This window comes from Pistacia vera, unplaced genomic scaffold (genome assembly GCF_008641045.1).
Source record: "Pistacia vera cultivar Batoury unplaced genomic scaffold, PisVer_v2 Contig290, whole genome shotgun sequence".
NCBI classification, from domain to species: Eukaryota; Viridiplantae; Streptophyta; class Magnoliopsida; order Sapindales; family Anacardiaceae; genus Pistacia; species Pistacia vera.
Window position 1 is genome coordinate 169,622 of NW_022196102.1, and position 144,179 is coordinate 313,800.

General features: G+C 37.8%; 2 protein-coding genes, 1 long non-coding RNA gene and 1 pseudogene across 3 annotated transcripts; 1 reads left to right on the plus strand and 3 right to left on the minus strand.

Annotated features, from left to right (window-relative positions):
• The first annotated feature begins 27,437 nt into the window (after positions 1-27,437).
• Positions 27,438-32,249, plus strand: LOC116134687. Its single transcript, XM_031420359.1, has 4 exons — positions 27,438-27,510; positions 29,668-30,665; positions 31,035-31,125; positions 31,261-32,249. The coding sequence occupies exons 1-4, from the start codon at positions 27,438-27,440 to the stop codon at positions 32,247-32,249; spliced, it is 2,151 nt and encodes a 716-aa protein (XP_031276219.1).
• A 33,183-nt stretch (positions 32,250-65,432) lies between these two features.
• LOC116134689 lies at positions 65,433-109,050 on the minus strand (annotated as a pseudogene).
• A 377-nt stretch (positions 109,051-109,427) lies between these two features.
• LOC116134655 lies at positions 109,428-111,432 on the minus strand. The gene is made up of 4 exons (XR_004128780.1): positions 111,368-111,432; positions 110,922-110,975; positions 110,751-110,843; positions 109,428-109,480 (listed from the first exon to the last, which is right to left on the minus strand). It is a non-coding gene; the product is annotated as an uncharacterized LOC116134655 (long non-coding RNA).
• Positions 111,433-138,676: 27,244 nt separating this feature from the next.
• Positions 138,677-141,726, minus strand: LOC116134670. Its single transcript, XM_031420347.1, has 2 exons — positions 139,483-141,726; positions 138,677-139,170 (listed from the first exon to the last, which is right to left on the minus strand). The coding sequence occupies exons 1-2, from the start codon at positions 141,355-141,357 to the stop codon at positions 139,075-139,077; spliced, it is 1,971 nt and encodes a 656-aa protein (XP_031276207.1). The 5' UTR covers positions 141,358-141,726; the 3' UTR covers positions 138,677-139,074.
• Positions 141,727-144,179: the final 2,453 nt, after the last annotated feature.

Consider the following 144,179-nt stretch of genomic DNA (forward strand, 5'->3'; position numbering starts at 1 on the left):
AAGCGAATACTGAAATAATATTTCTGGAAATAGAATGTATGAAATAACAGTCATGAATTTCCAAAAACAAGCCCGTAGGCAAAGATAAACAATAAGTCCCTACAGCCGATGTAGCCACATGTGCTCCATTTCCAGCTCGTAGGTCCACTTCTCCCTTGGCCAGTGATCTACTCTGCCTTTGTAACGTCCCGCTTGAGGTACGTTGTTATTGTTTCCTCTTTCGCCCTTAATCGAGTTGGTTTTTGTTGTTATTGTTTGTTTGAGTGTTATATTGAATGTTGCCCTGAAATTGGTTGAAAATNTGTGATCGTCCCCCGAAAATCATGAGAAACGAGTTGATGCTTTGTGATCGTCACCCGATAGTTATGGAAACCGGATAGGTGCTTTGCGATCCCCACTCGGTATTCATTAAGAGCGAGTTGGTACTGTGTGAACTCCACCCGACAGTCATGCAGAGTGAGATGGTGCTGTGTGAATGTCATCCGGCCGTACCTCCGGTAAGATGAGGCCATGACGTTTAGTAGATAACAATAGAAAGAAAGTGTGAGGAAAGAATTAAGAGAAGTACTTACGGGGATAGATAGATAGAGAGTTTACTTACTAAGCATTATTTTGTGCTCACCCCGTCATTTTCCTTTGTGGATGCAGGATCTAGGTGATAATGCAGTCGGAGGGGCGTCGGCAAGCGAGGAGCAATAGCTACACTGTTTCCCCTTTTTTTTGTCTTTTTAAATGGCATTTTGTAAATAATGCTCTTTGTGTATAAAAGACTTCGTACATATAATAAAAAGAAAGTTTTGGGCCCATTTTCTATTATTATTATGCATGCATTGTACTAGTTTACAGCAGTTGTTACAATACTATCCTGCATTCTTTCAAGTATTCAGAAAACCCTGAGCTTAAGTATTCACCTCCTCAATCCGACCAAAGAGCTTTAATACTTTTGCCCAAAATATTCTATACTTTATTCTATATTCTTTGAATTTACCAAAGGCTTCAGATTTATGTCTCATAGGATAGACATAACCATATCTACTAAAATCATCAGTGAATGTGAGGAATTATGAATATCCGCCTCTATCTTCAATTGTTAGTGGACCACATATATCACTATGGATGATGCCTAACAGTTCAGTATCCCTTTCACTCTATCCTGTGAATGGCGATTTGGTCATCTTGCCTAATAGGCATGACTCACATACCTTAAATGACTGAAAGTCAAAAGAGTCCAAAACTTTATCCCTTTGAAGTTTTGCAATGCGAATTTGATTAACATGACACAATCTTCAATGCCAGAGGCATGTTTGGTTACGATTGCTATGTTTGGCTCTCTTAGTTTCAACATTGAGAATATCTTTATTTTTTAAATCAGGAACGTATAACCCGTTATATAACTTTGCAATTCTAAATAGAATACCATTCAAACTAAAGGACAACAATCCATTAGAAATCTCAAAACAAATATCCTATATTATCCAAAGCGAATACTGAAATAATATTTCTGGAAATAGAATGTATGAAATAAAATTCATGAATTTCCAAAAACAAGCCCGTAGGCAAAGATAAACAATAAGTCCCTACAGCCGATGTAGCCACATGTACTCCATTTCCAACTAGTAGGTCCACTTCTCCCTTGGCCAATGATCTACTCTGCCTTAGTCACTGAACATTAGTACAAATGTGAGTACCACATTCTGTGTCAATGACCCAAGATGTTGAAGAAGAGAAGTTAATCTCAATCATGTATATACCTAAAGTCGAAGCGTCCGACTTCTTCTTGATAGCGAGGAAAGCCTTGTAGTGCTCCCTCCAATGGCTAAGCTTCCACAATAGAAGCAAACTACCTTCCTACCTTTCCCAACGCCATCTTGAGACTTGAGAGCATCCGGTCTTTTAGGCTTGGACTTGAGATCGGCCTTGGCCTTTCCCTTGCCCTTACCCTTACCCTTTCCTTTACTGGCAATAACTAGTAAAACAAACTTGGACCTTTTCATGTCTTACTCCGCAGTCCTTAGCATGTTTAGAACCTTTGACAGACATTTCACCATCATGTTCATATTGAAGTTCATTATGAACGGTGAAAAAGAATTACGTAGGGACTATAGAATTAAATCCACTTGTAATTCTGCATCCAACCCAAACAGTCTCAAGCCTCTACATATACTCAATCATTTTGAGCGCATAAGAACCAACTTGGGCTCCCTCAGTCATACAACTCCTAAACAGTGTACTCAACACCTTATAACTCTTATGTCAAGCATTTCCTTCAAAAAGCTCCTTGAGGTGAAGAATTATGGTAGGAGCATCCATATTCTCATGCTGCTTTTGTAGCTCAGGTGTCATCGATGCTAACATAAGGCATTGAATAGAATCACCATCATCAAGGAACTTTTGGTAAGTATCCTTTACTTCTTGAGTGGCATCAGGATCAGGATTAGGCTCAGCCATATATGGCTTGTCAAGGATATACAATTTCTTTTTAGACTTCAGTACAATCCAAAGATTTCGATACCAATCCAAGAAATTGGATCCATCTAGCCTATTTTCTTTCTGGATTATTGGCCACAGGTTCATATTACTCATTTTTTATGAATCTACAAATGTAAAAGTAAAAGTCATTATAATGTTCATTATTATTTAATATGGTCTTTTATTAAAAAAAGACTCTCACTATTTTCCTCAAGCAAATAACCCTCGCTATTAACTTGGGAAAGCCCGTTGGCTTTCCAAGTGGACTTAGATCCCATCTAGCCCATTTCAAACCTTCGCTTTGGTGAACAAGCCACAATGGCTTGATTAGGTAGGCCAACAAAGTTAATACACACAAGTTGATAGCTCCCACTACCAACATCAAAATGTGAAGCAAGCCAACAAGCCAATCACATAGTTCAATGGCAGAAGCCATTATCTTCAAGTGTGATTCTCAATATCAGTAAAGTGGACACTACATATCGCCACGTACACACAACAAGTGTACTTCTCTACTATGCCTATGAAGCTTATCAACCTTCGCTTTAGTGAACAAGCAAAACATGTCATTTTAAGTCGACCCATCACCATTAAGGAAAATTCCAATGAGCTTTAACCTCCCACTAGTAGAAGCATACCCTTTGTTTTGGTGAACAAGGTTTCAACAAACAGTGGTTTGATGAAAGTCATGATGATGGGAGGCATACGTGACTTAACATACTTTATTTTAGGGTTTTATTTTACGTCTCACCAATTATATCCTTATTAGCATGTTATAGTCATAACATACACCTTTAGCATGCATTCTAAGCATTTAAGGAAACGTGCCAATACATGGCCTAACTAAAACTGATTTCCTGAAGCCTAGAGGAATCGGTGGGTCACCTAGGGATCCTATAATAAATATCTTGAGTCTTCAAGTATGATCCCTTCATTCTTGCTTCGTCTTCAAGTACATTACAAAATACATCATACTAAATTTATAGTGAAATTAATACTACACTAATTTTACATCAATAAATTTAGAAACCTTGAGTTACATTCAAGGGGAATGAGATGAGAAGAGAATGTACATCGAGAAAGGGGAGAAAGACGGGGCACACAAGCCCTATTTAAAAATTTACAATCATACATACCCAAAAATATACTTTAAAACATTCACCATAGGTCTAAGGCTTATGTATCGGGCACCATGCAATTTTTCAAACAAGAATTATTGCATACATTCAAAACAATCAATTTTGAATTGGGTGGGTTGATTTACAAAATTACCCTCTTGAATTTGCAGAATTACGCATTGATCCAACATTAAAAATGCTACAACAACATTCACGCCATGACATAGTTTTACTGTGCTGCGGTGCGCAGTAGGAATAATATGCGCTGTGGCAAAGTTTTATTTCGCCGTGGCGCAAAACCAGCAACTCGCACATTGACGACGTATTTGTGCCGTGGTGTAGTTTTATTATGCCATGGCGCAATCCCGCAATTTTATGACATGGTGCACTACTTTGTCGTTTTCATGCCACAACGTTGTTTTATTATACTGCAGCCCAAATGCGTGTTGTGCATTTTACGATGCTTTCACGCTGTGGCAAAGTTTTATTTGTCCCATCTCAAATTATGCAATTACATGATCATGTTATGTAATCACGCCACGGCCAAGTTTTATTTCGTCGAGGCCCAAATGTGCATTCCAAGTCGCTCAACATAACTCGCAATCAAGCCATGGCAAAGTTTCATTGCGCCGCGGTGCACTTATGTATTCTGGACTTACGAAGCTCTATGCCGTGGTGCAGAAGAACTGTGCTGCAGCGCAAATCGTAGTTTCCAGAATATTGTACATGCGCGTGTATTACAAAAATGATCCAATGCGAATTCCTCAACAAACCCAGTTAATATATTAATCAATTTAAGCAATTTTAACATATTGAAAAACTTAAACATGCATTTTCTAGCAATCATTTCAATTAATCAATAAAAAACACAGTTAAAATATATACAATCAAGACCTTAGGCTCTAATACCACTATTAGTAAATCGATGAACAAAGGCAGTAGAAAAACAAAAAATTTTGCCCATCGATTACTCTGATTTCGCCAAGATCATGGTCTGATATAAATAAATAAATATATATATTACATGCTTAAATTAAAACAATATAGATCCATACAAGGATTAGTTTATACCAGCGATTGGAGGCTCCATCAGTGTCTCTGAATGTGATTCACTACTGATTCGAGAACGGAATCGAACTCACATTGTCCACACAAAGACAGTACGTCAATGACCAAGGATTAATTTTGCTATAATTAATTCTTGGCTTTAAGGATGGCGTTTAGGAAGATTGAGTGTAGAGAATAAGAGAGAAATTTTTCTCTCAAAAACTATTACCCACGATAGCAAAATGAAAAAGTATATGAAAACCTAAATTTGCTTTCTTTAAATAATGAATCAAATCTCCATTCCACCCGTAATGTTTAGCAACAACCCAAACTTATGTGGAATCGAATAGTCCCTATTTAATTATTTAGTTAAATATTAATATTAACTCTAATAATTAAATTTATAATTTTGCTAAATTACTCCAATAATAAAATTGGACATAGGCTACAACCTCAGTAAATTTGATTACACAGCAAAATTACCAATATGTCCATTCCTTTAAATGACGAATATACCCTTCCAAAATTTATCATCCTTAAATTGTCTTTTAAGTGTGTGACATTTAGGCTCCTTATCATATCGGTAATGAGTAGTATCGCGATTGACACCAATTAATCGTCTCACTACACATAGACCAAGATTGTCCCCTAGCAAGGCATCATGGCCACCCGATAGATTCAGGTTCAGCGAAACAACTACTTGTCAACAATATGGTTATCGTGCAATAAAATCCTTTCATCATCTCTTATCATATTGAGGCTAAGTGTAATGTCTCACTAGGCAAGTATTCACTGAGTATCCTATAGACAGAATCCAAAGAATTGCTAGTTTAAAAAGGGTGTTCGTCTAAATTTTTTATCCTTAATCCAGTTATAACTTACTATTACACAAAGATTATTTCTCACATATATAAATCCACATTAAATTTCTTCACTGTAACGCCCACACCGAGGTACGTAGCTTTATTTATACCCTAATACCCTTAATTGAATTTTGTTAAAGTTATCTTGAGCAAGTGTGAAGAAAATTCCTTAAAATGTCATTAGGGGTAAAATGGTCTTTTCACTCATAATTAGTTGAAAAAGTGGGGAGTGAAAAGAAGTAGAATAACATGGAGAATACAATAAAAGTGAGGGCATTATGGTAATTGACTAAGGGACATAGATAAAATTTCATAGAAAGTGCAAGGGTAAAATGGGAAACTAATAATTAATATTTTGTTATATTAAGAGTTAAAGAATGAAACCCTAGCCATTCTTCCCCTTCCATTCACGCCACTTTCCACCCAAGTTCTCTCAAATTTCTTCAATCATTTTCAAGGAAAATTCATAGATCTTGGTTTATTTTTAGTGGAATTTCAATCCCAAGCATTCTTAGGTAAGATCCTTGCACTAAGATGTGAGATTTAATTTTTAAAGTGTTGAATTCTTATGATTTGTGCTCATAGGATTTAAGAGAAAGAGAGTTGGATCAAGGAAGACTACTAAAGTGTTGGATTGCTCACATCTAAGGTAAGTAAATCCAACCCTAGTTATGATTGGAGTAAACTTGTGTAGAGAACTTCCTTTATGCATGTATGTGCTTATATATGAAGAATTGTTGATGGAATGGATGTTGAATGATGGTTAGAATTATCCATGAGAAGTAGTGTTTGTGTACTTGATGTTTGATGAGAGTTTGGATGAATTATGGAAGAATTGGAGTAGAATTTATGGAGTGTGAATCCTGGACAGGTTTGACGTTAATCTTGGTGTGTTTTATTCCAAATTTTGGTGGCTTAGAAGAGAGGTAGAAATGTAGCCAAATTAGAGTTGATGTGTGCATATAAATTGTTTGATGAAATGTCAAAGAGAAGTGCATACATGATTATGATTATTTGTTATATTGAGATGAGTTTGTAGATGGTAGAGATTGACATGTTAACATTCCATATTGCATTATTGCATCCAAACATGTGAATTTAGAAAGAATAATAAGCATGAGCCCATCTACATGCATACATACTCAGAAGAGCATTAAAGAACAAAGAATAAAGAGAAAGAAAAGAGAAATATTAAAGAAGTTCAAATCTGAATTTTTATTTAAAGAAGTGTAAAAAGATAAAAGAAGAGAAGGTTGTTGCGATGCGTAACCAAGAGTGACATAGCCCCGCATGCACGCCGTCTTTAGTGAACAGCCTCAGAATTAGAAAGAAGAATTATACAGTTCGTTAGAAGTGCATGTGGATGAGGACTGTACCTAGAATTAGAGAATACACTCACACGGCTAGGGTTCCGAATCCATGTCTCAACCGAGTCTGATCAGCAAGAAAGAAAGAAAGAATTGAAAGAAAGGAAAGAATAGAAAAGAAAGAAAGAAAAGAAAGAATAGAAAAGAATAGAAAGAAAGAAAGAAAGAATAGAAAGAAAGGAAGCATAGAAAGAAATACAGACAAAAGAAACAGAAAACAGAATAAGAAAAATAGAAAAACAGAAAAGAAAATGCACATCCTATGCATTTGTACATTTGCATCATACCGATGCATGATATCATGCCTACTATCATGAGTAGTGAGAAATTAGAAATTGAGAAATAGCAGAGAAGTGTGATGTAAGGAAAGAAATTCAAAATATAAGAAACAGAGAGAGAAGAGTAGCATAGCGGGTTTACTTACTGAGCAATTAGTGCTCACCCCATTGTTTTCAATGTTTTTGTAGGTAGTAGATGAGATTACGGTCGCTTGGAATGTCAAGAAGCGGAAGGGTTTGGCAACCCTGTCGAGTTAATGTTTTGTAACTTTATTACATTAAGTAAAGATTTGTATATAAAGAAAAATTAGATATGGGCCCATTATTTGATACTCATATATATATATTCTTATATTATAGTTTATTTTATGAGTATACTAGCTAGAGAGAGAAAAAAAGTATTACATTCACTGAGACAGTGTGTGCAATCCTCTCGCCAGCTTGATGTCTCCTGACCACTACAATCTAATACATGCAAAAATAAGGAAAGCAACAGGGTGAGCTATAAATGCTCAGTAAGTAAACCAAATCTAACTATGCTCTTACTCTGCTGTCCCCATTTTCGCTATACTGCTTCTAAATTCTACTTGCTTTCTCTCTTTATTCTCAGGCGTACTACTTAGTAGTCTTCTATTTTTCTCAAATCTTTCTAAATCCTCCTAGTGTTGTGCCATTCTTTATCATTTTATTTCTCTTCTCTGCTAGATCATAATTTTCTATTTCTTTCTCTACTCAACAAATCGCTAAGTTTCCTTGCAATTTGTCATGTTTCTAATTTCTATTCTTTTCTAGCATGTATCTAATTTATGTTCTTTTCTTGTATATCTCTAATTTCTTTTCTATTCTCGTAGGCTTCTATTTTCTTGTCTTCTCTATTCTCATGGGCTTCTATTTTCTTTTCGTTGCTCGTTAGACACGATATAATAAAATAAACTGTTTAATCTATGCATAAATGTATTAGATGCAATGCACATAAAATGTTTGATGCATATGCAAATGATCATGTTTGTATTCTTTTCGAAAATTTGTTTCTAATTCTTTCTGAAATTATTTCTCTTTCGTTCTGAAATTCTTTCTGTTTTCTATTTCTTATTCTATTTTTCTTTCTTTTTATGAAATTCTTTCTGTATTCTGTTCTGATTTGCCGATCGAACTAGGCTGAGGCATGGATTTGGAACCCTAGTCGTGTGAGCATATTCTGAAATTCTTTCTGGGTATAGTCCTCATCCACATGCACTTCTGACAGACTGTACAATTCTGTTTTCTATTATGAGGCTGCTCACTGATGGCGGCGTGCATGTAGGAAACTTCTGCATCTCTGTCGCCACTACCCGGAGTTGTTTGTTTGAATTTCAGGGACGAAATTCTTTTAAGGGGGGAGAATTGTAACGCCTAACATGGAGGTACATGATATAAATTATGTTTTATAGCCCTTAGTTAATTTTTATTAAAGTTATTTTAAGAGAATATGAAGAAAATCCCTTAAACTTGTATTAAGGGTAAAATGGTCTTTTCACTTAAAATTAGTTGAAAAAGTGGGGAGTGAAAAGAGGTAGAATTTCATAAAGAATACAATAAAAATGAGGGCATTATGGTAATTGACTAAGGGACAAGGATGGAATTTCCAAAAAAGTGTAAGGGCAAAATGGGAAAGTGAGTTTATAAAATAAGATGATAAGGGTTTGTAACCCTTATTTCCTTCATTCCACCGCCACACTACTCCCCCATTTTCTCTCAAATTTTCATTCAATCCTCCAAGGATTTTGAGGGCTTTTGAGTGATTTTTAATAGGGTTTTGATTCAAGACTTCAAAAGGTAAGAATTCATGCTCTTTATCTATGATTTATTTGTGTAAAAGTTGAGTTCTTATGAAGTTTATGCTTAGGGTTAGAAGAAGTTTTGAATCCAACAAGAGTAGAGAGCTTAGTAGAGAAGACTTAAGCATAAGGTAAGTAAATTCCACTCAAAATCCAACTCAAGTTAAAGTTTAAGAATTCAAGTGAGTAGAGATTTCTTTTAAGTATGCATATGTTATGGTTTGATGATGAGTTGATGGATTTATGAATGAGTTCAATGTTGATTTTATGGAGAGATTTCCACCATGAGAAGGGTGGATTGTGTTGATAAAATTTGATAGAAGTATGGATAGCTTTAGAAGAATTTGAGAGGAATATTTGAAGTGTGTTTTCTTTGTAGGATGTGGGATGATTTAAAGGAGTTGAACTCCAATTTTGGATGGTTAAGAAAGAAGTAGAATTATAGTTAAAATAGAGTTTATGTATGCACATATATTGTTTGATGAAATGCCTAAGTGAAAATTGCCTTGTCACAGCCGTGACCTTCTGAGTGATTTTTTTGGCATCTTACAGATTGAACTGGGTTGAGACCAAAACATAAAAGTTGTAGCCCTGTCTCTAAGCTTTAAAACAAGACCAAAACCATAGCAATCTGATGTTTATAACTCAAGTTATTCCCTTTTTGAGTGTGACCTGTGCATAATGACTATCTTGATGCAACATTGCATTTGTGCATTTCATAAGTACCTTAAGTAAGAAATTTCAAGCATGAACCATCCTTATACATTAATTGTGCATTGAGAAGTAGCTTGAGAAAGAGTAGAAAACTTTGTGAATGAACTACTCTAAGAGTAGAGAGAATGAGAAAAACACAAAGAACGGGTTGGTGCTTTGTGAACTCCACCCGGCAGTCACGAAGAGTGGGTTGGTGCTTTGTGAACTCCACCTAGCCATGCCTCCGGTAAGATGAGGCCGTGACATTCAAGTGAGAATGAATAAAGAGAGAATGAGTAGAGTCACGAAGAGCGGATTGGTGCTTTGTGAACTCTACCCGGCCGTGCCTCCGGTAAGATGAGGTCGTGACTTACAATAGAAAATTAATAAAAGAGAGCTCTGTGAAAGAGAAACAGAAAGAGAAAATAAATGAGACGAGAAGTGTGTAAGGAAAGAATTAAGAAAAAGAGTTACGAGGACAGACGAGTAGAGGATTTACTTACTAAGCATTATTTTTGTGCTCACCCCGTTGTTTTTCTTTGTCTTTACAGGATCTAGGTGAGGACGCGGTCGGATTGGCGTCAGCAAGTGAGGAGCAATAGCCACACTGTCCACTGTTTTTGATAACTTTTTGTAAAATGATATCTTATTTGGTAATAAGAATGTTTTTATGTACTAAAAGAAAATTTTGGGCCCATCTATTTTTGTTGATATAAATGTATTTTACTTTATGTATTCTATGAGTACCCTAGTATAAAGGAGTTATTACACACTGCCTTTCGACAGGGTCGTTCAACACTATGATAGTCTTACCGTATTATTTGTGCCCTTATTTCAGAATAATACTAGGGCTACGGACGCTTCCAAAATGGCTACCATATGTGCTCATAGGGTTCTCACTATCAAGATTTGAAACACTTGATACCCTCGTCACGGTTCTACCATTCTAAGGACATATATCAATACATATTGCAATAATCATGATTTACGCGATATAGAATAAAATGCCTTTTATTATTGATTAATGAACATTATTACAAGGAGTCAATTCTACAATAATTGATTGGCTCTAGGACATCTACTCTAACATACTACACTATTGCAACAATTTAATATGCAATTCTTGCCATCATTTTTCTAAAGTCATAAGTTTCAAAACTTATAATTCAATGACTAAATACAATATGCCATTCAAACTTATGCTAAAAGTTCAAGCAACTTGAACCATGCACTAAAGGGCATTCATTTCATTGAACTAACATAACCAAGTGTTATTCTAAATTTTGGCATAACAAAATGCACTCTTCTAAATTTTGGCATAACAAAATGCACTCTTGAATACTAAAACTTACACTTGGTTAAGCCTAACATAACCTTTCAACTCCAATTCTTTCCTTTCTCAAACAATTTCTTCAACAAGATTTAACAAACTCATGCATGCATTTCTCTTTGAATTTTCATCAAACAATTCACATGCACACGCAAATACTTGGTTGGCCACACTTCCACATCTCCAAATCCACTAAAATTGGAGCAAAAACTTGCCAAACTTAACTTCAAATCTGGCCGGATTCAACACTTCCAACTTCCAACATCAACTCATCAAAATTTCATCCAAAGTTCAACCAAGACATCACATCTACATAATTACTCATCTTGGCTGAATTTCTACACATTATTCTCCATCAAACAGGCATCTAAACAGCCAATACTTCTTATCATACGTCATACACAAGCACTCAAGAATCAACTTACACATATACTACTCAAATTAAAGCTTAGATTGGGTTTACTTACCTTTTCCTTGCAAGAATCCTTTTCTTTGCTTCCTTTGCTCACTTTGTCCATTGATTTATGCTTAGAAAGCCACAAAATGAACATATATTGACTTAGGCATGAATTCTCATGTAATTCCCTTGGAAGACTTTGAAGAAATGGAAAAGAAACAGGGGAAGAAGGTGGCGTGCTCAAGGGATGAGAATGGGTAGGGTTTGTCAATTAAAGCCTTATAACAAATAAAATATATATATTCCCATTTTGCCCTTGCACTTTTATGATAATTCTAATTATGACATACGTGCATTTACCGATATACCCTTACTTTCAATGGATTTAACACATATTCTTGGTCATTTTTACTCCCCACTCTTTCATCTAGTTATGAGTGAAAAGACCATTTTACCCTTATTCTTTAATTTCTTTCTATTATTTTACAAACACGTATTTATCTCGGCACACACCACGTGTATTTTCCATAATCTTTCTACTACTCTATTCTCATGGCTATCACACTTAATAAATTATATTTATCATACTCACTTTTCACTTGAACACGTGATTCTGTGTGAAATGACCATTTTGCCCCTATTGAAACTTTTTATGGAATTTCTCTATAAAACTAGTTAAGTATATTCACTATGACTATAAAATAATCCCTACCATATTTTTGAATGTGGGTATTACACCGAGATATAAAAATAGTGTCAACCTCAGTTATTCTCGATGTCCTTGTATTCAGTTACTGGACCAATGACCGAAATAATAAATTGGATTGAGCGACAAGTCAATCCCACTGTGGCCACAACTTTAGTGTCATTGCCATTCACTGAATAGCACCATGAGATAACTCCTCCCGTACCTGGGAGTGATGAATCCACTGTTGATTCACCATAGTCTTGATACACTCCTTGATGCAACCAGTCACTACTGTATTGATAGCTCTAAATAGAATTACGTTGAGCTAGTGTCAAACTACACCAATTGGTGCACAAGGTGCTCTGGTGATCTCAAATCTAAGGATCACATGCACCACCATTTGTTAGAGGATTTATTCCATAGACACCAAGGTTACCATCTATATGGAATCCTCTAGTGGGCCAGTCCAGTGAACTTACCTATAATAAGGACCCATGTGTTGTACCAGGTTGTCGACAAACAACCTTGACAAGTAAGATCAGTCACTGCCTCTCAAATGGGTCGTTCAACACTATGATAGCCTTACTGTATTACCTATGTCCTTAATCAGAATTGTTAGAGTAAGTGCCCTAGAGCCAATCAATTATTGTAAAATTGACTCTGTAATAATGTTTATTAATCAATAAAAAGGCATTATACACTATATCACATAAATCATACTATGTGTATTGATATATGTCCTTAGGATGGTAGAACCGTGACGAGGGTATCAAGTGTTTCAAATCTTGGTAGTGAGAACCCTACGATCACATATTGTGACCATTCTAGAAATGTCTATGGCCCCAGTATTATTCTGACCAAGGACACAGATAATACGGTAAGGCTATCATAGTGGTGAACGACCCTGTCCAAAGGCAGTGATTGATCTCACTTGTCAAGGTTGTTTGTCGACAACTTGGTGCCACACATGGCTCTTGTTGTATGCAAGTTCACTGGACAGACCCACCAGAGGCTTCCATATGGATGGTAACCCCAGTTTCTATGGAATAAATCCTTTAATAGATGGTGGTGCATGTGATCCTTAGACTTGAGATCACCGGAGCGCCTTGTGCACCAATTAGTGTAGTTTGACACTAGCCCAACGTAGTTCTATTTAGAGCTATCAATACGGTAGTGATTGGCTACGTTGAGAAGTATATCTAGACTATGGTGGATTGACAAAGGATTCATCACTCCTGGGTACGAGAGACGTTATCTCACTGGGTAATTCAATAAATGGCAATGACACTAAATATGTGGCCGTAGTGGGATTGAGTTGATGCTCAGTCCAATTTATTATTCCGGTCATTGGTCCATTAATTGAATACAAACATGTCGAGGATTTTGAGGTTGACACTATTTATGTACCTCAATCTCGATGAGATAACAGATGATGAAAGGATTGGATTGCACGATAACCTTACCGTTGACAGGCTTCGATTTTGCTGAATCCGAATCTATCAGGTGGCCATGATGCCTTACTAGGGGCTAATCTTGGTCTATGTGTAGTGAGACGATTAATTGGTGTTAATCGTAATACTACACACAACCGATATGATGAGGAGCCTACGGGTCACACACTTAGAAGATAATTTAAGAATCAATTTGTGAGAAGGGTATTTTCATCTTTTGGGACGAAAGGGTATTTTGGTAATCTCGCAAAGCAATTAAATTTACTGAGGTTGTTGCCTGTATTTGGTTTTAATACTAAAATTAAATTAGTTAGATTATATTTAAATATATCTATGTATATATTTAAATGAATTATTATTATTAATTAAATGTTAATATATTATTATATATTAATTAATTTTAATTATAATAACAATTAATTAATTAAAATACCATAAAGGGTGTGTTTGGCTGCAGGGTGAACTAGGGTTGGAGCCCATGGCTATTCCAAAATGGAATAGGGTTTTAATTGTTGCACTATATAAGTGCAACTTCAAATTAAAACAAGTAGAATTATTCATTCAGTTAAAACCCTAGCCACCCAAAAGGTTCTCTCTCTCTCTCTCTCTCTCTCTCTCTCTCTCTCTCTCTCACATTTTCTTCTTCAAGTGAAGAGGAAAATTTTTCAATTTTGATTGTTCTTGATTCTTGATGATGGCAATAGTTCTAGCAAAACAATTGTCGGTTCTTCGGATTATCTTTGTTTGGACTGCCGTGAGTGCGATCCTACATTGGATCAATTAGCAAAGAATCACGTGAACAGTAGACGGTGAACAGTAGGAGGTAAACAGTAACATGTGAATAGTATCCTGTGAACAGTATTCATGTCCGAAATCAGAGATATTCGGAGGAGCCTCCAAACGTTGGTATGAACTAAATCCTTGTATGCATTAGTTTTAATACAGTTTTATTTTACGTTTCAGTTTATGCATGAAAACGTTATAATCTGTACTCTGATCTTGGTTTGTGTAATTGATCGATTCGTTTTAAATATTACATTTTTTCTGCTGTGCGAATCCGGTCAGTTACTAACAGTGGTATCAGAGCCTCAGGTACCAGATTATAATGTTTAATCGTTGACTGATAACATGTATATTTGATTGATAACATGTTGATGCATAAATTGATTATTTTTTAAATCTGTAAAATTTTGTTTAATTTATCAATTACTAATGATGTGTTGATGTGTTGATGCATAAATTGATTAATTTTGCTTATGCATTCGATTCGATTAGGATCCATATCGTTATGTGAAAAACTGCAAAAAGGGTTATTGTGCGATTCACTGTTTTGCGGCTTTAGCCGCAGCGAAATAACACTTCGTCGCAGCAAGATGCAAAAAGTGAATCTGGCCGCAGAGAAATAAACCTTCGCCGCGGCGCCTGCTAGAAAAGTAGATCTGGCCGTGGCGAAATAAAACTTCGCTGCGGCATCAAAGTCTCTGGAACGTTTTGTGTTTTTGGAAGTTTATGTTATTTGCCGTGGCGAAATAAAACTTCGCCGCAGCAACCATGTGTGTATGAACTTCACCGGGGTGAATAATTTATTCGCCACGGCAAGAAAGCTACTATTCTGTTTTGCTTTTCTATTTTTCGCACAGGGGACCAAATTGTAATTTTTGAACCTATAAAGCCAATAATAATTCTGCACATATAAAATGGGTAATTTAATAATTCCACCCACCCAAATTCAAAATGTTAATATATGATATATATACATATATACATATATATGTATATATGATATATATAGTTGTCATCAACAAAGGTTGATGACTCAGCTTCTGCAATAATTTCAAGTCTCAAAATTCAAAAGTTTCGGCGCTGACAAGATTCCTCTCCAGTCAACTTTATCTCTTGCCCAGAAGCAAATTTGTCAAGATTTTCTGCAAACATTTAAAGACTTCAAGACTTCTTCAAAGCAATCCTTTCACGTGGCTTTTGCAAAGCTTTTCAACACGTTCATACATATTTTGTCAAGCTCCCCTGACAACAAGCAAGACTTTCAAGATCTTTTATTGAGCCTTATCAGTTTGTCTGCCATTTCAGAGCGATCATCAATATTCAAGACACGTATCCAAACAACTCATAACTTATCAACAACTTTATCTTTTTCCTGTTTTGCATTAATGAACGGATTCAAATGTTTTTGAAATCCGATCTTTTGTAGTATAAATAGGATCACTTCAGTTGTAGCGTTAAGTTTAGAAGTTTAAAAGTTTTAGAAAGTCACAAAAATTTTAATTTTAAGTTTTCAAACACTTTAGAGAGAAAGTTTCCTCTCGTGTACAAATTATCAAAGCAATAAAGTTGTAAGTTTCTTAAACACATTCATTATTTTACTTCTTTTTTACTTTGCATTTATTTACAATCGTCTTTGCATTTACTTTATTTTATTAATGACTTCAAGTCTTTCAATTACTTTAATTCATTCATTTACTTTTATTTCAATTACTTGTTTTTAACATCCTGCACTAAATGGTATCAGAGCCATGTTAAGCTAAGTAGTGTCAATGAAGTTATGATTAGGAATTAAATCCGCACAAAACAACACCCATAACGTAGTTACTGTAGCATATTACTGTTCACAGAATTTACTGTTCATCACTGTTCACTATTACTGTTCACGCACTGTAGCAATCTACTGTAGATTACTGTTCATCCGTGCACTGTTCACAGCTTGATTGAATTAGGGGTTAGATAAATCTAGAGAGTTTTAATCTAGAAGAACTCTAAATTGATTCTAGGTTACGCTTGGTCAGCCTGGAGGGTGCTTGGTCAGCCTGTTAACCGTTGGTCAGCCGTGTTAGGTGGTCCCGAGGTGGTCCCGTACCTTGGGTCCCGTATCTAGGAAAAACTAAACTTTTGGGTTAGAATTATCTTAGAGTGTCTAATTTCTTAGGAGATTAGGAAGTAGCAGTAAGCGAGATGATAGTAGTAGCAGTAACGCTTTAGAATTATAATCGACAACAAACACAATAAATCAAGAATTAATGAAATCTATAACACTCAGAGATTAATATGGCAAAAATCGATCAACACTAACACAACTGGAACACCCCCCAGTTAAAAAAAAGACACAATCAAATAGGTAGCTTTGAATTTTAGTTCAGATTACTCTATTAAAACAACAAGAAATACATAATGATAACCGAAGAAAGGGTTGAGAAATTCAACTTCTTTCTGAAGAACAATACATAGACACAGACAAAAACACTATAAATTTTTACACATAGGATTAGTACAGTAGCAGTAAACCATTATTTAGATTCGGACAAAAACTCCATTTAGTAATATTAAGAGACGCAAGAATTAAAACTTCAATAACTCTTTATTAGCAGTATTAAATTCTAATTTAGAAAGTGGTCCCGTTTATTTTGATTGTTATCCAAACTTTACAGTAGGTTACATGATCCCACAATACTGTCTGCATTACCTATATTTAAAAGCTTCTAATCTTACTTATCAAGATAAGCCCAACCAGTAGCATTAATATATAGGATTTTATACAATTATGAATACCACAATAAGTCCAAGAGCAATTAGGATGTCCCCACCAGACACACAGTTATAAGGAAGCCGATAAAACAAAACATAAAACTTTTACACCAAAAAGATTAGCTTCTTCTATCCTATTCATTTGTTGACTAATGGTATGGAGAATCTGATTAGAGTAATTGTTTTGATGTTGATATTTTTTAATGTCTCTTAAAGTTGGTTGCTTTTGATCACATCAATTCTATATTTTTCTTAAATGGTGATGCTATTATTTCTGCTTGTTGATGTTCTATTTTAATTTCTTCTAAAGGTGGATGGACAGATTGATAGTTTTATTTGTTGTTGTTTGCCAATTTTTTTGTCGCATTAGTGGTAACAAATATAGTTTTCTTTTCACTTAAATCTTGATAACATTTTCTATTTTCTAACCAATTAAAGAAATAAATATTTTGTTTTAATTTTCTTGTGTATTGTACCATTCAGATCTAAGGGTATTTTGTTCGTCTGGACTAAATTTTGTAAAGATATTTTTCGTTTTTCTTTATTATATCTTGTAAGAATTCTTGTTTATAATTCTTTGTTTATTTCAAAAGGTTTGTTTATGTGTTAATTGTATAGTTTCCTAATACTTCTGATTGTGTTGGTGACTAGGTGGACTTGATGGTTTTTCGTATGCAGGTTTTGGTATAGGGGAAAATTTACTCCTACTATTAACTTGTTGAAGTTGTTGACGAAAGGCTAGGTGTTGTAATTTCTTCAATCCTAGGGTTGTTATGATTTTTGTTAGTAACTTGGGTTGATTTTGTTCTAAGGATGTTTCTTTAATTTTAATTGTTTGTACCGTCTGGTTCTTGTATTATTTTTGTATCTCAGAATCATTTTGATCATTTAAAGATTTTGGAGGGCATAATTTTTCTAATTTCCAATCTGTTGTTTGATAATTTCATCCCAAGCTAATCTTTTTGGTGTAAAAGTTTTATGTTTGTTTTATCGGCTTCCATTATACTTGTGTCCTAGTGGGGACATCCTAATGCTCTTGGACTTATTGTGGTATTCATAACTTTGTAATAAATCCTATATTTAATGCTACTGGTTGGGCTTTATCTTGTAAGTAAGATTAGAAGCTTTTAAATTAATAGTTAATGCGACAGTATTGTGAGATCATGTAATCCTACTGTAAAGTTTGGATAACAATCAAAATAAACGGGACCACTTTCTAAATTAAATTTAATACTGCTAATAAAGAGTTATTGAAGTTTAAATTTCTTGCGTCTCTAATATCACTAATATTGTAATGTTTTGTCCTAACCTAAATAATGGTTTTACTGCTACTTGTACTAATCCTATGTAAAAATTTATAGTTGTTTGTCTATCTGTGTATTGCTTCTTCAGAAAGAAGTTGAATTTCTTCAGCCTTTTCTTCGGTTATCATTATTGTATCTTCTGTTTTTTAATAGAGTAATCTGACATAAATTCAAAGCTACCTATTGATATATTGTGTCTTTTTTAACTGGTGGTATGTTCCAGTATGTAAGTGTTGATCTATTTTTGCCATATTAATCTCTTGAGTGTTAATAGTTTCATTAATTCTTGATTATTATTGTGTTTTGTTGTTGATTATTAATCTAATAGCGTTACTGCCACTACTATCATCTCGCTTACTACTACTTCCTAATCTCCTTAAATTAGATATTTCTAAAATAATCTTAACCCAAAAGTTCTAGTTTCTTTCCTAGATCACGGACCACCTAACACGGCTGACCAACGGTTAACAGGCTGACCAACGCACCCTCCAGGCTGACCAGCGTAACCTAGAATCAATTCTAGAGTTCTTCTAGTTAAAACTCTCTAGATTTACTAACCCTTAATTCAATCAAGCTGTGAACAGTGCACGGATGAACGTAATCTACAGTAGATTACTACGTGCGTGAACAGTAATAGTGAACAGTGATGAACAGTAATATCCTGTGAACAGTAATCTGCTACAGGAACTACGTTATGGGTGTTGTTTTGTGCGGTTTTTAATTCCTAAGCATAACTTCTATTGACACTACTTGGCTCGATACATTTAAAGCAGGATCGTTAAAACAAAGTAATTGAAATAAAAGTAAATGAATATTAAAGTAATTGAAAGACTTGAAGTCAAGTTAATAAAATAAAGTAATGCAAAGACGATTGTATAAATGCAAAGTAAAATAGTCAAGTAAATAATGAATGTGTTAAAGAAACTTCAACTTTATTGCTTTGATATTTTTACACGAAGAAACTTTCTCTCTTAAATGTTTGAAAACTTAAAACTTAAACTTTTTGTGACTTCTAAAAACTTTTAAACTTCTTAAACTTACCGCTTACAACTGAAGTGATCTCTATTTATACTACAAAAGATCGGATTTCAAAAACATTTTGAATCCGTTTCATTAATGCAAAACAGGAAAAGATAAAGTTTGTTGATAAGTGATAGCTGTCTTGATACGTGTCTTAATTATTGATGATCTGCTCTGAAAATGGCAGACAAACTGATAAGGCTCAATAAAAGATATCTTGAAGTCTTGCTTGTTGTCAGGGGAGCTGATGCAAAATATTTCTTGAAATTGTTGAAAAGCTTTGCAAAGCCACGTGAAAGGATTCCTTTGAAGAGTCTTGAAGTCTTTAAATGTTTGCAGAAATCTGACAAATTTGCTTCTGGGCAAGAGATAAGTTGACTGGAGAGGAATCTTGTCAGCCGCCGAAACTTTTGATTTTGAGACTTGAAATATTGCAAAAGCTGAGTCATCAACCTTTTTGAATTCATAATTGATCTGGTTCAGGAACATGACAAAATAGTCATCTTCTCTTGATCGCTTGGTGATTTGGTACGTCCGAGTCTGCTTTTTGTGATGTGAAGATCCAATGGCCATAATAATTTTGTCCATCTTGAGGGTTTTGACATTGAGCCAACTCAGCAAGGATTCGGATTTTTGAGTCAAAAATGTTGATTGTTGTTGAGGATGACATAACTGTGGGTGTTGAGAGAGCCACACTTGCACAGCTGGTGGACTAATATTTTGGATGAAACTAGGCCACCATTTAATAAGAAATTTTCTTTGTAATTCTCGGAATTTTGGAGGAGCAGTAGTTGATGTGAAATTGCCAACTCATTATCCAAGCAATTAGAAATTGCTGGAAAAAGCTAGCAAAGGGTCTTCACGTTGTTGAAATTTTTTGTAAACAATAGATATCCTCCAAGACTGAAGGTGGAAGATTTTTTCATTTAAACCGAAAAAGTTAAACCATTGTTGAACCATTTTGGAAATTGTTTTGGACATGTTTTGTCAAAAATGAAAAACCAGGAGTGTGTTGTATGATTAAACAGAAAGTATGAAACCAAGCTTTTTGATAATCTTATAAGAAAATTCTTGGGGAATGAAGGATTGAAAAATGGGCGTCTTTTGATAAATTCCAGTACGCCAGTCTTGAGGTCTTAAAACCTTTTTAATTTTGCATTTTGAAAAAGCAATTCTATTGGATCATTTCTATCAGGATTATGAGTAATTTCTATTGAATCAGTATCAACTAAAATAATTCATAAAATGTTCTGTTTTTAATAAATCATCAGGAATAAAATAAATCTGGAGGGAAAATTTTTGATAAAGTTTCTTGCATAGTTTGTCCCCAATACTCGGATTCAACAATGCAAATTGATTGAGTTATCTTTCTCAATGTACTGAAAAGTGGATTAATGTCGACAGGTTTTGATGAGGAGGTGTATAGGTTGGTGGTATGGTAGGGCTTGTTGTAATTTCTTGGTGGAGATGAGAAACAGATTCTTCATCAAGAAGAGTAAACCGGTTTGGTTGGGTGATAATGTTTTTCTGTTTATTGGGTTTTGAGGATCTTGACTATGAAGGTTTTGTTTTGTGGGTAATAGGTTTGAGGTGTAGCATCGCATACATGCCTTGATTTTGGATCGTTTTTGGGTTTGATGGGAGTGCCCATCTTTTCCTCACTCTCACTCTTTCCTAATAAATCTGTGTCCTGAAAGTTTTTTGTGGAGAGAGACTATTAGAAAAACTTTTTGATTTTTGCATTTTATGAAAATATAATTTTGAAACTTTTGAAATCTTAATGCAAAAAGTTGAAAACAAGTTTTTGTAATGCAAGCATCCAAAATTTTGTGATAATCGAGCCATTCTTTGTAGGGACATTTCTAGACTCTTAATTTGGTAATAGTGTTTATCTTAGATATTGAAATATTTTTAATTTACTAATATCCTTTATTAATGGTGGTTGACAAATTCAAATGTTACTTCTTGTCCTAAAAATTGGTTGTAATTCCCTTATTGGTTACACTAAAAGGGTAAATTTGAGTGATAAAAGGTGTACCTAATATAACATCTTGATCTAAATCTTTGGCTAAAATAAAGGTACTTTTAATACAAAATTTGTATACATCATGGGCATTAATAATTTTATTAATGTTTAACTGTTACCATTAGCTCCATATATCTTTCTTTTGTCTTTTCATAATATTTTGTTGGAATTAATCCCTCTTATCCATGTTTGATCTGCTCTAGTGTCAACTAGGGCTTGTGTAATAATATCTAATTCGTGATTATATTGATCCTAATGTAAACATGCCATTTTTGAAAGTGAATTCTGAGATTTCATTATAAATGCTCTTCGGTTTCTTTAATTCTACTTTTGAGGTTGATGTTTGTCCTATAGTTTTCTTTGAGGCTTTTAAACATAATAAATCGTTTTGATTTCAATATTATCATTTTTAATTCTTTAACTTGATTTTTCAGAATTGATTTCTTCTTGTAAATCACTTAAAGTAACTGTGTTGTTTGTCAAATCTTTTTAATATGTCTTTTAAGTTATAAGAATCTACATCTTTTTGTTTTTCTTCGGATAAAATTAATCTTTGAGTTTTAATAAATATTCTCTTTTAATGTCTTCATCCTGTATTTTGTCATAATATCTAATAAAAATTCTTTGATTTGGTGATAACGTTTATTGACTTAGGTCTAGATTTTGATATCTATTTATTGATTTCATGCACAGTAGCATGGCCCCTGCAATCACAATCATCAGATTCTTGTGAGACTCAATCATTGATTCGAAGAATTTCTTGATTTGATAAATCATGTCTTCATTATCGGTATTGTAACTAGATTCTTCTTCAGAGTCTGCTTGAATAATTTTAATAATTGTTGTTTTAATTCTGAATCTATTTCTAATTTTTTATTTGATTTTTCTAGGACACTTAATTGCGTAATGACCTTGTTATTTACATTTCCACATGTGATAGGGTTTTTTGATATTTCTTGTTAGAAGATTTTTTCTTTTATAAGGTTTGTCTAAGATTTTGTTCATATTTGTAATCTCTTTTATAATAAGGTTTTCTATATTGTTTTTGTTTTTTATCTTTTTTTGTACTTAATAGAGGGGGGTAATATTTTTTCATAACCATATTGACTACAAAATCCACTTAATTCTGTTTTCTATGTTTTAATTCATTTTTTAATTTAGCTTTTAATTTAAATCAGTGCAAATTATAAAGCTTCGTTATTAAAACTAATTAATCTCCGAAGTTAAGTCTTCATAAGGTATATTGCCATCGTGTTTTTTGTATAATGCATTTTTGACAGTTTGACTAAATAATCTGGTAGACCATCTAGGAACTTTCTTTCCAATAGGGTTTCCTACAGTCTGTTCTTGTGAATACTTTTTGTAAAAACATACTTTATACCATCTAAAATCTGCCATAGTTGGACATCTAAGTTAGCTATATTTCTTGTTTTTTTTCTGAAACTTGTTGGGTCTCCTACAAAGTTTTTGGTTATTGCATAAATTAATGTGGCTACAACATCTCCTTCTTCATGTTCATATTCTACTTGCCTAGTACCTTCTACTTTGACTTTCCTAGTCTTTTTGTTGCGTGTAATATGTGATGTTTATGTGATTCTGGTAAATCATTATCCCACCAATTTTTTAACATTCCTGTAAATCCTGAGACTAATATTTTTGCGATTTGATGTCAGTGTTGTCATGTGATTTATGAGCTAATGCTGCCAGTCATTTCTTGTAAAATATTTAATATTTGATGTTCAGCTAATCCGTCAATATTCCATTCATCTATTCCTGTTCCAGTGTAGGAAGATCTTGCTAGTTGTGTGTATTCTTCAAATTGCATATCTGGTAAAGAAGGTCTTGGGTAATAGTTTCGAGTTTTAGGATATCTCATATTATTTCTCATTTTTTAATAGATAAGTTTTGAAAATTTTGATTTAATTCTTCTATTGGGTCGGATTCGTAAGGACTTAATGTTTGATTTAGAGATGATAATTCACTAAGTTTTTTACTAATATTTCAAGAATAGTGTTGTGATTATTAATTTAATAATTTCCTCTTTTGGCTTTCAAGGGTTCAAAAAATGGTTTAACATATTTTTGTGAATAAAAGGGTGTTGAAGTTGATGTTAAAGTTGATGTTGAATTTCCTAAAGTTGGTGAATTTGTTGAAGTTTCTATTATCTCCTTCCCGGGGGTTTTTGAAATAATTAGATAATTTATAATTAATGTTTAATTGTTGACCATTTGCTCCATATAATCTTTCTTTTGTCTTTTCATAATATTTTGTTGGAATTAATCCTTCTCTTATACAGTTTTGATCTGCTCCAGTGTCAACTAGGGCTTGTGTAATAATATATATATATATATATATATATATATATTAATTGAGTTTAATTGAAATAATAATAATAATTAAAATATCTAAAAAAGCTGTTTGGACATAGGGGTTGTTTGGGTTGGTGTCCAAGCCTATTCCATGAGGGAATAGGGCATTGTGTGCACTATATATGTGTATAATTTTTTTGAAATGAAATAACATTTCATTCAATCATTAAGATTAAAAATTCCAGCCCCCTTTTCTCTCTTCCCACGCCAGATTGCTTTTGTGTTGAATCAAAATATTATTGATTTTGTTCCTAGTTCTTAAGGCTAAAGAGGATCTAGCAAATCCCTCTTTAGTTCCTTGGGGTTATCTTCATGTGAACTACCGCTAGTTCGATCCTACCTTTGGGTCAGTAGTGAAACCCGTTCAGAGACAAGTTGGAGGAGCCTCCAAACGTGCATATGATTTCTTAACTCTAAACTGATTTTTTCTACAGATTCTAATATAATGTATAAACTGTAAATTTGTGTCCTGATCTTGGTTCTAAGGAATGATCCATGTTGTAAATAATTTTTGTTTTTTGCTGCCATGACTTGATTGTTTCCTAACAGTGGTATCAGAGCCTAGGGTACTAGATTTTACAGTTTTATGTATGGTTGATTTCATGTATTTGATTGATAACATGTTGCCTTGATGAATCTACACAAAATCTGCTTTGAAAGCATATTTTAAGAAATCAATTTAATTGATTAATTTAATTTTTTGATGATCCGCAAGTTTGGTATATTGGGTTATGAATTTTTGTTAAAATTAGAAGTTTAGATTGATTACAAATTTTTTTTGGCGTATTTTGGCAGCTGGTTGAACTGATCTGATGCTGCAGATCCGTGTACGCTAGCTACGACGATATAACCCATCGCCCCGACGTGCGTTGTTTAGTGTACTCGCTGATTGCAAAATCAGTGCTCGTCGCGGCGATATAACCCATCGCCACAACGATCATCCTTAGCGCAATCGCTGATTGAATATCAGCGCCCGCTGTGGCGATAGAACTCATCGTCGTGGCAATCGCAGTCTAACCCATCGCTGCGACGATCGCACGTGGTGCATGTACATGACGCAAATCAGTGCACGCTGTGGTGATCTAATCCATTGTCGCAGCAAGCGCACTTTCGAGTGCGTGCGTAGATCTACAAATTGTCATGTGGTAACTAATAATTCACTCACCCAATTAAAAAATTGATTGTTTTTGAAATGTATGCCATGTACTTGTTTGTATATTGCATGGTGTCCGGTACATGAGCCTTAGACCTATGGTGAATGTTTTAAAATTTTTGGATATGTATGGTTGTAATTTATTAAATAGGGCTTGCGTGTCATGCATTTCTCCCCTTCTCGATGTACATTCTTTTCTCATCTCATTCCCCTCGAATGTTAATCGAGGTTTCTAAATTTGTTGATGTAAAGAATTTTGTATAATTATTCTCACTGTAAATTTAGAATGATGTTTTTTGTAATGTGCTTGAAGACGGGTCAAGGAAGAGACAATCATACTTGAAGACTCAAGATTTTATTGCATGACCCCTACGTGACCTACTGATTCCTCTAGGCTTGAGGAAATCAGTTTTAGTTGGGCCATGTACCGGCACGTTTTAATAGTTTGTTTAGAATGCATGCTAAGGTTGAATGTTAAATAACATGCCAAAACAATGTCATTCTAACAAAGATAATAATTTGGTGAGACATTAAATAATAACCCCTCAATTAAAGTATATTAAGTCATGTATGCCTTCCATCACCATGGTTTTAATCAAACCACTGTTCATCGGAACCTTGTTCGCCAAAGCGAAGGGTACACTTCTACCAATGGGAAGTTAAAATTCATTGGAGTTTTTCTTAATGGTGAAGGGTCAACTTAAAATGATGGTTTTGCTTGTTCGCCAAAACGAAGGTTTATAAATGTGTCATAGGCATAGTAGAGAAGTACACATGTTGTGTGTACGTGGTGACATGTAGTGTCCACTCTACTGATACTGAGAATCACACTTGAGGACGATGGCATGCAGTGTCCATTGGATTGTGTGATTGGCTTGTTGGCTTTTTCACATTTGAGGTTGATAGTAGGAGCTATCAACTGGTGTGGATTAAGTTTGTTGGCCTACCTAATCAACCCATTTTGGCTTGTTCGCCAAAGCGAAGGTTTGAAATGGGCAGATGGGATCTTAGTCCACTGGGAAAGTCAACGGGCTTTCTCGAGTTAATAGTGAGGGCTATTAACTTGAGAAAAATTGTAGGAGTGTCATTTAATAAAAGACCATATTAAATAATAATGAACTTTATAATGACTTTATCTTTTCTGCAATTGTAGATTCACCATAATGAGCATTATGAACTGCGACCGATAATCGAGAAAGAAAACAGGTTGGATGATCCAATTTCTCAGACTGGTATCGTAATCTTCAGATTATACTCAAGTCGAAAAAGAAATTGTATATCCTTGAAAAGCCATACATGGCTGAGCCTGATCCTGATGCCACTTAGGAAGTAAAGGACACTTATCAAAAGTTCCTTGATGATGCTGATGAAGTTCAATGCCTGATGTTAGCATCAATGACACCAGTGCTAAAAAAGCAGCATGAGAATATGGACGCTGCTGCCATTATTCTATACCTCAAGGAGCTTTTCGAAGGAAATGCTTGACATGAGAGGTACAAGGTGTCAAAAGAACTGTTTGGATGTCGTCTAACTGAGGGAGCCCAAGTTGGTCCTCATGTGCTCAAGATGATCGAGCACATAGAGAGGCTTGAGACTTTGGGATTTGAGTTGGATGTAGAATTACAAATCGATTTGATTCTGCAATCCTTGCCTGACTCTTATGCATCGTTCATAATGAATTTCAATATCAACATAATGGTGAAAACCTTGTCGGAGCTTTTGAACATGCTGAGGACTAATGAGCAGGACTTGAAGAAGTCCAAGCCTGTTTTACTAGTTCCTGCCAGTTGATAATCCTAGGATTACACTATTTTATCTATGCTTTTTGGCTGGATTTTGGATACTTCTTCTTAAGTTTGTGCCTGAATTGCAACTTAATTTCATATATTTTACGTTTCAGTCTAAAACATGCAGTTAGAGCAAAAACTGAGCGGAATTGAGTTTCTGGACCCAGAATCAAGTGAATTTTAGGAATCAGGAAAGTTCTGATGGGGATTCGAAGCACTATGAAGCTTGTTTCTTTTGGGGATCACTAAGATTGAAGATTCAAGCAAAGAAGCAAGTGGAGGGCAGTTTCATAATTTCAGAAAAGTTTGCCGTGACAAAGTTTATTCTTCGCTGCGGCGAGAAAGTCTCAAGTCAGATTTTGAAATAAAATCCAACTCGATGCCGCGGCGAAGTTTATTCTTCGCCGCGGCGAAAACTGCAATTTTTAGTTTATTGAAATTGTGTGTTTTAATTGGATGAGATTAATCTTAGGATTTTGGGGTCGACTATTTAAGAGAGACTTAGTTATTTTGTTGGGGGTTCGACACTTTTTGGAAAGAGGGGAGAAAATTGGAGATTGGAAGCCTTTGGGTCTCAATGCTATGGAACCCTAAGAAAGAGATCTATAGCTTTAATGTTTGAGTTTGGAGAGATACTTGCTACATGCATGCATGCATCGTATCTTGCTTGAAGAAGGAGCAAAACCTTTTCGTCAATCGCAAAGAAGATTGAACCCGCCCATGATGGATGTTGTGAAGAAGGAGATCTTGAAACTTCTTGAAGTTGGAGTGATTTATCCTATTTCAGATAGAAATTGTGTAACGCCTCGCTTGAGGTACGTAGTTAAGATTTGCTGTATTCTTTAACTCGGTTTTAGTTGAGTTTGTAAGTTAAGTTTGTATGTTGAGTGTTTGCCTTGAAAATTGTTGAGTTTTGAGGACTCTTTAAAATTTTAGTCTTCGCCGAGGCGAAGAATAGTCTTCATCGCGACGACGTTCGCTTGAGTAAGACGGTGTCGGCTCTTTAACTTTTTGTCGGGGTGACGAAAGTTTCTTCACCGCGACGACGAGCCAGTTGAAAAGTTTAATGAGTTTCTAGAGAATTCTTCTTTTGGGGCACATTGACCATTCTACCCCTAGTTGGTAGGAAAAGTGGGGAGTAAAATGTAAGGAAATTTAGTAGAGAATGTGTTGGTGATAAGGGTGTATTTGCAAAGAATCAAAGGATATAGATGGAATATCCAAGAAAGAGCAAGGGCAAAATGGGAAATGATGGTTATATTATGAGCTAAAAAGGGTTAAGTGTAGAGAACCCTTCATTTCATCCATTTTCCACTGCCTCTTCCATTCTTTATTTTCCTCTCAAATTTCCTTCAATCTTCCAAGGATTTCTATGGACTTTTTGAGTAGTTTTTAGTAGAGTTTTAATCTAAAGCATCCTAAGGTAAGGATTCTTGCTTTAGATGAGAGTTTTAGTATGTTTTGGTTAAAGTGTTATGTTGTTGTTGTTTAAAGTTGTAGAGAGAAATCAAGCTACCAAAGGAAAGGAAAAGTGTTAGAGAAGTTATTTCCTCACAAAGTAAGTAAATCTAAACTAAATTGAGATTTAAGAATTTATTTGAGTAGAGATTGTGTATGTATATGTATGTATTATGCTTGCTGAGAAATTGAGATGTTATGGGTATTTATCTATGTTGATATGAATTTAATTGAGTTATGAGAAGTGTTGTGATTGCATGATGATGAGTTGAGTTTGATTGAAGTTGGAGGGAGTTTTGAGCAAACCCTATGGGAGTGTTTTTTGCCTTGACAGGAAATTAGAGTGTATGAGGGAGTTTTCCTCCCATTTTGGATGATTAAAGAGAAGAGTAGAGTTATAGATAAGTAGAGCTTTGGTATGCACATGAGTTGTTTGAGGAAATGCCTAAGTGAAATCTGCCCTGTCACAGCCGTGACTTTCTAAGTGAATTTTGGGCATCATACGGATTGAACTGGGCTGAGACCGAAACATCAAAGTTTTAGCCCTGTTTTTAAGCTTTAAAACGAGACCAAAACCGTAGCAATCCGATGTGTATAACGCAAGTTATGCCCCTTTTAGTGCGACATATGCAGAATGACTGTTTTGATGCAATATTGCATTTGGCATTTCATAAGTGCATTAGTGAGCATGAGCTGTCCATACGCATTTTTTTTATGCACTTAAGAAGTAGCTTGAGATATAGTAGAGAATTTGAGTATAAGCTACCTTAAGAGTAAAGAGAAAGAGAGAATGAGCACTAGAGAACGAAGAGAAAAGAGAATAGAGTAGGTTGTGCGATGGGGAACCCGTGAGTAATGGGTAGAGTATTCCTGCATGTACGCCGCATTGAGAGAGCGGCATGAGTATGAGAGAGAAAAGTGGTGTAGCCCGTGAGAGAGCATGCGGATGAGGGCTATACCTGAGTACCTGAGAGAGAGATTATACACTCACATGGCCAAGGGTTCCGAATCCATGCATAACCGAGTCCGATCTGCTAGAATGAGTAAAAGTCACGTAGAGTGGGAGCGAGTCCCAGCCGTGCCTCCGGTAAAATGAGGCTGTGACTACTAAAGAGAGTTAGTAGAAAAGAGTTATGAGAAAGAGAAAGTAGAGAGAAGTATAAAAGAGAGAGTAAATGAGAATTGTAAGGAAAGAATTAGAGAGAGAGAGTTACGGGGATAGATGAGTAGAGGATTTACCTACTGAGCATTAGTTGTGCTCACCCCGCTGTTTTTTATATTTTGCAGGACCTAGGTGAGGATACAGTCGAAAGGGCGTCGGCAAGCGAAGAGATATGGCTACACTGTCCACCTTGTTTTGATTATTTTGTACATGATACAACTTTTTGTATAAAGAATGTATATGTTTAATAAAAGAAAATTTTGGGCCCAACTTTTTATACTACTTTATATGTATTTTATTATGTACATGTTTTATGAGTATTTGAGTAGAAAGCGGTTATTACAAATTGGGATAGCCCTATTCAATTGGTTCCTAAAAAGACCGGAATAACTGTTGTGAAAAATCAGAATGATGAGTTAGTTCCTACCCGTGTTCAGAATGGGTGGCGGGTTTGTATAGATTATAGAAAATTAAATGCTGTAACCCACAAGGACCACTTCCCTTTACCTTTTATTGATCAAATGCTGGAAAGGTTAGCTAGTCATTCTTACTATTGTTTCCTTGATGGTTATTCAGGTTATTTCCAGATTACGATTGCTCCGGAGGATCAAGAGAAGACGACTTTTACATGCCCAATCGGAACTTTTGCATATCGCCGCATGCACTTTGGCATTTGCAACGCCCTAGCCACTTTCCAAAGGTGTATGGTTAGCATATTCTCAGATTATGTTGAGCATATCATAGAAGTTTTTATGGATGATTTCATAGTTTATGGAAATTCTTTTGATAATTATTTGCATAACCTTACACTTGTTCTTCAAAGATGCATAGAAACTAACCTTGTGTTAAATTTTGAAAAATGTCATTTTATGGTTGACCAAGGTCTAGTTTTGGGTCATGTTGTTTCATCTAGGGGAATTGAGGTAGATAAAGCCAAAGCTGACATTATTCAATCCTTATCTTACCCCACTAGTGTGCGGGAAGTTCGTTCTTTTCTTGGACATGCAGGTTTTTACCAAAGATTCATCAAGGACTTCTCCAAAATAGCATTACCCCTATGTAAGTTGCTGCAAAAGGATGTGGCCTTTGAGCTCAATGAGGCATGTAAAGAGGCATTTGATAAGCTGAAGGAACTGTTGACATCTACCCCAATTATCCAGCCCCCTGACTGGAACGTTCCTTTCAAGATAATGTGCGACGCAAGTGATTATGCAGTAGGCGCTGTTTTGGGTCAAAGGATTGGAAAAGCATCTCATGCCATTTATTATGCTTCCAGGATTTTGAATGATGCCCAGAGAAATTATTCCACCACTGAGAAAGAACTTTTAGCTGTTGTTTTTGCTTTAGAAAAGTTTCGATCTTATTTGCTTGGTACTAAAATTATTGTTTTTTCTGATCATGCAGCTTTGCGTTATTTGATGATGAAGAAAGTGGCAAAACCAAGATTAATAAGATGGATACTTCTCTTGAGTGAATTCGATTTGGAGATCAAAGACAAAAGAGGGACAGAAAATAGTGTCGCAGATCATTTAAGTCGTCTGGCTCATGTGGAGGATGAACTTCATTTGCAAGAAACATTCCCAGATGAGCAATTGTTTTCCACGAGTGTGACATTACCTTGGTATGCAAATCTTGTAAATTATTTGGTTACTAACATCTTTCCTCCTGGTTTGTCTAGGGCTCAAAGAGATAAGATGAAGAGTGATGCCAAATATTATGTGTGGGATGACCCCTACTTATGGAAGCATTATGCAGATCAAGTAATAAGAGGGTGCGTTCATGAAAATGAAATTATTTCCATTCTTACCTTTTGTCATTCTTATGCATGTGGAGTTCACTTTGGAGCTAAGAGGACAGCGAGAAAAGTGTTAGAATATGGTTTCTATTGGCCGTCTTTAGTTCGAAATTCATACTCTTTTTGTAAGTCATGCGATAATTGTCAAAGGACAGGTAATATATCCCAAAAGAATGAGATGCCACAAACCCCCATTCTATTTTGCCAAATTTTTTATGTTTGGGGCATCGATTTCATGGGACCGTTCCCTATATGTTTTGGCTATGTTCATATTTTGCTTGCTGTTGATTATGTCTCGAAATGGGTGGAAGCTAAAGCCACTAGGACTGATGATTCTAAAGTTGTTGCAGATTTTATCAAGTCTAATATATTCTGTAGGTTTGGAATTCCAAAAGCTCTAATAAGTGATCGAGGCACTCACTTTTGCAATCGAACGGTAGAGGCTTTGCTGAAAAAGTATCATGTGACCCAAAAGGTGTCTACTGCCTATCATCCGCAAACTAGTGGACAAGCGGAAGTGTCAAATCGAGAGATCAAGTCCATCATTGAGAAGACGGTCAATCTAAGTAGAAAAGATTGGAGTTTGCGTTTGGATGATGCCTTGTGGGCGTATAGGATTGCATATAAGACGCACATTGGTATGTCACCTTTTCGTTTGGTGTTTGGGAAAGCATGCCATCTTCCAGTTGAGTTAGAACACAAGGCTTATTGGGCGATCAAGAGTTTTAACATGAAGATGGATGAAAGTGGAGAACATAGGAAGTTGCAACTACAAGAGTTAGAGGAAATTCGCAATGATGCCTATGAGAATGCAAGGATTTACAAGGAAAAGACGAAGGCTTTTCATGACAAGATGATCTCTAGGAAGGAGTTTAGAGTTGGTCAAAAAGTCCTTCTATACAATTCACGGCTTCGTTTGTTTCCGGGTAAGTTGCGTTCTCGTTGGATTGGACCTTTTGTTATTACTAATGTTTTTCCTCATGGTGTAGTTGAAATTCAAAGTTTAGCAACTTCCAAAGTGTTCAAGGTGAATGGCCATAGACTTAAGACTTTCTATGAAGGTCTCCAAGAAGAAAATGTGGCAGGATTGGACCTTGAGGATCCGACTTATTCAGATTGAAGAAGACAGCCTTGAGTCGAGCCAACGACAATAAACAAAGGCGCTGCTTAGGAGGCAACCCAAGGGGAGTTTGTTTTCTTATTCTCGCATTTTAAATTTTGGTTATTTTTGCCTTTTCTTTGCATTTCATATTACATTGGGGACAATGTTAGTTTTAAGTGTGGGGGAGGGGATTTAGGTTGTGTTTTAATTTGTTAAAAAAACAAAAAAACAAAAAATATATTAACATTTAATTAATAATAATAATTCATTTAAATATATACATAGATCTATTTAAATATAATATCACAAATTTAATTTTAATATTAAAATTAAATACAGGCAACAACCTTAGCAAATTTAATTGCTTTGTGAGATTACCAAAATACCCTTTCATCCCAAAAGACAAAAACACCCTTCTCACAAATTAATTATTAAATTATCTTCTAAGTGTGTGACATGTAGGCTCCTCATCATATCGGCAGTGTATAGTATAGCGATTAACACCAATTAATCGTCCCACTACACATAAACCAAGATTGGCCCCTAGCAAGGCATTATGGCCACCTGATAGATTCAGATTCAGCGAAATCGCAGCCTGTCAACGGTAAGGTTATCGTGTAATCAAATCTTTTCATCATCTGTTATCTCATCGATACTGAGGTACAGAAATAGTGTCAACCTCAAAGATCCTCGACATGTTTGTATTCAGTTAATGGACCAATGACAGGAATAATAAATTGGATTGAGCATTAACTCAAACCCACCGTGGCCACAGATTTAGTGTCATTGCCATTTACTGAATTACCCAATGTGATAACTTTTCCCGTACCCAGAAGTGATGAATCCTTTGTCGATCCACCATAGTCTCCATCAATTCCCACCATATTCGAGCATCACCCCTAAACAGGAAACTCACATACCGAATCTTCTCTCTATAGATCATAGGGAAAAGCGCTGTCGTACGCTCCACGGACCTAAACCACTCTTCTGCCACTATTAGGTCCGTTGTACCCCTAAATTTCGATGGCTAATGTTGACATGGCAACCCATATATAGGCTCAATACGATTCGGCACTATCGGGGGTACCGACCTTTCTCTTTCTTCTCTGGTGGTCGGTACATTGACTGGAGTTTTAACTCCCTCTGGTATAGATCTCCCCTGACTCTCTACTAATACTTGCTGTATAATATTGTGGATCCTCACTTCATCGAAGACTGGGGAGTAGATTCTATAGGGTTGGAAGGTTCACCCGTGCTCATTGTATTCTTACTACCTGCTCGGGTTCTACGTCTCATTTACATATAAACAGCACATTTAGTCAACTCAATTAACTCATCTATGACTATAAGTAAGGAAAGAAACAACTTACAACGATCGGCCACGAGACGTCAATGCGACGGGAAAGGCACACTGTCAAATCCCAAAATCTTTGCTCTAATACCAAAAATGTAATAACTCTCTAGCTAGTATACTTTGGAAAAATAAGATATGAAATCACTATATATGATATAAAGAACATATAAGTATACAAGTATAAGATAGTGGGCCCATAAATTTTCTTTACTTTATAAACAAATTCTCTATAGTAATATAAAAAGTTATATACAGAAACTCAAAATATGACTGGACAGTAGTGCCGTTCTCTTCTGCTTCTCGACGTTCTCTCCGACTGCTTCTCTCCTACTACCTGCAAAAACAGTGAAAATAATGAAGTGAGCACTAATTGCTCAGTAAGTAAATCCCCTATACCATTCTTCTTCCTCCGTTACTCGTATTCTGAAATTCTTTCCTTACATCAAACTTCTCTATTCTTCTCTATCCTTTCCAAAATTTTTACTTCTCACTTACTAACATGTAAGCACAATTAGGAAACTATTCTGAATAATAGACATGGCATAATGCATATGCACAAATGCATAAGAGATGCATTTTTTTTATTGTTTTTTTGTTTACTTATTCAATTTCTCTTTCTTTTCATGCTTCTCTTCTTTATTTCTTTTCTTTCTATTCTTTCTTTTCTGTTCTTTTTTCTATTCTTTTCTTTCTTTCTTCTTTCTATTCTTTCTTTGCTTTTCTATTCCTTTCTTTATTTCTTTTCTTTCTTCTTTTTATTCTTTCTTTGCTTTTCTATTCTTTTCTTTCTTTCTTTCTTCTTTCTTTTCTTTCTTTTCTATTATTTTCTTGTTTGCCGATCGGACTCGGTTGAGGCATGGATTCGGAACTCTGGCCGTGTGAGTAAGTACAGTCCTTATCTATATGCACTTCTTACAGACTGTACAAATTCTTCTTTCTTCTTCTTAGGTCGCTCACTAAAGGCAGCGTGCATGTAAGTGATTACACTTGTCTATGTTGAGCCACCTACTAAATTTTAGATCCCTACAAGCTAGATCATGTGTTCAAACTAAAGAAAGCACTGTATGGACTGAAGCAAACCCCAAGAGCATGGTATGAGAGGCTTACCTCATTCCTCCTTAATCACAATTTTAGAAGAGGTAATGCTAATAAAACTCTTTTTATTAAGCATGGTAGTGATGAGTTTCTTTGTGCTCAAACTTATGTTGATGGCATAGTATTTGGTTCCACTTGACACACAATTGCAAGAATTTATTGCTTTAATGAAAGATGAGTTTGAAATGAGCATGGTAGGAGAATTAGACATGTTTTTAGGACTTCAAATTAAGCAATGTGATAGTGGTATGTTTGTATCACAATCAAAATATGCAAAGAACATGCCTAAAAGATTCAACATTGAAAATGGAAAACATGCTAAAACACCTATGAGTTCTACCTTTAAACTGTTCAAGGATGTAAATGACAAGAAGGTAGATAACAAATTGTTTAGAAGCATGATAGGAAACCTATTGTATTTAACTACAAGTAAGTCTGACTTACTCAGCCTCCATTGTAAAGTCCGCTACAATGCTTTGCTTAGAGCTCTTCCAACTCATTGCACCCCCATTGAGACAAAATACAAGCCCTGATTGTGATCGATAATCATCTTTATTCGTTTGGAAACTAGCATCACTGTATCCTTTTACAGTGAGCTCATCTTCCCCTCCATAAACCAAAAATGTGTCCTTAGTCCTCTTCAAGTACTTAAGGATGTTCTTGACAGCTATCCAATGATGCTTACCTAGATCCGATTGATATCTACTACAAGTGCTTAACACACGTGAGACATCAATCCAAGTACATAACATGGCATACATGATGGATCCAATTGCTGATGCATATGAGATCCTCTTCATTCTATCTCTCTCATCGTGTGTTTTAGGACACATATCCTTAGAGAGATAGACACCATGTGACATCAAAAGAAATCCCTTCTTGGATTCTTCCATACTGAATCTCTTCAGTACCTTATCAATGTATGTACTCTGACTTAGGCCAAGTAACCTACGTGATCTATCTCGGTAGATCTTTATTCCGAGGATGTAGGCTGCTTCTCCTAAGTCATTCATGGAGAAGCACTTGGATAACCAAGTCTTTACCGACTGCAAGTTAGGGAGTAACGTCCTCTTGATCTCTCAGGCTCATGGTGTACTCTCCTAGATCTATGTTGCTCCTATGCCACTTGAGGTGGTTCACTTTGATCCACAAGTTGTGGAGTAACCTCCTCCTGATGTTCAACAATTGCTTGTGGAACATCTCCCCGTCCTTCGTCTAGTATATCTTGTGGCTCTAGAACTTCATCAAGTTATACTTTTCTCTCCTTAGTACTTCTTAGAAAAAATTCCTTTTCTAGGAAGACACCAGTACGAGCAACAAAAATTTTGCGCTCTTTTGGATAGTAGAAATAACATCATTTGGTCTCTTTAGCATACCCTACAAATATATATTTGTAGGATTTTGGGCCCAACTTGTTCGAAGTCAATTTCATGACATAAGCTTCGCAACCCCAAATCATTAGATAAGACAAATTAGGCTTTCACCTATTCCATAGTTCAAATGGAGTCTTGTCTATAGACTTTCACGGCACACAGTTCATAATGTGAGTTGCAGTCTCTAGGGCATAACCCCATAATGATGCAGGTAAATCACTAAAACTCATCATAGACCTAACCATGTCAAGTAAGGTAATATTCCTCCTTTCAGACACTCCATTGTGTTGGGGTGTATACGGAGGGGTGAGTTGTGATACTATCCCACATTCCTTAAGGTAGTCAGAAAACCCTAAGCTTAAGTATCCACCTCCTCGATCCAATCGAAGAGCTTTAATACTTTTGCCACACATATTCTGTACTTCATTCTTAAATTCTTTGAACTTATCAAAGACTTTAGATTTATGTCTCATGAGGTAGACATAATCATATCTACTAAAATCATCAGTAAATGGGATGAAGCAGGAATATCCACCTCTAGCTTCAACTGATAGTGGACCACATACATCACTATGGATGATGCCTAACAGTTTTTTTTTTTTTTTTTGTTAAGTAAGTAATAATATTAAAAAAAGATAGAAGAATGTACAAAGGCCTGATAAAGGGCGACCAGCCTATTTTGGGACATGCCCCAAAATAGGAATCAAAGGAAACAAGCCTACAAACGGCCATTCACTCTTGGGGTAAATCTTAAACCAAAAAACCACGAAGAAAGCAAGGAGAACAACAACAATTCCACCTACCATAGGACACCTCCTTAGGTTAGGATCATTATTAAAGAAAACCACGATATCAAAATCGTTAAAATGATAGAAACACAACAAGAAAAAACCATTATGTGTAACCCTCCGTAATCCAGTCTTCAAACGGTGTCGGGAACTTGAGGAAAATCTTTGAAATAGATCTGGGAGGCCCAATCATTCGCCAATTCCCATTGCTATAGGATACTTTGAATTCCTAGTTCCATGGCTTTGTCTCTACACACACTTTTGATAACATCAATTATGGTGAAGGAATCCTTATAGTCACCCCAAAAATTCGTGAATTTCGCTCCCTCCAAATCCAATAAACCGTGCCCCTAAAACAAAGCTACCCAAAGTGAATTTTAAGCTCTTACCTTTCCATTTCCTTGCCAAATAGGGGATGTAATCATGCCGGGTTCTAACCAAATAGCCAAGGTTAGCAAGCATAAGGATCTTACTCCAAATAGACTTAGAAAGGGCATGCAAAGAATAAGTGATCAAGAGATTCCATAGATGAGTTACAAAGGCAACCATGAGCGTAGTAATAGCACTACTCATCAACTTTCTCTTGTAGGTAATCTCTCCTTAATAGCCATCATAGATCATAGAGTATCTTGGGATAGCCTTTGAGAACCAAACCAAGTCACACCACTCAACTTTTGCTCTTGTTCCTCTAATAGCTCCCAAGCGATTTGGTAGAGAAATCCCCCGAAGGTGAGGGTATCCAAACAAATCTTGTCGTCAACATTGGAAGGTGTGAAATCAAGAAGTCCTCATATTAATAAGAGCCCAAGAATTGGCACTTGGCCACTTCCAATTGCACCATCAATCACAGAACTTACTTTAGCATCCTTAGCATCTGCATCATAAATAATCCTTTCCCGTAGACGGAAACAAGGGGGCCGTTCGGGTGCCAGTTATCAAACAAAGAGAGGTGGTGTTACCATTGCCAATGCGAAATTTGATATTCTTTCTAGCCATTTCCCTATTTTTAGGATATGTCTCCATGACATGTACAATTTTGGGGAATGCTTATGTCCAAATGCTTCTATTCCTCACAAGATGATTCGGACCCAGAGACACACAAGTATGGTTTCTATGATTGCACAGGTTCCAATATGTCTAAAGAAACGGCGGGTTCCATTCCTTACATTTCATAAACCCAAGCCTGCCCTCATTTTTGGGTACACGTACCTCCTCCCAAGCTTTTCTGCTTTGTGTCTATTCATATCAGCTCCGGACCAAAGAAAAGCTCTCAACCTAGCATCAATTTCCTCTGAATTTTGGAAGGAAGAATAAAGAGAGACGACCAATAAATCTGGATACTCCAAAGAATCGACTTAACAAAATAATCCTCCCGCATAGGATAAAAACCTACTTCTCCAAGTGGTAACCCGAGCCAAGATTTTATCCAAGAGGGGTTGGCAATCCCCAAAGGTTAACTTAGAGGTAATAAGGGGTACACCTAAGTATTTTATGGGTAGAGTAGCCTCGGAAAAACCTATCAAACTTAAGAGTTCCATCTTCATTGTGATTCACACCAGAAAGGAAGATATTGCTCTTCGGGTTAGCACTCAATCTGACCAACTTTCAAAGGTAATTAAAGCATTCTTAAGGAGAGATAGAGAAGTACTTCGGCTTTACAAAAAAGCATGAGACGTCCGCAAAACAAAGATGAGTCAGCCCCATTTTCTTGCATCTCCAATGAAACTAATGGTCGGATTAGCTGCCACTCTATTCAAGAGCCTCGAGAGAACTCCATAGCAATAACAAATAAGTAAGGGGATAACGGATCCCCTTGTCTCAGCCCTCTAGAGCTCCCAAAGAAACCCACCAGCTCCCCATTGATGACAACCGAGAAACCTAGGAGTAGGTGGCATTTGGATATCCAATTGACAAGTACACCTGGGAATCCAAAGTTCTTTAGGCTTGTAAGAGAAACTCCCAATTAACCGAGTCATAAGCCTTCATTACATAACTTTCAAGGCACACTTTTTCTCCTTGGGCGAAGCTCGATGTAGTTGTGCACTAGTCTTGGCATAACAGGATATTATCTCCTATTCTCCTATCACCAACAAAGGCTGCTTGTGCCGGATCAATGAAGAGAGGTAAAGCGCTCATAATCTATTCGCAATGATTTTGGTGATACATTTATAATAATGTTGCAGCAAGAAATGGGCCTATAGTCCTTAATAAAGAGCATTATCACACTTGGAAATAAGAGCAATTGAAGTGCATTACCTCCAAGAAGCTTGCCTCTTTGAAGAAGTCTTAATAGCCATAGTCACATCTTTGCCCACCACATCCCAAGCTTTCTTGAAGAAAAGGCACTAAAACCATCTGACCAGGAGCTTTGTTATGCCCAAAGAAAATAGAGTGTTTTGATTTCCTCATCCATCACTTCGGTAATCATCCATTAGCCATATCACTGTGATGCAAGGTTCGATAAGTTCCTAAAGCCTCGGTAGTCCCTCACACCCCTCGACTCCTCAAATACTCTTTTAAAGTGGCTGACAATTTCCTCCTTAATGCTCAAAGGGTCTTCAAAAACCATGCCATATACTCTTAAGCTTGGTGTTCTATTTTATTCCGCGGCCTCACACACTTGAAGAAGTGCTTGTGCTCTGGTCACCCTCTCTAAGCCATTGCACTCTAGATTTTTGCCTAGCTAATGAATCCTTAGTCGACTTAAAGATTTAAAATTAAAAGCTCTGGCTTTTTCCTCAAGAATAAGGTTCTCTTCAAGAGGATTATGGCAAAGCATTTGGACCCTTACGAGGTTTTCTCTAGCTTCAATAACTCTTGCCGAGATATTCCCAAACTCCCTCTTGTTAAACACTTTTAATGCTGCTTTGACTCTCTTCAATTTAGTGGACCAATTAATACATAGGGGTACCTCTAACTTCTTCCCCAGCCACTAACAATGCTAATGAACTTCATGGTGAGCCCAAAAGTGAAAACGAAAAGGGATTTTCTTAGTGAAGACATAACCCCACACTCACACATACAAGGAGAATGGTCCGAAATGCTGTGGGGGAGGAAATTGGCTATGGAATTACCAACACACACCCCCATCATTCACACAGAGCTCGATCAATCTTAGTAGTAATCCCATGCTCCCCCTCTATATTACTCCAAGTGAAAAGACTACCCATAAACCGAAGGTCCTCAAGCCTAGTCTCATTACACTATTATTCAAGTCCGAAACATAATTTTCTCCACCTATAGGAACCCCCAATTTTTTCATGCCCAAATCTCATGCATTGAAATCACCCATAATCACCCATGGTATTTCCTCAAAACTTGAGCTTTACCCATCAAGTCTCTCCATAATTCTTTCCTTTCTAGTGGACCATGGAGCCATAGCAAATGAGCAAACAAAAAAGTAATTAGAGTCCAGAAACAACCCTACCATGAGGCTTGAGGTAGATTTGTAAGACTTCGAACCTCACCAAACTAGGATCCAAGCAACACAATTCTACTATTAGGGCAGCACACATGTTATGGATAACATCCCATTCCCAAATGTCAAGGACTTAGTAACCTAAAAATTTTGTTCACGAACTCTAGTTTCCAAATAACACAAATTGCAATTTTATTGGAGAGAGATTAGATGTCTAACCTCTTTTTGTTTCAAAGGGAATTAAGACCCCTTACATTCACGAAGAAGCTTAATCATGGGACGGCTGGGCGCTAGGAACTTCTCTTGCCTTCTGGCTAATCCTCCTTTGGCTCTTAGAAAGACTTCTGTTCCCCTCCTTAAGACCTTCCTTTTCATTACTCGAATCAAATTTCCGAATCTCACAATAGTCGGCGAAGTAGACCCCATTTCACACCCTCATTGTTTTCCACCAAGGGACCCCTAGGTGGGGTTACTTCTCCGCCGTTGTCAACACTCAGAGCATTCAACCTTTGCTTACTTTAATCTCCTCTCTTCTATGGTAGGAACACTCACCCCATATTCATTCCCTTAACACACTTATCCAATCATCACACGCACCTTGATTATTACCCCTGTTAAGATCAGCCCCGCTAGGAACATTTACCCCACCATTTCATCTATCTTTTCAAACTACTTTGACATTCTCACTACCCTCTTCGCCATCTAGTTCCCCATTATCCAGGCTATTGCCCGAATTGAGAACCACAAATTGATTAGTGGACGGTTTTGTTTTACTAACCGGATTTTGATCATTAATGGGCTGCTGTTTTTTGCGGCAGAGCTCTCGCCCACGTTCTCCACTTGCACAACCAATCCCTTGACAAATTCTCCTTCCTCTTAGTCACCATTGCCATTCGCCATTCTTGAACAAGATTCAAGTTTTGTCTCAGTGCTTTCCTTCTCAAATCGAGGGGCCAAGTGACATCCTTCAAATTTGCCCAAAGTTCTACACAAAGGGCAGGCCCTCGGTTTCCAAGAATACTCCACCCTATGTTACAATCACCATTGGGAGGCCTAGTTCCACTGAATTCGGGAATGAAGAAGCTGTGTCAAATCAACACAAACTTGCATACTCCAATCTAACCCGCATCCGTGATGTTATCCGTAGAGAGGTTTCAATAGCGCTCGCAACATAGTTAAACCCTTTAGCAGTCCAAAACTCCAATGGGACTCCACTAAATTGACCCAAATCGGCACACTACTAATGTCTTCACCTGCCATTTTTAAATTGGACGCCATTTTTTTAGGAAAAGAGGGCTGCCCCCCAATATGCCAAGGGCCCCTTCCAAGGCCTCATCTGGAGCTCTATTATCAAATTTCAGAATAAAACCCCCAACCCCATTTGAGACCCACCAACCTTTCCGAAGCACCCATTCCTATCGATAAAACCCTCACAGAGAGAATGACAACCTTTACCAAGGAAGAAACCAACGAGACAATTTCCCCATTTGTCCCTCCCCAAACAGCCACCTCTTAGGAGGTATAACCCTTATCCTCCTACCATCATGAAGGATTTTCGGAGCAATATTCCATAGAGCACTGGATTTCGAAACAAAAAGTTTTCTCAGGATGCAATACCAGCAGCTTCATATCCCCATCCATTTTCCCCCATAGTCCCACCTCCACTCGCCGCTTTCTCGCATGCATCATAATTGGAGGCACCTTTGAATCAAAAAACCAGAGAATTCCCATTGCACATTTCCACACCAACCTTATCAATCTCTTTTCCACCCACAATTTGCTGCTTCTTTAACACCCCACCAGAACTTTTTGCCTCACTTGTATTCAAAGAATTCACAAGAAAAGGACCATTGGGAGGCAAAGTATGGCTTTGGGAAGGTTTAGGAAGTGGAGGGAAAAAATTGTTTTTTTGTGATGTGGCAAGGCTGGTGACGTGGCAGGCTGACGTGGCATCTTGGGGGACGTGGCAGGATGAGTCAGCGTGAGATTGATCAGGTGGAGGGGAGAGATGGATGATTTGTGGTGAGTTGTCATTATTTGAAGTCAAAGAGATAAGAGATAAGGAAATCAAAGGTGAACCAATGAAAAACAAGTGACGTGGCTAAAAACTTATGGAACAGCCTATTAACCAGTCCAAAGAGATGTGGATAAGAAAAAAATCAAAAAAAATCCAAATGAGCCAATGAAAGAGAACCAATGGATAACACTTGGATGGATTCAAACTATCTCACTCAATATGTGAACAACAACCAAAAATGGCAAACAACTCCAGCCCAAACAGCAAAGTTCCGGCCAAAGAAGCACCCACACTCCGGTAACCAGCAAGAATCTGGCATCAACAAGCTACACCACCAACCCACTCTACATTTCCGATCAAAAAAGAACCACAAATAGCCCCTTTACTCCTACCTCACTTCAACACCAAACAGCAACTCCAAAAAACGAAAATAAACAAAACAACTCCAGCAGCCACCCACCTTCTTCCCAATCCGGCCAAGCCAAGAAACAGCCCACACAAAATAAGCTCAACCACAACAGCCACCAACAAGAAAACGAGAAGACAGGAGAGCAAACAACCAGGGAGTTCGATTTAAACCCAAAAACAACCCCCAAAAACAGCAAAGAATGACTGAAACATAGCAAACAAAAAGGTTAACAAAAACAGAAAAACAAAGTGCAGGTTTGTGAAAGAAAATGTGAAAAGAGAACTTAAGGAAATGGTTAGAGGGACAGGTGAAGTTTAATGGTAAAGGTGGAGGATAGAGGATGGAGGATGAGGGTGGAGAGAGGGGTGGTGGGTAGAGAAGAAAATATGGAAAGAGGGCTGGTTTCTAATCCTAGAGAGAAGAGAAAGCATTTTCTCTCACTAACGTGAACAGTGTAATCTTTTTTTAAGACAGGAAAATGATGCCTAACAGTTTAGTAGCCTTTTCACTTTGTCCTATGAAAGGTGAGTTGGTCATCTTGCCTAAAAGGCATGACTCGCATACCTCAAATGACTAGAAGTCAAAAGGGTCCAAAACTCCATCCATTTAAAGTTTTTCAATGCGGGTCTGATTAACATTACCCAATCTACAATGCCAGAGATATGTATGGTTTAGTGCGCTATGTTTAGCTTTCTTAGTTTCAACATTGAGAATATTCTTATTGTTCAAATCAAGAACATATAATCCGTTATATAAGCTTGCAATTCTAAATAAAATACCATTCAAACTAAAGAACAACAATCCATTAGAAATCTCAAAACGATACCCTATATTATCCAAAGCGGATATTGAAATAATGTTTCTAGAAATCGTAGGTACAAAATAACAGTCTTTGAGTTCTAATAATAAACCCGAAGGCAAAGACAAACAATAAGTCCCTACAGCTAATGTAGCCACATGTGCTCCATTTCCAACTCGTAGGTCCACTTCTCCCTTGGCGAGTAATCTACTATGCCTTAGTCCCTACACATCAGTACAAATGTGAGCACCACATCCTGTGTCAATGACCCAAGATGTTGAAGGGGAGAAGTTAATCTCAATCATAAACATACCTGAAGTCAAAGCATCCGACTTCTTCTTGTTTACGAGGAAAGTCTTGTAGTGCTTCCTCTAGTGGCCAAGTTTGCAATAATAGAAGTAGACTACCTTCCCAACTTTCCCAACGCCACCCACAGGCTTGAGAGCATCCTGTCCTTTAGGCTTGGGCTTGGGATTGGCCTGGGCCTTTCCCTTGGCCTTACCCTTTCCTTTACTAGCAGCTACTAGTAAAAAAGGCTAGGACTTCTTCAAGTCCTGCTCTGCAGTCCTTAGCATGTTCAAAAACTCCGATAGGGTTTTTGTAATAACTCTTTCTAGCCAGTATACTTAGGGAAATATAATATGGATTCACTAAATATGTCCTAAAAATATGTATAAGTATATAAGTAGAAGATAGTGGGCCCAAAAATTTCTTTACTGTTATATACTAAATTCTTTATAAAAAAAGTATCATATACATAAACTCAAAAACAGTGGGCAGTAGTGCCATTCTCCTCCACTCTCGCCGTTCCATCCAACAGCTTCTCTCCTATTTCCTGTAAAAACAGAGAAATCAACGAAGTGAGCACTAATTGCTCAGTAAGTAAATCCGTTATGGTACCCTTCTATCTCTGTTGCTCATATTCTGAATTTCTTTCCTTACATCACACTTTTCTAATCTTCTCGGTTCTTTCTTTGTTCTTTCTCTATTCTTATATGCATCTATATTCTTTCCTTATTTCTAATTTCTCACAACTCATTTTAGTAGGCCTGGTATCATGCATAAGTATGATGCAAATGCACAAATGCATAGGATGTGTATTTTCTTTTTTGTTTATCTGCTTCTTATTATGTTTTTCTTTCTTTCTCTGTTTTTCTTCTTTCTTTCATTCTATTCTTTCTTTTCTTTCTATTCTTTCTTCTCTTTCTATTCCTTTCTTTCTTTCTTTCTTATTCTTCTCTTTCTGTTCTTTTCTTACTCTCTTATTCTTTGCCAATCGGACTCGGTTGAAGCATGGATTCGGAACCCTGGCCGTGTGAGTGAGTACAGTCCTCATCTACATGCACTTCTTACAGACTGTACAAATTCTTCTTCTTCTTAGGCCGCTCACTAAAGGCGGCATACATGTACGTATATTCTTCTGGGTACAGTCCTCATCCACATGCACTCTTACGGACTGTACAAACTCTTCTTCTTATTCATAGGCTGCTCACTGAAGGTGGCATGCATGTGGGAATATTCTTCTTTTTGTCATTCACGGGTTCCCCACGCAACAACCTTCTTTTCTCTTATCTTTCTTTTAGAAATTTGTATCCAATTTCTTTTCTTTTCCTTAATAATTCTCTTTTCTTTCTTTGCTCTTTAATAGTCTTATATGCATGTATGCATGTAGATGGGCTTTTCTTATTGTTCTTTCTTAATTCAATTGATTAAATGCAAAAATGCAATATGGCATGTAAACATGTCATTCTATACTTTGTCTACCATCTACAAACTCATATCAAAACGATAAATCAACATACTCATACATGCACTTCTCTATGAAATTTCATCAAACACTTTATATGCACAAATAAAGCACTAAGGTGATTACACTTCCATAACAATCTCTAACCACCAAAATTTTGGAGCAAAACTCCCTAAAACAACTCCAAATTTTGCCAAGAAAATACACTCCATAACTCTACTCAAATTCTTTCTTAGCTCATCCAAACTTCCATCAATTTCTATAAACACAATCATCACTCCTCATGGTGGAATTCTAACCATGAATCATCATCAATTCCATCAACAAATTTCAACACTCAATCATATAAAATACATATAAAACTTTTCTACACAATTCTTGCTCAAACAAGGGCTAGGGTTGGATTTACTTACCTTGAACTTGGGTAGTTCTTTATTATAATCTTTTTTTCTCATGGTGGAATTCTAACCATGAATCATCATCAATTCCATCAACAAATTTCAACACTCAATCATATAAAATACATATAAAACTTTCTCTACACATATTATTGCTCAAATCAAGGGCTAGGGTTGGATTTACTTACCTTGAACTTGGGTAGTTCCACACTAGAATCTCTCTCTTTGGTAGATTTCTTCTTCCTCTTAAACCATAAGCATATAAACTATAAGAATTCAACACTTTAAAACTTAATCTCACATCTTATTGCAAGAATTCTTACCTTTGGATGCTTAGGATTGAATATCTACCAAAATCCAACCAAAAATCCTCTAAATTACCTTGGAAATTTGATGAAGAAATTGAGAGAATTTGGGGATGAAGGTGGTGTGTGAGGGGTAGAGAATGGTAGGGTCTTCATTCTTGAACCCTTAATATCTCATTTATTACTTATACATTCCCATTTTGCCCTTGTACTTTCTATGAAATTCCTTCTTTACCCTCTTGTCAATTACAATAATGCCCTTATTTCCATTGCACTCTTCATGAAATTCTACTACTTTTCACTCCCCACAATTTCAACTAATTATGGGTAGAATTACCAGTTTACCCTTAAGGAAGTTTTTCTAGAATTTTCTCAAAAATTCCAACAAGTTCTTTGCCCCGGTGAAATTGTTTCTTCGCCTCGGCGAGATATTCTAGAGTGTACGTTGCCGCGGTGAAGTCTGTAATTCTAAAAGCACGATTTGGGCAGCGTGTACAATGCCGCGGCGAAGTCTGCAAATCCTAATTTCCCAATCTTTCACCTTGAAATAAATATAACTAAAGGCATTAAAATGTGTTCTCCCAGATCTACAAATTGTGCTACCTGAGGTGGTTCACTTTGATCCATAAATTGTGGAGTAACCTCCTCATAATGTTCAACCACCTCCTATGGCACATCTTCCCGTCCTTCGTCTAATGTATCTGGTGGTACAAGAACTTCATTGAGTTCTACTTTTCTCCTACTAGTACTTCTCAGAAAAAATTCTTTTTCTAAGAAGACACCAGTTATGTGCTCTTTTGGATGGTAGAAATAGTATCCTTTGGTCTCCTAAGGATATCCCACAAATATACATATGTAGGATTTCGAGCCCAGCTTGTTCGAAGTCAATTTCTTGACATAAGCTTCACAACCCCAAATCCTTAGATAAGACAAGTTAGGCCTTTACCCACTCCATAGTTCATATGGAGTCTTATCTACAGACTTTAACGGCACATGGTTCAGTACGTGAGTCGCAGTCTCTAGAGCATACCCCATTATGATGCAAGTAAATCACTAAAACTCATCATGGACCTAACCATGTCAAGTAAGGTCATATTCCTCCTCTCAGACACTCCATTGTGTTAGGGTGTGCACAAAGGAGTGAATTGTGATATTATCTCACATTCCTTCTGGTATTCAGAAAACCCTGAGCTTAAGTATTCACCTCCTCGATCAAATAAAGAGCTTTAATACTTTTGTCCATCATATTCTATACTTCATTCTTGAATTCTTTGAATTTATCATCAGTAAATGTGATGAAATACGAATATCCCCCTCTGGCTTCAACTGTTAGTGGACCACATACATCACTATGGATGATGCCTAACAGTTCAGTAGCCATTTCACTTTGTCCTGTGAAAGAAGACTTGGTCATCTTGCCTAAAAGGCATGACTCATATACCTCGAATGACTGAAAGTCAAAAGGGTCCAAAACTTCATCCCTTTGAAGTTTTGCAATGCGAGTCTGATTAACATGAACCAATCTACTATTAGAGTAGGTGCCCTAGAGCTAGTCAATTATTTTAAAATTGACTCTTTGTAATAATGTTTATTAATCAATAAAAGGCAATTTTCTTCTATATCATGTAAATCATAATTGTATATATTGATATATGTCCTTAGGATGGTAGAACCGTGACGAGGGTATCAAGTGTTTCAAATCTTGATAGTGAGAACCCTATGATCACATATGGTGGCCATTCTAGAAATGTCTGTAGCCCTAGTATTATTCTGACCAAGGACACAGATAATACGGTAAGGCTATCATAATGTTAAACGGCTCTGTCAAAAGACAGTGACTGATCTCACTTGTCAAGGTTGTTTGCCGATAACCTGGTGCGACACATGGGTGCTTGCTGTAGGCAAGTTCACTGGACAAACCCACTAAAGGATTCCATATAGATGGTAACCCCGGTGTCTATGGAATAAATCCTCTAATGAATGGTGGTGCATGTGATCCTTAGACTTGAGATCACCGGAGCGCCTTGTGCACCAATTGTTGTAGTTTGACACCAGCCTAACGTAGTTTTATTAAGAGCTATCAATACGATAGTGATTGGCTGCATTGAGAAGTGTATCAAGACTATGGTGGATCAACAAAGGATTCATCACTCTCGGGTATGGGAGAAGTTATCTCATGGCGCAATTCAATGAATGGCAATGCCCACTAAAGTTATGGCCATAGTGGGATTGAGTTGTTGCTCAATCCAATTTATTATTTCGGTCATTGGTCCAGTAACTGAATACAAAGATATCGAAGATAACTGAGGTTGACACTATTTATGTACCTCAACCTCGATGAGATAACAGATGATGAAAGGATCGGCTTGCACGGTAACCATATTGTTGATAGGCAAGCTGTTTCGCTGAATCTGAATCTATCTTGTGGCCATGATGCCTTGCTAGGGGCCAATCTTGGTCTATGTTTAGTGAGACAATTGATTGGTGTCAATCGTCAGACTACTCACTACCAATATAATGAGGAGCCTTTGGGTCACACACATAAAAGATAGACTAAAGATGAATTGGTGAGAAAGGGCATTTTTGTCATTTGTGATGAAAGGGTATTTTGTCATTTACGATGGAAAAGATATTTTTGTCTTTTGAGATGAAAGGGCATTTTGGTAATCTCACAGTGCAATTAAATTTTCTAAGGTCATTACCTATTTTTAATTTCAATATGAAATTAAAATTAGTGAGATTATGTATTTAAATATATTCATTTATTTATATATTATATATATGTTATCTAATATTAATATTTGATGATATTAATATTACTGAAGATAATATTTATGAAATATGAAATTCATAGTTGAATTTAAGTACGGAATCGCTTGATTAAGCTAAATAACTAGTGGTAAAGTGTATGCCTGCATGCATGGGGGGTGATCACTCAAGATAACTAAACCGATCATATGAGCTTAGGCTTGATTCAGTAGGTCTCTCGCAACTTAATGTTTTTATTACTTTGAATCTAGATGTGCCCTACCTTTCACGATTTTGCTATGGGAGGATTTCAAGGTCAACAAAGGGCAGAGGTATGACCCATTCGCCAACACCTACAACACCTAAACCCTAAACCCTAAACCTCGACCTTAGCTATTTGGGAAACCACCAAGATGCTGCCCCTACCTATCCACTTGGTTTTCCATACCCAAGAGTCCCACAACCATATCAAGCAAGGCCACAAAATGTTCCCCAATCTCAATGCATGTCTTTGGAGGACTTAGTAAATTCCGTAGTTATTAGCACTCTCCAACTCCAACAGGACACAAAGGCATCAAAATTGGAGGACATGTTTATTTTATTTTAATTTTCAAGCTAGAAGACATATTTTTTATCGCTTAGCTTGCTAGGGAATAGCAAGAAGCTGGTTGGGGGTTGTGATAAGTGCTTGAAAATACACTTATACTTAGTGGTTTATAGGTATCATTTGTTGGAAATTAGGATTAATTCGCATGAATTAACTTAATTGTTTCGTAAACGCACTTTTTGGGATCACGGGTATTTTTGTTGTGATTTCAGGGAATAAGGCTCAAAAATAATATTTGGATGAGAGATGATGTTGGCAAGAGAATTTGTGATGACTGGAAACAAACAGATCGAGAATTGGAGTTGAATTGAAGAAGTTATGGAAGTTGAAGTAAAGAGAAGATCCTAGATTATGTTCCAGCTTGAGCATGCCTCGGTATTTTACGAATATCTTGAGCTTTAGAACTCTGATTAAGACGATTCTTCCACCCTTGAAAAGCTAATTCAAAGGGCTACATTTTATATGTACTTCTCCAAATTTCATAGTTATCGAGTTCAAAAATCACCATCTCTGAAGAACAGTGGAATGATGCGAGAAGAAGACTAGTAGCTACTGTGCCGCGGCACACTTTTTCCAGTGCTGCGGCACAGTCACGACAGCTGGGAACTTTTCCTCTGTTTTTGACTAGGAAAATAGGGTTTTAAGAGTCCTAAACTAACTAGAATTAAGGAAAACAAAACCCTAACCCTTGTGGGATATAAATAGAAGTCTTTTAGCATTACTTTAGGGGAATTCTTGTATATATATAAAAAAAAAAGAGAACAAAGATATTCAAGAACTGAAGAAAATAGGAGATTAAAGATGGCTTGGAGAAGAGGAATTGGAGGAGATCATCATCAACTTCATTAATCCAACCAAGTTTCGCTAAGTTTTTCTTCTTCTTTGTTATTATTATTTGTTATGAATAATACAATGATGTTCTCAGATTTATTCATGAAGAACTGATTCTTTTGTGATTGAGGGTGATTTCAAAGCCCTAGACATGTCTTGTGATTAATAAAATCTGCATCTACTTATCTTTTGATCCCTCTTGGTTATGTGATTATTTCTCTGTGAATACAGTTTAGATAGATTGTCTTAATTGTTTAAGTGCGCAATTAAATAGTTATGATTAATTTATTAATGCCAATTTAGGTTGTTTAGTACGGAATCGCTTGATTAACCTAAATAACTAGTGGTAAAGTGTATGCCTGCATACATGGGGAGTAATCACTCAAGATAACTAAACCAACCATATAAGTTTAGCCTTGATTCAGTAGGTCTCTCGCAACTTAATGCTTTTATTACTTTGAATCTAGAGATCGTATCCTAGGTTATCTAATATAGCACAGAGTGAAGCCGAGGCTAGCCCATCTGCAGTTACCAGTAAGTTATTATTTCATTCAGTTCCCCTTTATGCATTAATTGATTCTGGAGCCACACACTCTGTAAAACCCCTCCCTAGCCAGGTATTTCCTAAGTGTCCCTTGGCCATTGAGAACCTAGAAAACGCACGCCTAGGAAAGAAGTTTATTTTAAAATCCTATTTAAAGAATAAACTTGGAGTTTAAAACATATATATAGATATATGTGTTTAATTTTTTTTCTTAACTATAACAAGTTCATTGTATAATCAAAAAAATATAATTTCCTTTCTTGAGTAAATTATGAAATCCATAGTAATACTTACTAGAACATACACACTTTTATAAAATTTACTAATAAACCTTAAATAAATAAAAGACTAAAGAATCTAATGATAATTGAAACATAAAAAATGCCCAAGATTAAATACACAAAAATTAATTCCTAAATTAATCTATGCATCCAACTTGATCTTCCGAATCTACCCCTTGCATAAAAGGATCATAGGTCATCCTTGGTTAAGCTTTGAAATCTTCGAATTTAGTCTTAAAGTCTTCTAGTACAGCCTCTTTGTATTGCACTTCCATGATCAAGCCTTGCAAAGTCTCTTTAATCCTCTTTGTCTTTGCCCTAATCATTGGACTGCCAATTCCTTGCAAAGGAACTTGAGAATATTTGGGAACATCAACTTGGTTAACACCTCGATCTCCATTACGAATGCTCTATTGATGTCTCATATGGATAACCTCATCTACATGGTAACGCAGTGCGTAATTGAATCTAACCCAAATCAGATCAGGGCAATCCTAAACATCCCATCTCCCACATGCATCAAGATGTTCAGTGCCTCATGGAAGAATAGCCATGCTGACTCGATTCATCTCCAAGTTGGTGAAGAAGTACACCTTACCAATGTTGAGACACAGTATAGCCAACTTAAAAAATTGGCACTCGCCCTGATCACTGCCGCACGAAAGCTAAGGCCATATTTCCAATGCCACCCCAACATAGTTTTAACTTCCTACCCTTTGAAGAAGATGCTCCACAAGCCAGGTCTCTCAGGTCGACTCATTCAGTGGGCGACATGTTTGATGTCTCCTTCTAACCTCGCACCATAATCAACTCTCAAGTGCTAGCTAACTTCATCACCGATTTCGCACCTAGCACCTCTATTCAGGCGGAAAGGAGCTCCTATGTTTGATAGATCATGTACCATCCAAGTACACCATATCATTAGATGGATCAAGCAATGTCAGTAGCAACAGCTTAGGACTAGTCCTCACCTCACTAGAAGGGGACATTTTTCAACAATCCATATGGTGCGGCTTCAAAGAACCTAACAAAAAGGCTGAGTATGAAGCACTGATTGTGTACCTCTCCCTTGCCAAGGGAATGGGGATCAAGAAGTTGGAAGTTAAATCAGACTCACAATTGGTGGTGAATCAACTTTAGGGCTCCTATCAAACACGGGACACTAAGATGACCTCATATCTCAACCTGGGCAAAGAGCTGCAATTGTCTTTCGAGGAGATCATCATCAACCAAGTCCCTAGGATCGAAAACACACATGCAAATGCTTTAGCAAACCTTGGTTTGGCCTTGAAAACCACACGACGAACAACAATTCTGCTAGTATACCTCCATAAACCAGCTATTGCGATCGACTCCGTCGAGGTCTTGCCAGTTGGATCGGAAGAGTCATGGATAGCACCTATCCTTCACTACTTGGAGAATGAGGAGCTCCCACAAGACAAAAATGAAGCACGCTAGGTGAAAGCCAAGACGGCTTGATTCACTATCCAAAATGGTTGCATACTCCGAAGGTCTTTCTCGGGACCATATTTCAAATGCATCACCTCTGCAGAAGCAAAGTATGTGCTTGCAGGGGTCCATGAAGGCGAGTGTGGCAACCACACCAGGGGATACAGCCTTGCCAACCAGGCTCTCACACTAGGCTACTACTGGCCCACTTAGCTAAATTCTCCAAGCAATGCGACAACTACCAACGCTTTGCTCCAACATCACACCTCCTCGTGGAACAACTCAACTCTATCCTTATCCCTTGGCCTTTTATGAAATGGGGAATGGACATAGTGGGTAAGCTCCCAACCGCATCGGGGCAACAAGTCTACATGCTCGCGGTAACTAACTACTTGACTAAGTGGATTAAGGCCAAGGCTTTTGCCAAAATTAGAGACCGAGAAGTGAAAAGCTTCATGTGGAAGAACATTATATGCTAGTTCAACCTGCCAAAGTAGATTGTCACTGACAACGACTCCCAGTTCATAAGCTCCAGCTTCCAAGACTTCTACAAGATAGGGGATCAAACTGAGCTTCTCCACTCTACGCTACCCCCAAGTGAATGGGCAAGCCAAACTATCCAACAAGACCATCCTCCAAACAATGAAAAGAAGGCTCCAAAAAGCCAAGAGAGCTTAGGCGGATGAGCTCCCAAGGGTGCTATGGTTTTACCGCACCATGACTCAATCTTCCACAAGAGAAAAACCTTTCTCTTTGGCTTATGGTTCAAAAGTAGTAATCCTAATAGAAGCGTTGGTCTCCTTGGCTCGGCTCTAATAGATGGACAAAGAGACCAATGAACAACTACTTTGTCAGAACCTTTACACCGCTGACGAGTTAAGAGACCAAGCCCTCATCCGTAGTGCTGTCTATCGACAAAAGATGGTTGGACACTACAATAAGAACATCCAAGTCAGGGTCTTCAAGGTTGGCGACTAGGTCCTGTGTCAAGTGTTTCAAAACACAAAAGAGTTATGAGCCAGTAAGTTCGACCCCATATGGGAAGGACCTTACAAGATCACTAAAGTTGTCGGGAAGGGAGCGTATCGGCTAACAAACATACAAAGTTTAATCCTTCGCAAGTGCACGAGTTGCAATCGCAGCATAGTGCCCGAGTAAGGGTCGATACCACAGAGGTTGGAAGTGCTCTCGTGATCCTAGAAACTATGCCTTGCTAAAAGCAACAAGAATTGAAATAAAGAAAACATAAAATCGACTTTAAAATAAACCTAAATCTAACTATCTACAAAGAATCCTAGGGCTCTAACTCCATTATAATTATCAGGCTATGTGTTCATCATCGAACTCTCATTCTCCCCACTCCATTCTAGGGTTCGTACATCATCGGGTTCAACCTACTGCTTTTATCATTCAAACTAGCTAGTGGCGTGTAGCCTAGTCTAAACAACGAAGGAACCAATTCGCATACACACAAATCATCCATTCACAAAGCTAATCAAGATAGGCATGACATCTCTAGTTTCTAAGGTATTACTACGGCCATTTGGAATAACCTAGTGTTTCCAACAACTAAACTAGCTAGTGGTGTGTAGCCTAGTCTAGTAACAAAAATCCATTAAGCACAAGACGATCTTAAAGTCAATAACCAATCTATCCTTGGGCAAGGCTACAAATCAATCATTCCATACCCAATCTTGTCTCATACCATCAATCAACTATCAAGGTTGATCAGGCCCTAATATCAACTAAGGATTGAATTAAATGCATTGAATGAATCTAGAACATAATAGAATGGATCAAACAAATAGATTAACAATAAAACACAAGCCTTCAATCAGATTACATCAAATCCCTAGAAAACAAAATACAACATAAAGGAAAAGAAACAACAACACCTGGAACCATAATCATGAAGAACAAAGGAGAAGGAGAGGAAGAGATCCTCCTCTCCTCTCTAAGCTCCACCTTTCCAAGAAGCCCCAAATGTATTCTCTCCCTAAAATGTGTATGTAAAACCTAAAACTCCCTAAAAACAGACTAAAGTTGCCTTTATATAATGGTTAGACAAAATGGCAAACTTGTAAATACTAGTAACCGAAATTGGGGTTGGAAATGCGAAATTTTTACATTCTACGCGATTTGCGCTGCGGCTCAAAGTTTTGTGAAAAGTCTTTGGTCGTTGATTCTGTTGGGGTGATTTAGACAGGATTGGATATGTGACAATTTTGAGTTAATTGTGTGGAGAAGAGTGAAATTTGGAGTTGTTTGTAGTACATTTTCGTGAAGTTTTGTTGAATAACAAGAAAATGCCTTTTAAGAGAACGACTAAAGGAAAGCAAGTGGACAATAGGTTTACAAATGATAGGGCCAGAGAGCGGTATGAGGCTAAGGGCAGGATGAAGGATCGAAAAATCATTCCTGAAAGGGGTTTAGATGCTCTTTATGCTTCCGATTGGGTTCAAGAATTAGATTGGCTCACTTTCCTGAAGGAACCACCGCAGCTAGCCTTGGAACCACTTGTTAGAGAATTTTATGCAAACCTCCTAGAGAGTCAACATGGTTGTGTGTATTTTAGGGGATTACAAGTGTCGTTTACTGCACAGTTATCAACGATTTTTATAGGTTGCGCCCCGTTGAGTAGGATGAGTACAAAATGTACAAGAACAATCTAGATTGGGATGAGATACTTAGGGTCATTGCCAAACCAGATGCTTCCTGGAATGTTAGTCCGAAAGGAACAAGAAAATTGAATGGGAGCGATCTGACTGTGGTGGCATGGATTTGGCAATATTTCATCTGTGCAAGGTTAATGCCTTAGACACATTTTTTTTTTTTGTTAAGTAAGTAATCATATTAAAGAAACAAGAACAATGTACAAAGGCCTAATAAAAGGCGACCAGCCTATTTTGGGATATGCCCCGAAAATAGGAAACAAAAGAAACAAGCCTACAAACAGCCATCCGCTCTAGGGGTTTATCAAAAACCACAAAGGGAGATAAACACCAAGAAGAAAGAAAAGAGAACACCAAAAATCTCACCTACCATAGGACACCTCCCCAGGTTAGGATCATTAAAAGAAAAACAAAAAACAAACGCTTTACGAATGAGACAAAACAACCAAGCAAAAAACCCTTCTGCCTAACCCTCTGTAATCCAATCTTCAAATGGTGTTGAGAACTTGAGGAACGTCTTTGAAAATAGATCTAGGGAGGCCCCAATCATTCGCCAACTTCCTATTGCTATAGGATGCAGTGACATTCCTAAGGTCCAAAGCTTTATCTCTCACAACACTTTTGATAGCATCAATTATGGTGAAAGAATCCTTATGGTCACCCCTAAAACTTCGCGAATTTCGTTCCCTCCAAATCCAATAAACCGTAGCCCCTAAACAAAGCCTACCCAAAGTGAATTTTAGACTCTTACCTTTCCATATCCTTGCCAAATGGGGGATGTCTCATGCCAGGGTCTAACCACATAACCAAGGTCAACAAGCCTAAGGATCTTGCTCCAAATAGACTTAGAAAAAGGCATGCAAAAATAAGTGGTCAAGAGATTCCTGGATGAGTTACAAAAGCAACAATGAGCATTAGTAGTAGCCCATACCTCATCAACCTGTCCTTTGTAGGTAATCTCTCCTTTATAGCCATCCATAAGATCATAGAGTATCTTGGAATGCCTTTGAGAACCACACCAAGTCACACCACTCAACTTTTGCTCTCCTTCCTCTAATTGCCTCCCAGCCGATTTGGTAGAGAAATCCCCCGAAGGTGAGGGTATCCAACATGTTGTCATCAACATTAGAAGGAGTGAAATTCACAGAATTCCTCATGTTAATAAGAGCCCAAGAATTGGCAGTTGGCCACGTCCAGTTGCATCCATCAACCACAGACTCACTTTAGCATCCTTACCAATCCCCGCATCATAAATAATCCTTCCCCATAGGTGCAAACAAGGGGGCCGTTCGGGTGCCAGTTATCAAACCAAAGAGAGGTGGTGTTACCATTGCCAATGTTATATTTATATTCTTTTTAGCCCTTTCCTCATTTTTGAGGATATGTCTCCATGACCATGTACATTTTGGGGAATGCATATGTCCCAAATGCTTATATTTCTCAAAAGAAAATTCGGACCCAAGAGACCCATAAGGTATGGTTTCTGTGATTGCACAGGTTCCAAATATGTCTTAAGAAGCTGCGAGGTTCCATCCTTAAGGTCATAAACCCAAGCCCACCCTCATTTTTGGGTACACATACCTCCTCCCAAGCTATTCTAGCTTTGTGTCTATTCATATCAACTCCGGACCAAAGAAAAGCTCTCAAACTAGCATCAATTTCCTTATGAATTTTGGAAGGAAGGGTAAAGAGGACGACCAATAAATTTGCACACTCCAAAGAATGGATTTATCAAAATAATCCTCCCCGCATAGGATAGAAACCTACTCTCCAAGAGGCAACCCGAGCCAAGATTTTATCTAAGAGAGGTCGACAATCTCCAAAGGTAAGCTTAGAGGTAATAAGGGGTACACCTAAGTAATTGATGGGAAAACTACCCTCGGCAAATCCTTTCAAACTTAAAAGCTCCATCTTTTCATTGTCACTCACACCAGAAAGGAAATATTGCTCTTATCAGGATTTGCACTCAATCCTGACCAACTTTCAAAAGTAACTAAAGCATTCTAAGGAGAGACAGAGAAGTACCTTCGGCTTTACAAAAAGCATGAGATCATCCGCAAACAAAGATGAGTCAGCCCCATTTTCTTGCATCTCCAATGAAAACTAAAGTTCGGATTAGCCGCCACTCATTCAAGAGCCGAGAGAGAACCTCCATAGCAATAACAAACAAGTAAGGGGATAAGGATCCCCTTGTCTCACGCCTCTAGAGCTCCCAAAGAACCCACCAACTCCCCATTGATAACCACCGAGAATCTAGGAGTAGTGATGCATTTGGATATCCAATTGACAAGAACAGTAGGAAACCAAAATTCTTAAGGACTGTAAGAGAAACTCCCAATTAACCGAGTCATAAGCCTTCATTAATCAACTTTCAAGGCACACCTTTTTTCCTTGGCCGTAGCTCGATTATAGTTGTGCACCAGCTCTTGGCATAACAGGATATTATCTCCTATTCTCCTTTCACCAACAAAGGCTGCTTGTGCCGGGTCAATGAAGAGAGTAAGCACTCTTAATTCTATTGCAATGATCTTGGTGATACATTATAAATTATGTTGCAGCAAGAAATGGGCCGATAGTCCTTACACAAAGAAGCATTATCACACTTGGGAATAAGACAATTGAAGTACAATTTACCTCCCTGAGAAGCTTGCCCTCTGGAAGAAGTCTTTAATAGCCATAATCACATCTTTTCCCACCACATCCATGCTGTCTTGAAGAAATAGCACCAAAACCATCTGGTCCAGGACTTGTTGTTGCCCAACGAAAACAGAGTGTTCTTGATTTCCTCTCCGTCACTTCGGCAATCATCCCATTAGCCATATCACTAGTGATGCAAGGTTCAATAATTTCCTCTAAACCCTGGAAGTCTCTCACACCCCTCGGCTCTTCAAAAACTCTTTTAAAGTGGCTGACAATTCCTCCTTAATGCTCAAGGTCTTCAATAACCATGCCGTTATCACACTTAGCTTGGTGATTCTATTTCTATTCTTTCTGCCATTCACACACTTGAGAAATAGCTTGTGTTCTGGTCACCCTCTCTAAGCCATTGCACTCTAGATTTTTGCCTAGCTAAAGACCCTCAGCTCGACTAAAGAATTAAAATTAAACTTTGGCTTTCTCCTCAAGATAAGGTTCTCTTCAAGAGGATTAGAAGCAAGATCATGCTGGACCCTTAGAAGTTTCTCTAGCTTCAATAACTCTTGCCGAGATATTCCCAAACTCCCTCTGTTAAACGCTTTTAATGCTGCTTTGACTCTATTCAGTTTAGTAACCAATTGATACATAGGGGTAACCCTAACTTCTTCTTCCCAAGCCTTCCTAACAATGCTAACGAAACTTTCATGGTGAGCCCAAATTGTGAAGAACCGAAATGGGATTTTCCTAAATGAAGACATAACCCCACTTTCAACAATACAAGGAGAATGATCCAGATGCTTGGGAAGGAAATTGGCATGGAGTTACCAAACACACTGCCCCACTTTTCATTCACAAGAGCTCGATCAATCTTAGTGGTAATTCTGTTCCCCTTCTCTCATATTACTCCACGTGAAAAAGTTACCCATAAACCGAAGGTCCTCAAGCCTAGTCTCATTACACATATTATTCAAGTCCGAAACGTAATTTCTCCACCTATAAGAACCCCCTATTTTCTCATGCCCAAATCTCATCGCATTAAATCACTCATAATCACCCATGGTATTCCTCAAAATCTTGAGCTTTGCCCATTAAGTCTCTCCATATTCTTTCCTTTCCAGTGGACCATTAGAGCCATAGACAGATGAGCAAACCAAGGGTATTTAGACTCCAAATAACAACCTTACCATGGATGGCTTGATTCGTAGATTGAAGATTTCAAACCTCACCAAACTAGGATTCCAAGCAACCCAAATTCTACCATTAGGCAGCACACATAGTTATGGATTACATCCCATCCCCCAACGTCAAGGACTTATAGTAACCTCAAAATTTGGTCCACGAACTCTAGTTTCCAAAATACCACAAATTGCAATTTTATGGGAAGAGATTAGATGTCTAACCTCTTTTTGTTTCAAAGGGGAATTAAACCCCTTACATTCCACGAAGCAAGCTTAATCATGGGGTGGCTGGGCGTTAGGAACTTCTCTCGCCTTCCGGGCTAATCTCCTCCTTTGCTTTTAGAAGACTTATGTTCCCCTCCGTAAGACCTTCCTTTTCATCACCTCGAATCAAATTTTCGAACCTCACAATAGCCGTGAAGTAACCCCATTTCACATCCCTCATGGTTTTCCCAAGGGACCCCTAGGTGGGTTACTTCTCCGCCGTTGTCACCAGCACTCAGAGCATTCAACCTTTTGCTTACTTCAAATTCATTCCCCTTACACCTTACCCAATCTCACCCGCACCTTGATTATTACCCCTGTTAAGATCAGCCCGCTAGGAACATTTACCCCACTCATTTCAGCCTTATCTTTTCCAAACCTATCTTTGACATTCTCACTACCCTCTTCGCCATCTAGTTCCCCTTATCCAGCCTATTGCCTAACTAAGAACCACAAATTGATTAGTGTGCTGCTGTTTTTTGCGGCTAGGGCTCTCGCCCACGCTCCACTTGGACACCACGTCCTTTGACACATTCTTCTTCCTCTTTGTCACCATTCCCATTCTTGAGTAAGATTCAAGTCTTGTTCTCGGTGCTTCCTTCTCAAATCGAGGGGCCAAGTGACATTCCTTCAAATTAGCCCAAAAGTTCTACACAAAGGCAAGCCCTCGGTTTCCAAGAATACTCCACCCCTATGTTTACACATCACCATTCGGGAGGCCAGTTCCACTGAATTCGGGAATGAAGAAGCTGTGTCGTTTCAACACAAACTCTTGCATACTCCAATCTATCCCCGCATCCGTGATGTTATCCATGTAGAAGGTTTTCCAATAGCGCTCGCAACATAGCTCAACCCTTTAGCAGTCCAAAACTCCAATGGAACTCCACTAAATTTGACCCAAATCGGCACACTACTAATGCCTTCACCTGCCATTTTTAAATTCGGACGCCATTTTTTTAGGAAAAGGGGCTGCCCCCAATATGCCAAGGGCCCCCTTCCAAGGCCTCATCCCTGGACTCTCATTATCAAATTTCAGAATAAAGCCCCCAACCCCATTTGAGACAACACCAACCTTTCTGAAGCACTTCCAATTCCTATCGATAAAACCTTCACAAGAGAATGGCACATTCTACCAAGGAAGAAACCAACGAGACATTTCCCCATTTGTCCTCCCCAAATCAGCCACCTCTTTAGAGGTATAACCCTTATCCTCCTGCCATCATCAAGGATTCCGAGCAAAATATTCCATAGGAGCACTGGATTTCGAAACAAAAAGTTTCTCCAGGATGCAATACCAGCAGGCTTCAATTCCCCATCACCTTTTCCCCATAGTCCCACCTTCACTCGCCGCTTTCTCGCCATGCATCATAATTGGAGGCACCTTTGAATCACCGGCATTCCATTGCACATTTCCACACCAACCTTATCAATCTCTTTTCCACCCACAATTTGCTGCTTCTTTAACACCCCACCAGAACTTTTTGCCTCACTTGTATTCAAAGAATTCACAAGAAAAGGACCATTGGGAGGCAAAGTATGGCTTTGGGAAGGTTTAGGAAGTGGAGGGAAAAAATTGTTTTTTTGTGATGTGGCAGGGCTGGTGACGTGGCATCTTGGGGGACGTGGCAGGATGAGTCAGCGTGAGATTGATGAGGTGGAGGGGAGAGATGGATGATTTGTTGATGAGTTGTCATGATTTGAAGTCAAAGAGATAAGAGATAAGGAAATCAAAGGAGAACCAATGAAAAACAAGTGACGTGGCTAAAAACTTATGGAACAGCCTATTAACCAGTCCAAAGAGATGTGGATAAGAAAAAAATCAAAAAAAATCTAAATGAGCCAATGAGAGAGAACCAATGGATAGCACTTGGATGGATTCAAACTATCTCACTCAATATGTGAACAACAACCAAAAATGGCAGACAACTCCAGCCCAAACAGCAAAGCTTCGGCCAAAGAAGCACCCACACTCCGGTGACCTGCAAGAATCTGGCATCAACAGGCTACACCACCAACCCACTCTACATTTCCGGTCAAAAAAGAACCACAAACAGCCCCTTTACTCCTACCTCTCTTCAACACCAAACAGCAACTCCAAAAAAACGAAAATAAACAAAACAACTCCGGTAGCCACCCACCTTCTTCCCAATCCGGCCAAGCCAAGAAACAACCCACACAAAACAAGCTCAACCACAACAGCCACCAACAAGCAAAAGAGAAGAAAGGAGAACAAACAACCAAGGAGTTCGATTTAAACCCAAAAACAACCCCCAAACACAGCAAAGAATGACTGAAACATAGCAAACAAAAAGGTTAACAAAAACAGAAAAACAAAGTGCAGGTTTGTGAAAGAAAATGTGAAAAGAGAACTTAAGGAAATGGTAAGAGGGACAGGTGAAGTTAAATGGTAAAGGTGGAGGATGGAGGATGAGGGTGGAGAGAGGGGTGGTGGGTGGAGAAGAAATTATGGAAAGAGGGCTGGTTTCTAATCCTAGAGAGAAGAGAGAGCATGTTCTCTCACTAACGTGAACAGTAAATGGTTCTCCCTGCCTTAGACACATTTCAGTTCATTAAATGCTGAGAGGGCAATCCTGCTCTACTTCATTGCTACAAAGAAGAAGATGAACGTTAGAAAGATCATTTTCGATTACATGAAGCATGCAGCAAAGCTCAGTCGACCAAATCATGCCTTCCTAAACCTTATCACGGACATCTATAAAAAGGAAAGGGTGACATCTTATCTTGATGAGATAACCATTCATCTAGCGTCGATTCTTAACACGACATTCTACTATAAGCTGGCTGGAAAATAGAGTGGCAGAGCATCAAGTACAGGTACAAGTGTTCAACAACCAAGCATAGCTGCAACCACATCCAAACTGATAGTAAATGATCAACTGCAGCAACTCCAAGCTGAGATGAAGACAATGAAGCTGCAACAAGCATGGATGAGTGATCAAATGAAGATGTTCAAGATGCAGCAGCATGTCTACAACTTTCAAGGTTATGATGTAACACAATTCCAATGGCAAGATTGGAATGAATACAGTAAACTACACCTTGAAGATGCCATGGAAGAAGGTGAGGAGGCAAACGAAGAAGAAGCAGAAGAAGATTGATTCCTGAAACACCTTCGTTTTAGTTTTAGTTTTTATTTCTTTTTATGTTGTAAATTGGAATTGATGCTAATTTCCTCTTTTTAACTCTTTATGTGTGTTTGTTTCAATTTTAGGTTTAGTTCAATAAGGTTGAGATCAATATGTAATTCTTTCATATTAATCAGTGAGGATATCTAACACAATTGGCAACCTAGATTTTCATTTGTTTGACAGATGAGGATGATGAGGAAGCCAAGGATGGGATGCTAGGATTTTGCACAAGAATCAGCCTTTACTGATTAATCAAGGGAGTATCTCTTAAATTTTGTTTTTCTACTCCTTAGATGTGCATGATGTGGCATTGGGGACAATGTCATTCTAAGTTGGGGTAGAAGAAATTTTGATCTTAAAAAAAAAAAAAAAAAAAACAAAAAAAAACAAAATTGTGTTTAGTTAGTTTGTGTGTTTTAGCTTGAATTTGTGTTGTGTTATTTTTTTTTTTTTTCTTAAGTTCTTTGATCGTTATTGTGTTTAGTTTATCTTTGTTTGTGTTTTTCTGTTGTTCCCTGGATAAATTGCACAAGTCTATGATGAGATGTTGATTGTTGGGATACTATTATCGGAAAATGCGAAGCATTGCTTCAAGTTAGGTTGGTTGACTAGATTGATCTAGAAGTTTGTTGAGTGGTTCAACCACCATTTTTATTCTTTTGGCATGTTTAGATTCTTTTTATGTGGTTAGGTGAAATCTTGATAATGTTGGTAGACTCTAAAACTTAGTTGAGACGAAATTCTAGGATTAGATGTTGTTGAGGAAATGATTTAGGCAATTTTTTGGAATGTTTGAGCCTTCTAGCCAACCCATGAATGAATTATCCCTAGTCACCCATTTGAGCCTTATGAGATTATCATTGCCTTATTTTTCTTGCAAACCGAAAAAAAGCTTGTCCAATCCCTATACCCTAAACACTTGATCGTACACTTTAGGAGAATTATGGACCTAATGTATGACACAAAAGAACTTGGAGAGGTGTGTGAATAAGTGATGGACCAAAAGCATATGTTTGGGGGTTGTAAAAAGGGCAAAAAGAAGGGGCAATAGACCTCAATGGTGTTATAAATAGTTGTTTATTAAAAAAAAAAAAATTTAAAAAATATTCTTTAGTTCAATTCGAAATCAAGAATAAGAAATATATAAGTTTGAAGGTTGTAAAATGGTTGACACTTTGATTGGTGGTAAAGAAAAAAAGTGGAGATTGACGTAGCTCTTAGTGTTTACATGAGAAAAACCGAGTTCTCTTACTTTGTTTATCCTATCCTTTCCCTGGAGTCCACTACCCAAGTCTAACATTACAAGCTTGCAAAGACCTTTCAATATTTAGTGATGTCTAGTCCACATTAGTGGAGAGTTGTTTGATACTTAGGCTTATGGAGTCTACCACCAATCGATAAACTTCACATTACTGCATAAAATAATATGAGGAGTTAAAAGGTGAATTGAAGTGGGGATCACCGACTCAGAGGACCGATAGAGAAAGATAGTCAATTCAATTATGACTTCTTTGGAGTGTTGAGTATTTTCCCGTAATAGTATTTCAACAATTTTTTAGACTTGCATTTTAAATCAATTCCAGGTTACTTGTCTGTTTTCCGTAGTTTTCCTCTTTGGTCATTTTGGTTTAAGTTTGTTTTTCCTTACGTTTGTTTTATTGTTTTTGTTGTTGATGCTCAAGGACGAGCATATCTTAAGTTTGGGGGTATTTGATAATCCGTGGATTAAACTGTTTTTCTTTCCTATTTGGTGGGATTTTCTGATACTTTCCTTTGCTTTTAGGCTTGAACTACCACTTTATTCGTTCATTTCATATTTCAAGTCGGAAACGCATTTCCAGATTGAAACAGAGCAAAAACGAGGTCAATCAATTCAAACTCGAGAGTTTTCAAAGTTAGGAATGTTCGGAGGTTGATTGGAAGCACCCTTGAAGCTCAAATGAAAGAGAAGGAAAGAGAAAACCGGAGATTCAAGCATTAGAGCATGCAAGGGTAGTTATGTAATTTCAACTATTTGAAGACAAGGTTTCGTCACGGCATGAAACTCGCGGGTTAACTTGGCATTTTAAAATTTCGTCATGATGCCGCAACGAAAATCAGTTTCGCCGCGGCGAATCCTGGAGTTATTTGTTTTGTAAAAACGGTGCATTGTGAAGTTTTAGTCTTGAATCCTAGGGTTTTGGCCGACTATTTAAGAAAGTCTTAGCTCATTTTGTAAGGGAGTTTTTTTTTCTTATTGTTTTAGCATGTTGAGCTCTTTATTTAAGTCTATATTCCGATAAGGGAGTTGGAGATTGTTAGGGAAGAAAAGGAAGAAATTGGAGATTGGAAGCATTTTGGGTCTTCAATTAGGGAAGATTTCATTCTTTTCTTATTGTTTTAGCATGTTGAGCTCTTTATTTAAGTCTATATTCCGATTTTCTTTAATTTGAATATGAACTAACTCACTTTTGGGTTAGGGTTTTGATCTAACTTGGATTACAATGGTTTAATCTATAAATAGATGTTTTTAAGTTTTATTGCTTGGATTATGTGTTTATTTTTGTTCTTAATGTAATTGAATGTTGAGTTTTCTTTGGTCAATTAAATATTGAGCATGATGAGACTGAGAAGTGATTCATGTGTTAACCCCTCAGAGTAAATACCATTTATTGAATGAATGCTAAAGATAGGTTCGGAGATCTATGAAATCACTTTAGGATTCCACTTGGCTTAATAGGCTTGGAACTGTTATTCTTTATTTTGTTGAGTGCGGAAGCTTAATAAGGATAAGTAGGAGAATATAGCTTGAAAAGATATATTCTGCAGATTAGGGTGTCCGATTTATAATCCTTGCATTTGGGTTTGAAGGCAACAACAACCGTAGATTAAATCAAAGTATCCTAGTGAAGTCTAAATCCTAACCTCTTTTTCTTGATTGATATTTTCGTAATTAGTTAATATTTTCTTAATTAGTTAGATTTTAATTTACGTTATTGATTTTGTGTTAATTTCTACTTTTATTGTCTCCCGCAAATCCAACAATCTTCGTGTTCTTCAACTAGTTACAAAACTAAGAAAATTAATACTTAACACGTAATCCTCGTGAGAACGATACTCTTCTTATTATTTTATTACTTTTTGCGACTAGTGCACTTACTATATTACATGTTTGTTAAAATACACATCAAACATATCGACAGGAGCAGATGGGATGTAACAAGCAGCATCTCTAATGTATTGCCCAGTATCACTTCCCAAAAGTACATCAACAAGGGAGCTGAGCAACAGACACTCTCCACTTTAACTTTTCTAAAGGAAATAATCCTAGACATCCAAATGACAAACTGAACTAAGAATATCCGTGGCTTGCATATTAGAATCTTGAATCATTATAAAGTGAAAAGTTTCCAACACCCCTAGCACAATTTCCTCATTTATTTCATGGATGGCCTTTACAAACCAGGGTTATAAATGAGATGTACACAGATTGATTATTGAATTTCTTAGATCTATGCTGTTGGATTTGGAGGTTGAGAACTCCTCATAATTGTATGCATACACCTCTTTCAGTAGGTACAAGGAATGCAAAAGTTGGCTAGGATCTTTCCTAGACATATTCAGACAAGGTTGAACAGCATGTTTTGGAGCTTCTTGAATTGACGTTGCTGGGTTTTAAATCCCATGAGAAGATGGTGATTTCAAAATAGCTACAAAGACTGAGAAGGCCATAATGAATGTCTCTGTAAGCATGCTCATCTCACCATCAGTGTTCCTTCTAAGCATCATTGTCAAACAAAGAATAGGATCCTCAACCTTAGAAGTTGATAATATTCCAGGGCAGTCAAAAATGCAGTTCCAGATCAGCTTCAGTGTCTGATTTTGAAAAGGGTGAAAAGGAAATTCAGCAACATGATGCAGTACAGGAATCAGAGCTGTGAATCCAACAACCAGCCTTTGTTTGAAAGCTTGCTCAGTGGTCAAAAGAAGATTAAGCACCTGAAGGCAAGAGTTGACTGTTGGATCCTTGCATTCTATTCATCAATAGTAGAAGTTAATCAGCCCCAAACTACAGCCTGCTGTGAATGAACTATACCTTTGTGATTCAGTAAAGAAAAACATAATTTTGAGATAGAAAATACAAATGTGAGTAAGTTGTCTAAACAAATATGGAATTTATAGAACTTGTTAAAATCTAGATTGTAATAGAGATAAGTTCTCTTCTTGAAGGCAGCACAAATAGTCAGATATTGATAAAGTACCCAAACAGTTAAACTATGGTAGCTCTTGCTATTTTCAATTATGAAAGTATAGTCAAACTATGGTAGCTCTTGCTATTTTCAATTATGAAAGTACACTCACCTGACAATCGTAGTATTTCAAAAACATAGTCTGCAATGTTTTCTTCCACCAAAACTTGGATCTGTTTGCCCAAAGCACCTTCCGAGGACAAAAAATGGAAGATCAAATCTAATGTGCTGATTTGGACTAGGCTGTCCGACGAAAGTAGAGGGCCTTTGATGGCCTCAGCAAATAAGACATTCAAGGAAGGACGATCTTCTCCATCTTCTGTTATTTCCATGGAGTTATCTTCCTCATCCAAACTCATGCTACATATGTCATTGGCATATGCATTTACGAAAAATCCTTTCCGAGCCAAGATTGTCAAAAGTGCTGGGCAAATATAATCGAAAAATGTTCATTGTCAGAAGACAACATTGATGATACTATGGAGATGAGTATCTAGATGACTGTATATGTCCATGCTATGTCACCATGAATGCTACTCAGCCTTATGGATTGAATCAAAACTAAAGCATGAAATCTCTTGAATTCAGCATAAGTTTCTGAGAGTTCTAGACATTTTATGACTGTTTGGGGACATTTCATGGGCAACTCATTGAGTGGTTATCCTAAAACACTTGCTTATGGACAAAATTATGCAGTTTTTAAGTTTGGAAGGTTAAATATTGATTACAGATGTTACAGGGAACTTCATCTTCCTAGTGAAGTAATGGTGGCATACTGCAAGAATGTTTACAAGTGATTAATACAGTTTCTGCCTCTGCATGCCAGCATTTGTTATCATACGAAATGTAGAACCTAACTAGAAATAGCTCTTACAATTGAACTTTGAATCTTGCACTCCAACAGAAAAATCACAAAAAGATATGCAACTATCTCATCTACCTAGACTTTTGTTGTAATCTTAAACACACCCATATGATTCTAAAATTATCTATGACTTTTTCTATAATTATTATTACTGACCTTTGCTAAGGTTTGCTTAAATATCGCTAAACTCCTCCTAAAGAGTAAAACTGTTGGGGGTTCAAAAATAATTTCAGAACCATAGGTGCGTATTCGGGATTACACCCTGGGTTAGGAAAGGTCAAAAGATAACATTACCAAGTAAAATAAATAGAATTTGCTACAAAAGGAAGAAAAAAGGGCCTCAGAGAATGTGACAGACCTATACAGTTGAGGCGAACGTCATCATCTCAACTTTTCATCAAAGCCTCCACTGAAAGATGCAAGAGCTTAGGACAGTGAGCAAAAAGAACATCAGCTCTGTCACTATTCATGGATTCGCATTGGAGGATGGATACTTTATACAAAACAAAAAGGATCTCTCCACTGATTTCCTTACCGTACTTGGAGAAACAAATAGGTCTTAGCTTACAATAGGGTAGATGCATTCAAGGTAAATCTTATTTGCCTTGGCATACTGCGCAAATCTTAGTGTACTCAATGTTTCACTCTTGCAACTGCATTATTGACTTATCTGAGCTTCCACAAATGGAGGAAAAAAGAAAAATAGGGAGAGCAAGAGAAAAAAGGTTTCTTCTATTGTCACAAAATCTTCAGTATTACCTCTGCACAGGAGAAACAGCACAGATCATTGCTAATTTTGTATTGCCACCAAGAGATTCCTGCAATAAGAATGTCAACCTAGAGTCTCTATAAGGAATATGCCTTTGCTTTCCTGTTTGAGAAACTTCAGCAAGAACATTTATCAAATTCCTGCAAGTCCGATAATAAAGCTAAATTAGAGCAAGCCTAAAAGAATGTTTCTCGTTAATAAATCGTCCTTGACATGCTTATAGAAATGAAGCAAAGAAGCATCAGAAGCTCCTCTTCTGCTAGTCACAAAAGTGATGATATGGTAACCAATGACAAAAAGACAACTTACCAATAATCTGTATATAAATTTCTCTCCTCTATTTATAGCATGATCCTGTTATTCATGATCAAATTATATGCATTTCTACTCATTTTCTAATACTTACATGCCTTTCTGAGCTCTTTAGACCCGAGTTTTGGAAATGAAAAGACCACTTAACATGATCAACAATACATATTAAAGTAAGTAGAATCATTAGTCATGGTGTGTAATTTTAACAGTTTCACAAATTCTTGTAGCGTATTGTTGGTATGTTATCCATCATATAGTATATTGCTCAAATAGGTTTATACTTGGTTTCCCAGATCCTCATTTCTTTCATTAGAAAAATGATCCACAATTAAATTATAACTAAGTCAATCTCCTGTTATCTAATTTGTTCTTGTCAATTAGAAGCTACATCAGAATTCAGGGATAGGACTTTATCAATGCTCCTGTTATGTTATTTCTATTACTCTAAAGTAAGCAAAATCAAGTCACAATGTGTAAGATCAACAGTTTGTAAATTCTCATACCATCATTGTTGATATGTTGTGGTATCTTGTTTTATATGAAGTATTTCTCAAATGAGTTTTTCTTGCTTTCAAATATCCTCATTTATTTGATTTACAAAATAATAATAATAATAATAAAATAAGATAAAATTTCTTAACTGCATCAAGCTATGTTATCCACTTTGTTTTTGTCAAATAGAACTACCACGAATTTAGGAGCAAGACCTTTAGTAGCATTGCCACTGTATATTATTGCCATTAAAATCTGATGAGACCCCGCTGGTGCATGTTTTCAGCAGAAAGAAAAAGCGTGGACAGAAAGGATAAAATGGCACTTTTCTACTCAACAAGCAGGGGACAAGTGGCATCCTTGGATTGGAATTGGAATAATTCTGTTAGAATGAAGTTGGGCGTAAAAAAGGTGACAGGGGATATTGTTGGGAATCAAGGAAAAAAGGGGAAATTGGGACTGGGGAGGTACTGGCCCTCGAAGCCAGCAGATTATTGTTATTTTCTGTTCTTTGTCTGTTCTGGGAAATCAGCCTTGTTATTCTCTATTCATCTTTTCTTTTACATTTTTGATACTCTTGAGAAAGTTGTACCAAACCCTTGATTATTAATACACTTATTGAAAATATTCAGAGTGCTTGATTGAGTGAGTGTGTTGCGTGTTGTGGCCGTGGATCTGTTGCTAGATATTGTAGTGCATATGAGTTTTTTGCAGGTGGAACCCTAGTTAGTAAATATGGGTACGACAAAAAACCGGTACTGGAATTTTACGGGTATAATACGGCACGGGTTTACTACAGTGCATTGTCAATAATACGTTTTGAAAAATACGGCAATAGCAATCTTAGTTTTAATACTTTTATGGATTACTTGACTAAAATCAATATAGTATTTTAAATGCAAAGTATTCAATTAACCAATAGCACAAATATACAATATATAACTGATATTCAAATTATAGTTTTTAGACTCAAACACAATATTTAGCCATGATTCTTTACTAATTTAACACTTGATAAGTTTGATATTAAATGCAACCAATTTTAACTTCCCATTAATCCATTAAATTATTTAAATCAAAAACTAAAATTTTGTCTTACAAATCTATATAAAAGATTAGTGTTACAATAGTCTAACTATTATTTTATACCTATAATATATGACAGTTTTTTTTTTCATAATAAATTATTATTTTAATTTCATTAATCCAATCTAATTTATTAGATAGCATGGAAATAATTTAAAATATGAAATGATTTTGTATGTGTTTTGAGTTTAAAATGTAAAGGTGTCAGGTGTGAGGGAATGGACGGGAAAATGGATGTCTTTGAGAGGGTTATTTTTTTATTCCCCCCTGTTTCCAATCTCTTCTCTTACGCCTTACCACTGATTTATTCTTCCCCACTAAAACGGCATCGTTTCAATTAGTTTTTTTTTTTTTTTCAAAAATTCGCGAATTATACAAATACTCCAATAATTCGCGAATAATTCGACAGTCCTTTGTAAAATATGTAAATACGCGTATTTATTAACTAGGGGTGGAACAACAGGAGAGATTGAACGAAACAGTAGGGTCCTAACAAGTTGGTATTAGAGCAGGTGACATTTGGGGAATGGTTGGAACAAGGATGGAAAACAGATTAGATGTTGTGGAGAAGGACATGGGAGCAATGAGAGATTGTTTGCTGGAAATCTAAGCTTGGATTAGGCGTAAGGATGAAGAAGAAGTTAGAAGAGCTGAAAGGGGTGGTTTGACAAAGACCCCCATAAACAATACAAGCAACACAGAGGGGGAAAATGGGGACCCTAACGCAAATATGAATGACGAAAACGGAATAGATGGCCGACGTCGACCAGGATACGCTGGCCGAAAAATCGAGATGCCGGTCTTCGTCGGAGAGGATCCGTATGGGTGGTTGTTCCGAATAGAAAGGTACTTCAACATGTATCAAGTGGCAGAGGAGGAGAGGTTGAACACAGTGGCTGTGTGTTTGGAGAGAGACGCCACAAATTGGTTCCAGTGGATGGAAATCCACGCTCCAGTCACGACTTGGGCAGCGTTTAAACTGTCTTTGCTTCAGCGGTTCGGAGGATCCCAAGATGGTGGTCCGTATGAGGCGTTGATGGGAATCCGGAGACCGGAACAGTGGAGGACTATCGCTGCAAGTTTGAAGCCCTGTCAGCACCATTAAAGGATGAGAAAGAAGATTTACTTTGGGCTGCGTTTCTGAATGGGCTAAAACCTGAATTAAAAGCTGAGGTTAGATTAGGCCGGCCCACTTCCATTATCCAGCTAATTGAACTGGCCCAGAAGATAGAAGAAAAAAATAAGGCCTTGAAAGAATTAAAACATGGGCTAAATAAGGGTGTTAAGTCTGGTATGGGTAGTGGAATTAATAGAATTAATTGGGCCTATAGTGGTGGACCGGGTAAAAATTTGTGGCAGCAGGAAAATGGGTCAAAGCTTGCACAAAACTCTAATCCATTAGTTCCTTCAGGCAGCGTGAATTTAAACCCCAGCCAACATCAAAATTTTTCTGCCCAATCAAGCCGCCAATGGAACGAGAGAACCAGCCATTTTTCTCCAAACGCGAGACAACATAGCAGCAGCAACTCTGTCCAGCAGCAACCGAGCAGCTCAGTTTTCATAAAAGAATTTCCCTTCAAACAGATGACAGAACTTGAGATCCAGAGGAAGAAGGCGCGTGGGGTTTGTTTCCGGTGTGACGCGAATTTTTTTCCAAGCCACCGGTGTGGGGACAAGCAGTTCCACGTCGTGTTGATTGATGAGGACGAGAGTCAAGATGAGCCAAATGACGCTCATCTGAGTGAGACTGTGGAGGAGCAACTACCAAATGATGCGGAGCTTTCAATTAGTTCAGTCGTGGGAATCTCAGGTCCGAAAACCATGAAGGTAAAGGGAAAAATCAGAAGGGCTGAAGTGATAGTGTTGATTGACAGTGGAGCATCGCATAATTTTATTAGCAAGGGTGTGACTGAGAAGTTGGGATTACTAGTGATGAAGACGCAGACGCAAACCTTCGGGGTACGTGTGGGTGACGGATATCGAGTGCGATGTGAGGGAGAATGTAGGGAGGTACTGTTAGACATTCAGGGGACTCCGATTATACATAATTTTTTTCCGTTTGAGATGAATAGTAAAGATGTGGTTTTGGGTGTGGCATGGTTGGAAACTTTGGGGGAGACAACAGTGGATTGGAAAACACAGGTAATGAAGTTCAGACTAGGAGACAGAGTTGTGAAATTTGTGAGTGACCCTTCTCTAAGCAAAACTCTGATTTCCTTAAAAGCTATGCTTCGGACAATTCAACGCGAGGGACATGGGTGTTTTGTGGAATTTGGTAATTTGCAGAAGCTAGGTGAATCTCAAGTTGAAGAGGACAGCAGCATTCTACCAGTTCTGGTTCGGTATCAGTCAGTCTTCTCTTCACTTCCAGGATTACCGTTGCCAAGGACCCAAGACCACTCCATTATCCTCCTCCCCGGCTCCCAACCCCCAAATATTAGACCTTACCGCTATCCCTACTAGCAGAAAAATGAGATAGAAAAACTAATGAGTGAGATGTTAGCTGCCGGTATCATTAAGCCAAACCTTAGCCCCTTTTCCAGCCCAGTGTTATTGGTGAAAAAGAAAGACGGCGGTTGGCGATTTTGTGTGGATTATAAGGCTCTTAATAAGATCACGGTTCCGGATAAGTTCCCCATCCCAGTGGTTGACGAATTGTTTGATGAATTAGGAGGAGCTTCCATTTTTTCCAAATTAGATTTGAAGTCGGGCTACCACCAAATTCGAGTAAAGGATGGGGACACCCACAAAACGACTTCTGGGACACACGAAGGGTATTATGAGTTCTTAGTCATGCCCTTTGGGTTGACTAATGCCCCAGCCACTTTCCAAGCTTTGATGAATGACATATTTCGGCCTTTTCTACGTCGGTTCATTTTGGTATTCTTTGATGACATATTGGTTTATAGCCATACTAAAGAGGATCATATCCGGCACTTAGAGATCACCCTCAACACCCTTGAAGAACACCACCTGGTTGCCAATAGGAAGAAGTTTTTCTTCGGTCAGCGAGAATTAGAATATTTGGGGCATGTCATTTCAGCATGTGGGGTGACGGTTGATCCTTCCAAAATTGACAGTGTTTTACAGTGGCCAATTCCCAAGGATATCAGGGCATTACGAGGATTTCTGGGTTTGACCGGTTACTACCGAAGGTTCGTCAAAGATTACGGGAAAATAGTCATTCCTCTCACCAGTTTACTTAAGAAAGATGCATTTCAATGGACTTCGGAAGCCTAAAAGGCCTTCGATGAGCTTAAGAGGATAATGACTTCAGTTCCGGTGTTAGCTCTGCCAGACTTTACTAAGGAATTCATTATTGAGACTGATGCCTCAGGGAGTGGGTTAGGGGCTATCCTGATGCAAGAGGGTAGACCATTGGCTTTTTTGAGCAAAGGCTTATCATCTCAATCGAAGCTTAAATCATTTTATGAGCGGGAATTAATGGCTATTGTGATGGCAGTTCAAAAGTGGCGACATTATTTATTGGGGCGTCACTTCATTATTAGGACAAACCAAAGGAGCCTCCATTTTCTAACGGATCAGCGGTTACTAGGTGAAGATCAACAGAAATGGGTTGCTAAACTGATTGGGTTGAATTTTATTATCCAGAATAAATCAGGGGCAAAGAATCGGGTAGCTGATGCATTGTCTAGAAGAGGTGAACAAGTGGAATTCGATGGGTTATCTGTCAGTTATTTTGCAGGTATGGAAGAATTAGAGGATGTTATTCAACAAGATGACAAATTGCGTGGAATTGTTCAAAAATTGTTGTTGGATCCCAATGGCCACCCACCATTCACGTTAGTTAGCCACCATCTCTTGTGTAATGGCCGCCTAGTTGTACCAAGGAAAGGGGCCCACATTCCACTTCTTCTACATGAGTTTCACTCATCTCTTGTTGGGGGTCACTCAGGTTTCTTTCGTACTTTTAAAAGACTCAGCAGTGAGGTTTACTGGGAGGGCATGAAACGAGATATCAAGGAGATTGTCGATTCCTGTGCAGTTTGTCAACAAAATAAATACCAGGCCTTGAGTCCCACGGGGTTATTGCAGCCTCTATCCATTCCTGAGCAAGTTTGGGAAGATATATCTATGGATTTCATCACCGGGCTTCCCAAAACAAATAGTGCCGATACCATCTTGGTCGTGGTTGACCGACTGACTAAGTACAGCCACTTCTTAACCTTTAAGCATCCCTACACAGCCACGGATGTTGCCCACCTTTTTATCAAGGAGATTGTTCGGCTACATGGGTTTCCCCACTCCATTGTATCCAATCGCGACCGGGTTTTCATCAGTCACTTTTGGAAGGAGTTGTTTAAACACTCGGGCACGTAGCTTCGCATGAGCTCGGCATACCACCCTCAAACTGATGGCCAGTCAGAAATGGTCAATCGATGTGTTGAAACGTACTTTTGCTGTTTTGTGAGTAGCCAGCCTCGCCAATGGCCTAAATGGATCTCTTGGGCCGAGTTCTGGTTTAATACGACTTTCAACGGCTCCACAGGTATGACTCCTTTTAAAGCCCTTTATGGTCGTGATCCTCCCACTCTTCTTAAATTTTCGGATGGTTCATCGGTTGACGAAATGAACTGTCAACTGCAAACTCACAATATCATCCTTGCTGAGTTAAAGGATAATCTCCTCAAAGCCCAAACCTGCATGAAACACTATGTCGATGCAAAGAGACGAGAAGTTCAGTTAGAAATGGGAGATTCGGTTTACCTTAAGTTGCAACCTTACCGACTTCGTTCTTTGGCTTGTCGGTACAATGAGAAACTCAGCCCCCGCTTCTATGGCCCTTTTGAAGTTAAAGAAAAGATTGGATCAATGGCCTATCGTCTGGATCTACCCCCTTCGGCACGCATCCCCCCTTTCGGCACGCATCCATTATGTTTTCCATGTGTCACAACTCAAGAAATCAAAGTACCCACCGCCCACTGCATAACCCTTTCCCACAGCACTTGACGAGGATTTGGTATTGCAAGTCGAACCTGAAGAGGTTCTATGCACGCACAAACTGTTGAATGGTACTTTGGAAGTCTTAATCAAATGGAAGGGCTTACCCACATATGAGAACACATGGGAGGATTTCACCTCCATTGACAGCCAATTTCCTTTCTTCCACCTTGGGGACGAGGTGGCTCTTGTGCATGTTTTTAGCAGAAGGAAAAAGCGTGGACAAAGAGGATAAATGGCACTTTTTTACTCAACAAGCAGGGGACAGGTGGCATCCTTGGATTGGAATTGGAATAATTCTGTTAGAATGAAGTTAGGCGTAAAAAGGGTGACAGGGGATATTGTTGAGAATCGGGGAAAAAAGGGGAAATTGGGACTGGGGAGGTACTGGCCCTCGAAGCCAGCAGATTATTGTTATTTTGTGTTCTTTGTCTGTTATGGGAAATCAGCCTTGTTATTCTCTATTCATCTTTTCTTTTACATTTTTGATACTCTTGAGAAAGTTGTACTGAACCCTTGATTATTAATACACTTATTGAAAATATTCAGAGTGCTTGATTGAGTGAGTGTGTTGCGTGTTGTGGTCGTGGATCTGTTGCTAAATATTGTAGTGCATATGAGTTTTTTGCAAGTGGAACAGCAAGAGAGATTGAACGAAACAGTAGGGTCCTAACAAAATCCTTTTTCGTAAAAAAAAAAAAAAAGAAAAAAAAAAAGAGACAAATTTTCAGGTAATCTGGCCTTTTAAAAAATTCCATCATAAATAAAAATATTAAATCTAGGTTTTTGTGCAGTAGAACTTAATCAAGCCCAAGCTATAGCTTGCTGTGAAAGAACTCTACCTTTGTGATTCAGTAAAGAAATACATAAATTTGAGACAGAAAAAACAAACGCACGTAAGTTGTCTAAACAAATATAGAAATTATTAAACTTGTTAAAATCTAGATTGTAATAGTGGTAATTTTCTCTTTTTGAAGGTAGCACAAATAGTCAGATATTGATAAAATACCCAAACAGTCAAAGGAAGAAAAAAAGGCCTCAGAGAATGTGACAGACCTATATAGTTGAGGCAAACGTCATCATCTCGAGTTTTCATCAAAGCCTCCAATGAAAGATGCAAGAGCTTAGGACAGTGAGCAAAAAGAACATCAGCTCCGTCACTATTCATGGATTCGCATTGGAGGATGGATACTTTATACAAAACAAAAAGGATGTCTCCATTGATTTCCTCACTGTACTTGGAGAAACAAATAGGTCTTAGCTTACAATAGGGTAAATGCATTGAAGGTAAATCTTATTACCTTGGCAAATGAAGGCCTGAAACAAGATTGGAGATGAGGGCATCTCTGTCTTTAATGAGGACATAGGAATTATTTGTTCGACTATTTAAGAGAACCCCAAAGTAGTGAAGCTGCACTTACAAAGACCACAAAATGAAAAGGATGAAAAAAACAAAATTGTGAAGTCTTCAAGAACATTACTAGAAGATGAAAACCTTGCTTTAAACAAATAAGCAACTGCTTTTTTTTTTAATTGTCATACAATTACTCTAAGCATTGCATCCTTGTATATTCCTAAGCTTAGACTACATGTAAAGATAATTAAGGTCTAATTGATGTACTCATGTGTCTTTAAACTTCTGAAGTTCATTTTCCTAAGGCTTAAGAATTATGTTCATCTCAACTATACATATTCTGCCAAACAAAAGATATAGAAATCTCAGTATTTTAGAAAGTAGTTTTGGTGCTCTCTACGTTGATTGGGAAGAAGGTTGAGCTGTGTATATGATTTAATTCATATCGTAAGGATTAAATGACCAAATAAGCAACTAAAGCTTCTGCTCTCGAAGAAGAAAATCAGGTTTGACTTAATCAACCTATACTACAACAAAACTAATTATGCTTTGCTAGCTAGCTGGAAAAATTCAGCAAAATAAGAATTAATATACAATAAACTTTAGTTTCTGAATTTTCTCAGCAACCAAACACAAATTCATACGATAATGAACCAGTCGCACAATCTAAGCAACAATTGATGAAAATTACGAAAATGCAAATTACACAAATTCATCGCTTGAGGTGCATAGAGTGGTAATTACATCGATAATTTGGCACGCAATAGGTATTTCTCAATTGTGTGAAAGCTAATTATTGTTTCAAGTAATGAGGAACAGAATTGAAATATACCTAGAATAAAAAAAACTTTTAGATATATTTTTCAAATACTAGTTCTTTTCTCTATAATTTTTAATTTAATGGAAATTGCATAAGTCTCAGTACATGCGAACTGCATTAGCATGTTCCCATGACAATACATATGATTTTAACAATACTTCACTTTTTCGATATTTCATTTTTCTTTTTATTTGATTTCTACATTTCTAGTACCATAAAGTTCTTTAAATTCTAGTCTCATCACCAGGATAACACACTTGGTCAAAATTGACATTTTTTGTTCTACTAAACTATATAGCTGTACAGATGCAATAAAAAAAAGTGCATTAAACAGCACCAAGATGTAGATTCAAGTGACAAACACCAGAATCTAAAGATTACCTTATAAAGTACAGATGTTGAATCAAGTAAACTATAACGAAGACCCATGTTGCTGCAAACCTCAAATTCTCATCATCATGAAAAAGAAAAAAACAAAAGGCATGTGAAACGTACCCAAGCTGTGAGAGAGAACGATTAATATTTCCAGCTTCTTTCAAGTGTTCCCCGGCAGCACCAGCTAACTTCTCTCTTTCTGACCCAGCTAGATCAACAAGATTTATTCTACTTGTTTTAAACCTGCTTATACCATCTGCCTTGCTCTAAAAGACACGAGTTTAACTCAGAAAACATCGATCACAATGAAATGAAACAAAACTCATGAAAAAAACAAAGATATTCAAGTACTCTGTTGTTGTTGCATGTCAATAGATTCTACTCTTACGTCAAAGTTAATGAAGCAGATATAACGAGCAAAACTGCACAGAATATCAGATTGCTTAGCTGGTGAAGAGTATTCTAATAGATAGACACAGATTAATATGCCTTTAAGAGAAACACTTTATGCAATCTGTAACTCATAATTTAAAGAAAAACTACCCATTTTTAAATTGCAGTGGTTATTACCTTGCATCGAGATTCAACAACACAAGTGAAAACATTATGTGAGCGTGTGCATTTATACTAGTTGACACTGTCCTCCTGTTTGACAATCCCGCATCATAAAAGCATGATCATAAATTTAAGCAAGAGACAAATCAAACATATTAAAATCAGATATTGAGGGGAGACAGGAATGTTACAAGTGAATAAACCAATTTATTTTCCCCAAAATAATATTAAAGGTCACTAAGATCATACCACTTTTTCCATAACCACCTGTTACTTTCAAAAGGCCACTAAGGTCAACACATCCATAATCGTCCACCTATGTTTACAAACTTTTTCAGGACATTCAGATCATGTAACAGACAAAAATGGTACACTCCGAATGCAATAGAACCTCAAAGCACAATTATAGTATTAGCTTATCATGCATAAGATGTCAGATAAACAATAAGAATAGGCTGATGCACATCATAAGGGAACAGGAATTTGATTAACTGTTTGAACCTTTGAACATTACTAATTTAGACATACATACTTTCAGATGGGCCTTTAGGGTGGCTTTGTTACATTATATTGCACAAGATTAAAACTTTAATATTATATGGCCCAGTGCTTGGCCAAGTTACAGACGCATTATGAACTTGATCAGCCCACAATACAGTCTCAAATGCAATAATGTGTGTTGAAATGTAAAATAGGAAATAGAATTATTCTCTTTGTAATGTAGGAAATAGAATTATTCTCATTGTAATATAGGAAATAGAATTATAATAGGAATAGGAAATAGAATTATAATAGGAATAGGAAATAGAATTATAATAGGAATGTAACAATTTACTTCCTAGATTACTTCCTAGATTAGTTTTTTGTTTTTGCTATAAATTCATTGTACATCTCATTTTGAAATACAAGAAAAATATTTCTCCACATGGTATCAGAGCTTGGTATCTGAAATTTAAAAAATTTTCTCTCTTTCTCGGATTTTTTTTTTCGGCAACTGTTCTCCAGCAACGATCAGAATCTGGTCCAATAACACTGGACTGATCATCTTCTCCTCGTCGTCCTAACCCGAGTGGTTTCGTCGTCGGCCGCCACTGCACGCGCCCTCATGAGCCGATCGTTTTTCCAGCAGCCCCCTCCGTTCAGTTTTTCCGGCAAGCGTAAGTTTATGTGTTTCCGTCAGTTTCAAGACTTCATGGATTCTTCAAAAACAGCCTCTCCTTCAAATCCAAGTGGTTTTTCTTTTGTATCTCTCCCTCCCATCACCACTGAGCGATTAATTGGGACTGCTAATTATTCATCATGGGTTGCCTCTGTCGTATTATGGTGTATGGGTCAAGGTCTGGAAGATCACTTGACCACCAAAGCTGCCGATATTACGTTAGATAAGTCTTCCTGGACTAAAATTGATGCTATGCTGTGTAGTATGTTATGGCAAACTATTGATCCCCCCCTTCACCCTATTTATAAATCTTACCGCTCTTGTGTTGATATTTGGAGTCAGGCTAAACTTCTCTATACAAATGACATTCAACGTTTATATTCTGTTGTGTCCAACCTAGTTCATCTCAAACAACAGGATATGAATNAAACAGAAATAGTATAAGGAAAGAATTAAGAGTTATTCATACGGGGACAGACAGATAGAGGGTTTTACTTACTGAGCATTATTTTGTGCTCACCCCGTTATTTTCCTTTGTGGATGCAGGATCTAGGTGTTGATGCAGTCGGAGGGGCGTCGGCAAGCGAGGAGCAATAGCTACACTGTTTCCCCTATTTTGTCTTTTAAAAGGAATCTTTGTAAACAATACTTTTTGTGTATAAAAGACATATGACTTATAATGAAAAGAAAGTTTTGGGCCCAATTTTCTATTGTAATTATGCATGCATTGTACTAGTTTTCAGCAGTTGTTACACTTTTCCACTCAGTAAAAAAACAGAAGCTTTAAAATTTACATTTTCTCAAGCTTGAGTCACTTTTTCCCCAAATTCTGTCAAAATACAAAAAACATAATATCAAATAATCACTGAAAAGAAGAAGATGGAAACAATTACTTGAACACCTGACAACCATTATGTTCTCGGGAAGTGTATGGGTGGCGAGCTTGCGCTTGAGTGGGTTGGGCGGGCATGGGGGAAGCGGACTCTTAATCTTGGAAGATGCCGGAGAAGGTGGAAGAAGTGAGTTCGTCTTTTTGCTTCTGCAATGACTTTAATTTTGAATTAGGGTTTGGAGATGGCAACTCACTTGAGTGGGTCTCTTTGAAGATTGTGTTTCTTGGCTGCATGAAGTGGTTGATTCCGATCAGTAAACTACAGAGAGAGAAGAAAGAAGAGAGAAGAGAGAGTAGGGTTTGTTAATTTGGGCAAGATTGCTGAGATTGAGGGCATTGGAGACAAGAAGAAGAGAGGAGAAAGAAATGTAGCCGTTAAGAGTAGAGAGGGGTAAACTTCTGAATTTTGTTGAATTATTCACATTGTGGGGAATTTATACCCAGCAAGTGGAGAAAATTTAGCTGCCCGGCCATCCCAAGTTTCGATTTAAGAAAATGGTCTTGAAAATGTTTTTCATTTTTTTTTTAATTTAGAGAAGATGACGTGACATAGTTAGGATTAATTAAACACGTAAAATAGGTTAAAATAAAAAGATTAAAACATATGTGGGCCAAATAAATAATGAAAGTTTTTAAAATTTGAAATTTACAAAACAAGCCCCACCTATTCACCTTGCTTAATCGAAATTCATTAGGGCAAAAAGCGATTTCTTGAACCAAAGGGAGACACTGCGATTTCCGATCGAACCTGCAAATTTCCACACCATATTTAATCCTAAAATCAATTTCTTGAATGCTAAACGGAATACAGTCGCGATGTCCATCGATAAGTCGCGATTTTCGATCGATTTCTTGAACCCTAAAATTGATTTCTTGAACCCTAAACGGATTCTGTGTGATTTCCGGTGATACAGCCCACGTTTCCGATCGAAAATGCAAATTTTGACACCAAATTCAATCCAAAACCGTGGCTGACACTCACAATGAGGAGAAAAACCCAATGCCACTTTGAATCCTGGATTCCGGTGGTGCAAGCAGTTCAATGGCTGCTTCGGTGGATCATTCGATCAGTGAAGGTGGTCCACAGGCAGAGGAGACCACGGCAGCACAACAAGAGAGAGAAGAATCGCAAAACAGTTCTGAAGAGGAGGAGTTAGGCGAGAATGCAGGCGAGGAGGAGGAGTCCGGTAAGAATTCAGGCTAGGAGGAGTCTTCCGAGGATTCAGGTGATGAGAAGGAGGTCGGCGAGAATACAGGCTACGAGAAGGCCGGCGAAGAAAGGGTACGTATTTGTTTTGGCAGTATTGCTCTTTATTGTCGCTTAAGCGACCATTTGTATTGCTTAAGCGATTAATCTCTTTTACTCATGGTCGCTTAAGTGATACAAAGGATCGCTTAAGTGATCTTAGAACTGGGTAGAATCATCTGTCCAGATCTAAGATGTATCGCTTAAGCGATTGATTCAATTTCTTCTTAGTCGCTTAAGCGATTTCAGATCGTTTAAGCGATCTTGTTTGAAGCAGAATCATTTTAGATATAAGATCGCTTAAGCGATCTTTTGTATGACTTAAGAGATTCTTTCAGTTCGCTTAAGCGATTTCAAATCGCTTAAGAGATCTTGCACGAGGCAAAGTCAAGATCTCTTAAGCGATCCGAAATCGCTTAAGCGACCACAGAGGTAATTTTTTGTTGTTGATATTTTGTTTATTAGTTGTTTTGATTTATTTTGGTTGCTGACATTTTGTTTATATCGATTGTGCAGATTGTGTGGACTGTTAACTATAGAGACTACAAGTGGGAGCTTGTAAGCAATAAAGTACCCTACTTCCCTGCAAGGGTGACAGTCAGGTCGAGTTGGGATGTTTTTGACAGAATAAAGGAGATTTTAGCTGGAATGAGGCATGGTGCAAGAGATTTCGAAGACACTTGTTTCAATCGGTTTTTAAGAATCGGAACAAATTGGAAAAAGGCGTTTTAGGGAAAGGAAGTGCATTACATATTGCTGCACTCAGTAAAATGCAATAAAAAAAAAAAGAAATGTGGTTCGTGGTGGACAGAAAGCCACTACGTTTTGGGATGATAGAATATGCATTGGTGACGGGCTTACGATGTGGGGAAGTGCCAGATAAGGCAGAGGTAGATGCAATAAAGAAGAGTCTGGGAGCTATAAGGTTTCGTAAGAAGGTTTTGCAGGGGCCAAAGTCTATTACAGGATAGGTTTTAGAGAATAGGCTACAAACAGTTCGGTTTAATGATGGAGAGAAGATAAAAGTGTGCTTGGTATTGTTTTTACATTCGATCTTATTGGCTGGTGACTCAACAAAAGCCATTGAGAAAGATTGATTGTTGTTTGCAAGCAACTTGGAGTTCTTTAATTCTTATCCGTGGGGACGGATATCATTTGAGTGGACCATCAACATCATGAAAAAATGAGACATGGCGTTAAAGTAGTCCTAATGGGTTGGGAAGGATAAACCAAGCATGTACAATTTGTTTGGCTTCCCATGGGCAATGCAGGTAAATATTAATAGTTTTTTGTTATATTTTTTGTAATATATGTGTTTGGATTATGATATGGACTATTTTTTTACAATGTAGGCTTGGATGTATGAGGTCATCCTTGTCTTCGCTAAGGCGGGGGGGGGGGGGGGGGAGCAACAATTTGGATGTGCAATAGCAATTTCCTAGGATATTGCGGTGGCATGTGGAGAGGTGTATCCATTGGGATCACGGCCAAATACACATGGAGATTGAAGCGGCTAGGGTAAGATTAAAGGATTAAGCTTTTGAATATGCAGTTGATTTAAAATGTTGTTTCAATATGATTGATTTTGTTTCTTATTGTAGGGAGTCGTCTGTCCTTTTCTCATCGCTACTGGGGATGAAGCGGAAGAGGACTATGTCACATCGTTCAAAGCACTGGAGGATGAAAGGGATGAACGGATAGACCGCCTGATGCGGGATCGTTCACGCATGTGACAGCAGTTGTAGGGTCACTGCTTGACAACGTGGTTGATGCTGAGGATGATGAAGCTCTAATCGGTAGGAGGCCCGAGGAGAAGGAGGAGGAGAAGAGGGAAGAAGAGGTTCATATGCGTCAACAAACCGGTACAACAAGTACCGCCTTACCGAGACATCAGCCTCTGGAGAATAAGGTGGTTGACCTCATAAACGGCCTGTTTGAGAGTTTTACAATAGGTGTTTATGACAGGTTTGACAAGATGGAAGAGCGCATAAAAAGGGTGGAGGAGAAAGTGGATAAGCTGGTAGAGAAAGTTGGTACAGTGGAGGAGGAAGTTGGTGGACAATTAAAGGCGGTTGAAGTGCAAACTGGGTTGAAAAGAGAGAGCCGAAAGAGCAAGTTTGTCAAATCGCCTTACATAGCAATGACACAGGTAAAGAAGAGGAAAATTAAGAAAAAAATGGAGGAAGAACCAAAAATGGAGATGGTTAAGGAGGTTGGTGGAGTAAGTGGGGTAGTGATAATGGAGGAGGGTGAGGTGGGAGGCGAAGGAAGCGGGGGTGTAAAAATGGAGGAAGGGGGAGGAAGTGGGCAAGCGAAAATGGACTCAAATGTAGATTTGTATAGGCCAATAGAGGAAAAGAAAAAACTCTTCTATGCCTATTACAATGAACCAGGAAGTAATGGCCATATAAAGTGTAAGATAGAGGATTGTCCCTGGGAATGGTTTGAAAAGTTGTTGATGATAGGCACGTGGCTTGAGGACTAGATGAGTTATTTTCTCTTAATTTTCCTTATTTTTGCCTATGTTTTCCATACTTATCTTGTTGTTTTTATTTGATGCAGCACATCGACAAGATATTGGCACTGATAAGGCTACAATAGACTAGTGATGGTGATCTATTGTATCCCAACTATGCCATCACTGATGTGGCGTTTGGCCAAACGCTTGTTTTGACATATCGCACTTTAATTAAAAAAGTTGTTGCTAGAGGTGCAGCAAAAGGAGCAGCGAAGCAAAAAAGATTGGCCCTAGAACAGTTGGACTGTATCCCTGATGATTTTAAGTTTGATAACAGGATTATACAGTATGTACAGGGGGAAAAGCCCAAATATGGTCACAGTTGGGCCGTTTTTGAAAGAGTATACTATATCATCCTCGTCAAACAGATGCACTGGATAGCAGTCGTCATGCATCTAGAGGAGGGGTTGCTGAAGATCCTTGACTGTAACCTAACTATTTTTTGAGACAAGCAGTTGGAGGTCGAGTTGGAGCCAATGTCCAGGTTGTTCCCGCAACTGTTGTGTAACGCCCCACATGAGGTACGTAGTTATTGTTTCCTCTTTCGCTCTTATTTTACGTTGGTTTTTGGTAATATTGTTTGATCAGATGTTCAGGTGAGTAGTGTCGAATGTGAATTTTGAACATCGAAATTTTGGTTGCAAAAATCAATTATAGGGTACGTACGGGGGTGTATTTGGCTAGATTCAAAAGTAGGGACTACTGATATGTCAGGGGTGTGTTTAAGATTTAAACTTTGGATCACCGCAGACCAGTTTAACCGGTTGACCAGGCAATCTGAAACGTCCCTTGGGAGTGACAGCCGAGTTGGGTTTCAGAACCTTGGTTTAACTAAAAACTCAGTTTTTGATATAAACAATATCTACCATTAATAAATCATTAATAAGCTATTGAAAGAGTGAATATATATTTAGTGAATTATGTTTGTATTTATTTTAATAGCTAAAATAACACAAATATGTATACAACTCTGATCACTAGTGAGTGAAGTTTTTAAAATCTCAGAATTTTTTTGTTATTTAATTAGTCATGGGGCAATACATTAACTATCCATCCTAGTAAGTTTACACAAGGGCTAGCTCATTTTTTACTAATTTTCACCGCTCCCACGAATTTGTAGATTACCAAAGTTACAAATAGTTAGATTTTTGTTTAGTGTTGTTGGATTACTGCAAAATTTGGGTTCTTTTCAAGAATTGAAGTTTGTTAAAAATTCCGTGTTGTCAACCTATAGTACTTCTTCCAATTTGATTGAAGTTTGTAACTATAATTATTCTTTCACGTTATTTCAAATAATTGATCAAAAATAAAATGAAAAGGATAATGGATAGATAAGCAGCCTCACAATTGTATTTTAATGCATATGCTTAATTTGCAAGCTTAATTATTTAATTGGACTTCGGCCTCTATGTCCAACCCATAATCTTTTGGGCTCACCATGACTCCATCTATTTTCACCAACGATTGGCCCTTCAAGACATGCAGCCCCATCTGTGATCCAGCCTCCTCCTATATTTCTTCAAGAAAAGAGAAGCCCAACTCCTTTCAGATTTTTCAAGCAAGCTAATTGGTTTACAATATATACAGTATGTTGTAATTTTGAGATTATATTGTCCCTTTAATGTCTTCATGAGGGTAAAACTAACCAATTCTTCAAAAAAAGCAAGTTCAAAGAGACAAAAGAACAAAATATGTTTTACTTAAATTTTGAGTTAAAAAGACTGACCCCCAAGGTTTATGTTTTAGCCACTGTTTTGAAAAATGACCAAACGACGGGTGATCGTGCCCTAGCCAGTCCGTTACCTTTTAACTATTCACAAACCCTAACCTGATCACGGCGAAGAGAGGCTATCAAGTGGAGGTTAGAGGGTTTTGTAGAGTGGGGTCGTGGTATTCAGGGATGGTGTCGAATTGAATTGAGCTAGTCTAAATTGCTGAAAAATCAACAATAGGAATCAGGCTAGCAGGGGGCATTGCAAATATATGTTATGCCAAAATAAGAGTTTGAAAAACACAAAAACTAGTTGCTTTGAATGGTCACAATTTAAGGTGACGACCTGGCACTAGTGTTAGAAATACAAGCCATCTGTTAATCAAAACAACTAGCAAAATAGGGTTGCTCCAGTTCAAATCTGAAGACAATCCGGTCGAACGATGAGGTGAATTTCAAACTAGGCAGATATACTTTACCGTAAACTTAATATGATATTTTAGCCCTAAAAGAACCAAAATGGGATGCAAATGCAGTGATCAGCTGGGTTAAACTTAAAATAAAACATATAAAAATATCAATTTAACCCCCTAGGTTTGAAAAGTGACATTTTGGGCTAAATCTAAAAATCTCAAAGTGACATTTCATCTTTCTTGCATTGCACTCATTCTGCTTCCCAACAACTCCAAATATCAACACACATAAACACTCTTGATTCCATTTACCGTATAATCCAAACTCCTTTAAGTGATTTTGTAATCACCACTTCAAACTCAAAATTTATTAAGATAAAATCCAGTAAAATAATACAATTATAGCCAAAGTGACATCAATCAAATTATATTGACAAATGAGCATACGAAGTTTAAAGCTTACACTCCTAGGCAAAAAGTTTGAAAATTGTAATCAAAGCATAAAGCTTACAAATTCTTTTAAGCTACTACAAATTCAAATGTGAACAATAGCAAGTGTAAAATGACATAACTTAAAGTTCTTGTTGTGACTTGAATTGTATACCAAAATAGAATTACCAAAATGAAGGAAATTTTGTGACAGATAAAAAAACAAATATTTGTAACTGTTTCCAATTCCTATCCAATTTTACAAAAGTGTTGTTTATACTGCAAGAAAAAATAATTCTTACTATGCTTTCAAAAAATAATGCTTGCAATTGTAGTCCCTACAATCACATGTGGGTCTTCAAATTGATATATTAAGTCCTAGAAATGGAAATCAATGGGATCGAGGGTAGTTAACGACTTTTCCCACCCAAATAATAGTTTGTTAACTTTCTCACCCATAGACTATTAAAATACAAACTGTACTATCGAGATTTATATTCACAGTGGGCGCAAAGAACAAACAAGGACATTTGAAAAGGCACACGGAAGGCCAGAAATGGTTAGTCGTGCCCTGATATGACCATTTCCGACAAGCGATATAGACGAAAAGGGCTAGCTCGTGACAGATCTGGCCATTTTGACGACCCATCTTGGAGGGTTGTAAATCAGCCACATCTGTAGACATTAACGGCACGTCGATAGAGTCAAATGACATAGATCGACGGATATCTGACGTCATACAGCCAAATATGTCATATCTGGACAATTTCGCTAGTCTTTGGCCGGAAAAATGGTCCTTCCGGAATGTCCATAAGGCGCACAAAGGCAATTTGCTGCCTTCTGTGTGCTGTTAGGTGGCTGCTACAGGCAACCGACGGTTTGGTTGTCGATGGCAGCAGGGGCTGGGTTTGTGGGGGTGCATTGTGTGATTCCAAACTTTTATTATGTGGTGTTTTTGTTAAGTTTGGACATGCCAAGGGGGTTATATAATCCAAAATAATCAATCTTGAAAAAATAATATAATATAATATTTAATTGGAGGATAATTCAGTAATTAAATAACATACTCACAATTTATTCTCCCAACCAAACATATTAATCAAAACATACTCACTAATTTATTCCAACTAACCAAAACACCGTTTGCTAAGATTCTTAGTAGTCTTCAAGGTAATCTAACTTTTCAGTAATCCACATTCCCTGAACCAAAGCACCTTAAAACCTTAGAAGGTTACATGTGAATAACCAAATGTGGCCAACTTATAAATTCAGGAACTCTTGCAAATTGGAAGAACCATGGAGATGTAATGTACCGGCCAACTACATAACGTAATATCCCTTTTGTACAAACTTTTCTCCAAAGCCCTAAACACAAAAACCATATAACTTATTTCTCCCTTAATTCAACCAAACACACAACTCTTCCCCTTCTCGTTGAGACCCTACATCACAACACCAGCACTCAAAGCCTTGATACGGCTAATAATAAACTCTTGCCCTTGAAATACTTCACATGATGGAGATGGACCAAACCTCAACGTTGGGCTGGTCATCCGCTCTTCAAACTTCTCTAGGTACACTTAATTCTCCCAGTCCTTTCTCTTGCAATTCAATATAAAACTGTCTTTAACTTTAGGGAAAAAAAAAAATTGACAATTGAAAGTTGACGATTGCGATAGGTGTTTGGATCTGTGGAAGAATGTGGAGAAACAGCATCGAATGACATCGAACTATGAAAGAAATTATTGGGTTAGTGTTATGTGAAGCAGGGTTGACGGGAAGAAGCTCGTATGTGCTATTGAAGAAATGGAAGCTAATGGTTATTAAACCTCTTAGAAGATTTACAATCAAATCATGGTTATTCAGAGAGCCGAAGTTTGAAGATGCTTTGTTTTTCCTTACGAGATGGAAGGGAATTGTGTTTGAACCTAAAATAATACCCTATGCATGGTCATCATTCAATCTTAGGAAAAATAAAATATAGTAAGAGTGATGGTATAAAGTGCGAAGGGCAAAATGTTCAGTCCACGAGAAGTGCATGTGATAAGGACTGACCAGACGAAAGAATTTCAGAATACGCTCACATGGCCAGGATTCCAAATCCTTATCCTCAGCTAGCTGGGCGCAAGCCAGAATAAAAAACAGAAGAGGTTTCGAAGAAAGCAAATAGATAAAAATGAGATTTAAATTTTTAAGAACCCACAAAACCTCCCCCAAAAAACAAGAAATAAACCCCAAAAAGAATTAAGAAAGAAAGGAAATAGAATAAGAACTAACAACAGAAAGAATTTCAGAAAGAAGAGGAAAAGAATTTTCAAAAAGATAAAACAAATCATTTAATCGACATAGAAATTTCATGTGCATTGATCTTATGCAGTTAGGCATACATTAAAAGTTTATTTTCATTGCGTGTCTGATTAGCCAAAAAAAAGAAAATGAAAGCCCATGAGAATAGAGAAGAAAGGAAAATGAAACTCTGAGAAGAGAGAAGAAAGAAGAAAATAGAAACCAACGAGAATAGAAAATAAATTAGAGATATAAAGAAAAGAAAAAAATTAGAAACATGTTTGAAAGAGACAGGAAAATTTAGAACAGACAAATAGCAGGAACTTAGGATTGTTGAGTAGGAAAAAGAATACAGAAAGTTATATCTAGTAGAGAAGGGAAATAATGATAAAGGATTAGCACAACCATAAGGATTTAGAAAGGAGTAAAGGCCCCGCTTGAGGTAATAGTTAATGTTTCTTCTGTTGCTTATTTGAGTTGGTTTATGGTATTATTGTTTCTGTTGACCTTTGTTGAGGGATATGTTGGACTAATTGCCCTGAAATTGGTGAAAATAGAAAGAAGTTCAGTGTCTAGGATTCGCCGGGGGAAGAAGAAATCTTCGCGCGGCGAAGGGTGTGAGACACGGGAAGCTGCTAGATAGTTCGTCGCGGCGACAGAAGCTTCATCGCACGTGCGCTGCCAACCAAAGTGTTGTTAAGTTTTAGATATTTTCTTCCCTAAGGGGAAATTTGACCATTCTACCCCTAATAGTAGGAAAAGTGGGGAGTAAAATGTAAGGAATTTTTCATGAGAGAATAGTTGATATGGGGTGGTTTGTAGTTAATCAAGGATATAGAGGGATTCCCAAGGAACGAGTAAGGGCAATGGGAGAATGCTTGTGATAAATTCATTAAAAGGAATTAAGGCTTTGCAAACCCTTATTCCTCTCCATCGCCACTCTCCTTTCTTACTTCTGTGAATTCTCTTCTTTTGTTTCAAGGAGTTTAAAGGGCTTTGGAGTGTTTGTGGGTAGAAAATCAATCTATAGCTCCTAGGTAAGGATTCTTCTTGGTTGTGAAGCTTTGTGATTTTAAGTACTATTGAGAGTAGTGAGGGTTTGTCATTTTGTTTTTAAGAGTAGGAAAAGGTCAAGCAAACCAAAGAAAGGAGAGCTAGTGAGATTCTCCATAACAAGGTAAGTAATCCCACCCCAAGTTGAGATTTGAGAATTTTCTTGATTAGGGTTTTTGATAGCATTATGTATTTATGTTGATATACATGTTATATGCATGGTATTGAGTCTTAAAATGAGATTCTTGTTGCTTTGGATTGTGATAATTTTCAAGTATAAAGTGAGAGGGGTTGAGAGGTTTTATAGTTTGAGATGGAATGAAGGATATTGAGAAATCCTTTGCGGAGGTGATTCTTGGCAGGAATATGGCTATGTGAGGGAGTTTCTCCCATGTGGTGGTTAGAGAAAGACATGACTTGTTTATAGTAGAGGTTATTTATGCACTTGAGTTGTCGTGAATGTCTAATAGAGGTTTAAGTATGGTATGGAACCTAATTCTTGGAACATTGCCTGTGGCATTCATAAGTGCATTAGCGGAAATGAACCCTCCATGAGCAATAATTGTGCATTGAGAAGTGACCTAAGAAGAGTAGAAACTTGTTATGCACTTGCTTATGAGTAGGAACTTTGGGGATGCAATACTCTAAGGGGGGAGAGAATGAGACGGGCGATAGTAGAGTGAATGAGAAGAGTATTCGAAAGGGTTGAGCTTGTGGTCATACCTGATATATTTTAGAAACGGGTGGATGCTTTGTAATCATCACAGGATATTATTAGAAATTGGTTGATGCTTTGTGATCACACCGATAGTTATGTAGAAAATGGGTTGATGCTTTGTGACATCACCAGACAGTGAATAGGAATGGTTAAGCTTTGTGATCGTCACCAAAAGTCATGAGGATACGGGTAGGTTCTTTGGGTCTCCACGCGTGTTATGCAACCGGGGAGGTGCTTACGTGACCCACCGTAGTCACTACAGACCGGGTTGGTGCTGTGGACCCCCACCGTCAGTCATATAAGATGGGTCGTGAACGCCATCGAAGCCGGTAGTTGAGGACATAGTTTGTACGAAACCAGGCTCAGCCGACCGAGTCGTAGAGCGGCCGTCGTGCCCCGCATACAGGCGATACGATGCTCCTCCGGTAACGCACGGGTTTACTCTGACGCATATTGGTGCTCACCCTGTTTTTTCTTGTGGAGCGTCTGGTGAGTGAGTCGGAGGAGGGCGTCCAGCACGCGAGGAGCACATGCTACCATGTTTCCCCTATTTTGTCTTTTAAATCTTGATTTTACATACTGCTTTTGTGTAAAAAGACTTTTAGTATAACTCCTAAACCAGGGGCAACGTTTTGGGCCCATTTGTACTTGATTATGCTGCAGGCTGTACTAGTTTACAAAGGGTTACAAACGATTTGAGAAACCATAGCGACTGCAAATAGTACGCCTGGCGAATACAGAGAGACGCCACACACACATTACGCCGCAGTACCACAAAAACCCTCGAGCTCCAATAGATTCACACATGATTCGCTTGGTTGGACTTACTGGCTTATGCTGACCATGCAGGGTTTGCTTGTTAGTAATTGTTCCTTATTTTTGCAGTATTAGAGTTGTAGTGGTGCCAGAGTCAGCTGGCGAAGATTGGCACAACACGTCTCACGTGACACACATTGGATGTGATTAGATACTGTGGAGTAATCTGTGTAATAGTATGGTATAATGGGATAAGGACAAAAGATTTTAGACGCAGGCCCTTTTGTAACTAGTCAATTTAGCTTCTTTTAGGAACTAATCGTTGATACTTGCCAGTAAGACAAACTTCTTATCTTGCCCCTCTGAGTTTTACTCAAAAATTCACATGAAGTAGCACCTGGCCAGTGAGAACGTTTGACCGGTACAACACGTTAACAGTTGTGGTCTCTTTACCACCTGTGTGACTGTGACGGTTTGTCTTACTTAGCTTGTGAAAACCTCCTCCGCTACGAACCCTTATTAGTGTCAACAGACACTCCTTTTTTCTTCCTAAGAGAACGCCGCCATTCGACCGAGGTAAACCCGATACTGTAAACATGGTCTAAACAAGTTTTTCAGTCCCATTATCTTGATTTAAAGTCCCCTTAGACTTCCATTTCTTTGTTCTTCAATAATACCTACCCTACATTACCTGACCGGAAAAAACCAACACCAACTCTCCCCCCCTTACACTCTTTGCTCTAGGTCAGTTCTTTGTTCTTTGAGTCTTTGGACTAGGATAGAAGACCGGAGTCAAATGCCTAGAGAACCCAGACAGATGCCATGTAGAGCAACAGCCACAATCGGCGGCTACAGTTCCCTTGATACGAATTCTCCTGATCCATTAATTCCTTCCTTAGTCGCAACAAAAAGAAAGAACTATATAATTGTTATCATATACTTTGTAACTTTCTATTATCCTAAACAAACGGTAATATATGTCGCCAAACCATCCCCTTCTTTCAGTGTTCAAATACACTAATTAGACACTATGCCTAGTAGTACAGACCTCACATGCCAGACAAAGTGTCAAATCGATACATTCCTTAAACTAGAGTTGCCAAGGCATTATCCTGCAGTAAACCCTAAAAATAAATTCAAGCACCAGGAAAGATTCCTATATGGGGTGTACCTATTAGGTCATAGTCAGTGTAACCAGAATTAAATGTTGTCAAACGCAAAGAACACTATAACGACAAGGAAATGAATATATACAGTTGTACTAGCCAAGGAATCTATAAAACATTTCTTTATAGGCTATCTTAGAAAGTCTATAAGCTAGGGAACCCACCTTAAGCATCCTAAGGTTCCAAGACAGAAAAAATGAAGAGCAAACCTTTATCAGTAGTTGTGTGCATCTCCTTGTACATATGTACTCTCTATCAAATTTTCAACATAACACCAGATTTGACATCTTCTCTATCTGGAAGGAGAAGCAAAATAGGTTCAAGGGGAAAACTAAATTTATGTAGGCTTTTACTGGATGTGAGTGCTTTGTTACCTGAAGAGTCTTTGGCTTGGATCTCAAAAAATATGTGATTGTTCATTGTAAATCTGTAATAACATGTGGATATATTAGGACATGCAACATTAAATTTCACAAGAGCAAAAAGGGATATGTCCAGTCACAAAAACTGAAGAAAAGAACAACGACATTCTCTCTCTCTTCTAATACAAACAAAAGAAAGAAATCAACAATTTCTCGCTTTTTGTAACGCCCACATGAGGTACGTAGTTATTGTCTTCCTCCACTTTTATTTGAGTTGGGTTTGGTAATATTGTTTAAGTGAGTATGTGTGTGAATGCTTGCCCTGAATTGTTGAAAATAGAAGAAGTTTAGTGTACCAAGCTTCGCCGGGGCGAAGAAGAATCTGCCGCGCGAAGATGTGTTGAAACCACGGGGAAACTCTCTGGATAGTTCGCCGCGGCGAAAGATTTCTTCCCGCGCGGGACAGGCGATAAAGTTTGTTAAGTTTTAGATTTTCTTCCCTAAGGGCAATTTACCATTCTACCCTAATTAGCAGGAAAAGTGGGGAGTTAATTGTAAGGATTTTTCATGGAGATATGTTGATATGGGGGTGTGTTTGTAATGAATCAAAAGTATAGATGGAATTCCCAAGAAGAGTAAGGGCAAAATGGGAATGTTGGTATAAATTATTAAAAGGAATTAAGGTTAGCAAACCCTCTTCTTCTTCTCAAAAACGCAACCTCCCTTCTTGTCCTCTCAATTTCTCTTTCTTTTGATCAAGGAGTCCAAGGGTTTTTGAAGTGATTGGGTAGAAAACAACCTAAGGCTCAGGTAAGGATTTCTACTTAAGTTGTGAGATTTGTGAATTTTAGTTATATGAAGTTTGAGGGTTTTTGTTCTTGGTTAAGATAGAGAAAAAGTCAAGAAAACAAGTGAAAGGAGAGTTGGTGAAGTCTCTCCATAACAAGTAAGTAAACCCAACCCAAGTGAGATTTAAGAATTTTCTTGATTAGGGTTTGATAGAAATGATGTATATATGTGATAACATGTGATATGCCATGTATGGAAGGTAAATAGGATTTCTATGCCTTGTGAATGTTACACCTTGCAAATATGAGAATGAGTTGTGGGGTGGAAAGGTAGTTGAGATGGAATTGAAGGGTATGGATCCCTTTTTGGAAGTGTTTATTTGACAGGTTTTATGGTTATGTGTGAAGGGTTTCTCCCCATTTTGGATGGAGAAAAGTTAGAATCATTGCTATAGTAGAGTTTATAGTGCACTTGAGTTGTTTGATGAAATGCCTAATAGAGGTTTGAGTGTGAGTAGTGAACCTTAATTCTTGCAACATTGCATGTTGGCATTTCATACGTGCATTGGTGGAGGTGAACATCCATAGGCACTAATTGTGCATGAAAAGTGACCTAGAAGTGTAGGAACTTGTGTAGCAATTACCCTATGAGTAGAGAGCTTGGTGGGTACAACTACTCTAAGGTAGAGAGAGAATGAAAAATGCTAGAATAGAGTGAATTAGAAGAGTAGTGTAGATGGGTTGATGCTGTGATCATCACCGATAGTTAGGAATCGGGTTGATGTTTGTGATCACCACCCAATAGCCTAGAGATGGGTCGATGCTTGTGTGTCACCGATAGTAGTAGAAACGGGTGGATGCTTTGTGACCACCACCCGTTAGTTGTTAGATAAATGGGTTGATGCTTTGGTGATCATCATCCAACATTATAGAAGTGGGTTGATGCTTGTTGTCATCACCCGACAGGATTAGAGACGGGTTAATGCTTGGTGATCGTACCAAAAGTCATGAGAAACGGGTAGGTGCTAAGTGGTCCACCCGATAGTTAGGAAAACCGAATAGGTGCTTTGTGTGATCCCATCGGTAGTCACTAAGAAGGGTTGGTACTGTGTGAATTTCACCCGATAGCGAAGAGTGAGATGTGCTGTGTGAAAGCCATCACCATACTCCGGTAAGATGAGGCCATGATGTAGTAGAAAAGAAATAGAGAAAGAAATAGTATAAGGAAAGAATTAAGAGTATCATACGGGAAGACAGATAGAGGGTTTTACTTACTGAGCATTATTTTGTGCTCACCCCGTTATTTCCTGTTGGATGCGGATCTAGGTGTTGATGCAGTGGAGGGGCGGCGGCAAGCGAGGAGCAATAGCTACACGTTTCCTGTTTTGTCTTTAAAGATTTTGTGAAACAATACTTGTGTATAAAAGATATGATTATATGAAAAAAATTTGGCCCAATTTTCTATTGTAATTATGCTGCATTGTACTAGTTTTAGAGTTGTACATTTTTGGTATCAGAGCAAGATTTTGGGATTGACAGTGTACTTTCTATCGCCACGACGTCTAACCGACTGTGTGAGTAATTCTTTCCTTATAATGTTTCTTGAGTTCATAGTGTGATCTTTTGTAGATGAGGCGTGTTATCGAAATCGTGGTAAGGGTGGTGAATGAAGGAGAACCTTCTAACCACACAGAGTCTACGCCCCTCCCTTGGATGAAGCTAGATCCGGGGATTATACAGCAAGTTATGGCAGAAACCAGGGGAGAGTTGGACCCTTACAGGTACCGCCATTACCACATGTCGAAAGAGGACAAACGGTACCTCCCCAGTACAGAGCAGAGTGAACCGATTTACGGTCTTCAGTCAGCATCAACCTCAGAGTTAAGGGTACTACAGATCCAGTAATAGCAGAAGAGTGGCTGGGTCAGTAGAACGAGCCAGGGTTTTTCCCATGTCAGACCGGGAGAAGATCCGGTATGCGAGTTTCTTGTCGGGGTGATGCCCGAATTGGTGGGAATAATGAGAAGAAACCATGACGTGACAGTAATGAAGTGGGAAGAGTTCAGGCAAGAGTTTGAGGCGAGTACGAACAGAGGACCAAGTTCATGAGAAGGTCCAAGAATTTATTAGTTTACAGCAAGGGACTAGCGCGTGAAAGAGTATCGGTGAAATTAACCTGCAAGGTTTGCACCAGGGATTGTTAGCACTCGGCTTGAGAAGGGAAAGTTTGTGCATGGATTGAAACCGGGATAGCCGGGATATAATGACAAGCTCAACCCTCCTCGAATTAATGAGGCTTGAGGCGGCGATGAGGCGGAGATTTTTAGAATAAAATTCCGTAGGATCCTCGACGGAAGACAAGGAGCTACCTTTGCTCCAAGAGAGAAGCATGAGGGTGTAAAAGGTAAAGCATGAAGAATCAGAAGAAGTTTCAGTATAGCAGAATAAAAGAGTGGAAGAATAAGCGACCGAAGGAAGGGTTTCTCTTGCCCTAAATGTGGGAGAATCACCAGGAGAATGTCTGAGGGAGAAGAGAGTGTGTTATAGGTGCGACAGCCAGGGCACATGATGAGAGATTGTAAAGCTCCTCTTCACCAACCACTCCGAGTTCAGGAGGTACTGCAAATGCCAGGTTTTTACGTGGCAAAAGGGAAGCAGAGGCCTCCATCAGCCGTTACTGGTCAGTTATTATTTCATTCACCTTATATGCTTTAATTGATCAGGTCGCACATCTTATCTAGGATGTTGAGAGATTAGGTTTGAAACCTCTAGAGCGACTCAACCCATTAAGATAGATACTCCGATGGGGTAGTGTTGTGTCAAGAGATTTGTAAGAGAGTTTAGTGATCCAGGGTGAGAGTTAACGTTGACTTAATAGTTTGATATGCCCGATTTTGATGTGATTGGGCTGGATTCCTAGGGAGTATGGAGTGAGATTGATGTCGGAAAAAAGAAGGGAGGTAACTCGATAGTGGAGATAAGTTTAGTTTGGAGAAGGCCATCAGTTGGCATGCTGATTAGTAGTGTGAAAGCCAGGAGAGTTGAGAAAGGTTGTCTGGGTATATTGCCATGTAGTGCAGAGTGGTGATGTTCACAGTGAGATTCAGAGGGTGCCGTATGTCGAGACTTTCTTAGATGTTTCCGGAAGAGTTACGGGTTTGCCTCCAGAGAGGGAGGTAGAATTTTATCGAATAGCACCAGGGACAGCACAATATCTAAAGCCCCTTATCGAATGGCCCAGCTGAGCTCAAGAATTAAGAAGCAACTCCAAGAGCTTTAGATAAAGGTTTTATCCGACCAAGTCTCCTTGGGGAGCTCCAATTGTTTGTGAAAAGAGGATGGATCATAAGGATGTGTATTGATTATAGGAGTTGAATAAAGTACAGTGAAGAATAAGTACCCGCTACCGAATAGGACCTTTTGATCAGTTGAAAGGAGCGCAGTGTTCTCCAAAATGATTTGAGGTCCGGGTACATCGAAGAGGGCTGAGCAAGATGTGCTAAAAATGCCTTCGTACAAGTATGGCATTATGAATTTGTAGTGATGCGTTTGGCTTGACTAATCCAGCAGTTTTATGGACTTGATGAACAGGGTATTCATGAGTATTGGATCAGTTCATTGTTGTTTCATCGAAGACATTCTGATTTATCAAGTCAAGAGAGAGCATGAGAACACTGAGATAGTTTGCAACGCTGAGAGAAAGAAGTTGGTGCTAAATTTTCTAAGTGTGAGTTTTGGCTGAACAAGTGATATCTGGGCCATACCGTGTCGAAGGAAGGGATTTCGGTAGATCGAGTAAAGCAAGGCAATCTAGATGGCAAGCCGCGAACAGTGAAAGAAACAGGAGTTTCTTAGGCTTGAGCAGGTTACTACGCGATTTGTAGCGGGTTCGCCCAGTTGGCTAAACCATGACAGCTCTTACCAACAGAAGAAACCCTTTGTTGGTCAGCAGCATGTGAAGAAAGCTTTCAAGAGTGAAAGAGAGGGTAACACAGCTCCTGTTAGTGTTACCCAGAGGGTGTAGATTATGACATTTATAGACGCCTCTCTGCAGGACTTGGCGGTGCGATGCAGTTAGGTAGGGTATAGCTTATGCTCTCGAATTGAAGAGTACGAGACCAGTACCCACGCATGACTTAGAATTAGCAGCGTGGGCTTGCCTTAAAGATTGGAGGCATTACCTTATGGTGTGAAGAGTATCTACACGACCATAAGAGTTAAAGTACTTCTTCACTCAAAAGAGTGAATATGAGCAAAGAGAGGGTTAGAACTGGTTAAGGATTATGATGTGAGATCAAGTACCAACGGGAAAGCAATGTAGTAGCCGATGCTTGAGTAGAAAAGCCATGTTTTCCGGCTTCCAGGCAGAAAGAGTGTATAGAAGAATTGTCTAGGAGCAGATTGAAGTGGTTCCGGGAAGATTGCCAGTAGAGGTCAGTCTCTTTACTAGAGGAAATTAGAGAAAAGCAAATGGCTGATGAGTTGTGTCAGAAAAAAGTTCAGCAAGTGCAGTGAGGGCAAGAAAGAGAGTTCTTTGTGAGAGATGGTTCCTCATTTCAGAATCGGTTGTGATTCCTCCAATGAGGGTTGAAACAGAAATTTTAGAGGCTCATGACACACCTACACGCTCATCCGGAGCAACCAAGATGTATCAAGATGTAAAGAAGGCTCTTGGTGGCAGGTATGAAGAAAGACATCGCGAGTTTGTGGCTAAATGTCTACTTGTCAGCAGGTGAAAGCAGAAACATCAACGGCCTCAGGGTTGCTTCAACCATTGAGTATTCCGAGTGGAAATGGGAGGCATTTCATGGATTTTAACGGGCTCCCAGAGTGCAGAAGGAGTAATGCTATATGGGTGATGTGGATAGGTTAACCAAGTCAGCCATTTTCTTCAGTAAAGGAAAGTACCACTACAGATCAGTTGGCTCAGATTACCTAGGAGATAGTCAGATTCATGGTGTGCCCAAGACATAGTATCAGATAGAGATTCCGATGTTGTTTCAGCCTTTGGACAAGTTTATAGAGGATTTGGGTACCGTTTAGCATTCAGTACGCCTATCATCCTCAGACAGATGGCAACAGAGAGAAGAATCAGGTGCTGAGGATAGTTGGAGCCTGTTGCATGGATTATAGAGATCTGGCATGAGATGTTACCTTAGTGGAATTTGCCTACACAACAGTTATCAGTCTACAATTAGAATGGCACCTTACGAGGCTTTGTATGGTAGACGGTGTAGGTCTCCCTTCATTGGAGGAGTAGGCGAAAGAGATGAGTTGAGTACCGCGTTGGGCCGAGATGACTCAGAAATAGTAGAAGAGTGAAGTTAATCGAAAATAGAATAAACAAGCCCAGATCGACAGAAGAGTTATGCCGACTTGAAGAGGAAAGAGGGAATTCCAAGTGGGGACAAAGTGTTTGAAAGTTTCCCCTACAAGCGAGTAATGCGCTTCTGAAGCAAAGGGAAGTTAGCACGAGGTATGTGGCCTTTTGAGGTTGCACGAGTAGGAAAGGTGGCCTACAGATTGGCACTACCACCTAGCATGGACAGGGTGCATGATGTCTTCCATGTCTCGATGCTACGGAAATATGTAAGTGATCCCTCCACATCCTGAGCGTAGGGAGTTGAAGTAGCAGAGAATCTGTATATGAAGAACGTCCAGTCAGATTTTAGACCGAAGGGTTAAAGAACTTCGGAACAAGAGTGTTCCGTGTAGGTCCTTGGAGGAATCACAAAGTGGAAGAGGCCACTTGGGAATGAGAGCGGGACATGCGGACGTTCCCAGAGTATTTGTGAATTTCGGGGACGAAATTCTTTTAAGGGGGGAGAATTGTAACACCCCACTGAGGTACGTAGTTATGTTTCTCTTTCGCTCTATTTGAGTGGTTTTGGTAATTTGTTTGAGTGTTGTGTTGAATGCTTGCTGAAATTGGTTGAAAAAGAAGAAGTTAGTGTCCAAGCTTCGCGGGGCGAAGAAGAATCTTCGCGCGCGCGAGATGTGTTGAAACCACGGGGAAACCTCTGGACAGTTTCGCCGCGGCGAGAAGTTTCTTCGCCGCGGCGACAGGCCGATTAAATGTTTGTTAAGTTTAGATATTTTCTTCCAAGGGCAATTTGACCATTCTACCCCTAATTAGCAGAAAAGTGGGAGTTAATGTAAGGATTTTCATGGAGAATATGTTGATATGGGGGGTGTTTGTAATGAATCAAAGGATATAGATGGAATTCCCAAAGAAGGTAAGGGCAAAATGGGAATGATTGTGTATAAATTTCATAAAAGGAATTAAGAGTTAGCAAACCCTCATTCTTTTCTCAAAAACAACTCTCCATTCTGCTCCTCTCAATTTTCTTTCTTTTGATCAAGGAGTTCCAAGGGGTTTTGAAGTGATTTGGGGTAGAAAATCAACCTAAGGCTTCCTAAGGTAGGATTTCTACTTAAGTTGTGAGATGTGGATTTTAGTTTATATTGAAGTTGAGGGTTTTTGTTCTTTGGTTAAGAGTAGAGAAAAAGTCAAGCAAAACAAGTGAAAGGAAGGTTGGTGAAGTCTCTCCATAACAAGGTAAGTAAATCCACCCCAAGTGAGAGATTTAAGATTTCTTGATTAGGGTTTGAAGAAAGATGTATTTGTGTATTACATGTGATATGCCATGTATGGAGGTTTAAATAGAGATTTATGCTTGTGAATGTTACACCTGCAAATAGAGAAATGAGTGTTGGTTGGAAGTAGTTGAGATGGATGAAGGGGATTGTGGATCCTTTTTGGAAGTGTTTTATTTGACAGGTTTATGGTTATGTGAAGGGGTTTCTCCCCATTTTGGATGATGAGAAAAAGTTTTAGAATCATTGCTATAGTAGAGGTTTTAGTGACTTGAGTTGTTGATGAAATGAATAAGAGGTTTGAGTGAGTAGTGAACCTTAATTCTTGCAACATTGCATGTTGGCATTTCATAGTGCATTGGGGAGTGGCCCATAGCATCACTAATTGTGCATTGAAGTGACCTAAGAAAGTGTAGGAAACTTGTGTATGCAATTACCCTATGAGTAGAGAGCTTGGTGGGTACAACTACTCTAAGGGTAGAGAGAAAGAAAAATGCTAGAATAGAGTGAATTAGAAGAGTAGTGTAGATGGGTTGATGCTTTGTGATCACACCCGACAGTTATGGGAATGGGTTGATGTTTGTGATCACCACCCGAATAGCCCTTAGAGATGGGTCGATGCTTTGTGATCGTCACCGAGAGTAGTAGAAACGGGTGGGCTTTGTGACCCACCCGGTATTTGTTAGATAAGGGTTGATGCTTTGATCATATCACATTTAGAAGGGTGGGTGATGCTTGTGTCATCACCGCAGCGATAGAGACGGGTTAATGCTTGGTGATCGTTCCCAAAGTCATGAGAAACGGGTAGGTGCTAGTGGTCTCCACCGTAGTTAGGAAAACGAGTAGGTGCTTTGTGATCCCACTTGGTAGTCACTAAGAACGGGTTGGTACTGGTGAATCCACCGATAGTCATGAAGAGTGAGATGGTGCTGTGTGAACGCCATCCGGCCGTACCTCCGGTAAGATGAGGCCATGATGTTTAAGAAACGAAATAGAACAGAAATAGTATAAGGAAAGAATTAAGAGTTATATACGGGGATAGACAGATAGAGGTTTTACTTACTGAGCATTATTTTGTGCTCACCCGTTTTTCCTTTGTGATGAGGATAGGTGTTGATGCAGTCGGAGGGGCGTCGGCAAGCGAGGAGCAATAGCTACACTGTTTCCCCTTTTGTCTTTTAAAAGGAATCTTGTAAACAATACTTTTGTGTATAAAAGACATATGAATTATAAGAAAGAAAGTTTTGGGCCCAATTTCTATTGTAATTATGCATGCATTGTACTAGTTTTCAGCAGTTGTTACACTTTTCCACTCAGTAAAAAAACAGAAGCTTTAAAATTACATTTTCTCAAGCTTGAGTCACTTTTTCCCCAAATTCTGTCAAAATACAAAAAACATAATATCAATAATCACTGAAAAGAAGAAGATGGAAACAATTACTTGAACACCTGACAACCATTATGTTCGGGAAGTGTATGGGTGGCGCGTTGCGCTTGAGGGTTGGGCGGGCATGGGGGAAGCGGACTTTATCTTGGAAGATGCCGGAGAAGGTGGAAGAAGTGAGTTCGTCTTTTTGCTTCTGCAATGATTTATTGAATTAGGGTTTTTTGAGAGGCAACTCACTTGAGTGGGTCTCTTTGAAGATTGTGTTTCTTGGTGCATGAAGTGGTTGATTCCGATCAGTAAACTACAGAGAGAGAAGAGAGAAGAGAGAGTAGCGTTTGTAATTGGGCAAATTGCTGAGATTGAGGGCATTGGAGACAAGAAGAAGAGAGGAGAAAGGAATGTAGCGTAAGAGTAGAGAGGGGGTAAACTTCTGAATTTTGTTGAATTATTCACATTGGGGGAATTTATAACCAGCAAGTGGAGAAAATTAGTTGCCGGCCATCCCAAGTTTCGATTTAAGAAAAGGTCTTGAAAATGTTTTTCATTTTTTTTAATTTAGAGAAGATGACGTGACAAGTTAGGATTAATTAAACACGTAAATAGGTTAAAATAAAAAGAATTAAAACATATGTGGGCCAAATAAATATGAAAGTTTTAAAATTTGAAATTACAAAACAAGCCCCACCTATCACCTTGCTTAATCGAAATCATTGGGCAAAAAAGCGATTTCTTGAAACAAAGGGAGACACTGCGATTTCCGATCGAACTGCAAATTTCCAAACCATATTAATCCTAAAATCAATTTCTGATGCTAAACGGAATACAGTCGCGGATGTCCATCGATAAGTCGCGATTTCGATCGATTTCTTGAACCCTAAAATTGATTTCTTGAACCCTAAACGGATTCGTGTGATTTCCGGTGATACAGCCAGTTCCGATCGAAAATGCAAATTTTGACACCAAATTCAATCCAAAACCGTGGCTGACACCACAATGAGGAGAAAAACCCAATGCCACTTGAATCCTGGATTCGGTGGTGCAAGCAGTTCAATGGCTGCTTCGGTGGATCATTCGATCAGTGAAGGTGGTCCACAGGCAGAGGAGACCACGGCAGCACAACGAGAGAGAAGAATCGCAAAACAGTTCTGAAGAGGAGGAGTTAGGCGAGAATGCAGGCGAGGAGGAGGAGTCGGTAAAGAATCAGGCTAGGAGGAGTTTCCGAGGATTCAGGTGATGAGAAGGAGGTCGGCGAGAATAAGGCTACGAGAAGGCCGGCGCAGAAAGGGTAGTATTTGTTTTGGCAGTATTGCTCTATTGTCGCTGAAGCGACCATTGTATTGCAAGCGATTAATCTCTTTACTCCAGGTCGTTAAGTGATACAAAGGAGCGTTAAGTGATCTTAGAAATGGGTAGAATCATCTGTCCAGATCTAAGAGTATCGCTTAAGCGATTGATTCAATTCTTTTAGTCGCTTAAGCGATTTAGATCGTTTAAGCGATCTGTTTGAAGCGAATATTTAGATATAAGATCGCTTAAGCGTCTTTTGTATGACTTAAGAGATTCTTTCAGTTCGCTAAGCGATTTCAAATCGCTTAAGAGATCTTGCACGAGGCAAAGTCAAGATCTTTAAGCGATCCAAATCGCTTAAGCGACCACAGGAGGTAATTTTTGTGTGATATTTTGTTATTAGTTGTTTGATTATTTGGTTGCGCATTTTGTTATATCGATGGTGCGATTGTGTGGACTGTTAACTATAGAGACTACAAGTGGGAGCTTGTAAGCAATAAAGTACCCTACTTCCCTGCAAGGTGACAGTCAGGTCGAGTGGATGTTTGACAGAATAAACCTCTATGTCCAACCCATAATCATTCTGGGCTCACCATGACTCCATCTATTTTCACCAACAATTGGCCCTTCAAGACATTGCAGCCCCATCTGATCTTGACAGTCCAGCCCCTCATCTATATTTTCTTCAAGAAAAGAGAAGCCCAACTCCTTTCCAAATTTTTCAAGCAAGCTAATTGGTTTACAAATATATACAGTATGTTGTAATTTTGAGATTATATTGTTCCCTTTAATGTCTTCATGAGGGTAAAACTAACCCAATTCTTAAAAAAAGCAAGATTCTAAGAGACAAACGGAACAAAATATGTTATTACTTAAATTTTTGAGTTAAAAAGATGTTGACCCCTAAGGTTTATTGTTTTAGCCACTGTTTTGAAAACTGGACCAAACAGGTCCGATGATCAGTGCCCTATGCGGTCTGGGTTACCATTTTAAACTATTCACAAAATCTCTAACTTGATCACTGGTGAATGAGAGGCTATCAAGTGTCGAGGTTAAAGGGTTTTTGTAGAGTGAAGGCCAGTGGTTCAGGTGGTGGTGTCAGATTAAATAGTATGCCCGAATTTTGTCAAAAAATGAACCCAATCACGACGATGTTTGCAAGTCATAGTCGGCAAACAAGGGCTACCAAATTTAGGAATTAAAGGAGTTTTGTAAAGTGGAGGATGATGCTTTAGATAATAGTGTCAAATTGAATTTTAACCAGCGAAATTTGGTCGAAAAAATCAATTTAGTGTCGGATCGTAGTAAAGGTGGGATAAAAAATCCGAAAACCGAACCAAACCGAAAAATAGGTTTTTTATACAAACCGGTTCGGTTTGGGGAATTCAAAAAACCGAAAAACCGGTTCGGTTTGAAAAAAAATTAAACTGGTTAACCGACAACCGGTTTAACCCTAAATATAAAAGTAAAAAAAAATTTTTAACTCCTCAGTCATCAGTCCTCACGCAGTCACGCTACTCCATCCACATTTGTCTTTCTCTGCCTCCATTCTCCAAATCTGAAAATTTCAAATCTCTACACTTCCACTTCGTCAATCGTCTGGTCTTCACTTCCAAAGTTCCAGACTCTAGTTCGTCGGCAGTTCCAGTCTTCCACACCGTGACTCCATCCATAGTTCGTCAGTTTCCCACTGTGAGCTACTGAGTAAAGCTGACTCCATCCACTTTCCAGTCACCGTGAGCTACTCCATCCACATCGTGAGCTATGTTCTTCGTTCACCAACACCTAGCACTCCAGCAGACTCCACCGTGAGGCGTGAGTAGACCCACCCTGAAGAGACTCCACCGTGAGGCGTAAGCAGACCCACGATGAGTACTAAGCAGACTCTTGATTAGAACTTTGTTTGTTTTGTTGAACTCTGTGATTTCAATTTGAAGACACTTTGTGTTCAAAATTAACTATGTTTTAATTGTTTATTAGTGTGGATTTGTTAGATTGGAGAAAGAATATATATTTGAAAATGTTTTAATTTGATAGCGATAAGTTGAACTCTATGATTTTGAAGACAGTTTGTGTTCAAAATTTGCTATTTTAATTGTTTATCTGTGTGGATTTGTTAGATTGGAGAAAGAATATATATTTGAAAATGTTTTAATTTGATAGCGATAAGTTGAACTCTGTGATTTGAAGCCAGTTTGTGTTCAAAATTTGCTGTTTTAATTGTTTATTTGTGTAGATTTGTTAGATTGGAGAAAGAATATATATTTGAAAATGTTTTAATTTGGTAGCGACAAGTTGAACTCTGTGACAATGTGATTTGATCATTTGAAGACAATTTTTATTGTCATTTTCTTAATTGTGTGGATTCAAATCAATTAGTTTAGTGATAAGTTGAACTCTGTGATTTGAAGACAGTTCGTGTTCAAAATTAACTGTGTTTATTTGTGTGGATATGTTAGATTGGAGAAAGAATATATATTTGAAAATGATTTTTTTTTTTTTTTTTTGTAACCTTTGAAGTCATGATGTGTACGTTAATGTTTGATAAAATACTCTAGCTTATTCACCCATTGGATTTTTATAAAATCTTTAGCATATATGCAAATAATAATTTGGGCACAAACATTGATTAACATATTAAATTTTGTTTACAAACATTTCTTAATAGAGATAATTTTCTCTTCTTGAAGGCAGCACAAATAGTCAGATATTGATAAAATACCCAAACAGTCAAACTAATGCTAGCTCTTGCTATTTTCAATTATGAAAGTACACTCACTTGACAATCATAGTAGTTCAAAAACATAGTCTGCAATGTTTTCTTCCACCAAAACTTGGATCAGTTTGCCCAGAGCACCTACCGAGGACAAAAAATGGAAGATCAAATCTAATGTGTTGATTTGGACTTGGCTGTCAGACGAAAGCAGTGGGCCTTTGATGGCCTTAGCAAATAAAACATTCAAGGAAGGACGACCTTCTCCATCTTCTGTTATTTTCATGGAGTTATCTCCCTCATCGAAACTCATGCTACATATGTCATTGGCATATGCATTTACGAAAAATCCTTTCTCAGCCAGGATCATCGAAGTGCTGGGCAAATATAATTGAAAAATGTTCATTGTGAGAAGACAACATTGATGATACTATGGAGATGAGTATCTAGATGACTGTATATATCCATCCTATGTCTCTTGAATTCAGCATAATTTTCTGAGAGTTCTAGACATTTTATGATTGTTTGGGGATATTTCCTAGGCAACTCATGGAGTGGTTATCCTAAAACACTTGCTTATGGACAAAATTATGCAATGTTTAAGTTTGGAAGGTTAAATATTGATTACAGATGCTACAGGGAACTTCATCTTCCCAGTGAAGTAATGGTGGCATACTACAATCATGTTTACATGTGATTAATACAGTTTTTGCCTCTGCATGCCACTATTTGTTACTTCTAGTAAAGAGTTGAAATGAAGAACTTAACTAGAAATATCTCTTACCATCGAACTTTGAATCTTGAACTCCTCCAACAGAAAAATCACAAAAAGATATACAACTATCTCTTGTCCACCTAGACTTTTGTTGTAATCTTAAAAACACCCATATGATTCTAAAATTATCTATGACTTTTTCTATAATTATTATTACTGACCTTTTCTAAGGTTTGCTTAAATATCGCTAAACTCCTCCTAAAGACTAAAACTGTTGGGAGTTCAAAAATAATTTCAAAACCATAAGTGCGTATTCGGGATTACACCCTGGGTTAGTAAAGGTCAAAAGATAACATTGCCAAGTAGAATAAATAGAATTTGCAACAAAGGAAGAAAAAAAAAAAAAAAAAGGCCTTATAGAATGTGACAAACCTATAAAGTTGAGGTGAATGTCATCATCTCGAGCTTTCATCAAAGCCTCCAATGAAAGATGCAAGAGCTTAGGATAGTGAGCAAAAAGAACATCAGCTCCGTCACTATTCATGGATTCGCATTGGAGGATGGATACTTTATACAAAACAAAAAGGATATCTCCACTGATTTCCTCACTGTGCTTGGAGAAACAAATAGGTCTTAGCTTACAATAGGGTAGATGCATTCAAGGTAAATCTTATTACCTTGGCAAATGAAGGCCTGCAATAAGATTGGAGATGAAGGCATCTCTGTTTTTAAGGAGGACATAGGAATTATTTGTTCAACTATTTAAGAGAACCCCAAAGCAGTGAAGCTACACTTACAGAGACCACAAAATGAAAAGGATTAATAAAGAATTGTGAAGTCTTCAAGAACATTACTAGAAGATGAAAACCTTGCTTTAAACAAATAAGCAACTGCTTTTTTTTTTTTTTTTTAATTGTCATACAATTACTCTAAGCATTGCATCCTTGTATATTCCTAAGCTTAGACTACATGTAAAGATAATTAAGTTCTAACTGATGTCCTCATGTGTCTTTAAACTTCTGAGGTTCATTTTCCTAAGGCCATTCAAAATATTTAATCAGCATAAAAAAACTGTCATCATAAGGGCTTACAGTATATAAGGCTTAAGAATTATGTTTCTCTCAACTATACATATTCTGCCAAACAGAACAGATAGAAATCACGGTATTTTAGAAAGTAGTTTTGGTGCTCTCTACGTTGATTGGGAAGAAGGTTGAGTTGTGTATTTAATTCATATCGTAACAATTATATGACCAAATAAGCAACTAAAGCTTCTGCTCTCAAAGAAGAAAATCAAGTTTGACTGAATCAACCTATTCTACAACAAAACTAATTATGCTTTGCTAGCTAGCTGGAAAAATTCAGCAAAATAAGAATTAATATACAGTAAATTATAGTTTCTGAATTTTCTCAGCAACCAAACACAAACTCATACGATAATGAACCATATAAAGCTGCCTTCGACTCCGGGCCAAGACACCAGAAGAGAGTTTATCGGCGATAAGTGAGACAAACTCGGCAAAAATATCAGAATCGCTTGAGGTGCATAGAGTGGTAATTACATCGATAATTTGGCACGCAATAGGTGTTTCTCAATTGTGTGAAAGCTAATTATTGTTTCAAGTAATGAGGAACAAAATTGAAATATACCTAGAATAAAAAAAACTTTTAGATATATTATTCAAACACTAAATCTTTTCTCTATAATTTTTAATTTAATGGAAATTGCATAAGTCTTTGTGCATGTGAACTGCATTAGCATGTTCCCATGACAATACAAATGATTTTAACAGTACTTCACTTTTTCGATATTTCATTTTTCTTTTTATTTGATTTCTATATTTCTAGTACCATTAAGTTCTTTAAATTCTAGTCTCATCACCAGGATAACACACTTGGTCAAAATTGACATTTTTTGTTCTATTAAACTATATAGCTGTACAGACGCAATAAAAAAAAGTCCATTAAATAGCACCAAGATGTAGATTCAAGTGACAGACACCAGAATCTAAAGATTACCTTATAAGTACAGATGTTGAATCAAGTGAACTATAACAGAGACCCATGTTGCCAGATCGACAAGATTTATTCCACTTGTTTTAAACCTACTTATACCATCTGCCTTGCTCTAAAAGACACAAGAGTTTAATGCAGAAAACATAGATCACAATGAAATGAAACAAAACTCATGAAAAAAACAAAGATATTTAGGTACTCTGTCTTTGTTGCATGTCAATAGATTCTACTCGTACATCAAAGTTAATGAAGCAGATATAATGAGCAAAACTACACAGAATATCAGATTACTTAGCTGGTAAAGAGTATTCTAATAGATAGACACAGATTAATATGCCTTTAAGAGAAACACTTTATGCAAATATATAACTCATAATTTAAAGAAAAACTACTCATTTTTAAATTGCAGCAGTTATTACCTTGCATCGAGATTCAACAACACAAGTGAAAACACTATGTGAGCGTGAGCTTTCTGCATTTACTAGTTGCACCTGTCCTCCTGTTTGACAATTCCTGCATCATAAAAACACTGATCATAAGTTTAATACAAGAAAAATTAACAAATCAAACATATTAAAATTAGATATTGAGGGGAGACAGGAATGTTTCAAGTGAATAATCCAATTTATTTTCCCTAAAATAACTACTAACTATGATCCAGAAGCAGTAGATAAAAACAAAACAAAAAGAATTTCATGGATGACAATTCTCTACATGAACCTCATCAATTAGCTAAACTTCCAGATATGAGGTTAGAACTTACTGTAAAGCCTTACACCATCAGCAATAATCCTTAAAATGCGTCAGTCCAGTAAGCAAATATACATCAATTTGAATCCCCTTAAAGAAGTAAAACCGGTATANGTTTTGTTGTTGCATGTCAATAGATTCTACTCTTCAAGTACTCTGTTGTTGTTGCATGTCAATAGATTCTACTCTTACGCCAAAGTTAATGAAGCAGATATAATGAGTAAAACTGCACAAAATATCAGATTGCTTAGCTAGTAAAGAGTATTCTAATAGATAGACACAGATTAATATGCCTTTAAGAGAAACACTTTATGCAATATGTAACTCATACTTTAAAGAAACACTATGTGAGCGTGAGCTTTCTGCATTTATACTAGTTGCACCTGTCCGCCTGTTTGACAATCCCTGAATCATAAAAACACTGATCATAAATTTAATGCAAGAAAAATTAACAAATCAAACATATTAAAATCAGATATTGAGGGGAGACAGGAATGTTACAAGTGAATAATCCAATTTATTTTCCCCAAAATAACTACTAACTATGATCTATAAGTTGTAGATAAAAACAAAACAAAAAGAATTTCATGGATGACAATTCTCTACATGAACCTCATCAATTAGCTAAACTCGAGATATGAGGTGAGAACTTAAGGTAAAGCCTTACACCATTAGCAATAATCCTTAAAATGCTTCAGTCCGGTAAGCAAATATACATCAATTTGAATCCCCTTAAAGAAGTAAAACTAGTATACTTCTGGTAAAAAAACAATTTTAGTAAAACATTTAGTGTTTGTTCAATCTTTATTACAATTTATTTATTGATTATTCGGAAAAGCTTAGACTTCCATATAAATCTTTCACTATTATATATCCCCTGTAAAGAAGTAAGACCGGCATACTTCTGGTAAAAAACAATTTCAGTAAAACATTTAATGTTTTGTCAATCTTTATTACAATTTATTTATTGATTATTTAGAAAAGTTTAGACTTCCATATAAATCCTTCACTATTATATATGAACTGAAAGAAAAATTAAAAAAAACTCTCAAGTCACCTTAACTCTTTTGTCTGGTCAGTTCTTTGTTTCCTTTTGAGTCATTTGGGAACTAGGATACAAGGAGAAGATTCAAAATCATAGAAGAACATGAACGATTTCCTATGTATAAGAATCACCAATGTGTACATTTGATACATATTCTTATATTTACTTCCTTCTTTGTCATCCAAAAAGAAACTTATTTTTGTTACTGCCATATCTTTAACTTTCTATTTCCTAAACCATGGTACTGTATTCGCCAAAAACACCTACTTCTTTTATGTTCAAACACTTAATAAATTTGTAGTGTACTCTATTCACATGTAGAAAAAAGAAAAAGAAAAACATATAGAGTTGCCAAGCATTACATGCAGCAAACCCTTAAAATAAATTCAAGCACCAGGAAAGATTCCTATATGTTGGGTATACCTATTAGGTCATAGTCAATGTAACATGGATTAAATTGTCAAGCAAAGAAACACTATAACGACAAGGAAAATGAATATATACACGTTCGTACGAGCCAAGGAATCGTACAACATTTCTTTTATAGGCATTCTCTAGAAAGTCTCAAATGCTAGGAACCCATCTTAAGCATCCTCACTATGCATTCCAAGAAGAAAAAATGAAGCAAACCTTTATCAGTAGTTGTGTAACATCCTTCATTGTGCATATATACTCCTCTGTCAAATTTTCAACATAAACACCAGATTTGACATCTTCTCTTATCTAGAAAGAGAAGCAAAACAGGGTCAAGGAAAACTGAATTTATGTAGGTCTTTTATCGGATGTGGGTGCTTCTATTACCTGAAGATTTCTTTGGCTTGGATCCAACAAATCTGTGATTTGTTCATTGTAAATCTGCAATAATATGTGGATATATTAGGACATGCAACATTAAATTTCACAAGAGCAAAAGGGATACTGTCTAATCACAAAATGATTTGTTCATTGTAAATCTGCAATAATATGTGGATATATTAGGACATGCAACATTAAATTTCACAAGAGCAAAAGGGTTACTATCTAGTCACAAAACCTAAAGAAAAGAACAACGACATTTCTCTCTCTCTTCTAATACAAAACAAAAGAAAGAAACTTAACAATTTCTCACTTTTCCACTCAGTAAAAAAACAGAAGCTGTAAAATTTACATTTTCTCAAGCTTGAGTCACTTTTTTCCCCAAATTCTGTCAAAATACAAAAAACATAATATCAAAGAACCACTGAAAAGAAGAAGATGGAAACAATTACTTGAACACCCGACAACCATTACGTTCTCGGGATGTGTATGAGTGGCGAGCTTGCGCTTCAGTGGGTTGGACGGGCGTGGGGGAAGCGGACTCTTAATCTTGGAAGATGCCGGAGAAGGCGGAAGAAGTGAGTTCGTCTTTTTGCTTCTACAATGACTTTAATTTTGAATTAGGGTTTGGAGATGGCGACTCACTTGAGTGGGTCTCTCTGAAGATTGTGTTTCTTGGCTGCATGAAGTGGTTTATTCCGATCAGTAAACTACAAAGAGAGAAGAGAGAAGAGAGAAGAGAGAAGAGAGAGTAAGGTTTGTTAATTTGGGCAAGATTACTGAGATCGAGGGCATTGGAGACAAGAAGAGGAGAGGAGAAAGAAATGTAGCCGTTAAGAGTAGAGAGGGGTAAACTTCTGAATTTTGTTGAGTTTCACATTGTGGGGAATTTATACCCAGAAAGTGGAGAAAATTTAGCTGCCTGGCCATCCCAAGTTTCGATTTAAGAAAATGGCCTTGAAAATGTTTTTCATTTTTCTTTTTAATTTAGGGAAGATAACGTAACATAGTTAGGATTAATTAAACACGTAAAATGGGTTAAAATGAAAAGATTAAAACATATGTGATAATGAAAGTTTTTAAAATTTGAAATTTACAAAACAAGCCCCACATATTCATTAGGGCAAAAAACGATTTCTTGAACCAAAGGGAGGCACTACGATTTCCAATCGAACCTGCAAATTTCCACACCATATTCAATTCTAAAATCAATTTCTTGAACCCTAAACATAATACAGTTGCGATTTCTAACGATAAGTCACATTTTCGATCGATTTCTTGAACCCTAAACAGAATCTATGTGATTTCCAACGATACAGCCCACATTTTCGATTGAAACTGCAAATTTTGACACCAAATTCAATCCAAAACCATGGCTGACACTCACAATGAGGAGAAAAACCCAACGCCACTTCGAATCCTAGATTCTGGTGGCGCAAGAAGTTTAATGGCTGCTCCGGTGGATCATCCGATCAGTGAAGGTGGTCCATAGGCAGAGGAGACGACGGCGGCACAACAAGAGAGAGAAGAATGCAAAACAGTTCTGAAGAGGAGGAGTCAGGCGAGAATACAGGCAAGGAGGAGAAGTCCAGCGAGAATTAAGGCCAGGAGGAGTCTTCCGAGGATTCAGGCAACGAGGATGAAGCCGACGAGAATGCAGTCTATGAGGAGGCCGGCAAAGAAAGGGTACGTATTTGTTTTGGGAGTATTGCTCTGTACTGTCGCTTAAGCGACCATTTATATCTCTTGAGCGATTAATCTCTTTTACTCATGGCCGCTTAAGCGATACAAAGGATTGCTTAAGCAATCTTAGATCTGGGTAGAATCATTTGCCCAGATCTAAGATCGCTTAAGCGATTGATTCAGTTTCCTCTTAGTCGTTTAAGCGATTTCAAATCGCTTAAGCGATCTTGTCCAAGGCAAAATCATCTTAGATATAAGATCACTTAAGCGATCTTTTGTATCGCTTAAGAGATTCTTTCAGTTTACTCTTGGTCGCTTAAGCGATTTCAGATCGCTTAAGAGATCTTGTACGAGGCAAAGTCAAGATCTCTTAAGTGATCCAAAATCGCTTAAGCGACCGCAGAGGTCATTTTTTTTTGTTGATATTTTCTTTATTAGTTGTTTTGGTTTATTTTTGTTGCTGACATTTTGTTTATATCGATTGTGCAGATTGTGCAGACTGTAAACTATAGAGACTACAAGTTGGAGCTTGTAAGCAATAAAGTACCCTACTTCCCTGCAAGGGTGACGGTCAGGTCGAGTTGGGATGTTTTTGATAGAATAAAGGAGATTTTAGCTGGAATGAGGCATGGTACAAGAGATTTCGAAGATACTTGTTTTGGTCAGTTTTTAAGAATCGGAACAAATTGGAAAAAGGCGTTATGGGTGCAGGGAGTGCATTACATGTTGCTGAACTCAGTAAAATGCAATAAAAAAAAAGAAATGTGGTTCGTGGTGGACGGAAAGCCACTATGTTTTGGGATGATGGAATATGCGTTGGTGACGGGCTTACGATGTGGGGAAGTGCCAGATAAGGCAGAGGCAGACGCAATAAGGAAGAGTCTGAGAGCCATAAGGTTTTGTAAGAAGGTTTTGCAGGGGGCAAAGTCTATTACAGAATAGGTTTTAGAGAAGAGGCTACAAACAGTTCGGTTTAATGATGGAGAGAAGATAAAAGTGTGCTTGGTATTGTTTTTACATTTGATCTTTTTGGCTGGTGACTCAACAAAAGTTGTTGAGAAAGATTGGTTGTTGTCTGTAACTAACTTGGAGTTCTTTAATTCTTATCCGTGGGAACGGATATCATTTGAGTGAACCATCAACAGCCTAAAAAAACCAGACATGGCGTTAAAGTAGTCCTAATGGGTCGGGAAGGATAAACGAAGCACGTACAATTTGTTTGGCTTCCCATGGGCAATGCAGGTAAATATTAATAGCTTTTTGTTATATTTTTTGTAATATATGTGTTTGAATTATGATATGGACTATTTTTTTACAATGTAGGCTTGGATGTATAAGGCCATCCCTGTCTTCGCTAAGGCGGGGGGGAGGAGCAACAGTTTAGATGTGCAATAGTAATTTCCTAGGATGTTGCAGTGGCATGTGGAGAGATGTATCCATTGGGATCACGACCAAATACACATGGAGATTGAAGCGGGTAGGGTAAGATTAAAGGATTAAGCTTTTGAATATGCAATTGCTTTAAAATGTCTCTTCAATCTGATTGATTTTGTTTCTTATTGTAGGGAGTCATCCAACCCTTTCTCATCACTACTGGGGATGAAGCGGAAGAGGACTATGTCACATCTTTCAAAGCACTGGAAGGTGAAAGGGATGAACGGATAGACTACTTGATGCGAGACCTAAAAGGGGTCACGCATGTGACGGCAGTTGCAGGGTCACTGCTTGACAACGTGGTTGATACCAAGGATGATGAAGCTCCAATCGGGGGGAGGCCCAAGGAGGAGGAGGGGAAGAGGGAGGAAGAGGTTCGTATGCCTCAGCAAACTGGTACAACAAGTACCACTTTGCTGAGACATCGGCGTCGGGAGAATGAGGTGGTTGACCTCATAAACAGCCTGTTTGAGAGTTTTACAACAGGCGTTTATGACAGGTTTGACAAGATGGAAGAGCACATGAAAAGGGTGGAGGAGAAAGTGGATAAGCTGGCAGAGAAAGTTGGTACAGTGGAGGAGAAAGTTGGTAGAGAATTAAAGGCGGTTGAAGTGCAAATTGGGTTGAAAAGAGAGAACCGAAAGAGCAAGTTTGTCAAATCGCCTTACATGGCAGTGACATAAGTAAAGAAGAGGAAAATTAAGAAACAAATGGAGGAAGAACCAAAAATTGAGGAGGTTAAGGAGGTTGGTGGAGGAAGTGGGGCAGTGATAATGGAGGAGGGCTAGGTGAGAGGTGAAGGAAGAGTGGATGTAAAAATGGAGGAAGGGGGAGGAAGTGGGCAAGCGAAAATGGACTCAAATGTTGATTTGTATAGGCCAATAGAGGAAAAGAAAAAACTTTTTTATGCCTATTACAATGAATCAGGAAGTAATGCCCATATAAAGTGTAAGACAGGGGATTATCCTTGGGAATGGTTTGAAAAGTTGTTGACGATGGGCCGTGGCTTGAGGACTCGGTGAGTTATTTTCGCTTAATTTTCCTTATTTTTGCCTATGTTTTCCATACTTATCTTGTTGTTTTTATTTGATGTAGCAGATCGATAAGATATTGGTACTGATGAGGCTACGACAAACTAGTGATGGTGATCTATTGTATCCCATTGTGCCATCACCGATGTGGTGTTTGGCCAAACGCTTGTTTCGACATATCGCACTTTAATTAAAAATATCGTTGCTAGAGGTGCAGCAAAAGGAGCAGCAAAGCGAAAAAGATTGGCCCCAGAACAGTTGAATTGCATCCCTGATGATTTCAAGTTTGATGACAGGATTATGCAGTATGTACGGGGGGAAAAGCCCAAATATGGCCACGGTTAGGCCGTTGTTAAAAGAGTCTATTGCATCATCCTCGTCAAACAGATGCACTGGATAGTAGTCGTCGCGTATCTAGGGAAGGGGTTGCTGAAGATCCTTGACTGCAACCCAACTATTTGTCGAGACAAGCAGTTGGAGGTCGAGTTGGAGCCATTGTCCAGGTTGTTCCCACGGCTGTTGCGTGATATCGGGATGTTTGGGCACTTGGGTGATCAAGTACTAACTGGAAAGTGGCCACTTAACCGCTCCACCATCCCAATAAATGAGTCAAGGTAAATTTTGTATAAAACTAACTTACATAATACAATTGTTCTATAAGTTTATTCTAATGCTAATGTTTTCTTCCTATTGTAGTGCTGAATGTGGGGTATATACCCTTAAATTTATTCAGTTCGACATGACCAACACCCGATGGATGGCTTGAATGACGAAATAATGAGAGACTGTCAAGAGCGCTGGGCTGTCGACTGCTTCCATGGGCAGGTGGATCCGTTTTGAGTAACCAGAACCCAATCAAAAGGTATGAAAGTTGGACTTTGAATTTTGTAGTTTATGTGATGTCGACATTGATACTTGGGTTATAGTGCTGATGTTGCAGGTGTCATGCTTATATGGAGCTTTACCGAAAGAGACGGACTGAGTGAACTTCTCACCTACCCACTCTGTAACTTTTTTATATGTTTTTTTTAATTTACAAAAGTTGACGTGTCTGTAGGTGTGTGCCAGATAATTTTGCAGGTTCCTGGCAAACAATGAGATGAAACTTCTCAAAGGCTGGTTGGTAAGAGGAGACATCTACAATAAAGGCTGCTGGGAAGGCATGGTACCAAACATTGATCTCAGACAGGTTGTTGGCAAACAAAATTTGAAAACTTCTCAAAGGTTGGTTGGCAGGAGGAGGCATCTGCAATAAAGGCATTGTGCAAAGGTGTTAGTGACTTTAAACTCTTTGGCATAAGTAAATTAAAGCAGTGTATAAGAAATTCTCAAGTCCAGATCATTGTGCTGTGGCTCTTCTTGCAGTAGCCAAAAGCGTTGTGCCTGTAGAATCATTGTAAAGAATTGGATCTGACATTTGGGAGATATTTTTGTTTGTCCATATAAGATATATCATTAGCAGTTTGAATTTACTATGTATGGTGTGATCATTTGCTTCACCCAAGTTGGATAATGGTTTTTTAGTGTTTTGTTTCATTTTGTGTATCACTACAACGTTTGATGTACTGGTGTGATTATTTGATTCACCACAGTTGGGGCTAATGGTTAGTTTGTCCAAATATTTTGATATTTGCAGCATCCCATGCCTATTTTTTATTTTGTGTTTCGATAAACATGTTACATTGTTGTCTCTTATATTTTGATTTGTGATGAATTAGATTGATATGAATTACTTAATTTTGCGATACAAATTCTTTTTAGATTTGGGAGGGAAATGAGTGATGTACAAATGTTTCCCAATCACAGTCATTTCGAAATTAATTAACTTAATGACAGGCATGGTACCAAACAATTACGTATATGACCGACCACATATATCTCTTAAACAACCAAGACTTTTCCAGAAATGATCGCTTAAGTGATCTCAAATCGCTTAAGCGACCAAGAGTCTATTACGAAGCATCGCTTAAGTGATACATAAGATTGCTTAAACGATTACCCATCTAGGTAGATGTTCCTTCTGCCTCAGAAAATATCACTTAAACGATCTCGAATCGCTTAAGCGACAAAGACTCTTTTAGGAAGAATCGCTTAAGCGATACATAAGATTGCTTAAACGATCATAGATCTGGGCAGATATTCATTCTGCCTCAGACAAGATCGCTTAAACGATCTCAAATCGCTTAAGCGACCAAGAGTCTTTTACGAAAATTGCTTAAGCAATACAAATGGATCGTTTAAGCGATCATAGATCTGGGAAGATTCATTTTGCCTCGGACAAGATCGCTTAAGTGACCAAGAGTCTTTTACAAAAATCTCTTAAGCGATACAAATGGATCGCTTAAACGATCATAGATCTAGGCTTCTGCCGCGGACTAGATTGCTTAAGCGATTACCGATCGCTTGAGCGACCAGGAGTAAAAGCAAAGAATCACTTAAGCGATACAGACGGATCGCTTAAGCGACCAAAGTAAAAGCAAAGAATCACTTAAGCGATACAAACGGATCTCTCAAGCGACTGTGTAAATACAGAGGATCGCTTAAGCGATCCTATGTTTTCAGATATTATTTATTGTATTTCAGAGCATCGGTTAAGCAATTAACGCTATGCTAAACATATAGGGTTTACGATTCGTTCAGTGGACCATGACCGTTATTATATTTATAAGGTAACCATGGAATCTTAATGAACATATGTTCTTCTTCTTTGTTCAGAACATAAAGAATGCGTTTGGTTGAATATTCCTATAAATATTACAAATCCTATTCCCAAAATATTTCTTTGTTTAGTTATTTAGGAAATATTAGTATTTTTTAATTAATTTTAGACCATTAAGTGAATTAATTTCATTAATACCGCCTAAAAAAGTTTAAAAATTAACAAAAACACCCCCACCCTCCCAACTTCCCAGATTTCGGCTACCACCGACAGCTACAAACGACCGAAAATGGCCGGTAATTCACAAATGTGACCTTTTCCGACCAGATCCACTATGGATCTGATCGGAAAAGGCCACATCTGGCCGTCATCGACTTTCAAAGAAATGGCCAACGTTGACGGTCAACGACGGCCATATATTTGGCCATCGTAGATGACTAGATATGGACCTTTTTCATCCGTCAACGGCCAGATCTGGCCGTGATCAGGCCTTTTCCTGCCACATCTATGGTTGATCTGGTCAGAATAGGCCATATCGATGCCCTATCCACTAGATCCGACCGCTGTGCGTTGTAACGCCCTTTCTCGGTAAGATTCTGGCGACAGTGGCTGGAATCTGGCACCGTGGGTAGGTGGGGGTGTATTTGTTAAATTTTAAAATTTTTCCTATCCATATTTTGATATTAATAAACTTAAGGGGTCTTAAAGTAATAAAAAATATAAACTAATATTTACTAAATAATTAAACAAACAAATATTTTAGGAATATTATAAAATATTCCCAAAATATTTGCTTAAGCGATTCTGCCTAGGACATGATTGCTTACGCAATCTGAAATCGCCTAATGTTCCACTCAACGAATCGTAAACCCTATATGTTTAGTATAGACGTAAACATTCTACACCTTTTATGTTTTATTCTGACGTAAAAAAATTATATGTTTAATATAAATATAATAACAATTATGGTCCACTGAACGAATCGTAAACCCTATATGTTAAGAGTTNGACCATGACCGTTATTATATTTATATTAAACATATAGTTCTTTTACGTCAGTATGAAACATATAAGGTGTAGAATGTTTACGTCTATGCTAAACATATAGGATTTACAATTCGTTCAGTGGACCATGACCGTTATTATATTTATAAGGTAACCATGAAATCTTAGTGAACATATGTTCTTCTTCTTTGTTCAGAACAAAAAGAGTGCATTTGGTTGAATATTCCTATAAATATTATAAATCCTATTCCCAAAATATTTCTTTGTTTAATTATTTAGGAAATATTAGTATTTTTTTAATTAATTTTAGACCCATTAAGTGAATTAATTTCATTAATACCGCCTGAAAAAGTTTAAAAATTAACAAAAACACCCCTACCCATCCAACTTCCCAGATTCTGGCTACCACCGATAGCTACAAACGACCAAAAATGGCCGGTAATTCATAGATGTGACATTTTTTGGCTAGATCCATGGTGGATCTAACTGGAAAAGGCCACATCTGGCCGTCATCGACTTTCAAAGAAATGTCAACGACAGCCAAATCTTAGGCATTGTTGACCGACAACGACGGCCATATATTTGGCCATCACAGACGACCAGATGTGGACTTTTCCGTCTGTCGACGGCAGATCTGGTCGTGATCAGGCCTTTTTCAGCCACATGTGTGGTCGATCTGGCCGAAATAGGCCATATCGACGCCCTATCCGCTAGATCTGACCGTTATGCGTTGTAACACCCTTTCCCGATAAGATTCTATTGGTGGTGGCTGGAATCTGGCACCTTGGGTAGGTGGGGGTGTATTTGTTAAATTTTAAAATTTTTCCTATCCATATTTTGATATTAATAAACTTAAGGGGTCTAAAAGTAATAAAAAAGATAAACTAATATTTACTAAATATTTGCTTAAGCGATTCTGCCTGGGACATGATTGCTTACGCGATCTGAAATCACCTAATGTTCCACTCAACGAATCGTAAACCCTATATGTTTAGCATAGACATAAACATTCTACACTTTATATGTTTCATACTGACGTAAAAGAACTATATGTTTAATATAAATATAATAACGGTCATAGTCCACTGAACGAATCGTAAACCCTATATGTTTAGCATAGATGTAAACATTCTACACCTTTTATGTTTTATACTAACATAAAAGAACTATATGTTTAATATAAATATAATAACGGTTATGGTCCACTGAACGAATCGTAAACCCTATATGTTAAGAGTTCGAGCAATAAAATGGCTTCACAGTTGTGATATGGATAAACAAAAAGATGGTGAAATGTTTAGAGCATTGATAAATATTAAACTCTTTTGAGATTCTTCTCGGTCTGATTTTAAAAGAGTTATTATTTTAAAGAGTAAACGAAGTTGTAAAGACTAATCAATGAATTGTTTGTGCAGACAGTTTTGTATAGTTACAGCTCCGTACGATTCTTTCAACAAAGAATACTTTATTGCCAACAACTAACAATTTTATGTATGGAGTTGTAACTGTGCAAAACCATTTGCACAAAAAATTTGTTTAATAGTCAAAGGAACTTCGTTTACACAGGGTCACTTAAGCGATCGTAGATATCGCTTAAACGATTCTTTTTTTTCACTTGGTCGATTAAGCGATCATGTGATTGGCAGAATTAAATCTACCCAGGTGCATGATCGCTTAAGCGATCCGTGATATCGCTTAAGCAATTCTTGTCTTTTTCACTTGGTCAATTAAGCGATCATAGATTGCTTAAGCGATCATGTGAAGGGCAGAATTAATATCAGCCCAGGTGCACGATCGCTTAAGCGATCCGGTTTGAAAAACCCTTGGTCGCTTAGGCAATATACTTAGTCGCTTAAGTGATCATGGGCAATATATACTTTTCCAGCTTTTCTCCTGAATTTTGACAAACTAAAATTACCAACACGTATTAATTTCATAATTTCTCCTCAATTTGACAACCTAATTGCAAACTAAAATCACCAACAAATATTTAGGACATGTAACAAGAATACTAAATATAAAGAATGATTTATTAAAGGTAACAATACAATTTAAAACATCAATAATTGAAAACAATAACTCATCAATGGTTGGCCTTGGCAACTCCCTGAATTTTATCCTTCTTCAAACCTAAATTTCTGGATCTGCATGCTATTACTTCTAGATCTGGTGGCCAGGTTGATTGCAATTTGAGCACTTATTTATCTTCTGGGGAACCTCAGAGGCTGATGGAATACGCTTAACTTTTTTTCTCCCCTTTGCTGTCTTCTTGAATGGCAGATGGATGATAATGTCAGCCAACTCTGGCAACACTACCCACTGCTCTTCTGGAGGCACTGGATATATTGTTTCTGAATAAGCTAGCATGTAGTGATCTGCCATATAGAGAGGGGAGCAAAGTTCCATGTAACTTCTTGAACCAAAATCCGGCTTCCGTTGGTGTTTCAGTGCTGCTGGTGCATAAGGACAAGGTAAACATTGAATGTCAAGCACTTTACAGCTGCAAGTTTTACTAACAAGGTTAACCAAGGCATTCGTACCATAGCCGCGCACAGTGAACTCTTGAGCATTAAGAGGATAGGTAAATAGTGCATTTGACAATTCCATATGTTCTTGCAATATTTTTTTAGCTGACGGAACAAGGGTTGTAGTAAAATTATCTGACTCCGTATGATGCTCATGGAACCACCGTGACAATGTCCTCTGGATTACATCAAAAATTGCACCTATTGGAAACTCTCTTTCTATTAACAACTTCGAATTTATAGACTCCGCTATATTTGTGGTTATGACATCAAACCTTCTTCTAGGAAAGTAAGCTCTACTTCATCGCTCGAAACCAACATCATGCTCAAGATACTTAGCAACTTTATTATCCTTGATTCGGATTTGCTGGAAGTGCTTCTCGAACTCATCAACCCAATAAGCTTTTGCTGCCATGTAGTATGTCTGAAGGAGGCCAGCACACTTAAACTTTTGTTTTATGTTCTCACCAAGGTGTCTCATACAGAATCTGTGATGTGTTTGACGGTAAATAGTGGCAATCTCCTTCTTTATAGAGTTATGCCTATCAGATATTATGCACAACTCATCACTGTCAGACACTATCATATGTAATTGTTGAAAAAACCAAGTCCATGACTGGTCATTCTCAGAGTCAACCACACACCATGCAACAGGATATGTGTGATTCTCGCTGTCCTGTGCATTGGCCACCAACAATGTACCTCCATACTTTCCCGTCAAAAAGCAACCATCAACAGCCAACACCTTTCTCATGTTTACAAAACCCCTTATAGCAAAACCGTAAGCAACAAAAAAATAGTTAAACATCATATTCCTGTCTCACTTCAAAGCCGTCTTGCTACCTTGGTTTGTCAACTCAAGCATATAACGGTAAGCTTCTAATACTGCGTACCCATGCTTCGGCGTGCCGTCACAAAATCTTGTGCATGTTGTCTCCCTTTCCAGCATTTCCAGTAACTAACAGCACATCCAAACTCTGTGCACACAAGTCTCTGAATGTCTTTAGAAGATGGACCTTTCCCTTCAATGAACCAACTTTTGACAAACTGTCCAACAACATCAGCGGATGCTTGTCGATGCTCACCTAAAATATGTCCCAAACCACATGTGTGCTCACGGGTATATGTGCTAAGAATAAATTTTTCTGACTCCACCAACCTTCTACAATAAACCCGCCACTTGCACTTTGGGTCACGAAATGCAACCGTCACAGCCAATGAATTTGACTTTTTGGTGATGAACTCAAAATTACCTCTCGCGGCAACAAGTTTTAGCTTCCTCACCACTTCCTCTTTGTTGTCAAATAAATACCCTATGCACAACTCCAATCCATCCGTAAAAACATGAGCTGATTCACTACTACCTCCAATTTCCCCCTTTGAACCTGCATAGACGACCATAGNTTTCGGCTACCACCGACAGCTACAAACGACCAAAAATGGCTGGTAATTCATAGATGTGACCTTTTTCGGCCAGATCCACTGTGGATCTAACCGGAAAAGGCCACATCTGGCCGTCATCGACTTTCAAAGAAATGGCCGACGTTGACGGTCAACGACGGCCAAATCTTAGGCATCGTTGACCGACAACGACAACCATATATTTGGCCATCGCAGACGACCAGATATGGACTTTTCCGTCCGTCGACGGCCAGATCTGGCTGTGATCAGGCCTTTTTCGGCCACATCTGTGGTCGATCTAGCCGGAATAGGCCATATCGACGCCCTATCTGCCAGATCCGACCGCTATGCATTGTAACACCCTTTTTCGATAAGATTCTAGTGGTGGTGGTCAGAATCTGGCACCGTGGGTAGGTGGGGGTGTATTTGTTAAATTTTAAAATTTTTCCTGTCCATATTTGATATTAATAAACTTAAGGGGTCTAAAAGTAATAAAAAATATAAACTAATATTTACTAAAAATTAAACAAACAAATATTTTGGGAATATTATTCCCAAAATATTTGCTTAAGCGATTTTACCTAGGACATGATTGCTTACGCAATCTGAAATCACCTAATGTTCCACTCAATGAATCGTAAACCCTATATGTTTAGCATAGACGTAAACATTCTACACCTTTTATGTTTTATACTAACGTAAAAGAACTATATGTTTAATATAAATATAATAACGGTTATGGTCCGCTGAACGAATCGTAAACCTTATATGTTAAGAGTTCGAGCAACAAAATGGCTTCACAGTTGTGATATGGATAAACAAAAAGATGGTGAAATGTTTAGAGCATTGATAAATATTAAACTCTTTTGAGATTCTTCTCGGTCTGATTATAAAAGAGTTATTATTTTAAGGAGTAAACGAAGTTGCAAAGACTAATGAACGGATTATTTATGCAGATAGTTTTGTACAGTTACAGCTCTGTACGATTCTTTCAATAAAGAATACTTTATTGCCAACAACTAACAATTTTATGTATGGAGTTGTAACTGTGCAAAACCATTTGCACAAAAAATCTGTTTAATAGTCAAAGGAACTTCGTTTACACAGGGTCACTTAAGCGATCGTAGATATTGCTTAAGCGATTCTTCTTTTTTTGTTTTTTTTCACTTGGTCGATTAAGCGATCATGTGATTGGCAGAATTAAATCTACCTAGGTGCATGATCGCTTAAGCGATCCGTGATATCGCTTAAGCAATTCTTGTCTTTTTCACTTGGTCGATTAAGCGATCATAGATTGCTTAAGCGATCATGTGATTGGCAGAATCAACATCTGCCCAGGTGCACGATCGCTTAAGCGATCCGGTTTGAAAAACCCTTTGTCGCTTAGGCGATATACTTAGTCGCTTAAGCGATCATGGGCAATATATACTTNTTATGCCACATACCTGATCGCTTAAGCGATCTATTTGCTGCATTACCAGACCTACTAGATCGCTTAAGCGATACACCAGATCGCTTAAGCAATCCATCATACCCAGAACACATTTTCAGTCATCTCCACCTACAATCGATCCATCATACCCAAGAACACATACCCATAACAAATTTTCAACATATTTCACTACTTTCAACTTCCATTACATCAAACATAGCCCAACAACCTAAACAACTAAATCAAAATCATAACCCAAACCCAATCCATGCTAAATCAAAATCATAACTCAAATCTTTGTAAATCGAAATATGAAATCGAAAGGGAGATACACATACCTGGACGAAATGTCAGGAGGAGGAGGAGGATCTGTGTTGGAGAAGATGTTAATGGCGGAGGAATGCGTTAACGTGGCGGGAGGAAGAAGAAGAATGTGTTTGGGTTTGTTTGCAAGAATTTCAAGTCTTTAGGGACATATTATAATTTTTAAAAGATTACACAATTATTCATTAATCCTAATTAACCCCTAGTCATATTTAATTAAGCTTAATAAAAAATAAGGCTATTTAGTTAACATTTACAAACTACATAGCCTTTTAATTAAATTTTAACTCTAAATGTCTTTTTAATAAACTCCCCCAAGTCAGAAAGTGAAAGTTGTTTTGAAAGCGTGATAAGGTTTTGATTGGTTTTGGTCGTCTCAAAATAAGAATTACATTGCATAGAATTGGGCTGGAAAAATTGTTTTGAAAGCGTGGCAAGAGGGGATGTTCTTGCAGCCTCAACAATTGTATTTTAATGCACATGCTTAATTTGCAAGCTTAATTATTTAATTGGACTTCGGTCCCTCTATTTCCAACCCATAATCATTCTAAGCTCACCATGACTCCATCTATTTTCACCAACGATTGGCCCTTTAAGACATTGCAGCCGCATCTAATCTTGACAGTCCAGCCCCTCCTCTATATTTTCTTTAAGAAAAGAGAAACCCAACTCCTTTCCAAATTTTTTAAGTAAGCTAATTGGTTTACAAATATATACAGTATGTTGTAATTTTGAGATTATATTGTTCCCTTTAATGTCTTCATGAGGGTAAAACTAACCCAATTCTTCAAAAAAGCAAGATTCAAAGAGACAAACGGAACAAAATATGTTATTACTTAAATTTTTTAGTTAAAAAGTCGTTGACCCCCAAGGTTTATTGTTTTAGCCACTGTTTTTAAAACTGGACCAAACTGGTCCGGTGATCAGCGCCCTATGCCATCCAGGTTACCATTTTAAACTATTCACAAAATCTTTAACTTGATCACCGGTGAATGAGAGTCTATCAAGTGCCGAGGTTAGAGGGTTTTTGTAGAATGAAGGCCAGTGGTTCAGGTGGTGGTGTTAGATTAAATAGTATGCCCGAATTTTGTCAAAAAAATCAACCCAATCACGACGATGTTTGTAATAACTGCTTTATACTACTGTATTAACAAAACACATATAATAAAAATAAAGGTACATTAATAAAAATAGTTGGGCCCAAAAGTTTTCTTTCATTTAATATACATAGTCTTTACATACATTTAGTATCATTTACAAAAGTTCTCAAAAATGTAGTGGACAGTGTAACTACTCTCCCTCGCCTGCTAATGTCCATCCGACTGCGTACTCACCTGGAACCTGCAAAAACATAGAACCAACCGGGTGAGCACAACTAATGCTCAGTAAGTAAATCCTCTACTTGTCTATCCCCGTAACACTTTCTCTTAATTCTTTCCTCACTCTAGTCTTTTCTTATTTCTGTTTTCTTTCTGTTTCTGTTTCTCGTATTCTTTGCTATACACCCTCTGGTGTGTGTCACGACCTTATCTTACCGAAGGCACGGTCGGGAACTCAACCCGCTTTTCGTGACTTTACTCTTTTTCTCTTTCTATTCTTTCTATACCTTTTGTTTCTCATTCTTACTCATTGGAATGTCACGGCCTCATCTGACCGGAGGCACGGTCTACGTGACTTCTGCTCATTTCTCTACCGATCGGATTTGGTCATGCATGGATTCGAAACCCTTGGCCATGTGAGTGTACATTCTTTCTCTATATCTCTTAAATGTCACGGCCCTTTCTTACCGAGGGCACGGCTGGAATCTCATGTTCCACTCTACGTGACGGTCACGGCCTCATCTAACCAGAGGTACAACTGGGGATCACAAAGCACCCATTCTTGTGACTCTACTCACACTCACGGGTTCCCCATCGCACAACTTACTCTATTCTCTTCTTTAACTCTTGTGCACAAGATCTCTACTCTTTCTCTAACTACTGATCATAATGTAGCTTAACTCGTAGAGTAATTCTCTACTCTTTCTCAACTTTTTTCTCAAGTTCTTTCTCAATGCACAACTAATGCATATGGTTCATGCTCATTAATGCAATTAGGAAATGCCAATATGCAATGTTGCAATAATTAAGGTTCATAACTCATTCTCATGCTTCTCTTAGGCATTTCATCAAACAACTCATGTGCATATAAAACTCTTCTCTAACTACAACTCTATTTCTCTTTTTAACCATCCAAAATTGGAAGTAAAACTCCCTTCCATGGGCATAATCGCTACCATAGAAGAACACTCCCAAAAATATATGCTCATTCTCATCTAACTTCATCTCAACTCATCACATATCCACACTTCTTATAAAGGGAAAGTATCCAACAAAGTCAACATGAATACTTATCTCAATTTAATTCTCAACAAGTAGACATATATCTCTACTCAATTTCTCAAATACATACGTAAAACATGCACACATCATTTCTACTAAATCTCTACTCAAAAGAATTCTCAAATCTCAACTTGGGTTGGGATTTACTTACCTTGTGATAAAGAACTCTCACTAGTATTTATTTTCCTTTGTTTGCTTGACTTTCTCTACCCTTTAAACAATAAAACCGTACAACTTTAATATACAAAAATACACAAAACCTTACATCCAAAGCAAGAATCCTTACCTTAGGATGACTTAGCTTGATTTCTACTCCAATCACTCTAAAAAGCCCTTTCAAAAACCTTGAACTAATGAAAAAGGAATTGAGAGGAAGTAGGAAAGGAGAATGGCGGTGGAGAAGAAGATGAATGAATGGGTTTCTAAAGTTAAACCCTTATTATCTCATATTTTCTCCATCCTTTCCCATTTTACCCTTACTCTTTCTTAAGAATTCCACTTTTGCCCTTTTTAATTCTTTACAATTACACCCCCAATTAAACTATTCTCCATGCAATTACCTTGCATTTCACTCCCCACTTTTCCTGCTAATTAGGGGTAGAATGGTCATTGTGCTCCAAAGGAAGAATTCTAGAAACTTCATTAAACATTTTGTTAGGCTTGTCGCCGCGGCGAAACTAGTTCTTCGCCTCGGCAAAACTTCACAGAACGTACACCGTGGTTGCAGGGCCTCATCACCGCGGCGACGATTCTTCTCTGCCCCGGCGAAGACAGTGACCCCAAAATTCCACCAAGTCTCTACAATTTCAGGGCAACCAAACCATATTAACAATATTCCAAGTCAAACAAGAGTAAAGTAAGAGACATTAGCTATGTACTTCGAGTGGGGCGTTATAATTCTCTCCTCCTTAAAGAATTTCGTCCCCGAAATTCACACGAACAACTCCGGGTAACGATTCTGCATATCTTGTTCTACCTCCAATGTGGTCTCTTCCACTTTGTGATTTCTCCAAAGGATTTTCACCAACGGAATACTCTTGTTGTGAAGTTCTTTAATCCTTCGGTCTAAGATCTGAACTGGGCGTTCTTCATATACCAAATTCTTTTCTAAGGCAATGTCCTCTAAACTTAGAATATGGGAAGGATCATTTACATACTTCCAAAGCATTGAGACATGGAAAACATCATGCACCTTGTCCATACTAGGTGGTAGTGCCAATCTATAGGCTACCTTTCCCACTCGCTGCAATACTTCAAATGGACCTAAGAATCTCGGTGCTAACTTCCCTTTGCTTCCGAAGCGCATTCTTCGCTTATAGGGGGGACCTCTTAAAAACACTTTGTCACCCACTCTAAACTCAACATCTTTCCTTTTCAAATCAACATAACTTTTCTGTCTATCTTGGGCTTGCTTCATTCTGTTTCCGATTAACTTGACATCCTCGATCATCTTTTGAGTTATTTATGGCCCAAGGGCAGTACTCAACTCATCTCTTTCACCTATCTCACCCCAATGTAGTGGCCCAAGGGCGATTATGAATTTGTTTACATACCCTAAATTTTCTCTTTTATTTTTAGTTACTGTCAATAAATAAAAGAATATGATTTATATGGATGTTTTATTTACTTAATGAATTGTAGATGTCATCGGCCGCGGACAGTACTGGTGAGACACTGACAAGTATAACTCCAACTCCAACTCCAGCTCCAACTCCAACTCCAGCTCCAACTCCAACTCCAACTCCAACTCCAACTCCAACTCCAGCTCCAGCTCCAACTCCAACTCCAACTCCAAATTCCATGGTGCCACCAGCTCCTTTAGCCCCTAAACGTGCAAGGGCAACAAGTTCTAGGAAGAATAGTTCTCAAGTGTGGGATCACTTTGTTAAGAATGATTATGAGCATAAGGATGATTTGACTGCGACATGTAGTTGTTTTGGGAGTGTTCTAGCATGTCCGACTAAGAGTGGTACGAGTTGTCTACGTAACCACTTAAATAGATGCAAAAAGTATCCTCCAAATGTGGTAGACAAGAGACAGAAGACCCTAATTTTTTGGCAAGGATTACGTGATCTCTCAAGCGACATTACTCCCTCTACACAATCTTTATTGGTGTCATGGAAATATGATCCAAATCTGATTAGAGAAGCTATAGCAAAAATGATCATTATTGATGAGCTACCTTTTAGTTTTGTGGAGCGTGAGGTGTTCCGCAACTTGATAAAGGTGAAACAACCTAGGTTTCAAGTACCTTGTCAGAGAACTGTGACTAAAGATTGCTTCAAAATAAATATTGCAGAGTGCCAAAACTTGAAGAAGTTTTTCAGTAAGTTTTCGTATAGAGTTTGTCTGACGACTGATACATGGACAAGCATTCAGAACCTTAATTACATGTGCCTTATTGCGCATTTCATTGATGATCATTGGCAACTACAGAAAAGAATTTAAAATTTCTGTCCAATCACTAGTCATAAAGGTATAATGATTGGCAAGGTAGTTGAGAGATGTTTGCTTAATTGGGGTATTTATAAGGTATTCACAATCACAGTAGATAATTGTAACGCCCCACTTGAGGTACGTAGCTAATGTTTCTTCTTTTGCTCTTATTTGAGTTGGTTTATTAGTATTATTGTTTGGTTGACCTTTGATTGAGAAATATGTTGAACACTTGCTTTGAAATTGGTTGAAAATAGAAGAAGTTTAGTGTTCCAGGCTTCGCCGGGGAGAAGAATAATCTTCGCTGCGGCGAATAGGTGTTGAAGCCCACGAGGAAGCTGCTGGACAGTTTCGCCGCGACGACAGAAGCTTCTTCGCCGCGGCGACGGGCCGACCAAAATGTTTGTTAAGTTTTAGATATTTTCTTCCCTAAGGGCATTTTGACCATTCTACCCCTAATTAGTAGGAAAAGTGGGGAGTAAAATGTAAGGAATTTTCATGGAGAATATGATCATATGGGGGAGTGTTTGCAATAAATCAAAGGATATAGATGAAATTCCCAAGGAAGAGTAAGGGCAAAATGGGAATACTTGTGCATAAATTGCATTAAAAGGAATTAAGTCATTGCAAATGCTTCATTCTTCTTCTCCATCACCGCTCTCCTTTCTTACTTCCTCTCAATTTCTCTTTCATTTGTTCAAGGATTTTTAGAGGGCTTTTGGAGTGTTTTGGGGTAGAAAATCAATCTAAGGCATCCTAAGGTAAGGATTCTTGCTTTGGATGTGAAGCTTTGTGAGATTTTATGTATATTTGAGGTCTTTTGGTTCATTTGTTTAAAGAGTAGAGAAAAAATCAAGCAAACCAAGAGAAAGGAAGAGCTAGTGAGATCTCTCCATAACAAGGTAAGTAAATCCCAACCCAAGTTGAGATTTGAGAATTTTCTTGATTAGAGTTTTAATAGCAATTATGTATTTATGTTATATACATGTTATATGCTATGTTATTGAGTTTTAAATGGAGATTATTATTGCTTGTGGTTGTTCATACACTTCAATTGTGAGAAGTGAGATATGGGTTGGAAATGTAGTTTGAGATGGAATTGAAGGATATTGAGAAATCATTTTTGGAAGTGCTATTCTATGGCAGGAATTATGGCTATGTGAGGGAGTTTTCTCCCATTTTGGATGGTTAGAGAAAGATATTGAATTATTGTTATAGTAGGGTTTTGTTATGCAGTTGAGTTGTTTGATGAAATGCCTAATATAGGCTTGAGTATGAGTAGTGAACCTTAATTCTTGCAACATTGCATGTTGGCATTTCATAAGTGCATTCATGGAGATGAACCATCCATAGGCATTAATTGTGCATTGAGAAGTGATTTAAGAAAGAGTAGAAAACTTTGTGTATGCACTTGCTTAATGAGTAGAGAACTTTGTGAATGCAGCTACTCTAAGGGTAGAGTGAATGAAAAGAGCATTAGAAACAGGTTGATGCTTTGTGATCATCACCCGACAGTTATTAAAAATGGGTTGATGCTTTGTGATCATCACCCAACAGTTATTAGAAATGGGTTGATGTTTTGTGATCATCACCCGACAGTTATTAGAAATGGGTTGATGCTTTGTGATCATCACCCGACAGTTATTAGAAATGGGTTGATGCTCTGTGATCATCACCTGATAGTTATTAGAAATGGGTTAATGATTTGTGGTCGTCACCCGAAAGTCATGAGGAACGGGTAGGTTCTTTGTGGTCTTCGCCCGATAGTTACGAAAACCGGGTAGGTGCTTCGTGATCCCCACTCGGTAGTCTAAGAGCGGGTTGGTGCTGTGTGAACTCCACCCGACAGCCATGAAGAGTGAGATGGTGCTGTATGAACACCATCCGGCCGTACCTCCGGTAAGATGAGGTCATGACGTTTAAAGTGTGAGGAAAGAATTAAGAGAAATACATATGGGGATAGATAGATAGAGAGTTTACTTACTGAGTATTATTTTGTGCTCACCCCGTTATTTTCCTTTGTGGATGCAGGATCTAGGTGTTGATGCAGTCGGAGGGGCGTCAGCAAGCGAGAAGCAATAGCTACACTGTTTCCCTTGTTTTTGTCTTTTTAAATGGCATTTTGTAAATAATGCTCTTTGTGTATAAAAGACTTATTACATATAATAAAAAAGGAAAAGTTTTGGGCCCATTTTCTATTATTGTTATGCATGCATTGTACCATTTTACAGCAGCTGTTACAATAATGCTAGTTCTAATGATGTTGGGGTAAGCTATCTGAAGACTAGACTAGCAAGTTGGAAGGGAAGTGTATTGGACGGTGATTTTCTACACATGAGATGTTATGCACATATTTTAAGTTTAATTGTGAAAGAGGGGTTAAAGGAAATGGATGACTCCATATTTAGAATACGTTCAGCAGTGAAGTATGTAAGGTCTTCTCCAACAAGGTTACAGAGATTTAAGGCGTGTGTGGAGAAAGAAAAAAATTGCAAGTAAAAGTCATTTGGTTCTTGATGTAGAAACCCGGTGGAACTCTACATACTTGATGTTGGAAGTGGCATTAAAATTTTAGAAAGCTTTTGAGGTCTTGGCATTGGAAGATAGTAAGTATGCAGATGAACTTACTAGTGGTGATAGGTCACAAGGTTTGCCTATGAGTACTGATTGGGAGTATGCTCACTATTTGTTACCTTTCTTGCAAGTATTTTATGATCCTACTCTACGTGTCTCTGGGTCTCTTTATATTACTGGTAATGCATATATGCAAGAGATTTTTGGCGTTGGGTTGAAGATTTCAACATGGTGTAAAAGTCCTGATCTTGGCTTACGGAATATGGCTACACGGATGAAAGGGAAATTTGATAAGTATTGGTCAAATGTTGATAATATCAACATTATGTTATTCATTGTAGAGGTACTGTCCTAGGCACAATTGATTATGTGACAAGTGATGAAAAGAGTGAAAACCTTTGTTGTCTTTATTTGAGCATATAGTTTGCTTATGGTGGATGACAATGAGCAGTCAAGAGAGAAATCTCAGTTTCAATTAAAGTTGATGCGCTAATGTATGTTGCTAATGAGGACTTCATAGGTTATGTATAAGGAGAAAAAGGCTGCAAAGAAAGCTGTTCAGCATAGAACGGAGTTGGATAGTATTTAGCGGATGATTGTGAGGATGACGACGACAACACTTTTGATATCTTGAATTGGTGGAAGACAATTACAACAAATATGTTGTACTCTCTATGATGGCACGAGATGTGTTGGCTATGCCTATTTCAACGGATGCATCTGAATCGGATTTTATGTACAGGGTCGTGTATTAGATCCATTTCGTAGCTCCCTTACTACTAAGACGGTAGAGACTCTTATCTGTTACACAGGATTGGATTAGGAATACGCATGGTCTATTGACCATTGAGGAAAGCTTGGAGGAATTTCTCGACTTGAGTCAGTTGACAATTTTTGTTAACTTTCAATTATAATTAATATTTTCTTCATGTTTATATTCTAGCTAACTTGTTTGTCCAACTTTGTGTAAGGTTTTCTCTTCGGGAGTGAAAAGATTATAACTCACTTGATGATTGAAGGGTATTCCAAATTTCCAATATATGAGGTATATTATCATTAAGTTATCACATCATATGTTTTGTTTTAAATTTTTGGAGAGTTGCTAACTATAAGCTTATTAATTGTCACACCCAGCCTTCTGCCGCTTGCCCGCGGGCCTACCCAGACCTGAGTGTAATTTCTACTCAGTATCGTCCCCCCCCCCCCCCCCCTTTAAGGGATTTCTTCGCCTCCCCCATGGCTCGAACTCATGCCCAAGGGACTATAGGCAAATAGGAAGCACCATGAGTACCAGATCTATTCATTGGCCCCTAAGTATGGGATTAGAGTGAAAAGATCCTGAACCTACTACGCATACAGATTTTCCTGTCATCACCTTGCCATTCGAAAATGGACTTACATCCCCTGAAGTTTCAATGGTCATTATATGAGTTTTTTCCACTGGTAATAATCTAATTATTAAAAAAGTCCCCCGAGGGGGATTTAGGGGGGAAACGTCCTTCTCAGAATTAGATAGATCCATAACCGGACGGTGTACCTAGGCCTCGCCACTTGAGAGGAAAGGCCTCGCCGATGTGAGAGGAAAGTCAATCTAGTCCCCCCCCGAGGGGGATCGAGTAGGGTATTGTCCTTACATACAATTGATACTATTTTTCTATTATCCAATTTTTTAGATTGCACGAGACGTACCTCCCCACGAGGGTTTTAAATGTCACCACCTAGCCTTCTGCCAGCTTGCCAGGCGGCCCAGACCCAGTGTGAATTCACTCGTTATTGTCTCCCCCCCCCCCCCCCCCTTTAGGGATTTCTTTGCCTCCCCCATGGCTCGAACCCATGCCCAAGGGGTTATAGCAAATGGGACACCATGAGTACCATCAGGCTAGCTGGCCTGATGGACTCATGGTGCTTCCCATTTGCCTATAACCCTTTGGGCATGGTTCGAGCCATGGGGGAGGCGAAGAAATCCTTAAGGGGGGGGGGGGGGACATACTGAGTAGAATTCACACTCGGTCTGGGCCTAGGCCCTCCGGGCAAGCCGGCAGAAGGCTGGGTGTGACATTTAAAGTCTAGCCCAGACCCGAGTGTGAATTCTAATCAGTATTGTCCCTCCATTAGGGATTTCTTTGCCTCCCCATAGCTCGAACCCATGCCCAAGGGGCTATAGGCAAATGGAGCACCATGAGTACCATCAGCCCAGCTAGCCTGATGGTACTCACCATGCTCCCAAATGCCTATAGCCCTTAGTCTTGGTTCGAGTGGTGGGGAGGCGAAAGAAATCCCTTAAGGGGGGGGGGGGACAGTACCTAGAATTCACACTCGGTCTGGCCTAGGCCCGCCGGGCAAGCCGGCAGAAGGCTGGTGTGACATTAATGAGTTTTGACAATTGAGTAATGTGTAATAATTTACATTAGTTTGCTATTTTTAGTTTTTTATCTTTAAATTTTATTTTTTGTGGTGATTTTGTGTTTCTTTTTCTGTTTCTGTTGCTTTAAGGTAGTTTTTGGGTTTATTAGATCATGTTTGTGTTTCTTTATTTATTTTGGTTTTGTTTGTGAAGTACTGGAGTGGAAATTGTATTTGGATGGAGTGCAAGAAAGCGTTTGTTGGTTTTTGTTTTTTTAATGTTTAGTGATGGGTGCTATTTTGCGTTTGTTTGGTATCTTAGTAGATTTGAAGGTCAAATGTTGATAATGTGGATAAATGGATGAGTGTAAGCCATAAGGGGGCTATGAATGTTATGATTTTGGACTTTGGGTGAAGCATTTTTGGATGGTTAAATGGAATTAGCGGGAAGAGGGTTTTATCAAGTTGAAAAGAAAAATTGGATAGAGAAAATATACTTCATATGTTTTTATTATTTTCATTTATAGTTGTTAATTGCAGAGTGATGATCTTCTTCGTGTGCCATTAACAAATCCGGGGAGTGCGGAATCAAGAAACTTCACTAACACCAACATTGCGGGATGAAGATGATTTATGTTATATTAGTTTTTTTAATTTTTCTTTGTAATTTTATGTTATGTATTGAGTTTATTAATGATATTGACTATTCAATATGGTATGAATTCTTTATGTTTTTATTTCATATTCTGGATTCAATATCTGCAAATAAGTAATTTATGTATTTTTCATACAAAGAATACAACAATAATACAAATAAAAGAAGAACAATAGTATGAAATTATCTTAAAATAATAAAATTGTGAATTTAGGGACTTAAATGAAACATGAAGATTTAAGGATTAAAGGGTAATTTGAAAACCGGTAACCGAACCAAAAATTCGGTTCGGTTTACATTCGATTTTTAATCGAAACCGGTTCGGTTTTCGGTTTGGATAAACCAGTTCGGTTAACCGGTTTATCCCCCCCCTAGATCATAGGGTGTATTTGCTAGATTTCAAACATGTAGGGACACTACATATTCTTCAGGGTGTGTTTGTAAGATTTCAAACTTCTGTCATCGGCAGACCATCGGTTTAATCGGTCAACCAAGCAAATCGAAACTTGGTCCCTTGGTCGTTGACAGCCCGAGTTGGGTTTCAGAACCTAGTTTTACCTAAAAACTCAGTTTTTGATATAAAAATATCTACCATTAATAAATCATTAATAAGCTTTGAAAGAGTGAATATATTTTAGTGATTATTGTTTTGTTCTTTATTTAATAGCTAAAACATAATGACAAATTAATGTATTAACTCTGATCACTAGTGAGTGAGTTTTTAAAATCTCAAAATTTTTTTGTTATTAATTAGTCATCAGGAGACTAATACATTAACTATCATCTCCGCTGAAGTTTACACAATGGCTACTCTTTTTTACTAATTTTCTCACCGCTGCCACGAATTTTGTAGATTACCAAAATTTAACTAATAAGTTAGATTTTGTGTCTTAGTGTTGTTGGATTACTGCAAAATATTGGGTTCTTTTCACATATTGAAGTATGTTAAATAAATTCGATGTTTGTCAACCTACTGTATGCACTTCCAATTTTGATTGAAGTTTGTACCTATATTATTCTTTCACGTTAATCTTGAATAAATTTTGATTAAAAAAAAAAAAAGGAATAATGGATTAGATAAAGCAGCCTCAACAATTGTATTTTAATGCATATGCTTAATTTGCAATAGATAAAGCAAGCTTAATTATTTAATTGGACTTTGGCCTCTCTATGTCCAACCCATAATCATTTTGGGCTCACCATGACTCTATCTATTTTCACCAACGATTGGCCCTTCAAGACATTGCAGCCCCATCTGATCAGCCTCTCCTCTATATTTTCTTCAAGAAAAGAGAAGCCCAACTCCTTTCCAGATTTTTCAAGCAAGCTAATTGGTTTACTAATATATACAGTATGTTGTAATTTTGAGATTATATTGTTCCCTTTTAATGTCTTCATGAGGGTAAAACTAACCAAATTCTTCAAAAAAAACAAGATTCAAGAGACAAACAGAACAAAATATGTTATTACTTAAATTTTTGAGTTAAAAAGACGTTGACCCCCAAGGTTTATTGTTTTAGCCACTGTTCTGAAAACTGGACCAAACCGGACCAGTGATCGGCGCCCTATCTAGTCCGGATTACCATTTTAAACTATTCACAAAACGCCTAACCTGATCACCGGAGAACGAGAGGCTATCAAGTGCCGAGGTTAAAGGGTTTTTGTAGAGTGGAGGTCGGTGATTCAAGGGATGGTGTCGAATTGAATTTTGGACACTAGAATCAATCGAAATTTGGCTAGAAAAATCAACCCAATACTCGGGTCATGGCTAGCGAATGGGGGATAGTGCAAAATATAGTCGTTATGCCCAAAATAAGAGTTTGAAAAACACAAAAACTAGTTGACCGCTTTGAATCCGGTCAACCAGATTTAAGGTAGACGATAATCCTAAGGTTGATGTGTCAATTTTAGAATAGGCTATTAAGAAAAAAAAACAGGAAGAGATTGTTATACTAATATGGTTTACAGAGCTGAAAACAAGACAACATCATTACTAGGACATGACATGATGTTAGTTATCAGTTATCACAAACTATATAGTTATGCCAGTGTCTTGCAACTTAGGAACTTTAAGGAATACATTAAGGTTAAACCTATTGGTACAAAGTTCCAGAGAATGTTTGTCAGTTTTCTAGTCCATAAAGTTGTTTTTTCTAAATGGTTGTAGACTTTTCTTTGGGCTAGAACAGGCACACTTGAAAGGCTCATATAGTAAATGTACCCTATCAACTGTCTTTATCGATGCTGATAATGAACTTTACATTGGTTGTTTGTATATTTGAAGGAGAGAATGAGGAATCATGGTGTTGGTTCTTAGAGCATTTGCTTCGTTGAAACAAGGACACTGATATTTTTGTTAAATACAGAATATGTGTCATAAATGAATTAGAATTCAACATCCTTATGCCAATATTAGGTACTGTGTTACATACCACGCACTTGAATTCGGAAACTTGTTATGCAGTGATGCTAGAACCACGAACGAGTACAATTATAAGGCCACAATACGTCATATAAGGACAACAACATGGATGCATACAATTACTTTATGAAAAGTATCTACTAAACACTAGAGTAGGCATATGTTTTTGATTGAAAATACAAAAGTAACCATACCACCAACAATCTGAGTTAGTCCTAGAATGTTGCACTAGATACTGTGAGAACTTTAACCATTACCAAACTCCTTAATTTCATTAGTTTATAAGTGATAAATAAACTTTATATTAGGATAGAGAAAACTAGAACTTGGAAAAGGAAGTTAACACTAGTTGTTAAACGCAAGCTTGTTACCATTGCTAAACAAGACAGTAATTGGAAGCAGTGATTAGAAACCTGACTCGTGCAGTGACCNTTTTCATACAAAGAATACAAAATAAAAGAGAAACATAATATGACATTATATATAAAATAATAAATATTTAAATTTAGGGGCTTGAATAAAACATTGAAGAATTTTATGGATTAAAAGGTAATTTGAAAACCGGTTAACCGGAAACCGAACCGAAAATTCGGTTCGGTTTATATTCGGTTTTTAACCGAAACCGGTCCGGTTTTCGGTTTGGATTTTCTCCAAAACCGAAAACCGGTTCGGTTTTCGGTTTGGATAAACCGGTTCGGTTAACCGGTTTATCCCACCCCTAATCTGATCTTAAACAATTTCAGGGCATGCAGTAGTTCTTTCCAATGTTTTAAAAAGCGGGTGAAACCCGGCAAAGTTGCCGGTTCCTGGGTTGATCGTTGACAAAACTTTTAAAATTCAACAAATACACCCCTAAAAATTACAAGTAAGTCCCTATAGGTTCGAAATTAGCAAACACGCTCCAAATACAAATCCGCCGGCGATTGGTTGATGGTGATGACACATCAAATGCGATTCCAATCGTCCCTGGAGCCCATTACCCCGAAAATCTATCCAAGATTTGATCGAAATCAATTTGATTTGGGTTTGATCTCATCGACGTGGGCGTCGGCATTCTAGGCTAGATCTCACCGACGCTAGCATCGACAACCCCCTCCCTTCCCTCCTCCAATCACCTTAAAAATACTTCCCTCTTCCTCCCGACAAAAACCCACCTAACCCCACCCTCATTAGCCTCACCAATCGTCGGCAAAAGTCGACTGTTGTCATCGTTAGTTTTTTCGATTTCTGATCGATTCACTCATCGAAAATCAACTCCACCACTACCTTTGCACTCACTGACACTTTCTCTTCAAAAACCCCAACATCTTGGCTTTCAATTGTTTGCCGATTATCACCCCAAATTCTAAAGTTTTGGGTGAATAGGAAGAATGTTAACCCGATCCGATAAAGTTCCCAGGTCTCGGTTAAACTAGGACGGGTTTTAAAACAGTGGTTCTTTCTCAGTGCTCAATGTCAAATTGAAACATAAAAACAAAGTGCATACATGAAAGGATCACAAACTATATGTTCCAAACATAGGGACTTAACATATTCTTATTCTTACAAATTGAATTTACAATTTTGAAACTGAACACACTTCTGAACTTCAGTCTATCCCTCAAAACTCTACAAAAAAAAGGGGAAAGGAAGCCATACTCTAGTGATGGATATAAATAAGAACTATATAAAAAAATAATAATTAATAATGAAGCACACCATGCTGAGGAAGAAGCATCGCCAACAATTTGAATCATGTACTAATCAGCAACCATTTCTGTAGCTTGATCCAAGCAGCTCTAACTAGTGTACATGAGGTCTCCACATGGTTGCAAATAAATATGAATAGAAAGCAGGCTCTCAAACTGCATTCTCCTAGTTCCTTTTCTTTGGTTCCCCTAGAACAAATTCAGCATACAAATCCTTCAGTGCGATCACAACTGTCGTTATCAGCGGCCCCATAATCGCTCCCTGCAGAATGTTAGAGAAGATAAGTAAACCTAATAACCAACCAGCAGCAATTACATTTCTGATCAAGCAATTCGTCAATAGTTCCATGTAAACTGATTAGCACAGATTGTGTCCTATCACTATCAAAAAATCAAGATGAGATTGTGTCCTACAGAATAGGGATATGCTTTAGAAAGATGTGAATCAGAGTGTTAAGTATTCATTTGGAAAACGATCCTTTCAAATTGCTGAAACCGAAAAAAGAATTGCATATTCGAAGGGAAAGTTGGGGAGAAATCATGATCATAAACACCATAAATATTTATCAATTACCTCCAATGCAGATGGAAACAGTGTCATTCCACCAATTATGCTGAGTCCTGTGAGGTATGCGCTATAACCGGGTATATCCTCCTGAATTTCAGATGCTCCATATTCCATAAGGAGAAGATGCATAACAGACAAGATGATGGCATGAATATATCTACTTTCAAGCAGGAGTTGGACAGCAGCTGGTATTGTCGCAAACCAAGATGGAAAGATAGGGAAAAGTGGGTTGATCAAAGCAAGGATGGTTGACATATACAAGAAGTGTATTTTGTACAGTCTAAACAATAGCCATGTAAGACATCCCTGAAAAAATGCAATTTCGGCTGTGGCCAAAAGAACACCGGAAACAGCATTATCAATAACTTCAACACATCTGACCCTCGCAGACTTTGAAATCGGAAGCATACACATTACTTGTTCTGTTACTCCACCAGATTCGGACGTAATAAGATAATACAAAACCCACAAGAATAATATCAACTGAGACACGAAATTGAAAACCTCTGCAGCTCCAGATATTATGGAATGTCCGATGGAGAACATAAGCTTCGCACTACCACCTAAAACTGATGCACTACTAGCAAATAAACGCTGTGACACATTCACTCCTTGGGCAGCGAACCCTTTTGCCTTCTCAACTAGATCCACCCTAGTGATTGTCAATTCTTGAATAATAGCATTGAGTTTTGTATAAATTGGTCCCCACTCTCGATTGTGAACCCTCTTCCTTAAACTCACAAGTTTCTCAGCATATGGAGAGGGGCTCATCAAAGCTGTTGATTTCCCTGAGGAATTACCAGATGGTGCTATCACGAAATGCTTAATCCCCGTAACAAATTCAGTCAAGTTGTACTGCATCGCCAAGCTATCTATCTGCTCAGACACGGTCTCATAAACCGTGGTAGTGTATCTATCCACCATTCCGGGCACATCATTCTCCTCCATCCACTGTTTAACACCCATTCTCTCGGCATAATTACTCTCCTCAACATGTGATTTGATTGAAATCACAGCATCTTTTCCTTCAAAACCAATCTTATAAGAGAAAAATATCATTCCACTCAAAAACACCACAATCATACCAACAATCAACCCAATTGCTACAATGGTTTCCAACCTTTTCAATATGCCTCGTGTGAAAAATGCGCTAACTGGACTACGCCTAAAACTATTAGACCTAAATGATGAAACAGCCGACATGGTTGAATCGACATTTCTAGTACTAAACAAAAATCCCAAACCAAGTATCACCAATGATCCAAAACCACCAATCCTCTCATAAGCAATTACAAACACACCAAAAGACACCAGCCACCTAAGTAACTTCGAAAATCCAGTCCGATTACCTATAGAACGATTACTTTTTGATCTTTTAAGAAAAACCTTTAAGCAAACATCCTTAATATCCACAAGAGTACCAATGAAAACCTTAAACATAGCAACAGGAATAGCAAGCACAGTCTCAGTAAGGCCAAGTTTCAAGGGCTCACTCCAAAATGCAACAAGGGCTTGTTGAATACCTCTCAGTGGAATTGAGCACAATATGGCCCACTGAATTGGCCTAAGATACTCTTGCAATAACTTGCATATAAAGTACAGAATAAAAATAGTGAAAGCAAGACCAGCATGAGCCATGGCTATGTATAGAGCAAGTCTCACCTGAGGATCACCAGACAATGTGTTTTTATGAACTGGGTCAGTGGACTTTCCCTTCTCCGGCTGTGGCGCTGGCGGCGCGTGGTCTTCAGGTGGCGGCGCGTGAGGCGGAGGGTTTGGCGAAGGCTTACGAACTGAGGCTGATCTAAACATGTCCTCCCATGGAATAGTTGTAGAACTCGGTTTCCCATCTGGGTCCCCTGAATATGGCACTAACTCCATATCAAAAAACACAAAGCTTGGAGCTTTACAACAAAGATTGGGTTTTTAGATAAAAAAAAGAGTTCGTTTCCCCTTGTTTTGATTTTTTTTGAGAATGTTTTTCTTGACCAATCCCCAGCTGACACAACTGCAAACAGATAGAGAAATTTTTGGTTCTTTTTTAATGAAACCCACTCAGAACAGAACAGAACACAGCACAAGAGGAGGGAAGTGACAGAATGATGATGAGTTTGATGCTGACACAAGAAGTGGGTATTAATGTGTGTTGTGTCAGCAAACCTTTCGACTATATTTAGGTTTGATGATCTGAATGGATGAATGAAATGAATAATTTAGAGGCTTCTGTTTGTGGGGATGAAGTAAAGTAACTACAGAACCACCCTTTCATCACCTTTATTTTTCTTAATCTTATTAATTTATTATCTTAACTCTTAATTGACTTTCTCAATGACTTGGAATTATCACTGTTCCCAAAAGAAAAAANCACGATACTCTACTTCAGCACTTGACCTTGCAACAACTGCTTGTTTCTTACTTTTCCATGAAACTAGGTTTCCTCCAATAAGAACACAAAAACCTGAGGCAAAACGTCTATCAGATGGAGAACCTGCCCAATCAGCATATGAATATCCAATAATATGTGAATGGCCCTTATTTTCATACATTAAGCCTCTACTTGGTGCTCATTTGATATACCTTAAAATCTGGACAACTGCATCCCAATGACTATCACATGGAGTTTGAAGGAACTGACTTACAACACTGATAGAAAAAGAAATATCAGGTCGTGTGATAGTAAGATAGTTAAGTTTTCCAACAAGTCTTCGATACCTTCTAGGATCAGCAAGAGGCTCCCTCTGTCCATGTGAAAGTTTTAAATTAGGATCCATAGGAGAGTCTATTGGTCTGCAATCTGATTTCCCTGTTTCCTCTAGAATATCCAATACATACTTCCTTTGAGAAATAACAATACCACATTTGGACTGAGTGACTCCTATGCGAAGAAAGTATTTGAGTAGCCCTAAGTCTTTCGTCTGAAAGTGTTTGAACAAGTGTTGCTTCAACTGCCCAATGTCATCTTGATCACTTCCTGTAATAACAATACAGATGACTAGATAGATACATTGCCCTGATGATGTATGTCTATAAAAAACAGAGTGATCAGACTCACATCGAATCATACCAAACTCTTGGATAACTGTACTAAATCGTCCAAACCAAGCACGAGGAGACTGTTTTAGGCCATATAGAGAACGACGAAGTTTACATACCAAACCAGACTCCCCCTGAGCAACAAAACCAGGAGGTTGCTCCATATAAATATCTTCTTGAAGTTCACCATGAAGAAAAGCATTCTTAATATCCAATTGATGCATAGGCCAGTGTCGAATGGCAGCCATAGCAAAGAACAATTGGACAGAAGACATCTTAGCAGCAGGAGAAAAGTGTCAAAATAATTTGTCCCATAGATTTAAGTGTATCTCTTGGCCACCAAACGGGCTTTCAGCCGATCAACCTTACCATATGGACCCACATTTACAGTGTAAATCCATCGACAACCAACAGTCGAATAGCCCGGAGGTAAGGAAACTAACTCCCAAGTATGATTATGATGCAAACCAGACATTTCTTCAACCATTGCCTGATGCCACCGGGGGTGAGAAAGTGCCTCATGAACAATGCAAGGAACAGAAATAGAAGAAATGGTGGATACAAAGGCATAATATGAAGGATATAAATGATGATAACTCAAAAAATTGTAGATGAGATGAGGATTGCATGTAGATCGCATACCTTTACGAATAGCAATGGGAAACTGATCAGCTTGAGACAAGACTGTGGCATTGAAGGAATCGAGCACAGGACCCTCAGTGATAGGGGTCTTAGGAATAGCAGCAGGAACATCAGGATCACCTGTAAAAGGAACAAGACTATTGTTGAAAGGAAGAGTGGTATTAGTAGTAGACTGAGGTACCAAAACAGACGAAGGTGGGAAAGCAATGTAAGGAATTGGTCGGACATCTATTATCGGATCAGACTCTAATGTAGGATGAGGAAAAAACAGAAAAGACTCAAAGAACGTAACATCAGTAGAGATGAAGTAGCGATGTGTGGCGGAAGAATAACACTTGTAGCCCTTCTGAAGACGTGAATACCCTAAGAAAATACACTTCGCAGACTTGGCTAACAGTTTATCCTGACTAAGAGAGAAAATGTGAACAAAACAGGTGCTCCCAAAGACATGTGGGGGAAGAGAAAATAATGGACGATCAGGGAATATTATGGAGTGTGGGACCTGGTCTTGTAAGACAGAAGAAGGCATGTGATTTATTAAATAACAAGTGGTTAGAATAGCATCAGCCCAAAAACGAAAAGAGACGTGGCTATGTAAAAGAAGAGTGCGAGCAGTTTCAATGAGGTGTCTATTTTTATGCTCAGCAATGCCATTCTATTGGGGACTATAAGCACAAGAAGATTGATGTATAATTCCCTGAGATGACATAAATTTAGTAAAGGAATCAAAGAAATATTCTCGAGCATTATCACTCCGTAATATACGAATGGTAGTATGATGTTGAGTCTTAATTTCAGCACAAAATGATGAAAATATGGAAAATAATTCAGAACGAGATCGCATAAGAAATAACCAAGTGCAACGACAATGGTCATCAATAAAGGTAACAAAATATTTAAATCCCAAATTAGAGGTAACACGACAAGGACCCCACACATCTGAATGCACTAACTCAAAGGGGGACGCAACCCGTTTAAAGACATGCTTTGGAAAAGAACTACGAGTATGCTTTCCAAGTTGACACGAC

Coding starts and splice junctions, on each gene's coding strand:
- LOC116134687 (XM_031420359.1), top strand. CDS start 27,438: ATGGATGTTGTGAAGAAGGAGATCTTGAAACTTCTTGAAGTTGGAGTG. Junction 27,511..29,667: donor TCCTATTTCAGATAGAAATT/GTGTAACGCCTC, acceptor TTGAGTAGAAAG/CGGTTATTACAAATTGGGAT. Junction 31,126..31,260: donor GTGCGTTCATGAAAATGAAA/TTATTTCCATTC, acceptor CTTTTTGTAAGT/CATGCGATAATTGTCAAAGG.
- LOC116134670 (XM_031420347.1), bottom strand. CDS start 141,357: ATGGAGTTAGTGCCATATTCAGGGGACCCAGATGGGAAACCGAGTTCT. Junction 139,171..139,482: donor TGTTTCCATCTGCATTGGAG/GTAATTGATAAA, acceptor AACATTCTGCAG/GGAGCGATTATGGGGCCGCT.